The sequence below is a fragment of the Diabrotica undecimpunctata genome, chromosome 1, assembly GCF_040954645.1.
Source record: "Diabrotica undecimpunctata isolate CICGRU chromosome 1, icDiaUnde3, whole genome shotgun sequence".
NCBI lineage: Eukaryota > Metazoa > Arthropoda > Insecta > Coleoptera > Chrysomelidae > Diabrotica > Diabrotica undecimpunctata.
This window is the reverse complement of record NC_092803.1, coordinates 199,899,984-200,044,162: the sequence shown is the minus strand read 5'-3', so window position 1 is coordinate 200,044,162 and position 144,179 is coordinate 199,899,984. Positions and strand designations below refer to the sequence as shown.

Genomic DNA, 144,179 nt, shown 5'->3' with positions numbered 1-144,179 from the left:
AAGATCATGGGGTTTAATGAGTCCCCTTCTCTTATTCCGCTGCCTATTTCTATAGGTTCTGTAAGTTGTCCATCTATTCTGACTTCCATTTTGTTGTTTTGGTAGATGTTTTCGATAGTTTTTATAATATTTAGGAGAACTATTATACGGAAGATCTCTATTATATATCTTTGAGTCTTACTCTGTCAAACGCTTTCTTTAGGTCAATCAGACACAGAAATGCTGGTCTATTATACTCAGTGATTTCTCAGTAATTGGCTTTATAACGAATATTGCATCTGTACACGATCTTCCACTACGAAAACCCTGTTGTTTATCTGCTAAACTTGTCCTCTGATTTATTAGCACTTTTATTTTAGAGTTGTAAGTTTTAGGGTAGTATATAACAAAATTATACCTCTATAGTTTTCTGGCTGGACTGTTTTTTATCTGCTTTTTTGAATAGTAGAATTAGTTCGCTCGTTCTCCATGCTTCCGGTATTTTATTGTGTTTTATAATTTTATTAATTAATGTTGTTAATTGTTCTGTCATTATTGCTCCACAATATTTCAGTAATTCGTTTGCTATCCCGTCTTTACCTGCTGCTTTTTTGTTCTTCAGCTTTTCAAGTATTTTACGAACTTTCTGTATAGCTTTTTTAGGTAGTCAATCCTCGTATCCTTTTCTATGGGTTTTGGTTTTATTAGTTCCTTTACCTCCGTTCTTTGATTTCTTATGAAGCGCCATATTTCCTTTTGCACACCGTAAAAATCATGTTCCATTTCTTTCGAAAAGCGTTCCTAGTGATCATTTTTTATTTTTCTTACAAGTGCATGTGTTTCGTTTCTAATTGTCTAATTGTCACTTGTCACTCTATATATTTATATATTGTATGACTTGATTGTATATTATAACGTGATTATTGTTACATAAGAATAATCTAGAAAAATGGCACATACATTCATCCTTTTTTGTGTCTTTTTTCACGCAAGAGTGAACATTTCAAGTCATGTAGGAAGTTTTGGATAAACTGAGCAGCAAAATTAATTTTTATTAAAGAAAATATTTACTAAACATGGTTCTAGCTAATTACGTTCTTAACTAAACAACAAAAAAAGTGATGGTTAAGAGACAATTTCCTGTGTGAGAAAAAAAACGGCGAATAAGAGTTCGCCTTGGGCGAGCTTTTATTTTACAAAACAAATTAGTGGTATAACAGGCTAAGGCCATAAAGTTAAATTATTACATCGGCCATACATCACTTGTGACTGTTAAAACGATTCGACTTCCACAAAAACCTTATTGCAATTTCATTCTTTGGGACCGTTCGATGACTTAAACTGCAATAAACGCTGTTCACTGCTCTTACGCAGACTAATCGTAAAGTTTTTGTTAAGACAGTGGCACGCCAACAAAGGTTTAATGATTTTTAAGTTCATTAAAGGCAAAGATATTTTAAGATATACTAACGGAATAATATACCGCAGAAATGTTCACGTTTAAAATGTAATGGAAAACTGAAGAAATATCTCTAAAAAGCAAAGGAAACGTAGATGACGACAGATTAAAAAAGGAAGTATTAAAGGAAATTAAATGAGGTTTACAAGAATGTAATTACAATTAATGTAAAACATTTTAGAAGAAACAAAAATATGAAAGCGCATTGGTAAAAGTGGAGGGGTGATAAAGAGGAACTTTTTTTATTATATTTCGATGGTGTTATGCAAAAAACATTCAACCCACAAGTCCGATTTTGAGATCAATAGCTTAAATGCATGACCATGACTAAATCTGCACATGCAAATATCCAATTGACTATTGAAGATACTGCAATTGAGAGTGTTAATAACTATAAATACTTAAGAACATGGATAACATCAGATGTAGACCAAACCAAAGTTTCTTTGTTGTCGGGATATAAGGTTAGAACTACGTCTGAGAATGCTTCGATGTTACGTGTTCTCTACTCTTCTTTATGGCTTGGAAGCGTGGAGACTAAAACAAGTCCATCTGAATAAGTTGGCCGCCTTTGAATTTTGATGCTACAGAGGAATCCTAAGAATAGCATGGATTTAAAGAATGTCAAACGTGGAAGTAACTTGAAGGATAGGAAATGAGGCGGAAATAATATTAACTATCAAAAGACGAAAACTTGAGTAGTTAGTACATGTGGTGAGAGGACAAAAATAAGAATATCCTGGCTTAAGAACTTAAGGGAATGGTTTGAATTGAGCGGCAGTGAACAGAGTCCGTATAGCCATGATGATTTCCAATCTTCGATAGAAGATGAAACTTAAACAAGAAGAAGCTACAAAGTCTATAATCTGTTGCAAATCATATGTTTTATTATAGTATACCTATGATATATCATTATATCAGTAAAATTTGGAATTATTTTTGAAGTTATACTTCTATACGCACGGTCGGCGTTGGAAATGTGCACGGGAGTGAATCTGTGAAACCATGAAATGAGTAAGAGAGATATATTTTCTCTCTCTTCCTCTCTCGAGAATAAAAATGTTCCTTTTGTATATATATTTAATATTATAAATATATTATATTATATATAATATTATATATATAATATATATTAATAATATTATTTATGTGATATGTTTTGTATTATTTATTAAATGTTCATAATTACTTTAGGCTTTTGTATTTCAAAATAATCACTGTATGACAGACAACTGTCAATTTTGAAATCCGTTAGTATCATGTCTAATTGGCAAATCTTTTACGTGTTTGCTTCATACGCTGGTGTACGTGAGTTCGAATCCCAATATGAATTTCCTTTTTTATTTTTGAAATATTTAAAAACCTCACGTTAATGTTATTAAATATATGTAATATAAGCAAAAATGCTAAATTTTAAAATAAAATGAAAATTTACAACATAATCCGAGTTGTTGGTTTTTTATTTGAATCTTCGTAAAGTAAGTTTTGTATATTGGCAGTTTTAAATACTTATGAATATTGCATTTTAATTTGTATTGTATTATTATATTGAATTATGTTGCAGTGTATTGTATTGTAATTTTTATATTAATAACAAAATAAACAATGAATTTTACTGCAGAGTATGTGTAAAAAAAATTTTTTCATTCAACTCCTTTTATACATATATGAAAATAAAAATTATATTTTCATTAAAATATTGATACAATCCTTCATTTACTATACTCCTATTACAAGTCAAATGTTTATATACAGCAAACGATGCACCATATACCTATATACCTAATTCCTTTTCTCTTTCTGCTCTCTCTTACCTATACCATTAAATATGTAATGATTGTGCAGATTGACTCCCATATAAATTTGTAACGGCAAACGCGTGTATAGAAGTATAACTTCTACCGACAGTCCCACCCGTTTTTTTTTTCAACGCAGTTAAAAAAAATACCAATTATTTCTCTGTAAAAAAATGTTGGATAAATCCTTTTTGTTTTTAAGTTATACAAGAAAGTAAGTTTTTTTAAAACTATAATTAAACCCACATGCTAATTGTAAAACATATTTTATTAATACAAAGTGTAGGACAAAATATTTGATTGTAGGTAATTAAATATTTTAATATTATTTAGAAGTGTTTCAAATAATTTTAATTCTCTTCTTTACTATTAAAGTTCATATTTTGTACTCCAAAATCGCCAGCGTCATCGAAAAACCTCATTCTGGTCAGCTGTTCTTAAAAAATTATAAAATGGTTTTAGATCTTGTGGACATAGCTTTAATATCTCTTTGAGATCTTTAATTTTTTCTTTGAATCGTGGTGTATTTACCATAACTGCTGATTCAACTCCATGTCTTCAAACGATTTCTGCAGTCGACCTTCAGTTAACTCTCTTTTTCTTTCTTTGAGTCACCTTTGCTGTTTGTGATACATGCCAATAGTTGTTCAACTGGAACCATTCTCATTTGTCAATTCTCGTCCTCTTTTTCTCCTATATTCTTTCATAACATTAATGTAGTCTACATCCGTGAATAAGCACTGTTAAATCTTTAACAGCTTAATATTCCCCTATTCAGAATCATTAAGGAGAAAGGTATGTCTTTCTTCCTTTAAGCAGAACCAAGTTTTTAATAGGTGAATCAACATGATGTTTTATGTACTTCCTTAAGCAGGATCCCACTTCTTGGGTTCCTCTCCCAGCTTCATGTTTAAGCCTTGAACATGAAAGAAACATTAAAAACCCCTTTCCAATGTTACCAACATGAATGACAAGTTTGTACAAATTCAACTGTTTCTTCGTCTTCCTCTTTATAAGCAATTCTGCTTGTTCATTGGTGGATTAATACCCATATGGAAGGTTGTCACCTTATCTTTTGCGCGGTCGTCCGATACTTCTTTTGCTGATTGGTGACTTATCTCTTACTATTTTGGCGACACAGACCTCCTCCGTTCTGCTTATGTGGTTATTCCATTCTTTTTTTCTATTTTATATCCATTCATTTATACACTGTACGTTACAGTTTCTTTACTGCTCTCTCAGCGTATTTCCTATAATTCTTCTCAGTACTCTAACCTCTGCCGTTTCCAGTAATCTTTGCGTTGTGGCTGTGTCAGGCTTGTTTCTGAGGCATATGTCATTATTGGTGTTACACTTGCTTTATACATTCTTGACTTCATCTCAGTGTTAACTCCGCGTGCAGATTTGTTGGGTGGATCGAGTAGCTCGTCAGAACTGTTGCAAGTCCCGAGCCCGGATAAAGGAACAGGGGGTCTACAGATAGGTTAGCACCCTACTGATAGACTTTAAAACCATACAGCTCATAGAAACAATAAGAAGTCTCTGATGAGTATTTTGAAATTTAAGCTGTTGGTCACTAAACGGGGGATTGCTTATACCGGCAATCTCTCTGTGGAATTTTCGCCATATCTGGCTACCCTCACTTAGTTTAGCCTGCAGTTGCCCGGAGTGTGGCACGTGGAGCCATAAGTGAGAGATAGTTGTCTTATGAGGACCAGTTATCAAGAACCATCTCCCGTCTATGACGCTCGATGTGGTCGTTGCGATAAAAGGTGCTACCTCTATAACACAACTCTACACCCCAACGAACGTTTTAATCTGCGACAAAACCATTTAGAGTTTGTTAGTGAATTTTCTGATTTTAGCCACTTACCCTCTTTTCGCCCAACCCAATAACCTTTATACAATTATTTTGGATAAATTGTAATTGTGATAATATTATGGTTGACAAAAAAATCATTTTCACGAACCACAAAAATCTTTTAAAAAGTTTATCAGCGAGTTTTTCTTGTTTTTACCCACCGATTTTCAACTTTTACCAACAGAGTGGAGAGATGATAAAGGAAAAATCCACTACATGATGATTTTGGATAAGGTTATGATTAACATAATCATTTTCACCACCCACGAAAATTGTCTACAGTTTGTCAACAAATTTTTGGTTTTTTAAGTACTTATCTCTTATTTCATACCCGAATGTAGAGTTTGATGGCATCCTAACAAATATAGTAAATTTACTATATCTCTATCTGATTATTCAGGGAGAAATATGTGAAAAAAAGGGGCCCCAGTCGAAGAAGAACATCATGGCGTCGTAACCTACGTTTATTAGTCTTCTTCGTTCCTCTTCAAAGCTGCAGGAAATAAAATTAGAATTAAATATGATTACCATCGTTCATTAATGGAGATGGTACAAAGAGAAGAACACGAAGTTTAACCAGATTTATATAAAATGCTAACACGTGTTCGTCAATTGATTAAAAAAAGGGGCGATCATACAAACTGTTAATACAAATTTGTATTTTTGGAAGAATTTGTGGAGTTTAAGGATAAATTTCAAAATAATCAAATTTTAACTGAAGTTCTGGTTAATTTACGTGTATTGTTGTAAATAAAATATAAATTATAAATGTGTGTCAAATATTTTAATTTTATATTTATCTATTTTACTCCAATATTCGAATTCTAAGCTTAATAAAAATATTTTTAATAAAAATGGAAATATTTCTCTTAACAAGTATATGAAAACAGTTTGTCAGCCACGTGCAAGAAGCTTGAATGACTGCTTAAAATAAACACAAATCAGATTAAAGTCATAACACACGTCTAATTGCCCCTACATCAATAAGTTCGTATCTAAATAGATCAACTTATGCGGTAATATGTCGTCTGCTGACGATGCTGCACAAAACAGACACATTTAATGGCAGTATATAGTACTATAGCATTTTAACTATTTTTTTAAGAAAAAATAAAAAAATAAAATATGTTACAACTCACACTTTTATCTTAATTTCCACTTGGATCAAAATGTCTTTGTGAGCATATACTTGTCTTTTTAAAAAAAGTTTTTAGTGTGGCAAAAGTATTCAGAAATCTCTTTTTGCATTTTAAAGGCTACAGACACTGCTTAAGTTGATCTTACAAGTTACAAAAGAAGATCAAAATTTTATTTTACAATTTGCCGTCTAATCTCTTCTGGAATTAATCCAAAATCCTAGAAAGCTACAAATAATCAAAAAGAAATGGTAAACCACAATCTTTGGGTATTGGGACTCTCAGAAACTCACTGGGAGGTAGAGGTCATCAAACTTCGTCTACTTCTCGGGTCTAGATAATACAAGTACAAAAGTAGTCGCAATGATTATACCCTCTACACTGAACGACTGCATAATTGGATATAATACAGAATAATATCCATTAAAATACGAATGTTCATCAATACTCTACACCTTATATGCACTTACAACAGCTCCACAAGATAAAGACATTGACAGGTTCTATGGTCGTTTAGCGCTATTCCCAATTGTGAAGTCAAAATCTTAGTAGATTTTAACGCCAAAGTAGGGTCATCTAACTAAAATGTTGAAAGAATATTGAGCGGCAATGAAATAGACAGAGAAAAAAGTCTTGTGGAGTCCTGTGTAGAGCATCATCTTGCAATTACAAACACGTTTTATCAGTAGATGGGCCAACAAGAAAATAAATAGATTGCATGCTAATAAGATCAAGATGAAAATCATCGGTCATCATCTGCAAAACATATTTGGTAGTAGATTATGGAAGTGGCCATCAACTCCTAGTATTAAACATATGACTTCTTTTTAAAATCCCTAAAAGGAGACCAGTAAGTAAAATTATATGATTGAACCCCTTAAAAATGTCAACAAGACTTAGAAGAAAACCTATATTTAGATCAAGTAGATTATGATCATAAAAACAGTTTGATCTATCTCAAAGACTATACCACACAAAGCGCAAACCATAAGCCAAGGATAACTGATGACAACTGTAATGTAATTCAACGCAAAAAAATATAGAAGTAGATTTGGAACAAACGGTAAATACAGACAGTTATCAAAAGAAATAGGAAGGTAATACCGCAAAGACTAAGCAGATTACATTTTCCAAATATGCAGAGAAATAGAAGAACATGGTTGTCGGAATAAACCGAGAGAAAAATATGTACCTGAGCTACATGCTACAGAGCAGAGAGAGGGGTTAGACAAGAATGCGTTTTGGCACCTGACTTATTCAATATTCTTGGTACAAATATCATGAGGATGGCTTAGACGGATGGGTCGATAAAGTAACATGACTGGTGGAAAAATCTCCGATTTATAGGTTAGCAGATTACACTACAATTATAGCAACAAATGAATAAGAACTGCTAGATATCTTGCGAAGATTTGAGTAAAAGCATTAAATTTGGTCTTAAAATTAAGAAAGATAAGACAAAAATAATAATGGTAGACAGATTCAAATACTATTCAGCTGAGTAAGGAGTTGCAGGAATACCAGATAGTAAACAGCTTCAACTATCTGAGATCTAGTATAACTAACGATGGCAACTGCGAAGCAGAAGTTGGCATAAAATGCGATGATTAGCCTAACTAAAGTTTGAAAACACAGATCTATATCTCAAAAAATCAAAATCGAAATGACCACTTAGACGGTCACCAACCACATGTTCCGATCCAATTCAGAATTCAGTGGGTCATTCAATCCTTCAACGCCTTAGAGCAGCTGAACATAGAGAAAAATAGAGCAAATGTGTTATAAGTATTAGAGGAAATCATGGTAATGAGAAACGACAAGAGATATAGGTCAAATTTCTACAAGATAAAATTAAAATGCCTCAAAAAAATACTTTCAGTAACATAAAGCTTAAAAAATAATGGGGATTTTATAATGTCATTATTACTTGGCTTTATCTGATGCAGCGACTAGACACTCTTGATGATTAGACTCTTCTTGTACTTTTTTGTGTTTTTATTAATTGTATTTTTTGTAGTAGATACCGTTTATAAGTTATTCATAATTTTTTTAACGAAGGTCAACGTGGTGGAGGTACTATCATTCTATGGTGATTTAGAAAGAAGCTATCAAGCTGCTTATAAAATAGTTGCTGTTTAGATCTTATCTTCTGTGCTTCCATCGATGGTAAACATCATTTCCTACTAGCTCTTACAGATTCTGGTTTGGGTGGTTTTCTAACTCAGTGAATTTTACATATGGTTTCTATTCCATGGTATTTACTACCTTGATTTGCTGCGTGTCTCTGAACAGGAAACGTCCAGTTACGTCATCATCATTGTTCTGCGCCTCTGCTATCCAGTTGGTTATATCTTTGCTTCCCCAGCTTTGCTTGTCTGCCCGTGGTCTTTCACTTAAGCAATTGTTTGTCCACCTGTCATCGTTCATTTTTGATGTTAGAAAAGAAGCATATTAACTTGGGAAAGGATCCCTACAGGAGCAATGCAACCAATTTGTTTTCTATATAATATATATATATATATATATATATATATATATATATATATATAAGTTTATATCTATATATATATAAAGTTTACACTTCAGCAAAAGCTTTGCTATCCCTATTATGAATTGAAAGGGATTTCAGTTCATCATAGCGATGAATGTACCACTCGTCGGAGGTACGCTATTTCGTTATACTGCTCCTCTCTTAGATTTGAACGTCCCGATCAGCAACTTTACATGAAGGCCCATGATGGTGGAATCTACAAGATTCTCCAGCTCTACAGAAACCTCTCAGGAATAAATAACAGTCTACTATCTTTGAACTTTGGGTTAATGCAACCCACAGTAATTATGGTTTTTCGGAAAATCACTTCAAGTATGATTTCAATTCATCATAGCGAAGAATGTAACACTCGTCGGAGTTAGGCTATTTGGTTACAATGCTCCCTTCTTAGATTTGAACGTCCCAATCAGCAACTTTAGATGAAAGCCCAGGATGGCGAAATCTACAAGATTCTCCAGCTATACATAAACCTCTCAGGAATAAATAACAGTCTACTATCTTTGATCTTTGGGTTAATGCAACCCACAGTACTTGTGGTTTTTTGGAAGATCACTTTAAGTATGATTCTGACAATCATCCAATCCAGATGTTTTAGTGCATGGCCTATCTTTGGTAAGGCCAATTTCATGATGTCATAATTACACATAATTTTCTTCAAATTAGTTAGAGCACCCCATATCTCCTCGTAGCTTGCTCTGTCTTTATAAGACTTCCTTATCGCAGTACTGTTCTATCTTAAGGCTGCTGATTTTTCAACTATACGGACGAGGTTCCTTTAGTCATCTCGAGGTCTTGGACAACGTAGTGTGCTAGAGAGATGTTTTCCGGAACACTAAAAAGATCCTGTTAAACTTCTATTGCCACGCCGAATCTAGTACTCTTTCTTTCTTCGTAATTTGACATAAATTTCTTAAAGCTTGGTCGCCGGTCATCTTTGATCTCATGTCGAAGGGCTCGTGATTATCCTGTTTCATTTGAGCCAGCATAAGGTGCAAGACATTACACTGTTTCATGGGTGCACTTTTCCGGCACCATCTTCTTACATCATCTTTACAGTTCACCTAATAGAACAACTCTCGAACCTTTTGAAGAGTCTTCGTAATACCAAAGTGTCTACCTGATGCACCGTCATGCAACTGATCCCACACCTGACACCACTGTAACGTGTGAAAATAAATAAAATGAGTGGTACTTATTTATGTATAACTATTTATTTTTAGCTTACATTACGATATTATCTTTATTAACTAACCTACTCCTAAGAGCGCTGCATTTATATAACGAATAGCTACATTATTATAGAATTGTTTGGAGCAGTATATCTATATTCGTCGTGTCAGACGACGCTTCTCGAAGGCAGACAAGTAGACAGTCAGTGACAGGTACCACGCGTCGGAGGTACGCCATTTCGTTCTAATATTTACACTTTCAGTTCTTTTGGGAATAGAGTAGGTACGCCCTTTCTAACTTAATGTTTTGTTCAACAGAATTCCTAAGTACTCATGACAACTTTGTCTTGGAATTTTGATTCATAGAGATTTAAAAAATTGTCAAATTGTGTTGTGTTTTTTAGAACGTTACCACTTTGATTTCTTTTCTGAGACTTTCTCATTGGTCCATTTTTCAACCTGACTCAGCAAGGTATTTTCATTTTGATTATTAGTTTGTTTTTCTAAGGTATTAGTATAAATAATACACAGTAAAGGACTAGAGTACTCTCCCCTGAGGATACCCCAGAGAAGCCTCTCATGAGGTCCTATGAGTTCATTGTTCATTTCAAAAAAAAAATTTGATTATAGGAGTTGATTTAAATAAGAATGAGAATATCCAGAATGTTAAATTAGTTGCGAAGCCAGTTCAAAAGAAAACGAGTTATTTATTAACTAATATCTCGAATAAAAATAAATTAAACATTGATAAAAAAGCGAGAATTATTTAAAAATCGATGTGTGTATTTAAGGTCGCCTTTTACTTAACTCAAAAGCATGTTGTTATCTTATACATTTTCTTTGATCTTACACGTGGAGCAGTTGGTGTAGTAAAATATCTTTTATTATTTTCTGTAGAAAAGATGTTGGTTTAAATTTTATTTATAACGTATGAAAGTATTTAGAATTTTAAGCAACTTGAGAATTCAGATAGAGATAAATCTGTTTCTGTGTTTGCCACGTATTTTTCAATAATTACAGTTTGCAAGATGTGAAGTTCATAAAGAATCAGTGCTGGACATTATTAATATAATAATCTAATTAAGGATAATGTGATACTTAAATTTATAGATGTTGAATCGCAAACAGTCTATAAACTTGTTGAAGATATGGGGATATATATATATATATATATATATATATATATATATATATATATATATATACTGGGTGGTCAAATTATTATTAGAGAGTTTACAGAAATTTCTGTATTTTCTAATTGAACTGATTTTTTTTTTTTTGGCAAATACTTGATTCTGGATAATTTATTAATTTTTTATTTCATTGGGCACATTACTGGAATTACAAAAACAAGTCTTGCAGATATTCGGAGGTATTTATTTGGTCTATAAAAAAATAATAAAAAAAATTATTTTAATATTAAATAATTCCACCAATTGCGGCAGTTACAGTTTTTACACATATCGAGGCATTCTATCTATACAATATTTTGTATTATTTTTTAGTTTATATTATATGTTTCTCTATTAAGATCTTCAATCAACTGACGATTGGTACTAATCACTACTGTAGCGATAGTTCTTGTGGATAACTCCGATAAACTCTTAGGCGATTTACCCAACCAGTACACACACCCAGACTTTATTGATACGCTGGCCCAAATAAATTTCTTTTATATCATTAGACACTAGTTATATCAATTCTATGATTCAGCTGTAAAGATGCAAATCCAAAATTTGTCCAAATTGAAAGTAAGTGCTTAAGAATATGTGTTGGATTCTTTTAAAGTACTCGTATAAATGTCCTCAGGCGTGAACATAAACGATGGAGTGTGAACGTGACTCACGATAATTCGCGATTGGATGCTACTGCGCCTATTACATCAGTGGCGATAGTTTACGTTACGGGACGATTCTTCGTAACCTTACTAATCAATCGCGGTCGCAGTATTACGTATATTTGAAGTTTGAACCTTTGACAGATTGCATGAAGTGTTTTATTGTCGCATTATTAAATTAACATCAAAAAAAAATTGGGAAAAATCTTTCTAAACGATATAAATTTCTTTTATCGTCTAAAAAATTAGAACAGTAGTGTATGGGTTTGTGTTGAATTATTAAAGTTTGAATGTTAAATTTTTCAAGATTTTGTAAGGTGTATGGACGATATATTTTCAAAAGCAGGGCAGTAAGATCTCTTAGGACTCTCTTTAATGTCTTCCCGGTAAAGATAGACTAGACAGTCAACCTTCCTTGGAAAAATTTGCAATTAAACCGCTGCTAGCTGCTAGAAATTCAATGATTATTTAACAATTGTAGCAAGAAGAATATATATGGACGCGCCTTTAAATTAACAAGTGACCGTTCGGCGGCTTTTTTAACCTAAAATAAATAGAAACAATATGTCATAGAAACAATGTGGTCATACCAAAGACTTATATTTGTTTACCACTTGTTCGGCTGTTATTACAACATCACCAGATCTCCCCAAAATATATTTAAATTGAAGTAGACTGTTTCTTAATTTATTTTCCATCAATATTACACAGGTAGTCCAACGTCGGATCTTCTCAACACAAGAATCAGTCATTTGTGCAAAAAAGAACACTCAAACTTTGTGAGACTATTGTTTTGTGAATGCACTTACACCGATCAGATTCAAGAGTGTGTATACTCTTTGCAATTGAATATCCTTTAAACAGAATGGGGCTGCTGTTCCATGTGCTCTTGTAATGATGACTAATAAGCAAATACAAAATTGCATTACTAGTATGACACACGTTGTTGGATCAAAGTCCAACTAAACGTAAAATCGGTTCAAATTGTTTTTCCAGATTTTCTGACAATAACAATAAAGATGTCAAAGCATTTATAAGTGCTATAACGATTTTTAAAGACTGTGTTAACATTTCAGATGAAAATGCAATAAAAAGTTTGTCGATATTATCAGCTCATAATCGCAACTTAGTGGCAAGGTATTCGATCCACAATCCTTAGTTGGGATGATATTTTAAAGGATTTAAGACACTCTTATGGTTAAAACATACCACCATATAAAATTTTTAAACAACTGATTTCCCGTGAGCAAGGTGAGAGAGAACCAATAGATATTTTTGTTAATTCTTGTCGTGTTCTTATTGCTAGATTGCCAAAACCACCTGAGCTACATATCACTAACCAAATTAATATGGTATATGCTTTACTCCATCGTGGAATTAGAAATAGATATCAGAGAGATCAAATTCAATCTTTTGATTAAAGACCAAAATGTCAGTTTTGTAATAATTTTGGGCATGTTCAAGATAACTACTGTAAATTTGCCGCAACTCAACAAAGAAGTAAATCTAGCTCTTCTTAAATTTCAAAGGGATCTAGAGTAACATGCTGTGGATGCGGAGCACCTGGTTATATAACGTTTGGTTCGAGCAATGAGCTCACTACTCCAAATTTAACTACTACGACTCTTACTTCAAGTCTAGATATTTGTGCAGTATCTGTCAACTTTTGACCTTTGATCGAAGTTGGTGTAGTTGGAAGGCATGGGTTAGTATATATCGATTCTGGTGCTAGAAATACAATTGCAGGTATTATTTTATTCGAACAGCAATTAATTCTTCAATGAAAAGTAGAAGGAAAACGAGAACCAGGAGGACAAAGAATTTTCTGGCTGAAAAATCTACGTACTTGGTTCAACACAACAACCACAAATCTTTTCAGAGCCGCAGTTTGCAAAATACAGATTGCCATAGTCGCTAACATCCAAAGCGGATAGGCACTACAAGAAGAAGAAATAGTGTTAAATATACTTAAATGGTAGTAGTTCTTATAGTCCTTCGCCACTGCCTGATGGTCATGGTTTTAAGATTCTAAGTCTCTCTAAGTCTTCTATCCATCTTTTACGGGGCCTTCCTCTTGTTCTGTTTCCTTGGGGCTTCCATCTCTGGACTACTTTTACAGCTCGATTATCTGGCATTCTTTCTAGGTGACCAAGCCAGTTTAGTCTTTTTGACTTTACAAATCTAACAATATTTTACGGATCTTCTTCTTCTTCATGTGCCATCTCCTCTAAGAAGGTTGGCAACCATCATGGCAATTCGCACTTTCGATACCCCTGCTCTAAAGAGGTCAGCAGAAGTGCAGTAAAGCCAAACTCTCAAATTGTTTAACCAGGAGATGCGTCTTCTTCCGCGACTCCTTCTACCCTGTATTCTTTCTTGCATTATTAAATGCAACAAGTAATAACGCTCGCCCCTCATGACATGACCCAGATATTGCAGTTTTCTGACTTTAATTGTATTTAAAACCTCTTTATCTTTTCGCATTTTTCTCAACACCTCGACATTCGTGACTCTATCCACCCAACTTATTCTTAATATTCTTCTGGAGACCCATAACTCGAAGGCTTCTTATCTATCCGAAACATCTTTCTTTAATGCCCAAGCCTCCAACCCATAAAATAATACGGAGAACACGTAGCATCTGAGAAGTCTTATCTTTAAAGAAATTGAAATGTCCCTGCTGCAGAGTACTTTTTTCAGTTTGTTGAAAGAATTTCTTGCCTGTCCTATTCTTGCCTTAATCTCTTAATCTCTGTGTACTCATTATTTTCGTTAATTATTGTACCCAGATATTTATATATTTTAACTTTTTTAATTTGTTCTCCATGTATTGTTATGTTCTCTTGGCGCTGTTGGGCTTGTGTAATTACCATAAATTGTGTCTTTTTTGTGTTTAGGGACAGTTCGTTTTCTTCACTGACTTCTACCACTCTGTCAACCATTTGTTGAAAATCCTCAAGACATTCCGCTAATAAAATAGTGTCGTCTGCAAACCGTATAGTATTGATTGGTCGGCCATTTACTTTTATTCCCATAGTTAGTTCTTCTAGTGCTTCCTGTATTATTTCCTCTGAATACAAATTGAACAAAGTAGGAGACAGGATAGAGCCCTGCCTGACGCCCCTCTCAATCTGTATTTCATTTGAAAAGACGTTGTTCTCTTCTACCACAGCGATCTGATTATAACCAGTTTACGGATACTGATTGTAAAAATTTAAATCCCAATGAAAGACTTCAATTGGAGTAGTTAATTCAAACAAATTCTACAGTTTTCGAAAAGAGTAAAGAACAAACCGCATATGCTGAACTTGGTATCCAGTTAACAAATGATATTCCAATGTTTCAACCTCCTTATCGTTTTGCACCTGCTCAGAAGGAAATACTGCGTTTTTACTAGATGAACTTCTAGAAGATGGAATCTTTGCAGAATGTAAGTCCTCTTGTATATTTCCAGTGATGTTAGTTTGAAAATATGGTGGAAATATGAGACTTTGGGAAAATTTTAGGCGTTTGAACACTCGATTTCCAATCCAAAAATCATTTTTAAAAAAATCTGACATAAATTTCTAATTATATAATTATTTTAATATGTATTATTTTTATCTTCATATAAGGATCCAAAAATATTTGAAACGGTTTATTAATTTAGTAAATTCAATATAATCAAAATATTTAAGAACCCCTTAACCTTGCCGATTTATTAGTAGTCCAGTTACTGTGGCATTTTCCCTTTAAATTTTTTATAACTGCACCGATTTTTCTGAAATTTTTACAGTAGGTAGTAAATTACTGAAAAAACATAAGTTATATGGTGTCGATGTGTGCTTCTACCCCTAGGGTGGTTGGCACCCCATCTAGGAGGTTGAACTTTTTATACTCAAAATAACCCCGGGAATTAATATAGAATCAAATTTTAAACAAAAAATCTCATATAATTTTTTTTCGCTAAATTAATACTTTTTGAGTTATACGCACTTGAAAAAGTAAACTTTTCGCAAAAAAGAACATGGTTTCCAATGATTTTGTACGAATAACTCAAAAACAAAGCGTTTTATTAAAAAATCTGTAATGAGCAAAAAAAAGCTTATAAAAAAACAAAGACAACGTTTTTTTATTAAGTTTTATAAGTGCAATATTAAGCGATTTATAATTGTTTGAAGATGACTTTTTGTTTTTGGAATACTATACTCGATGCATTTAACATCAAATATCGGAAAATTGACATCTTTTTTGATAAAAACTCATATAACACTTTTTAAAGAGCTAGAAAAAACCTTTAAAATGAGCTATGTTAAAAGCCATTTCGATTAAAACAAAGCGAAATAGGAAGGAAAGAATTTGAATTACTCTAGTGTTTTTAAAAAAAACGAGCAGTATAAGTAACACTATTTCGATCAGAATTGAAATTAAACGTATATCTTCTACAATTAATTTTATTTGAGTGTTATTTATAAGTTTTAAAAGTTAAGCCTGTTTAAAATGCGTATTTTTTAAAACAATCATGTTTAAATTAAAAAAAAAAATTTCTAATTGTCTAAAAATTTACATTTTTTCAAAATAAATCTAAAACTATAAGAGAAACGTGAAAAATGTTCCTATACCAAAATGTAGTTTTTTTCTTAACAAAAATTTTAATTTTTTTATTTTTGTTGTAGCTCAAAAAACAATAGAGATATAGCCAATTGAAGTTTGAGATACAGCGGCTGACACACCTCTAATCAGCACTTTGGCTCTTTACCTTTTAAAAAGAAAGAATTTTAACATATTTTAATCTACTTAGTCTTGTAGCTTTTGAAATTACCTTTGAAATATTTTTTTATTGGACACTGTAGCTTAAAAATTAACGGAGTTATTCTAAAAAAATTTTGGAGCATGTTATTTATATTTTGGAGCATGTTATTTATATTTTGGAGCATCAACTTATTTTCTGTATATATAAATGCTTTATTCAAGTATATTCAAAAAACTTGTAACAGACACACTAACACTCACACGAATATGTATATAATACATACATACATACATATATATGTTATGTATATAATATAGGCACCTATAAACTGAACATTTGCTTCAGAGAACTAACGAACACAGAGAACCGACACTCCTTTGAAGTTGCGTGGGCAAGCCGCCAATGAGTGCCAATGACAGGAGTACCTACTTCAGATCTCCAAGACATTTTAGAAGCTGGGAGATACTGTACAATTTTGCTGTATGGCCTTGCCAAAGACATCCACATGAACAAAATGAATAAGGTCGAAGATTATTCATCATTACTTGAACAAATGCGATACGAATCGTTTATTAAAGCCACAACTAAAAATAGTGCAGTTAAATTATCATTTCTTGTACCAACTGTAAGTGCCCTGAATGAGCATATCAAAAGAGTTTATTTACAAACTCAGATATGGCTTGGAAACAAAGAGATTGATATAACGGATTGGGGATGGTTCACGAGTGATGATATTTTACAACCAATAAAAATGACAAGTTCACCTGCACCAGAAGAACTATTGAAACTGATTTTTTGCAATTGCAAAAAGGGTTGTGGCTCAGCGTGTGGCTGTCGTAAACTAGGTCTATTTTGCAATGCTACGTGTGGAACATGCTCTGGCGACAATTGTCAAAACTGTCCTGCAATAGACGAAGAGGTGGAGTTAGAACACGACGAGAATGACGCTTCAGACAATAAATAATTTGATATATTGTAAATAATTTTTATTTTTGTAAATATATTTTGTATACTTTCTAATGTAAAGTATTTTCATGCATAATTTTTTACAATAAAAACAGCATGAGTATACTTAATTTTTTTATTTAGACATTTACCAAAGGGGAATTTGTTTCGTGAGCATAGAGGTGGTTTTTAAGGGTTGAAAATAAGCAACCAATCAAAAAATATTTTATTGATAAGAAAGGAATTTTTGAATATAAATGTACATTAAAAACTTTTGAAGTTGTTTAAAAAGATTTTTTTATATATTTTGACATAGGGGGTAGTTTTTAAGGGTTGAAGTGATGCAATCAACCAAAATTATTTTATATAGGCAGAGAATTACATTGTAGATGATATAAATGCACTACAAAAGCGTTTGAACCTGTCAAACGATTTTTTACAATTATTTTTATTAAAAGGGGTGGTTTTTAAGATTATTTAAGGGTTAAGAATGTACACAATATCCATTAATATAATTGACAATATTTCAATTACCTAATTTAACACGATTTAAATCCATAAAATGCTTTAATATAAATTTTTTTCATTATCTTCAATAAGGGGTGATTTCACCACTTAAAAATAAAAAGCTCACCTATCGCATATATAACTTTTGAAGAGGGAGGTAAGATAAGCCTAATTTCAAATTATTAGCAAAATCGATTCAGTTATAAAAAATTTAGAGGTATTGACCTCTTTTCCTCCACAGTGACTGGAGTATAGTAGACAACATAATACACAACGTTTAAAATCAAGCATTAATTTGTCGATTTACAATATAGTAAATATTCAACTTCACTCTATATAAAATATTAGATTTATTTCTGTTTACAAAAATAACGAAAATATATTTAAAATACTTGATAAAACGTTTCGACTATATCGTGCCCTTCGACCACTACGCGACGGTAAATTGGTCATTTGTCTCTTTCCAGATAAGTGTTATTTATCTTCATTCTATCCATTATTTCCGTTGTTCATGCTTTAAACCATTTAAAACACGGAAATTCCGAGGCATCAAAATAAAACCGATTTAGAGGGTAACATACCAAATTGGATTGTTTACTTTCTCTTTTAGCGTCATTAGAATCCACATAATGCATATTGTGCTTTTAATTTGGAATTTTTCCTGCAAGTTCGTTTAGCTGTTTCAATTTATGGTGTTATTGGTATTGAGCATTGCCTAATCTCCTAAATAGTAGAAGGCTCTGGTGCACTTTTAAAATGGTGCATGTATCTGGAGTGGTAAACGAATAAAAAGGAAAATTGTTTTTCGATTTTCTGTCACAATATTTTTAACACGTAGGTATATAACAAAGTATGCCTGGTTTATTTAAGAAACGTCGTCTTCTTATAGATGCCATGATCTTAATTATTTTGTTCCCAAACACTGTCGGACACAAACTGATACCGCAAATTTAGCCTTTACCACAGACCCAAAACATTATTCAGGAAAAGGACTTCCCACCCCACATAGATATTGTAGTGGACCGAGTGGACAAACTTCAAAAGACTTGTGAGCACTGGAATAAATATAGTCCCAGTGATAGATAACCCACAAGACATAGAGGATAGAATCCTAGGAAGAGGAAGTAGAGATGCACACGGGAAGATTCAAAGACATACCACAAGAAATAAAGGATTTGATAGGTGAAAAGAATAGAGCAAAGCAGGCAGCGAGAAAGACAAGGAACCAGGTGGGCAAAAATAAAGCAAACAGACTAAACACAAAGGTCAAAACAGCACTACAACAACACTGTAGTCAAAGCTGGAAAAACCACATTCGAGACATGGAAGAACAAGGCCCAAATATGCAAAATATTTGTAAGCTTCAAAGAATACTCAGAAAAAAATAGAAAACCTATCCCTCCAATACACGGAGAAAATGAAATAGTATAGACTACTGTCCACATGAGAAATACTGTCCAAATGGAATAGTATGTCCACAGACGAGGACATTGACTTCATAGAAGAAATCGAAGAACAAAGAGAAAGACCCAAGGGTCCTAACGATGACATCCCTCCTACATTACCGGAGGAGTTAAACGAGCTAATTAAAAACAGCTCGCCGAAAAAAACAGCTGGACCAGATGAAATACTGATCAGGGCTCTCAAACCCTTACCGGCAAGAGCCATAGTATATCTAACAAAGCTAATAAATTCGATGCTAAGATTCAAGAAATTCCCAAACCGATGGAAAGAAGCCCATGTCATTATGATACTAAAATCAGAAAAAGATAGCACATTCCCGCAAAATTACAGGCCAATCAGCTTACTACCTGCAATCAGTAAGATTGTAGAGAAAGTCATACTCAGCCAAAACTCCAAGCCGAAACAGCCAGACTAGACATAATACCAAAAGCTCAATTCGGCGATACACAATATACAGGAGCTATTTTCCAAGACGTAGGCAAAGCTTTCGACAGAGTTTGGCCTAAAGGACTAATTTATAAAATGAGAAGATACGGTTATAGAGGGGCAATGACGATACTAATCTCTTCGTATTTGAGCAACCGTAGTTTCAGAGTTCGTATCCGACAAATCCTGTTTGAACTCGGGAACCCGGAGGCTGAAGTACCACAGGGAGCGGTCCTGTCACCTCTGTTATACACAATATACACAGCCGATGTACCTAGAACTGTACCAGGAAACTGTATTAGTCTATATATCGATGACACAGCGATAGCGGCCAAACACAGAAATATACTGTTTGATCTTGTTTTACTCGAGTTATACACCTTGCTCCAATGAATTGTTACACCCGAAAGCAATTCTAAGGGGCGAACTTGTCTCACAGCAAGAACTCACAGCAGAACTAAGCATACAGCAAGTAGTGAAATTCGATCATGATCGGTTGGTATCGGAGATTTGGGTTTTATTTAAAATCCAAAAAAAAAGGTAAACTCGATTTTAATTGTCTTTATTTTTTAATATTGTTCTATTGTTTATTTTAATTCAATTTACTAATGTTTGTATTTTGAGAACGATTTCCGAAGTGGAAATTGAAACGTCAATAAACGTACTTTAACCTTTAATTGTGGCTTATTCCCATTTAAATAGTAATTACTTTATTTTTTAGTATACGCAATACTATTAGCATTTTTAACTATCTCCAATTACTAACTACTTTATTTTTCATCTTTTCTGTGCACATTTCTTATATTTTTTAATTTTTTTTTGAGAATTTATATGAAATAAAGCATTTTTCCCATTTTAAATTGCAAATCTCTTGACGAAATATGTCACAAAAATGTTTACTTAAAAATCCTTATAAGTGGTATAAATCCACCAAAAACTCACCCAAGTTGTCGTCTGATTTAGGTACTAAGTTGCGCAACTTTTTCTTGATTTGTACTTGAGACTGAAGTCCTTTTCTTTTTGTAGTCTTTTGTAAACAACTTTAAGAGCTTCCCCTATTCCTTCCCGCAAAACATTATCCCCTACTAACTTATCAATATCAATAAGACACAAAAACAAGAATCTATAAAGCAGCAATAAGACCTATATTAACATACACAGCGGAGACAAGACTCGACACATCTAAAACGAGACGACTGCTAGAAACAACAGAGATGAAAACACTCCAATGAACATCAGGGAAAAGCCTGTTGGATAGGGAGAGAAGCGAAAACATAAGAAGAGCATGCAATATACAAGAGATAAATGGATGGGTGACAAAAGGGAAACAGGAGTGGAACGAACACATTAGTAGAATGGCAGAAGATAGGATAGTACGAATAGCACGAGTTAAGTCACCAAATGGACGAAGAAGTATTGGCAGACCAAGAAAAAGATGGTGCGACAATTTAAACAATTTAGGAGGCTAATATTAAAGAAGAATCAGGCTTTAAAGCCTACATACAAGCAGAAAGAAGAAGAAGAACTTATCAATAATATCCTTTGCAGTCGAATCACTTTTAACAAAGCCTTTGTACCTATCGTCAATGCTAGCAGGTTTCTCTTGAGAAATAACATCAAGAACATCATGTCGTTCCAATGTTGTTTCCAATCGAAATTTCCACGAATCAAAACCGGCTCCATTAAATGATTTTACATTAGCCATAAAATTTTATTGCTAGATGAAGCAATAACTAAATGACACGTGCAAAAATTGTGAACACAATTTTTCCTGCAAACTACACTTTTAGCAGAACAAATTTTACTTTATTTAAAACACAAACTCAAAAACACTTTATCAAATTTCTGCAGTTCGGCACATAACCTGTTTACGCAGACAAGTGTAAGGTGTACAGAGAGCGGTGACAAGTGACAAAGAAAGTCACCAGACATCAATAAAAATAAAACGTATTGTCAACTTATAGTCCATCTAATTTACAAACCGTTGCACGTCATTATCTACGTCAGAGATCGAAGTTTACATAGTTGCCAAAGTATAAAAAAATCCTGAATCCATTTTAAATCAAATAGGTCACATAATTATTATTATACTCTTTACAACGACTATTTAAATTCTTACGTAACATTTTTGAAATAAAACACACTAATTTTGTTCTAAAAAGAACAGATTTTATTAAATAGGTAAAAATATAAAACAAGAGGTATTCACTTTAAAATTTAAAATAATAAAGAACAAAAAGTGTCAACACCGCAACTGTCAAATAAGTGTTACCAATTTATGCCAAAATTTCACCTTCGTTCGATTACAGTTACAGTGTGTTACAACCGAACAAATATTCTTCATAAAAACGCTTTATAATGCATTTATACAAATTAAATGAAACATATTGTTGTCTATTTCTTTAAGTTAACATTAATAGAAATCTTTAAATATTAGTTTTACGCGTATATAATAAAATATGTCTAGTGGCTGTAATGCCAGTGTACTCGGCAAAGTGATTCTAAAAAAGAACACACCTACCGCCTAAATATTTCGTGTTGGTATCATGTGGCGTCACGGGCTATGACGCCGATGACGTGCAACGGTTTGTAAATTAGATGGACTGTACATAAAATAATTATAGTACTGAATTGTACATAACCAAACAATGAATGAAATCAACGTAATTCGAATATTTATTTAAATACAAACGTGCTAATGTCTCTTCTGCTTTAATTACTTAGTTTATTATAATCGTCGACCGTTAAGTTTTTACATTATTTATAGCAACGAAAAATATCCAGAATGAGATGTTATTAATAAAATAACTTAAATCTTCATTCCAACTAATTTTTGTTATTTTATAATATAGATATCATTAATTTTGCACTTCCAAAATTGTTTTAATAATTTTGCACTTCCAAAATTGTTTTAACGTCATCGCTCTTTTTAAAAATGCGACGACATCTCCTTCCTAAGAACGCCTGAATTATGCGGATGAAACAACTGGTAATGAACGAAGGATATTTAAGAGGTATCTTCCAGGAATTGCATTGAGTAATAATGCCCATAGAAACCAATAACTTTTTAATTTTATTATTTCTGTCTGAAGCGTTTATGACGGAAAATAAATTTATATAAATAACATCGCAGCTCAGAAGCTTATCGAATTGTCTTTAGTTCGAAAAAAGAATAGTACTCGTATTGTCAGTGTAAAAATGATCAATTCTTAGTGATGAGATATATGCTCCATGGAAATCTACTGTGCTGTTGATACACCATTGGCGTTACTATTTTATTTGCAATATCATTAAACTTGCAATTTTGCAAAATTGAAGCGTTTATTTGAAAAACAACACTTGTCCAAAAAATAAAATTTTGGCAAATCAAGAAAAACTGCCCAGCTTCAATTTATTTTAAATCTTACTTTTACTAAGATATTCATTGGAAGGAATGTGGATGTGGATATCAAAATAATTATTGTACAAGTTGATTTCATATTTTTATTAATATTTTAAACAAAAATCGGTAGAAACTTATTGGTAGAAAGCAAAATATATTAGAAAATGAACATATATAATATCTTTCTTCTCATGGCCCCGTCTCCTTTCGAAGGTTAGTGATCCAAATGGCAATTGTAGTTTTGGAAACTGCTACGCGAAAGATTTCTGCGGATGAGCGGTCGAACCATCTTCTCAGGCCTTTCAGCCACGAGTTTTGGCGTCTTCCTACTAATCTTTTGCCCTGTACTTTTCCTTCCAGTATAACTTGAAGTAATTCGTATCTTTCGCCTCCCAACACATGACCCAAGTATTGCATTTTCCTCTCTTTGAATATTCTTAGTAATTCTTTTTGTTTACACGTGCGACGAAGTACCTCAACATTAGTAACTCTTTGTACCCTTGGAATTCTCAACATTCGTCTGTATATACAGTGTGTCCATAAAGTATGGAATAAATTCGATATTTCCTAAATGAAAAGCCTTTTTCGATTTTTAAATTTAATGTTTTACATTAACTACGTTTTACAATAAAATTTCATTTTACAAGGTGATACACATTACAGTGATGACGTCATCGGCTTTTTTTAAATGTAACACCCTGTATTTTAGGACATTTTTAGATCGATAAAAATGAGCTGATTTCAAAAAAGTATAATACTCGGGTGTAATGGATATAATTTGAGAGATATGCGCTTAGAAAATAAATTATTTATTATCAATTGCAAAAAAGTAGCCTACTTCTAGTTTTTGGTAAACTGAAATTATTTTTAGTAACGTTCAATAACAATTAAGTAGTACAATAATTGTATTAATTCGTGAATGTTCTGTATTATTGCTTAGAATTAATTTTAAGTAGAACTGAATTTGAGTGTAAAGCAAAGAATTGAAATACGCATGATGATTGGGTATGGGGACAAATCGCGAACTCAGATGGAAGTGTGTAATTTATTTAATGATAAATATCCAGAAATACCCATCACGCAGTCAACAGTAAGTAAGATTGAAAAGAAATTTCGAGAAACTGGTACGGTTGAAAATGCACGCAAATCAGGTCGTCCCTCTCTAAATTATGTTACAACATTAGATGTTCTACTTGCTTTTGAAGAAGATGCGCACACTTCTGTTCGTAAGGTTAGTAGTGATCTCGACGTTTACAAAACAACGGTACACAAAGTACCTGGTTAATTGGTGTTTCATTGACCTTTTTTTCCTGCTGTTTCTCCCTCAAGAGCTCTTTTCATAATTTCTTTAGAGTATGCATTAAATAGTAGTGGTGACAATACACACCCCTGTCGCACTACTCTTTTAATTTCGAACTCTTCTGATATATGTTCATTAATGCGTAGCCACTAATATGTGCCTGCTGTTTATAATATAGATTTATTATAATTCGAAGGTCATTGCATTGTAATTGTTTTGCTTTGAGGACGTCCATTAGCTCTTTGTGGCAGACTTTATCGAAAGCCTTGTTGTAATCTATAAAACAGACGTACATATCTTGGTTCACATCCAAGTATCTCTGTATTAGTATTTTGAATGCAAAGGGAGCTTCACCTACACCTACACCTCTACAGAATGCAAATTGGATTTCTTCAATATCCATATCAAGTATTTGGTAAATGCGTTTATGGATGATCTTTAAAAACATTTGAAATGTGTGAGACATCAGGCTTATGGTGCCGTGGTCGGTGTATTCTCTAGCATTTTTCTTTTTTGGAATACAAATAAATGTTGAGGTCAACTATTCATTGGGTATGTCCCCGACTGGTACCCGACTGATAAATTTCATTAAAGAGCTTTAAAAGGACATCCATGTACTCATTTTCTATTATTTTAAGGATATCAACAGGCAGTTGATCAGGCCCCGGGCTTTTTCCGTTTCTGATGTTCTTTAGTGCATATAATATTTCTTCCTTTGTAATTTCTATACTTGTTTCTCTGTCGTCGAAAGATATGTCTTGCAGGTTTCCTCTTTCGTCGTCGAAGAGCTCTTTCATATATTCTTTTCATCGTTTTAGCTTTTCGTCAGTTGTTATCATAGTATTTCCATTTTTATCTAAAATATTTGTGTTGTGGTTTCTTTTTTGCAGCCCTCCCATTTCTTTAACCTTTTTATGTAGATTGAATAGGTCGTATTTGTTCTAAAGATCTTCTACCTCTTTACATTTTTTCTCATCGTAAGTTTGTTTTGCCTCTCTTATCATTTTTCTGATTTCATTATTAATGATTTTGTAAGTGTGACTGTATTTGTTTTTGGCGTGTCTTCTTTGGTCCATCCTGCCGAGTATTTCATAAGTCATCCAGTTGTCTCTCTTTCTTATCATTTCTTTTAATATCCCTTTGCATGGAACGAGAAGGCAGTTTTTTAATGTTTCTCATTGTTGGTTTACCTCGTAGGTGTTAGTATCTAATTTATCAAAGTTTTGGTATATTTTCTGTTGGAGTTTGTTTTTTATATCAGCTTCTTTCAGTTTTCTAACATCTAATTTTGGAGTTCTTTGGGGGTTTCTAATACGTTTAAGCTTAAGCGTGGCATTAGTGATTAGTGGGTTATGGTCTGATGTGACACCTGCTCTTGGATATATTTTAACTGATTTAATGGTGTTACGATATCTCTCTTTAATCATTATATAATCGATTTGGTTTCTTACCACACTTTCCAGTTTATCTGCTGGTGAGCGCCATGTATATAACCGTCTCATAGGTAATTTAATGAACGTTTTTGTGATTATTAGACTTTCTTCTTGTCAGAATTGTATTGGACAATCACCTCTATCGTTACGTTCCCCTAGTCCTTGATCTCCAATTATTGTTCCAGCTCTACCCTTGCCGACTTTTGCATTGAAATCGCCCATAACTACATATGAGAGATATACATATGGACATTGTATTGCAGACACATTATTACTATGCTGACATTTATGTTTAATTTTTCGTTTTATATCATAAAATGCCTTTGTTTTAGCGTAATGAAGGTTTCTCACTTGAAGCAGTTGGGGTATCTCACTTGAAGTGTCACATCTGGGATGAAAAAAAAGATATGTTAAATCGAGTTTAAAATATGTTATAATAAACAAAGTAAGAAACCTTGGACTGTGGGTGAAGTTCTTTAAAGGCTCTATACATATTTTTTACATTTAACTCTGATGGTAGATAAATGGTTTTCTTTTTGTCCAGTCTCCGTGTTTAATGATTTTGGCGGCCTTTGAATGAAAAAATGTGAGCTATTATGTTTTCTATATTAGCAGGGTGTATCTTCTTAAGCCTATCCTAAGGTTCCATTTGGTCGTGTTCACCTTATAAAATTAGCATCCACGATAGCTCCCATAAGGTATCACAACTCTCGGAAATTTTCCGCTAATTTTATCCAAAACTTTATTACTTTGTTGTATAATTATTAAAATAGCTTGAGAACAATATTAATTATTAAAATTTTAAGACTGAGGAAATTAATAAGTAGCAATATTTGAAAATAATAGTCACGCTGTTTAATGTGAAATTTATATTGCCATAAATAAAAAAGTAATTTTTTAATTATTTTTATCAATAAAAAATTAATAAAACATAAGTGCTTATTGATAAGATTTATATTTTTTTGACAAATAGTGTGAAAAAAATAATAAAGACAATATAAGTTGACCCTCAAGCTACACATACGAGAGCAAAGCTAGTGATAATAATAATTTTGATAGTTCTTGTCTTATATGGTCAATATCTCCTTAATGATCAAAGATATTCGCTTAGTTTCTTTATATATTTTTTTCTACAGAACCTACTGCATGGATGTTGAGTCTCTTCAATTCCTCAATCAAAGGTACAATATTTTAAAAATTTTCAAATTAAAGAATATGACGCTTATCCCGATTATAAGCTGCCAAGTTTGTGGTTTCGCAACTTCATGTAAATAATAATTAAATCTTAAATAGAAATTATTTCTTCTTGGTATCGACAACCCCATCTAACTGCGGATAGTACGAATAAATTAGCAGAGCTCACCACTAACAAGTATTTATCAACATCAGCGTTAACCTCAGTTCTCTCACCTATATTTCTGGCGCTGATGATCACCTCTACCTGGATTTCCGGTCTGCAGTCATCCCAAGATGCATTTTAGATGCAGTTTAGTTCCTGATCTGCTGCTATACAGTCATGTCTTACCTGCTAGGTGGCACTTTGCTACCGCCCTCTTCATTACACGTGATAAAGTACAACCTATATACGCCATACATTGTTGCTGTTGTCGAGATTTTATTTGTAGAATATTGTTACCTATATACATTATTACGAATTTACTTTTGTGCTGAACTATTTCATATTGTGTGTCGTTTTAAATTTTTGAACTGAACTTTTAACTGTCGAAAAGATTTTACTTCCATTTTGGAATTATTAACTTTGCTTATAGTGTATTTGTGTCTTTATTAATTTTTGTATTATTTATTTTATCAACGAAATAAAGTCCCAAAGGTGGAGTAAAGCTTAGCCTAGTGGTTTATCACCAGGATATAGAAGAAGAATCCAGTTGCAAAGAGATCCTTGGTTAAGACTAGAGCGAGATGAAGAGATAGGGTCTTAAAATATTTAAATATTATGGAAATATAATATTAGACAGCAGATATAGAAGACGAACCGAAGTAAATGAAGAGAAATAGTACAATAGACTTATAAAAACTTAGAAGGAAAAAGAGATAAATAATTTTTTTGCCTGTTGTGTTGAGTCTCTCTTTTGTTACTGCGTCTTTGACATCTTTTATAATTCAACTTTATTTTTGACAGGACATTCCTTGTTAATGTTTACTTTTACAACCTTTGTTATTATAATTGATTTCTCCTTTTTAATATTTATTTCCATAAACACGTTGTTTCTTGACGTTTTATGTTTTACTTGACTTATTTAAATTTATTCGTTCTAGTTAATAGAGCTGGTAATTACAAAATAAGAGAATGAATAATTAAAGTATTTTTAAACTCAACTTAAGAAATTTTAAGGCGTAATTTAAAAAAAAAACATACTATCGTTGACTACTCATATTAAACAACAATTTATTCGGTTTTTGATATAGGAAATTAGTTCCAATAGTGCTAGTCAATCTCGTACTACCCATGTCGTAAATAACATAAAACGTCATCGTAAATGTCTGACATTTTTACACATGTAGGTTGTTGTTTTAATCTGCTTCTGGCAAATAAGTATAAAATTGACAATAGTTTAATATTACGATAAATTCAATAACATTAAAAAAAAGTAAATTAAAAGTAAGTTACATATATTAAAAATCGTAAGCTTGTCAAAGAAAAAGCGAAAATAGATGTACAAAAAGCTAAAACAGAAGCGTATACGAATCTATACGATCAACTTGATATCAAGGAAAAAGAAAAAAGATATATAATAATATAAAACAACCGACAATAATAAAATAAGCAACGAGAAATTGGCTCAAGCACTTAAGAAAATAAATACTGATAAAGGTATTGAATCAAATGGTATCAAAAGTGAATTGACAGGAACTAGCTGGATACACAATTTGTGTTGTAGAATTATATTTGCCAAATATAACATATTAAGAAACTCTGAGATATATCATCTTTAATCATACACAATACATATGCAACACACAACACACATACACGAATACTCTCACCCATGGTACAATGAATACACAAGGTATGATATTGCGCATGACATTTGACAGCTGGCCCAGGAGTGTGAGGTAGTTAAGATCGCCTGAACCACCTCGAACCCATTATTACAGCTTAACGTACACATTAATTTTGAAATTATGGTTAAAAAGTGATCTAATTTTTTTTTAAATGTTTTGTTTTGGTTATAATTGAATAAAAAATATATTTTCAGTAGCGTAAAACCTTTACTTCTCCTAGAGATTCAGGCGAAATATTAATTTTTGTTTTCATACATATACTAATAATATAAGTACTCTTTTTGTATGCAAATCCCTTGAAATTTAAAAATTTTCTGCAGAGGAAATACTGTGAATAGGTAAATAGTAGTAGATTTGCTTATTCTCATTTACTGTCACTCACTTCCAAGCAGTTTTACTGAAATAAAAACAAAATAGAGTACAATAGAGAAAAATCTGTTTTACAATTCAATATGGTATTTTAGATGAGTCATAATGAAATTTAGTAAAATAAAAAATATACACATTACTATAACCTACCGATTTATTATATGCAAAATTTACTTATCAAACAATATAATAATATGAAAATAAGACACAAATTAGTTCAAACGCAAAACACAATAAATATCGACTTCAGACGACTTTACACCGACAAGACAGAAAGCTTGTATAAAAACAAAAGTTCAACAATAATATCGGTTATCAATGGTGACTATTGCAAATTGCAAGTTATGAGATAATAAATATATTTTAAAGTAACTCAATATTGACTGAGTCATCTATTTTATAATAGAAAAATAATTTAGATATATGCTTACATATGTGTCTTTATACAAATGGTGTTTCTTCTTCTCATTGCGCCGTCTCCTTTTGAAGGTTGGCGATCCAAATGGCAATTGTAGTTTTGGAAACTGCTGCGCGAAAGATCTCTGCGGATGAGCGGTCGAACCATCTCCTCAGGTCTTTCAGCCACGAGTTCTGGCGTCTTCCTACTGATCTTTTGCCCTGTACTTTTCCTTCCAGTATAACTTGAAGTAATTCATATCTTTCGCCTCTCAACACATGACCCAAGTATTGCATTTTCCTCTCTTTGATTATTCTTAGTAATTCTTTTTGTTTACACATGCGACGAAGTACCTCAACATTAGTAACTCTTTGTACCCATGGAATCCTCAACATTCGTCTCTATATATACATCTCAAAGGCATCTAATGGTGTTTAGTTACTATTTATTTATACTGTATAGTATTTTTTTGTAAAACCGAAAGTTTTTATTTACCATTGTATATCTGGTTTTGTACCTTTTTCAAAGTATGCTGTGCAATTGCTTGTTGCAATAGTGACAATGAAGATCAAATCTTTAGGTTTCATACATTTCCTAAAGATAGTGTGACCAGAAAACTATGGATTATATCTTGTTGTAGATAGGATAATTTTAATTGTAATACTGCAAGAATTTGTTCTACACATTTTAAAACGGAAGATTACCAGGAACTTTTAAATTACGTTCCTAAAAAGGGTCTAAAACTGAAAACTGAGGCAGTACCTAGTCTTTATGTGCCTAAATCAACATCGGCTACCCTTTTAACCAACCAAAAGAAACGCGTACAAGGAGGCGAACACAGAGAGACAAAAAGTATGTTGAGCAGCTGCTTACTACTTCTAGGTGAACGACGTAAGTCTAAATCTTTATTTTTATTAATTATTAGTCATTGAACCTAAATGGTTTTTTCATATCAATTTGTTAAGTAAGAAACTAGCCTCAGCCTGCTATGCAATTTGCAATAAGAACTGTTTCGGAGGAAATCAATTTAGCATCTTCCAATATAACATATTTTTCTTTGTTAAATCATGTTATCATTAATAAAATATACAATGTTATCATTATTATAAACAATACCAAGATAATTTTATGTGTGAATACTACAAAAGATGTCATTTTAAATGTTGTGCAATATTGTGTGCCCTCACTACACTAATATTCGATGGCCAGCTAGTTCATTCGATATAAATAAAGTTGACTTTGTCATTATTTATTTTGATTTTGTGTTTAGTTCAGTAGGTATATATACATACAAATTTTGTGTACCTCCATTACCACTTTTCTGTATCTTTTTAAACATCTGAAATATCGAACTGTGGAGTATAAGTTAACCTGTACCTACGTGTAATAAAAGATAATTAAAACTTGTCTTATAAAGGATATCTATGTTTTATAAAGGATAAATATTATAATAACATAATTTTATCATCTCTTTATAATTACTATAATTAAATTAGCCAAATTATATAAAAAACGTAAAATTAAAAGTCTTTCCTATACAACTACATTCAAATATTGCGGGAATAAGCGTTCTTGACTACGTCATGCGCGAAAGAGAACCGATTTTGGAACATTATATATCATACTTTGTGTACTCATTGTACCATGACTCTCACCTACACAAACACACAATAATAAAGCACTTACTTAGACTGCTTAGACTAACCAGAATTTGAAGTTTCATGGGGCTAATCTCATATCTTATTAGCGAAAGCATGGCTGTTGCTTATAACACCGCGGCCAAGTGGGTTAATTTTCAATTTTGTGAAATGACATAACCTCGACAACAACTTTAGCGGTTATACACACTTTTTAACAAATTTCTTAAATCATCTTTTGTGAGAACGATTTCCTGAGTGAAAATCTTTTTTTTTTCGTTAAAAATGTAATAATTATTATAATCAATTTTGGCTAAATCACATATACATAAACACAATATTTAACTGAACCAATTTCTTACGACCAGATAGAGTTTTTAGAAACATCGAAAAAGAAATCAGGAAAGAGAAGAAAAAAGTCATGAAGTTATTATCAGTAAAACGCTGAGGAGAAGATGTTATCAATATAAACTAGCAGGAGGCAGCAGACCAAAACATTAAAAACCTTTTTGAAAGAAATAAAATTTTTGCATTCAATCGTGTAAAAGAATGTTCTTAACCTTAACATTAAGAGTGAAACATTATATAGTCAAAGGTGTTGCAGAAAGTTATGCAAGGTGTATTGCTAAGCGAATAAAAGGCTCTAGAGTAGAGAGCTCTAAAGGATAAGAAGTAATTCCTAAAGCCAAAAAACACTAAAGAAAAAGCTGAAAACATAACGCTGAACTAAATTTTTTTTATGTACCATGAGTATGTTTTGAAGGCATCACAAGTTGAAATACGAGAAGAGGACGAGAAAGAATGCCATGCTCCGGAAGAAAGCCTCCGCTTTTAAAATGTCTACTTGTATTTAGAAACTTCATTACTAGACATTAGAGTGGAACGAAAAATTCGAAGTCATTATTTTTATGGGACTAGAGCGAAAAAGTTGCGTTTTGATGTATAATAAAACTGTAAGAAATCTTTTTTGTATTATACCTTATCTTCAGTTTCCATATTAAATTAAAATTTTTGGGAATAACAAAAAAAAAATAAAGTTTTAAAAAATTATTTTTTTATCAGTTCCTTGAATCTAAATAATTGTTTTATGATACAATATACATTTTATGATTGGAAGTCTGATTTTGTGTTAAAAAACGGCATAATATTTCTAGACTGCAATCTTGAACGAATAAAGCCATCCCTTGATTCTGGTCCACAAACAGCAGCTGATGCTTCAGTTACTAACTTAACAGTTCTTTTCACGGATTGGGTATGACAGGAGCAGTTTAAGACCTCTATGGTGTTGTGATTCCCAGAATCAATCATATTCCTTATATCTTCATTGGAAATATGTTTTAGCAAAGGAGGAGCCGTAACACTGCATTGAGAAATATAAATTCAATATAATCTGCAGCACTAAAATTTAATGTTAGTATTTTTAATCTCCATATCTTTTTTTCTTTCTGACTTTGTCTAGCTTTCAGCACTCTGCGTAGTCCTAGCTCCCGTATATGTTTTCGTTCATCTTTCATCATATCGAATAATAAATTTTCGGGATGGGCAAAATAAGCATTTCTTTGGATAACGGCATCGACAATTTTACTTTGGTCAACTGGCAGAAATCGTCAATAATGGATCATTCGCCATAAATATTTTGAACCATCAGAACAGCTAGGATACAGTTTTATATAAAACCAAACTGGAGCATACACTTTTTGGATGAAACTTACCAACATAATTAATTGAGGGCTGGGACATTCAGTTATGACGTACAATCGAAGCAACCGATTAGCAACTGTCGGCTACCTTGCGTGTGATATTTTCTTAAGTTTTTTAAGGCTCAAATCATTAGGACATTTTCCCTCAGCAACTGCTTGACTGATTTGGTACAAGTACTTCTGATCGGTACTAAGGTCTGTTGTTTCTAATAATATTGGTAGGTTGTTTTCTATTGCGACGAAATCGATGACAGCCTTTTCTTTACAGCGTTCCAGAAGTTTCCCTATTGGCCCTGAAAAACCAATTGGTTCACTGGTGCGTCCATCTAACTGTTGGATTAATGATGTAGAGGTAGTTCATTGCAATCAAATAAGCATACTAGCAATTGAAGTGAGGTGTCGCAGTATTCTTCCAGTTTTCTTATAACGCCTACTTGAGGGCTGGTGTTTACTACCGTACTATCGCATCCAACTGCGCCTAACTTCGATATATAATATTATTTTACAGGATAAATGTCTGTATGCTATTCTCGATGTTTGCAGCCGATCCTGATAAAAGAGACACGTGCCCTACATATCGAGACCCTGGTTCTTCAATAATTGTTACATGTTCTTCTGTAACTACTCTTCGATAGAACTTCTTGCCTTCTTTTTGTTGCAAGACAGTCTTGACTTTAAGTCCATCAAAAAGTATACTTCTGATTGACAGTACTTCCTTCTGCTTCTGGAGATAAAATTTATGAGATGCTTGCTGTCGCCTTATTTTCATCCTATCAATTACTTTCGATGTATCAGTCACAGTTATAACTCCCATATCTTTTAAGACCGCTGATGCTATAATGGTAGCAGAACGATCAGAGACTTCGGTCCAACCATCTATGTCACAAATCCGCATTTGTGACATAGATGGTTGGACTGTAACTGTTAACAAAGGAGCAATGAATTCTTCTTCATGATCATCTGCATCAGAAGAATTTGAGTCAGACAAACTGCTACTTATGGAACGATTAGAGGAATCAACGGTACATGCTTTAAGAATAATTTCGTCAGTATTATATTTTTGAGAACTTGCACCATTTCACCATTTCAACATTTCACCTTCATGGTTTTTTCCATTTTCTTCCTTATTGTAGCAGATGCTGCAATATCCACTGGTCCAATTGCCATTTTTCTACAGGATCGTTGATCTTGAAGAAAAATTCGCTCATTTTGTGGTACTTTCAAGATTTTATCATAAGTACACACACAGTTCCAGTCATGTTGCACTTAAAAGCCGCGATATCACATAACTTTTCACACTCCTTTCGAAAATGGCAAATCTTTTCTTTGTATGAATCAGATGCTTGCTAAGTTTTTGTGTATCGATTAAGATTTTGATACTCTGTATAAATATTTTTAATCATATCTTGAATGCGCTTTTGCGATAATGCAGGAATAGAAGCTTTTATCCATATTTGTTCTAATTTTGTTGCAACTGCATTCAAGTCAACTTGTCAACTTAAGTTCATTACGATTTACTTCACTTTAGAATGTCACACTTAGTTGGTAAAACACGATCATTGAAAACACTAATAATTGTACCTTGTATTTCACAGTTCAAACTAGTAGAGAATATGTTTAGATATGACGACAAGTCTAGGCGAGATAAGAAGCTCAACAGTACTGTTATCTGTTGTGTCACTATGCCTGCGTGAATTGTTGCAAGATTGATGTAACATCTGCATTTCTTCCTCCTCTAACTGCTTTATCTAAAAATAGCTGTACACTTGACGTTGACCTTTGAATAATTTGATATACTAGCGTCGTTTGGAAGAGGTACTTCATGCCATAGCAAGCTTTAATGGTATTATGGAACCTCCAAACATCGTTTAATTTCAAAATAATTTTGCATAAGATGCTTTTCAATCCTAAAGACGACTTTTGATCACAGATATATCGATTTTTTCGACAAAAATAATTTTTTTGTTTTTTCATTTGTCAAATCCAATATGGAACCTCAAGATTTCTTTTTATTTCAAAATTCTCTCACACCGATTGTTTTCATCACCAGACATAACTTTTAAACGACAGCCACAAGAATTTTTATTTTCTTTAATTTTTTTTGGCCTCTTTCGTTCCACCCTACTGGACATCTTGATTTTGACTTTTGAATAAAAGTACTGAATAAGTAGTTTATTTATTTGTCGTTTATTGTTTCTTTTCATTTATTTACTACAACTAAATGGGAAGAAATGGGACAGCAACAGGATCTGGAGGAGTACCTATAGAACCGATAAAATATGATTCAACTCAGCTAATCGAAAAATTGCAGATATTTTTAACAAATGTCTTATGAATGAAGAGAGCATCCCAACATACTGGCAGATATTCATCAGCTCAATGGATGAGATATATAAGAAATTGTGTAAAAAACTTGCAACAATTATAGAGATATTAGCCTAATCAGTTTTAGAGAAATTGTGTAAAAAACTTGCAGCAATTATAGAGATATTAGCCTAATCAGTTTTAGAGAAATTAGAGTATTAATTTTGGGTTGCTCAGCTGGTCATCAACAAAAAGTGTTAAATTGTATTGTTGGTATTCTGCTATATCGTCAAGATTTTTGGTAAATTGTTTATTCTTATTTTAATATATACAATATTCTGCATAATTAAAACAAATTTAAATACGTACTTATTTCTTATTTAATAGTATTGGGACGAGCTCTACTGTCGACTCTACAATTTCACAATATTCCTTTTCTACTCTTTATTTGAAATGAACCAAAGCCATATTATTATACCTGAATACTTGATAAGTAAAGTACAGTGCACTTTTTATTAAAAACTTGCAAAAATACAAAGTGTTATTACACAAATGTATCATTAGAGAGGGATATTAAACAGCGTGCTCTATTGAAATATTACCAAAGAAAAATTATAGTTGTGTATTTGTTAGTCTTTAGAAAGAAATGTCTAATGATAAGTTACATATAAAAGAGATATAATGGAGAAAATTAATTATTAATTTATTATTTCCTCGACTTTGAATTGAAAAGCAGGGTAGAACTCAATACACAGTAAAACCTCCCTTAACCGAAACCTTTTTAAACAAAACATCGTTTAACCGAAACGGTTGACAGTTTCAATAATTTCTTTAATAAAAAGTAAATTTTTATCGCAAAACGGAAACAACTCCATTAATTTCACTCACCGATTGATGCCTATGTGTGTTGGGAAATCAAAAAAAACCAAAAGCTCTAAAAGATATTTCCGAAAAAGCTCATGGATGTCGACCACTTTATTTTCATAATTATTCGAGTGTAAAATCCTTTTTAAAATAAAAAACCTTCCCATCAAAGTATTGTTGCTTGTTGACAATGCTCCAACTCACCCTCAGAATCTACAAAATAGTGACAATTGTTAGATTTTTGCCACCAAATGACATTCAAGAGACATTATAGAGGAGCAATCTTAAGACATCTGTTATTACAGGAAACGAATGAGTCCAAAAGTGTTCCTGAAATTCTCAAATTGTTAACAATGAAAAATGTTGTTTATTGGTGTGCTAAGTCGTGGACCAAGATCAAATCTTCAACTTTGGAAAATTGCTGGAACAAACCTTTTAATGGGATTTTGATTGACGATCCTAAAGAAGAAAATGGTAAACGTAAAGAAACGAAAGAAAAAATTAAACCTTTAATAAAAAATTTGCAGGGATGTGACGAAATTAACCAAGAAGAGATACGTGAGTGGTTAGCAGCCGATGACTCAAAAAGTAAATTCATCGATCAGGACATCATTGATATGGTTCTTCATCCAGACAACCTGAGCGTATCAGACGACGAAGATGACGACCCAACAGACAACAGGCAGCACGAGACCGCCGACGAGATTTTCAATGCCTTAGAGGTAAGAATTTTATACAGTAGGCCTAATTAGTTAGGGACATGACTAGGTTCTTAATTTTTGTTGTCATTGCATAAAGTTTTGTCCTTTTCAGATTGCTTTACGTTTCGTCGAACAAACGGCAAACTTATGACGTTCTGCAAATGAACGATGGAGAGATATAGCTGCAAAACATCGTTGTCAAACGAAAGCGCAAAAGAAAATAGAAGATTTCTTTAAAAAAGCACGTTAAACTTGTTCGTTTTCCTTAATTTTATTACTTTATTCTGTATTTACTTATTAGAAAACATCTCATAGTATTTATATATATTATACGAAATCACCTCATAGTATTTTTTAATATCAATACTTTGAATAAGAATACTATAAAAAACAATGTTCTTTTTAACCGAAATTCTTGTTATCTGAAACGCCTTTTAAAATCCCTAGTTTTATGGCGGTGATGAGTTTGTACTATATACGAGGGTATTTATGCTAATTGGTGATAAGTTTACGTGTACCCATAACTTCAACTTCTTTAATAGCGATGCTAGAAAGTCGAGACTTGCGTATTAGATAGACAAAATTTCTGGACCAATCCAATGTGAAGAAAATACGACAAAATAAAATATTTTAAAGGCCTTCTGGACGTTCTATTATTAAAATTTCGCTCGAGTTAAAGACGCTACAATTAATCGTTACGATTTAACTGTACCGTTCAAATTACACCAATAATCGCACGTGTATGGGGTAAAACTGCACAGTTTTCTACGATTTTTAAAAACGGTACCCTGGAAAGAAACAGTTCAAAAAATTCAATAGATTTATTGAAATCGCAGGAACTGCGCAGTTGTATCGATAAGTGTATTATAGCATTTCCCATAACAGTATCTTTCTTTTCGATAATTGGCACTACCATAGACAGCAGATGTAAGTAAGTATCATTATCCATTCTTAAAAATTATGCCAATCTTTTGGAAACATTTTTAATTCCTTCAACAAATTCACATGATGAATACACTTCTCCCTTCATCAGCCAGTCTTTACACCAGATGCTACGATTTTTCCGCTGTTTTATCTTTAAGGCAATCCCAAGACCGCTAGCATGTCGTCGTCAGTTGAAGCTGTCGCAAACAATGAAAATTAAATGAAAATTAGACATGAAAATTGTTGATTATTGATAAGAAGAGAATTGTACAGTTTTAACGGTACCGTTAAATCGCTATCGATTTATCGTAGCGTGTGTGGCAACCTTAACTGGCATTCAAAATCGCTGGTCGCTTCAAGTGATGTGTCAAAAAGTGTTCAAAAACATTTTTGTTCAAAATTTTATCACGTACATTTTTCTTGTTTGAAACTTTTTTCCAAGTCATGTAGATTCTTGGTTAATCGATTTTTTCGTTTTTCCACATATACTAGGTGAAGTTTTAGAAAGAACTCGAAGAGTAGGAGTTTCAAACTGTTTTGCATCCATTTTCAGATCCCAAAGTTCACATACTCAGCAAAATTGAGCTCGTTCATATGATTTTTAGAGGGTCAGTAGAATTTTCGTCTTTGACGACTGGACTATTTACTGAGAACCATTTTCTCATTTTCGTCTGTCATTTAAATTTTTTGAAAAAGTATATTACAGTAAAAGTTTCGTTACTTTTCTGTGCCGGAAGAAAACAAGAAGAATTTTTTTCTCTGAGAATGTGTGGTATTACCTCCAAATTAAAAAGTTTATCGGGCTGTTATCGTTTAATTTAAACGTTTAATTTAATAATTCAGCTTGTTTAACAACCTTAACAACGACCGTTTAATTTTACCCAGATAAGATGTACCCCGTATACCCTCAATAAAGGTAACCGTTAGCATATTTGCTTTCATAAACATTATGGCATACATCTTAATTATTGTATTTATTATTGTTAAAAGATATAGTACGCTGTAGACAAAAGCAAACAGAATCAGTAATAATATTAATACGTTTAATGATACAGTTTGGTAACTATACGCTTTACTGTTCAATTTTTAAAATATCTATCAAGTATAGGCATTAATTTCTCATGCTTTATATTAACATCTGCAGCTTCTTTAACGTTTAGTGTAATTCCTTATAATTGTTGATTTTATCCTTAAAAGAACTGTAAAAATGTAAATAAGATAGTATCGACAGTAAAGCTGTAGTTATGTTAATATGACCTCTTTTTGCATATCAAAAAAGTAAATTGAATGGTTTAGTGCAACTGTTCTCAAAGTTTTGGGTGGCGGAAAAAACTAAATTTTTAACGGTACCCTAAACCCTAAAGCCCTAAGCTAAAAGCAAAACCTGTTATATGTGATGATTATTAATATAATCATACAAAAAAAGGCAGATACAGTAAAACTTACTGAGTAAGTACGAAGTTGAGAAGCAAATGATAAAACTAAGTTCATGTAATGAGAAGCATGAAATGATTTTTATTCCTCATTAATTGGTTAATATCAAGATTGATGGAGGAAAGTTGAATTCTCAAGTCTGGTTCGGTGTCCAGTCTATTGCGGTATTTTGTTTTTGAAACGGTATATGCTACTGCTAAAAATTCCGTTTCACACAAGTACGTTATTGGTAAAGACAGAAGAACATTCATATCCACAAGGGTCGGTATTGAGTTCTATACTCTTTATTCTTGTTTTAAACGATATATGTAATAAAATTGAGCTTCCGGTCAAGTTTGCACTCTACGCAGATGATTTAATAATTTTCTGCCGAGACAAAGACACTGTTGCCACTTGCAAACTACTTCAGAATGCTACTGACCAATTGCTTGAATGGACTTCAGTAAGTGGATTTAACTTTTCTGTTGAAAAGACAAAAATCATTAAGTTTTCTCGCAGGACAGCCAGTTCTATAAATCCTAAAATTACCATAAATGGTACTTGTCTACCTGCATTAAAGAGTATACGGATTTTAGGACTCACATTCGACAGTAAACTTACTTGGAAATGCCATTTAAAAGATCTCAAAACTAAGTGCATGACAAATCTTAACTTATTATAAAAAACTCTGTCTAATCATTATTGGGATGTAGACGAAGACTCCTTGATTCAGATTTATAGATGTCTTATTCATTCTAAAATAGACTACTGCAGTTTCATTTATATGTCAGTTAGCCCATCAGATTTAAAACTTATTAATTCTGTACACAACACTGCACTCTGAATATGCCTTGGAGCATTCAGGTCGAGCCCCGCAGAGAGTTTATATAGAGAAGCTAATGAACATCCCTTCTGGCTACGTCGTCGGCAACTCCTTTTAAAATATTCGTCTCGAATATCAGCTAATACCGAAAACCCAGCTTATAAACTATTAAGCAATGAACTATTTAACTCTCCTTCTCCTATTAAACTTCAATCTATGCCACAGTATCTCTCACCACATCTGAATAATATCGATCTTTCAGCCACAACTCCAATAATAATATCACCTAAACCTCCCTGGAATAAATTGATAGCAGATTTTAGTCTCTCGTTAACTAATTATGATTAGCATCAGAGAAATCCACAATTTCTAAGGCAAACTTTTAAAGAATTAATTGCTAGCAATAGATTTGACCAAATTTTATACATAGATGTTTCTAAGAGTCCTATAGCTGTTGGATGTGCTGTAACTTCAAACACAGATTTAATCATATCTTGTAATCTCCTGTTCTTTTGCTGCATACATACTGCTGAATTATTCTCTATTCTCCAAGCTACAAACTTACTATCTCCAGAATATAAAAAAGTAGCAATATGTACAGACTCTTTGGCGTCTATCTATTCTCTCAATGGTATGTACACATACATAATAAAGTTTGACGCTCATATTGCATCGCAGTTTTTTATTATTTTTAATCATATTGGTTACATTTTTTTGTAGTTTGGAGAATTGTTGTTTCCAAGGAAACCGCCTTAGATTTCTACAAAAGAACTCCATACTTCAGATTCATCTTGGGTCATTGTATTCTGGAATAATATGTCTGATTCCTGTCCGCTTCTAAGCTTCAAATTTGAGGACCTACAAAAATTCCTTCTTTAAGTTTATTCTTCGTTCACAAATTGTTGAGAGCACGAAATATGCCTCAAACTCATAAAACGGTCGTAAATCATAGGCGTTCCTAAGGTGTTTATTCATTAGATAATAATATAATGTTTTAATACTGTTATATATAATATTGATAATATTGTAATACTAATTAGCAAAAAAACAATTAAAACTTTCACGACTAATGTTGGTTATTATATTATATTAATAAAAATAAGAATTTAACCATTAACAATTTTGTAAATAAGAATACCTTATCTCTTTGGATATTTCAATACTAATCTTCGCGTTTAATCACTTTACTAGAAAACCTGGAATTCATATCCGAAGGTACTATTCGTTGCAAGATAATTAAGATGGAATTCCCCAGATTTTTAATAATATAATTATATTCGAAACTTAACTTGAAAGGGTGATGTTATTACGAACAAAAACAATTGTTTTGTTTAGTACGTTTTTGATCGCATGTAATTTACAGCTCGTCGGTGTTTCCGCGTCTACGGCAGTAATTAGCGTCTCGAATATTTCTTTTGCGAATTACATATATGCAATACGTGAGTGATTTTTTATTCCATATACCTACGAACATATACGTACCTTTCGCTCGTGTTCGTTTTGTTGGATTGTTTGTGATGGCTTCATCATCAAGTTTTACACCGGTACTGTTGCGTACAGTCAGTAAGTCTGTCTATTCACCAAGAGAGGAGACTATTGTCCTGAATGTTCACGATGCTCTGGTTTCTCAGAATCCCACAAACACTGTTCGCAACATAGTCGAAAGTTGTGCCAACATGACTGGCGTAGGAGAGTCAACTTTATATAGGTTCCTATCAGAAAGAAAAAAACACGGTATAGCTAACCTAAACACAAACGAACACTTAAAGAGAGGGAAAAAGCCTATTGAAATTGATGAATTTGCCAAAAATGGTATTCGAATTAAAATTCATGGATTTTTTTTTCAAAAAAGAAATACCAAACCTAAACAAAATTTTACACGAAGTTAGAGACGACCCGGATTTGCCTCATATCGGACGAACTAAATTGTGGCAAGTTTTAAAAGAATTAAATTACCGGTGGGAGAAATCAGACCGAAAATCACTTTTGATTGACCGGGAGGAGAAGATGATGTTGAAGAAGAAATTATCTAAGATTCATACGAAAATTCCGGGCTGAAGAAAGGCTCATCTTCTACCAGGATGAAACGTGGGTAAACTCAGGTCATACTCTAAAAAAAATTTGGTCAGATAAAAATATATTAAGCTCCAGGCAGGCCTTTATGGAAGGTTGGTCTACTGGTATCTCCCCACCTTCTGGTAAAGGCAGTAGATTAATAATTTCTCACATTGGCAGTGAAAAAGGATTTGTTAAGCATGGTTTGTTGGAATTTCATTCCAAAAGCACAAAAGACTATCACGAGGAGATGACAGCTGATGTTTTCGAAGAGTATTTTGAGCAAATGATTGAACACATACCACCAAATTCAATTATAGTATTAGATAATGCACCTTATCATTCACGACTAGTAGAAAGACTTCTAACGAATGCGTGGAAGAAACAGGATATTCTTGACTGGCTGTGGAATAAGTATCTGCCTTACGAAGATGGAATGGTAAAAGCAGAACTTTTAAAAATTGCCGGGCAACACAAATCTAAGTTCAAGAAATACGTAGTTGACAAAATGGCGGAAAGGCGAAACATCACAGTCTTTAGACTTCCACTCTACCACTGCGAAATAAATCCAATTGAACTCATTTGAGCACAAATGAAAAGTTATGTGGCTAGAAAAAATACATCATATAAAATACAAGTTGTACGTGAATTGTTATACGAGTCTTTATAACATATTACAAAACAAAACTGAAAAGATGCACAAAGACATGTAATAGAAGAAGAAAAACAAATGTGGGATCTTGATAACATAATTGATGCGACCGTAGAGATTATTAACCTAATTATTAACGCTCAAGATGACTCGGATTCCGAAGTTGATCCTATTTATTTTGAATTTGAATAGTTTTCTAATCGTAATTATATAAGGTAAGTAATAGTAGTTGTAATCGTAAGGTATTAAAGGGGAAAGGCGCAAAATGTCGCCTGTCAAAATGTTCAATGTGTTTTAAATGTATCCATTTTTTTTTTCAAATCCTGAGAAAACTAAAAAGCATTTTTGAAAAATTTAAAAGCAGAATGAAATATTTTTTAGAATAAATAAAAAGTTTCTTTTGCATGCAATATTTTCAATTAAAAATTATACTATATTTTTTGCTTTTATTTTCACCCTTGTTACATAATATATTAAAATAAACACTGTAGAAGTTTTCAGGGACTTTCTGCCCTGAGTAATAATGTAATCTTTCATTCTGCGTTTAAATTTTTCAAAAATATTTATTAGTTTTCTCCGGATTCGAAAATAATGGATACATTTAAAACACATTGGAAATTTTGCCAGGCGACATTTCGCGCCTTTTTCCTTAATTAAATAAATGTATCTTTTACAAATGGCAAGAAACTTTTTATTTTTGAATAAAATAAATAAGTTTTATTAAAAAATACAATTTCAAAACAAACCGTCAGTTTTAGGTTGGTTTTTACTATTATATCGTATTACTTATCCTCTCTGTATTTCAGTTTTCTAATTAGGGTTAAACTTGTAGTGAGCTATCAACAAATTGTGAACCGGGTATAGCTTGAGATAGCGCAAGCAATTTGTCGCACATGTATATAAAACAGCCACCTTGTTTATTTAAAGCTTTGACTAACTGCTTCATCAATCCTCACTTTATGTGAAGTAAAGGAAAAGAACAAATTTTGGGTCAACAAATACGTCACGCTGCACATTTTTTTTTGTCCCGGTACAATTTTTTTCCTTTAGTAGCAATTCTTGGTGATAAGATTTCTTGATAAATTCTGTTATGTTTCGTTGATGCCTTGCTATCATTAAATCACCACACACATATCAAAATATATCGGGACTGTTTTTCCACTTTCTTGGTAACATCGTGAAGCACTAAACACTCAGAAAACAAAACACAATTCGATGCTATAACTAAACTAACTATATATAGCTATTCCGTTACCTATAAAAACCCATATTAGCTTAGAACATTTATCAAATTCAAAACACCAAAAATCATGTTGGCCTATGTAGTTAGTATTAAAATATTAATAATTTTATACCAATCCAAAAATATAATTTTCTTAAAAAGTCAGACAAAGGAACATAAAAAACCGATATCGGTATAACGTTATAGGTCTATAAAATTAAATTAGTATTTTCAGTTATTCCTTTTGAAATGATAACTATATAAAAGTATCATTACGGTTCTTCCGCGACATCAACCTATAGAAACCCGTATTAGCTAAGAACATTTATCAAATTCAAAATACCAAAAATCATGTTGGCCTATGTAGTTAGTATTAAAATATTAATAATTTTATACCAATCCAAAAATATAATTTTCTTAAAAAGTCAGACAAAGGAACATAAAAAACCGATATCGGTATAACGTTATAGGTCTATAAAATTAAATTAGTATTTTCAGTTATTCCTTTTGAAATGATAACTATATAAAAGTATCATTTCGGTTCTTCCGCGACATCAACCTATAGAAACCCGTATTAGCTAAGAACATTTATCAAATTCAAAATACCAAAAATCATGTTGGCCTATGTAGTTAGTATTAAAATATTAATAATTTTATACCAATCCAAAAATATAATTTTCTTAAAAAGTCAGACAAAGGAACATAAAAAACCGATATCGGTATAACGTTATAGGTCTATAAAATTAAATTAGTATTTTCAGTTATTCCTTTTGAAATGATAACTATATAAAAGTATCATTACTGTTCTTCCGCGACATCAACCTAAAATTAAACGAGAATGCCACAAAAATGCTGTTCAATAATCATTCACGTTCTTTCTGCTACTTTGACCCTTTCCCAATACGGTAATATACTTTTTAATTTCGTTGTAAACCTCATTTTACTCTAACTTGGCGGCATTTCCACCACAAAGTTAATCGTCTTGGTGATATTAGTAGGCTAGGATGAGAGGCTGTAAGACAAGTGAAGGTGCGAGCGGCGCCATGGATAATTACAGGGCACAGCCACCTTCGATATGATGAATTAGTTGGTGTTACTGCCTCTTTTCTCTGCTACGCGAAACGTTCCTCTGGCGTACGTGAGGTATGGGATGGACTGTCAATATACCCATTTCGTTTTAATATTCTTTGTAATTCGTTTGGGACTGTGTAGGTATGTATTTTCAAATTAGTCAATTATCTATCACATATTCTTAAATTTTGCAGCTATTTCTACATAATATTTTGATTTTAATATTTTTTTTCTTGCTCAACAGTAAATATTTTATTAAAACTTAACTTGTTTAAATTTTTCTACATTTTTACCATCCAATTAAGCGGAATATTTAAATTTAAAATAAAATATACGTAAAACAATTTAAAAAAGAGTATCTGCCTAAAAAGACGGTAAAAGATACATAGAAATTTAAAAATAATCAGTAAACAGCTAAAAACTGATGCATGCAGCAGAATTAGGGTGGGATGCATAAAGTAGAAGTTTATGAGTGGTGTGTTGTGCAGAAAAATTTCAATGAAACTGAAGGAATAATTCTATAAAACAGCCATAAGAGGTCATTGTTGGGTAGCCGATCACCTTACTTTCTTTTTCGTATCTGGATCCGACTACAGTTTTTCTGCCCAATATCGGGCTACGTCTACACCCTTTGTATTTGCGAGCCATAAATCATCGAAGGTGCACTGTGATGGGCAAAGTCTGCATACTCTCAGGTGCTCCACGTTCTGTATATCCCCACATTCACAAAGTGCGTCGCTGTCTGTCTTGATGCCCCATGTAATGAGGTTCTGTTTTACAGGGGCAACAACTGTGCGTATGCGATTCAGTGTCCGCCAGGTTCTCCAGTCCAGGTTCATTCCATTAGGTCGTTCTGGATGTAGGGGGAACAGTTCGGGTGATTCGACGCTGACATTTCTCATAAACCTTTTCCTTGATTTAAGTCGGCTGATTCCTGGTGGTTCGTCAAACCCGTATAATTGGTGCCTTCCATCGAAAGTTTGCCTGAACTTCTCCACATATTGTGAGGCGCATCTACGGTCATCTGGTGATGAGAATCCAGCTACCCGGTACAGAAGGGTAGGGGGGTAGGCTTCATACAACCGGTAATTATTCTGCATGTTTCATTTAACGCCGTGGTGACTTGTTGGGCATGTCTAGATCTACCCCAGACGGGATAAGCATATTCCCCTGTTGAGAAACATAAGGCCTCAGCTGTTGTCTTCAAGACCTGGGGGTTTGCACCCCACTTGCTCCCTACAAGTTTCCGGAGAAGGTTGTTTCTCGTAGAAACCTTTTGTCTTGTGTTCTGACAGTGGAATTTATACGTTAGTGACCGGTCTAGTACTACTCCAAGATATTTGGGTATATCAGTATGTTTCAAGCGTTGTCCCTCCCAAGAAACATTCAGCTTTACATGCGCCAGTTGGTTGTTGAGATGGAATGCACATACTTGGGTTTTAGTAGGGTTTGGCTTTAATGAGTTTTGTTTGTAGTAAGTTGACATCATGTTTAAAGCCTCTTCCATTGTCGGCTCTACTTGTGTGAGTGTTTTCCCCTTTACGGCTATACCAAGGTCATCAGCGTAGGCAAAACTCTCAGTCTGAGGGTGCATTGGTTGGTCGTTGGTGTAGATGTTAAATAAGGACGGCGCCAGAACGCTTCCTTGAGGTAGGCCATTTTTTGGGTTCTCCATCTGCTCTTCTTTCCATTTAGCAAAACGTAGAAACGTCTATTACACAACAGTGATCTAATGATATTTACCAGGTCGTAGTCAAGCACAGTGTTATAGATCTTAGTTAGCAGGGTTCTGTGGTTTATCGTATCATAGGCCGCTGTGAGGTCTATCAAGGCTACTCCCACTATGTCTTTCTGCTCAAATCCCTCCTCTATGTTTTCTGTTAGGTTCAGCACTTGGCCTGTGCATGATTTACCTGGTCTGAAGCCTGCTTGTTGTGGGATTAATTTTGCATCTAATTTTTCCTGCATGCGGTTTAAAATGAGACGTTCATACAATTTATACAAATGGCATAGCAGGGATATCGGACGGTAGCTACTCGGTAGTTCAGGGTCTTTCCCAGGTTTCAGAAGGGCTACTACTTTTGATTTACGCCACAGTTTTGGAATCTGGTAGGTAGAGCGACAGATGTTAAATAGATCGAGCACCCATTGTCTCGCTTTTTGCCCGAGGTGTTTTATCTGCTCTGTTAGGATTTCGTCCACTCCAGGTGATTTTCCATTTTTCATACAGTCAATACCATTTTTGAGCTCTTCGATGGTAAATGGGTTTCGCAAGAGAGTTGTTTCCTGGTCTTGAGTTCTTATAATCTTTGGCGTTTTGCAACGATTGTTTGTTTTGCCATTTAGAAGCAGTTGGTGGGCTATCTGATTTGGTGTTATTGTACATAGCTCTTTCATCTCTGTGGGATCACCATTAAGTTTTTTGATCATATTCCAAGCCTGCTTACTACTGTGCGTCATATCCATTTTACTTAAAGTCTCGCTCCAGCGTTGTTGTCTGGAGGCACTTAGTGTTTGCTGCAGTCGATCACCAAATCCTTTAATGTGAGTTATAACACTGGAGAACAAAAAAACCGTTTTGTCCCGAAAACTTTATTCTTATAGTATTTTTTACACCGAATCCAAAAATGATAACAGTTTTATCTCTATCACATTTGTTGCCTATTTGTAGGTATACCAATATGGGTCTACTATATTAAAGGATGGTTTTGAGCGATTTTCTTAAGTATTTTGCTTCTGGCTTATTATTTTTAAGTAGTAGTCAGTCACCATTCTCGAACACCATTTTTTTTTAATATCGTTTTTGCATACTTAAAATATCTTGATGGAAACGTTCTCCATTTTCCTAACTTCTCCAGGATTTTGTGGGAAAAAGTTCAAGTGGCAATCAAGGAAATGAATTTTAAAAGTGTTGCAGTTCAAAGGCTAATAGCAGTAGTAGCAAAAGCTATTAGAACGTTTGCAAGAAGTCGGTTTAAATGGAAAAGACATCAAATTCTTAAAAAACTTGTACTGGAACCAAAACGCCAAAGTTAGGATCGAAGGTTCCATATCCGCAGAGGTAGAAATTAGGAAGGGAGTTAGACAGGGATGTGTTCTGTCGCCTCTGTTGTTTAATCTTTACTCCGAGTTTCTATTTAAAGAAGCATTGGAGGATTCCAAGGATGGAGTCAAGGTGAATGGCGTAAATATCAACAGTATCAGATACGCCGATGATACAGTGTTAATTGCGGATTCCGACGTAGGTCTACAACGATTCATCGACAAGACCAACTCGACCTGTGAGCAATTTGGTATGAAAATAAACATTAAAAAAACCAAAGTGATGTCAATCCGAAACAACCAAAACGTACCTCAACCTTGCACAATAAATGGGCACATTTTAGAACAGGTCAATAGATTTAAGTACCTGGGATGTTGGATCGATAGCAGCCTAAATCCTGATCTAGAAATAAGATCGAGAATAGAACAGGCCAGAAAATCTTTAGAAAAAATAAAAAAACTCCTTTGTGATTCTCGAATAAAACTCGAAATTCGACTACGTTTATCAAAATGCTTCGTTTGGTCGACTCTTCTATATGCAGTTGAAACGTGGACCCTAAAAATATCAACCGTAAATAAATTGGAGGCCTTTGAAATGTGGATCTACCGGAGAATGCTCAAAATTTCATGGACATCGCATACCTCAAACGAAGAAGTGCTGCATAGAATAGGCAAGGAAAGAGAACTTTTTAACACAGTAAAAGTTAGAAAAACATCATACCTAGGCCACATACTGAGAAATAATAAGTACCAATATGCCCAACTTATAGTGAAAGGAAAAATCGAGGGAAAGAGAGGCCTAGGAAGGAAAAGACTATCGTGGCTCAGAAACATCCGACAATGGACAGGGCTAAATTTTGAACAGCTAATAAGAACAGCTGAAGATAGAGAAGAGTTTAAAATTGTAGTAGCCAACCTCCATTGAGGAGAGGGCACTTTAAGAAGAGAAGAAGTTCAAAGGACTGTAGGCTTTCAGTAAATTGTTGACATATTCCTTGTAGCTGCTGTCTTCATAGTTTCCCAAGAAGTTTTTAACTACATTTTGAAACAAATCCATGCTCTTTATCTAAGTCAATATCTATGCTTTCGAAATGGTTATCTTTTAACAAATTTCGTATTTGTAGACCCATAAAAACGCCATTTTTGATTGATCGTATCAATTAGTCTACGAAACTATTCTTTTAAGTACAAAAAACATTACCAATTCTTTTCTATAGCTTTGACAAAGTTTTTCATAAATCCTAACTTGAAAGGCAGTGGTGGCAGGTATACTTTTTTACGATTAATAAAAGGCGTGTTTTCAATAATTTTCTTTCCACGTTTAAGGGATTTCCGCTTAGGCCATGATTATTTTTTGTAATGGCTTTTGCGATCTCTGCTGTCCCATTTATAACAGAAGCAGTAAAACTTTGTATACCCAGCCTGCACCAAGTATCATAGCATTTACTTAAAGATCCATCTCCTTCATGTTTGCAGAAATGGGCAAAAGGACCAAAGTGAGTTGCCTATCGTTATACAATAGAATAGCCTTAGGGCTAACTTTGCATGAGTATAAATAAACGCCACTCTTCTAAGTAGTAGTAAAGTAGTAGTAGTAGTCTAAAGTACAGTAATGAACAACTTAGACGACATAGTATCTCCCTGTCGAATACGTATCTCTCCTGATATGTATCTTATTGGTAGGACCGTGCAGATTTATAGTTGTTGTAGCATCTCTGTATATATTTTCTATAATATTGGTGTACCTATGATCAATTCGACACTCTTCCAATGCTTTTAGAAGTGCGGGTAGTTCGATAGTATCAAACGCTTTATGGAAGTCTATAAATATTAGACCTAGAGGTCTATTGTATTCAATTGATTTTTTAATCAAGACTTTTATGCACTGTAGGTGGTCATTTGTACCGTAGTTGGGGCGAAAACCAGCCTGTTCTCTTGGCTGATATAGCTCAAATTTTGCTTCCAATCGATTGGTTATTATTCTGGTGTACAGTTTGTATAAATGGTTGAGTAGAAAAATTGGCCTGTAATTCTCTAGGTTCATGTTGTCACCCTTTTTATGCAGAAGAATTGTAATGGAGTTTTACCAAGCTACAGGAATTTTTTGACTATGCAAGCAAAGATTAAAGAGGTCTCGTATTTTTTTCAGAAGAGAAATTCCGCCAAGTTTTATAGCTTCTGTAACTATTCCATCATCTCCTGGCGCCTTGTTGTTTTTCATTTTTTTGAGTGCATATTGTATCTCATCTTGAGTAATTTCTGGAATGTCCTCAGATCCCTGGTTTTGAACCTTTTATCTACCGTCTTCATTTACGTTATTGTTAATTTGGTTTGTGTATAATATGGTGTAGAATTCTGCGACTATTTCAAGTATTTTCTGTCTGTCTCTTGTTACTTCACCCTCTTTATTTCTAAGCTGGAAAATTTCTTTTCTACTTGTCGCCATTTTTTGTCTCATTACCTTCATGTTCCTGTTTTGCTTTATAGTCTGTACGATTTTTATATTTAAATTTCCTAATATCTCTTCTCACAGCTTTCGATATGTCTTTATTGAGTGTCCGAATTGTTGGTGGGTCAATGTCCCTTTCACTTTCTAACTGTCTTCTTTCTGTTATTTTGAGTTATATATTTATATTTTAAGTAATATAAAATATTAATTACTGCGAAATAATTTCTCCCGAATATAATAAAATATAAAACTGTTTATGCAAATCGCATTAAACAAATGTTAAATTACAATGTGCAGAGATTCACATTCAACTGACTACTGAAATGCTGCACATTTTAATAACGCCAGGTACCAATGTCCTTCTAATAGATCAGTAAATTAAAACTTATAATGACGATTTAACAATTGATATTTTCGATATTATAATAAACATTATTAATCAAGAATATTCTAGTAATCAGTAAACGATAAAAAAGGGCTGATATGAAACTTTTATTATTAAATGTTGAAATCTAAACGAAGACAACAAATGTGTGCAATGTTTATAATTTGTTTATTTAAAGGAAAATAGAAAATTAATACAACAAAAATTATAATTTAGTTTACTACGGCCTAAAATATATAAATAAATATAAATAGAACGATCTATACAGAGAATGGTGGCATATATTGGGTTAAAACCTAATAGTACAAGATCCCAGAGCGATCAGACATAACTTATTTTCACACAGATGAAACCTTAGAGTCTAAGTAGCGTCTCGTGTGCTTTGAATACCTGCGTATTTATGAAACTTGCTGAGTGACACCTGGGCAGGTACCAGGTGAGAAAGGTAACTAAAAATAAGAGCTATTTAACTTAAATTTACATAACTGATTTTTATACATATTTTGTAGAATATTATTTTGAAAATACTGTAATAAGTGTCAGACACTTGTCATGGACCAGAACTTTTGTCAGACGCTTTAAAGCTCCACTAAAATTAAATGAACTTTACTTACTTTTACATGTCTGATTTTTAAATATGTTATTAATGGAACGATAATAAAGTTATATTTAATCAGTCAGACAAATTAAAATGACCAACATCCCTTAAACACAAAAATTAGTTAACCAGAAGTATGAGCGCGAGAGTGCTGTGCACATGAGCCTCAGAGTAAAAAATTCAAATACATTAAGAATACTTACTGTTTTCGATCCGATTAAATATTTTTGCATCTCTATTTAAAAATCAGACATGTAAAAGTAAGTAAAGTTCATTTAATTTTAGTGGAGCTTTAAAGCGTCTGACAAAAGTTCTGGTCCATGACAAGTGTCTGACACTTATTACAGTATTTTCAAAATAGTATTCTACAAAATATGTATAAAAATCAGTTATGTAAATTTAAGTTAAATAGCTCTTATTTTTAGTTACCTTTCTCACCTGGTACCTGCCCAGGTGTCACTCAGCAAGGTTCATAAATACGCAGGTATTCAAAGCACACGAGACGCTACTCAGACTCTAAGGTTTCATCTGTGTGAAAATAAGTTATGTCTGATCGCTCTGGGATCTTACTCTATAATTATACATAATATCAATATGCTATTTTTTTTTTGGTTACGTAAACCAATATAATAAGAATTTCACTGGATTTAACAAAGTTACTTTTTAGTATAAACCAACTACGTCCCTGGAAACAATTTCATATTATTTTCAGTCGCTAATGTTCAGATTCTTAAAACTTGCTAATGTAGAACATTTAATTCTGAAAGGCTTAAGGAAAATAATGGGGTGCACTCAAATATTTTTAAAATTGAAGCGTTTCAGACCTTTTGTTTTGATGTTAGCTTCAACACCTTTAGTCTTATAATAGCCTCCACCTGTAGTCTCGAGATTTCTTAAAAACGTTGATAACCTTAATAGGTATTGTCAGTATAAATGTTCGTTAACACCATCAAAAACAATTATGTGTAAATGAGAACAACTTTAGGACTGGCCCAGTGAGATAAATATAGACTGGCAATTAAAAACGCATATACTTACATAAGTTCTTTTGCAGTTTTGGAAAAACCAGCAATTTTAAATCCGAATTAAATCCAAATGAAAATAAATTTACCGATTTGGTTATTCTCAAAATTAAAAGTTAAAACTCCAAATTCATTAATGAGTAATATAATTTATAGAATAAATTGCAGTCAATGTCAAAGTTGTTACATTGGTCAAAGTCAACAGTGGCTTAAACAACGTGTCACTCAACACAAAAGTGACTGTAACATACGAAAAAACTCTTGTGCCTTAGTGGACCACCACTTGAAGACAGGATATAACTTTGACTTGAATCTATCAATTATAATACAGACACCAATCATTTAAGTAATATCTACTGCAACATACTAAACAATATATAATATGATAGATCTTAACATTTAAACACAAACTTAATAATTCTCTAGTAACTGTACCTATAATTTTATTACATTCCTAAATATCAGTATTGCAATAACTGACTACATACCATCAGTTACATTTTATAGATCAATTTATCGGGTTCCTGATTCTTTCTCAATTCTGTACTATTCCATCTTTCCACTTTATAATATGGATAATACTGTCATAGTAATTGTTTATTTTAACCTAGTCACTAAAAATTGTACAATGGGAATTCACTCTATAAAATATTGCGGTTACCATAACTCCTAAATAAAATCAAACAAATACTTATGTCATTTATTTAGATATGCTAAAAAAATTTAAATTTTTTTCAGTTGGCCAATTCGTCAAACAGCTCGACCACAGGCGAAAAGAGAGGAAGCGGAAACAATTGTTCAGGAAATGAAGAAAGACGGGGTGATAGAACCTTATACGAGCCCATGGGTCTCTCCGGTGGTCCTGGTTAAGAAGAAAGACGGAACGACGAGGTTCTGTGTGGATTACCGTTTGCTGAACAACGTTATCAAGAAAGATAGTTATCCTCTGCCTCGGATCGATGACACATTGCACACATTGGCTGGAAATAAATTGTTTTCTACTTTGGATTTGAAGTCTGGATACTGGCAGGTAGAAATGGAGCCACTAGATAAAGAAAAGACAGCCTTCACCACAGGATCTGGATTGTGTCAATTCAACGTTATGCCATTTGGACTCTGTAATGCTCCTGCGACATTTGAGATGCTTATGGAAAATGTGTTGAGAGGGTTATCTTGGAAAACATGCCTGGTTTATTTAGATGACATAATCGTCTTGGGGGAGACATTCGAAGAACATTTGAAGAATCTATAAAACGTTTTTAATCGACTTAAAGCTGCCCAATGGATGTTAAACCCCAAGAAGTGCCAGCTATTTCAAGGTAAAGTCAATTATCTGGGTCATATAGTCAGTAAAGAAGGAGTGGCCGTGGATAAGGGAAAAATTGATTCCATTAAGGAATGGTCAAAACCAACTGACAAACATCAAGTGAGAAGTTTTCTTGGACTATGTACTTATTACCGAAGGTTTATTAAGAAGTTTGCAGATATCGCTAAGCCATTAACGCGACTTACGGAGGAAGCAAGAGATTACCGCTGGGATACAGACTGCCAAAATGCCTTTGAGACCTTGAAAAAGCATTTAATAACAGCACCAATTTTAGGGTATCCACTGCCAGAAGGAGAGTTCATCTTAGATACATGTAAGTATTGTTCATATATATAGTAAGTAAGTTCATCTTATTGCTTATAGCAAGTAATGTGGGAATTGGAGGAGTGCTGTCTCAGATCTTTATTTACATCTAATAATTAATTATTCTAATAAATTTACAGTTTTCTCCTAAAGAAGTCACAAAATCGTGACGAAATATTGAGACTGCACGAATAGAGTTTTATTTCCTGACAGATTGCTGATACTATAAATCAATATATATATATATATATATATATATATATATATATATATATATATATATATATATATATATATATATATAACGAATAAATATTTTTATATGTATTTGGATATTATCTGCAGCAGCTTAAACCTATTAGTTCGTAGGGTTTTGTTATGCAATTTACGATTTATTTAAATTTTGCAATGGATTGTATATCTTTTATTTTGTGATATTAACAATTTATGTAATTTTAGTAAATTTTGATTGTGATTTTTTTGATTTTTTGTAAGCTTTGTCCATAAAATTGTACAATTTTCAGTGACAATAGAGCATATTTCTATTCTATTCTTTTCTATTTTTTATTACATATTTCTGTAATATAATGTCATCTTGCCATGCTCAAACTACCCCAATAATTCGTTTACTTTATCATTTTTTATACTCCTATTAGTGTTTACTTGTTTTTAATGGATTTTTTATATAAATTGCTTTATCTACCCTTGATGTTAAAATTATCTACCCTCGAGAGTAAACGGTTGCTCAAGCAACGTGTTTTCAGATAAACAAAAGTGCAGTTCGGCATCTGTTTTTTAATAAAAGAACCATCCAACTTTTTACATTTTAATTAAGAGACAAATATTAAATCATTAGATAGATAGATAGATATATTTATTGACAATTTTTACATAGTAAAAACTACGTGTCATATCACATTAGAAATGAAATAGTCATTTTTAGATGCACACAAAAGTAGTTGAGAATACAAAAATTCATAATACGAATTTATATAAACAACAATAAAAATAAGGCAATACAAATTTAATAATAAGGTATAAGAAATAATACTTTTGATTTAAACGGACACACTAGGCATTCAAACATAACAAATACGGACGTGTACGAACTCATCACTTAACCCCCCATAAAATTATTAGAACCTCTGAGATATAGTAAACTCAACTGATCACCGGCATCCTTCGGAGATAGGTAAACTCATCACCGCAGATAGGTAAATTCATAGAAATAGTAGAAATCGTTTTCTTACAATCTTAAGACGTTTGCATTTTTCGCCAACACTACAAATAGGCCAGTCAGGTTATAACGATCGCCTCAATAAGATTAGGTGGCTACAGAATTTTTTTAACGAACGAATTGACCAAATTTATCATCCAAATAAACAGCTTTCCTTAGACGAGTCAATGGTTCTATGGCGAGGACGCTTAGCATTTAGACAATACTACAATTTAAAGTGAAAATTGTTTTATTAATTAATGTATGTGGTGAGAAAATTATGTGGGTATTGTTTGGCAACCAACTATACATACGTCTAAAAGTGGTGTAAATTAGGGATTCTAATATAAGGCCCCTTATGTTTGTTCAACATTTGGTAACTGGAAAATGGAAACTAGACATATGTGGGAAGTTGGATTCTTGAAAATTTATTGTTGATGGGTGAAATAGGAATTAATATATTTTATATTTGAAGGTGGTGTTGAGTGCATAAAATAAAAGCTTTTGTAATATAATGTTCATGTAATATTTAATTTATAACTTAAGCATAGAAGGCCCTGTATGTTCAAAAACAACATTACAGCAACAAAGTAAATTAAGGATGTGGGTTATGAGAATAGTTGGCGACGGAGAGGAAGGAAGTCTGGATTGAATGAGACATGACAATTAACACAATTTGGACTTTTTTGTTTTTCTTTAAAAATCTCAAGGTCTTCGTATAAGTCTAGTTTGAGGAAGTTTTTTTGGGAGATATTGTGAATAAGTGAAACTTCGTCTGGAATATTGAGGGTGTGGTTGTGTTCTTTGAGATGTTGAGAGAAAGTGGAAGTGTTTTCTATTTTTGTGTGCTCTGGAGAGCGTGAAGACAGTTCAGCTGAATATTACTTTTTTAAATTAACCAAATTCACCTCAATATCAAGTTTACCATGGAACTAGAATCATCCATGTCAATGAATTTTCTTGATCTCACCATTACCAGATTAAATGACCACTTCGACTTCAGTATCTGTAGGAAACCCACACAGACTGACCACGTAATACCATTCTCATCTAACTACCCCATGTTACACAAATACGCAGCTTTTCATAGTTACATCCATCGCCTAGAAACCATTCCACTTTTAGATTTAAACTACAAAAAAGAACTTAACATACTCAGACAAATAGCAGTAAACAATGAATATGATCACAACATCATCAAGAAATTCATCCACAAAAGACGCCTTAAGACCCTGCAGGAGACTGCGTTCCACAGAGACCTTACAACCAAACCCAATTACGTTTCACTCCCATACCATCACGAAAGTCTTTCTGGAGATATTCAAAATCTTATCCAACGTTCGGTTGCAAATATCCATGTTTCCTTGAAAATACCCAATAATATGGGTCAGCACATATATAATTCCAAAGATTCTATCAATTATATGAACCGTAGTGGTGTTTACAGACTAAAATGTTTAGATTGTGATGCCAACTACATAGGTAGAACATGTAGATCACTGTGTTCACACTCTCTAGAGCACACAAAAAGAGAAAACACTTACATTTTCTCTCAACATCTCAAAGAACACAACCACACTTTCAATATCCCAGAAGACGTTTCACTTATTCACAATATCCTCCAAAAAAACCTCAAACTAGACTTATACAAAGACCTTGAAATTCTTAAAGAAAAACAAAAAAGTCCGAATTGTGTTAATCGTCATGTCTCATTCAATCGAGACTTTCTCTCTCTCCATCGCCAACTATTCTCATAACATACATCCTTAATTTACTCCTACAACAAAATCTATATTTATCTTTATTCGTTCGTCAACTATTCATCTTCCTTGGTTCACTCCAAAACCTCTCTTTCAATACACCATACTCTCTATCTTTCCCCATTTCTTTCTATCCAACCTAAACTTCAAGTCTGACTCCTATACCTAATGTTTTTCATACTTCTTTTCAACACCTCTAAATTCAGAGTTGATTATTCGTCATCCCCCACCTAAACTATTGAGTTCTCATTTTACTTATCCACACAACTCCCTCAGAGTTTGGTTTCGGATCTCTGGAGACCTCAGCCTTCTGTAGTCTTTCCTCTTCTCACAATTTTAAAAACATCACAATTTTCCCTTTTTTACTTAAATTTAACAGAGCCACCCATAACCATTTCATTTTTACAGTTCTTGTCAAGATATACCAACAGTCTATTAAGCTCATGAACTTATAACTTATCCTTTTATATTTCTCATGTACCTAGTGCTGCTTTATAACAGATAGGGCCTTTTCTTCTTAAGTTATAAGTTGAGTAGTGTATGATCCTCATATTACAAAACCACGTCCCAACCATCAATTTTTGTTCATCTTATATATTTGTCAACACACACAAAACAACTAACCAACTTCTACCGTTAAAACCTAATTAGTTATTTATGTTCATGAACTTATAACTTAAAAGTTTTACATTTACCAGGTACTAAATGTTGTTTTTAACATACAGGGCCTTCTATGCTTAAGTTATAAGTTAAATATTATATGAACATTATATTACAAAAGCTTTTATTTTATTCACTCAACACCACCTTCAAATATAAAATATATTAATTCCTATTTTACCCATCAACAATAAATTTTCAAGAATCCAACTTCCCACATATGTCTAGTTTCTATTTTCCAGGTACCAAATATTGAAAAAACATAAGGGGCCTTATATTAGAATCTCGAATTCACACCACTTTAAGACGTATGTGTATAGTTGGTTGCCAAACAATACCCATATAATTTTCTCACCACATACAATAATTAATAAAACAATTTTCACCATGTACTTAAAAATAAATTCAGGACAAATTAACAATTTAAAACAACAACATTGATGGTTGCTACTGTTATATTATTTTAATTTTAACTTTTTCAATTTTTAAATAGCGTTGGCTTCTGTCTTAATTAGACTAACACATAAAGTTACACTGACTGCTTTGTTCGGACTTTCGTCCTAACTTGTTAAGATTGTCATTTCAATTTCAATTAGTTGCTTTCATCTTTACAGTCCTGAGACACATCGTCTCAGGACCAGCAACTTCACGTGGAGTCATATGTCGCCATGTTACCAAATCCACTGGTTACTTTAATACCATATAATGCACACTAAATTTAAACCAACAATTTTTAACGGGTTTTACCCACATATTTAGTGGCTCAATACATGTATACCTAGTAAATATTAACCACATTTTGTATTAACCTTGGTCAAAATTTAAATTTCACGTTCTTTTTAATTAAGTGGTTATATACTTTTTAGGTGCACTGATGATGGAACATGGAATCCGAAAACGTTTTGTGATATAGCCCGATTGGGTTTTTAAATTATATACCTTTTATAAAGGATTTTTAATAAAATTTTTTGTGATATATGGTATACAGCCAACTACAGGAACTTAGATTCATTGTGGAAAGTGTATTTCTTACAATATGGTGGTCTACCGCTATCCAAATTATATGAAAATTTTTAAACCACAGTGTAAACATACCAAACGTATGATTTTTTAAAAAAAATTACCATATGTAACAAAATATATGATTAATATTAGTCTTATAACTTTGAAAATGCTCTCCTGAAAAATTAAACAAAAGTGACATTCCTTCTTTTTCCCCTGTACCCTTCAAATATGAGGAAACGAAGCTGAAGAAGATGAGGAACAAAATTACATAATTAAAGCTAGCAGAACGTATTAGATAAGGAAAACATTAAAACTGAAAAGACCTTGGTAAGGCATATATCCAGAAATTAGTATTGAAGATGTTCGACAATGATGATGACGAGTATAATAATGATAATAATGATTAAGTACATATCAAGCAACAACGAGACTGAGAATCTTTTGAAATATGAACAACATTGCCTAAAGTATTTCATTCTAAGCCAAAAATATAAATTTATGTTATTAAATTTCATTTCCTAATAAAGCAACTAGAACAGATAGCTCAATAATTAATCTAAATAACGGAACTACCAGAATTTCCTAATAAAATGCAAAGTGTATACTACTGCCCTCTATTAAGTTCAATCAAAAATTAACGTTACAAAAATACATTAACATCTCATTTTAAAACGTAGCATGGTAGGTAAACAGAAATATCGACTTATAAACTGTATTATTGAATGTGAGTCACAGATGTCACTATAATATGTGAAAAATAGTCTGAAAATTCTCATTAACGTTATGAAATAAGTTTTATACATTGTAACCTCGTTTTCAAGAAATGTTTATATCTTTTCTTTACGAAAAAATTAATACTGGATAAATTTACGTATTCGAAATGTAAAGAAAAATGTAATATTTCACTACTAGCGTCACCTTTTAGAAAACTCTGAAACTTCTTTCGCAAAACACTATGTAGTTTAGCCAATTAAATTAAATCAATAAATAAAATAAATTAATTCAATCAACTTACTATTTATTTACTATAATTAAGGCTCTAGAGTTAGTTTAAATATTATTTAAATTAAAAAATGAGTAGTTTAAAATCATTCCATCTCCTGCCCTCTGGTGGGCAAATTCCTAATGAATACACGATGTAGTCAATGACGGGCAACTGAGATTTCTTCACTCACAATTGAATTTTTAGATATGTTTTTATATAATTATTTGTAGGTACCTATTTTGAAAATATACATTTTATGACAAATAACGTAAGTCGAGCGAAAGTGAAAAAGTAAAAAAGAATATTTTTTTCAGTTAATGTCTACACTGCGTACCTATACTAAAAAATTACAGTCTTTAATCTTTGAATTCCTTAATAAAAATGTAATCAGTTATTAATCACACAACGAGTTGATGTTTAATTTTTGTTGATCCAAAAAACTTTACTGAAAAACAAAATCGGGTTCCATGTTAATACTTTCTCCTCTACTAATTATAGTAGTAGATTGAACGCAATGATAGCAAGGGAAGAAATAAACAAAAGCGCAAATGAAAAGAAAAGTCCGAAAAATACGATATTTACTATATGAAAAATATAGAGACATTAGGTAGAATTAGGAAATAGAAAAAACTTAAATAGATGACCATTTGAAAGTAAGGATAGGTGAGCATGGCTTAGGCGAGCGAAATGAACGAGGTGAACGTCTCCTTCAATTTGCCATAGATATGGATCTTAGTATAGTAAACACAATGTTTAAACATCATCCGCGGGGGTTATCAATATTGTCTTCGCCTGAATAGATTCTTTTCTTGTCACTAAACGATCGAGGAGCTCAATAATCAACATGAAGACAGAACCAGCTACAGACTATGGTTTCCACCACAAAATTTTAGAACGAGAATTTCGCATTAGTTGCACAGTAAAAGTTGCACAGTAAAACAATCGTAAACACAAGACAAAAATTGATTTCAAAACATCCGGAAAAGTTTAGAGAAGCATTAGCAGAAGCTGACCTAGCAGTGACTACCGGAGACCCTGACAAAACGTGGGAATACACAAAGAAATGGATCACTAAAACCATTAACAATACTCCCAAAGACAAAAGCTAGAAAAAAACATTGGATGGCTGTAGAAGAAAGACGAAAACTTAGAAACAGCACATCAAATTCAAAACAAAAAGAAATAGGGACATGCATCATAAATACGACTATAAAACACTTGTGCAGAAGGGACAAAAATAATTATACATAATTTTATTATATATAAAAATAAGTGTCATAGAAATCCGAACACCCAGTTTAAATGATTTTATTTCAATAAAATTTGGTGTACTTTATTTATCTTACTGAAAAAAACAAGTGATAAAGTTTTAGCCTTATCAGTTGGAGATTCCGGTTTTTATACTTTTTGTTTTTAAATTTACTAACAATCTGAAAATGAATATTTCAGCAGCCGTAAAGATCCAAATTTGGCCGATTGTGGTTCTTGACATTCTTTACGATTGGTTACGATGCCTAGAGTACGGAGACCTGTACGATTTCGTCAACTTAGTGAGTTTGATAGGGGCCGTATAATGGGACTTCGGGAAGCTGGACTTTCTTTTCGGGAAGTTGCAGTTAGAGTGCAAAGAAGTGTAGACACCGTGGTTAGGTGATGTAAGGCATGGCTTCAAGAAGGCCGTACGCAAAGAGCAAGGGGCACTGGACGCCGCCGTAGAACAACAGACCGTGAAGATCGCCGCCTAAGATTATTCGCCTTAAGAAACCGTTTCTCCACTACCAGCTCCATTGCAAATGAATGGTTTGCAGAACACGGAAGACCTATTGGCATGCGAAGTGTTTACCGACGAATGAGAAGTTTTGGCCTGTTTTCATACCGACCACACTGGGTCCTCCCTTTAACTCCAGAACACCGCTGTAATCGAATTTAGTGGTGCAGAGAACGGTCACTCTGGAATCAGGAATGGAACAGTATTGTCTTTAGTGACGGGTCTCGATTTTGTTTAGGCATGCACGATGGTCGAGCGAGTGTTAGAAGACGACGTGTTGAAAGGAGGAATCCACAGTTTTTTGTTGAAAGACATGTTCATCACACTGTTTGAGTTATGGTTTGGGGTGCTATAGCTTATGGTTCCAAGTCACCTTTAATCTTCATTAGAGGTAACATGAACGCGCAGCGTTATATCCAAGAAGTTCTAGAACCCCACCTTTTATCCTATCTTGACACCCTGGCAAATCCAACTTTCCAACAAGATAATGCCCGACCACATATTGCAAGAGTCACAATAGACTTCTTTCAACATAATGATGTCACATTGTTAGCATGGCCACCAAGATCTCCCGAGTTATCCCCAATTGAGCACGTGTGGGATATGATGGGCAGGAGATTGCTCAATTTGCAACGTCCTCCTCAGACTCTACAAGCACTTCGAGATGAGTTGGTGGTTGCCTGGAATGAGATACCACAAGAGGACATTGACCACCTAATCAGAAGCATGCCTAGGCGCGTTGGAGAATGCGTAACACATCGGTGTGCATCCACACATTATTAAAGGTAAAAGGGCTTTAAAGCAATGCAATCATTTTGAAGTTTTAATCATTTACTTATAATGCTTCATTAAGTACTTATACAAAATTTTATTAAAATAAAATCATTTAAACTGGGTGTTAGGATTTCTATGTCACTTAGTATATATTAAAAATATATGTGTGTCTATCATCTAAGAATCTAGAGAACTTTTCTCAAAAATCAAGTAGGATTCTAGCGAGAGAATTCAAACCGCGGACACAGATCATCAAAGATAATAGTGAAAATATCACAACAAACTCAGACGGTACAGCAGGAGTGTGAAAACAATATTGCGAAATACTATTCTCTAAAAACCACTCAGACAATAATAAAGAGAAAATAAATTCGGAGAAAGAAAAATCAAAAATCTGTTATGCTGATGACTCTGTTATATTGGTGTCATCACCAGAAGAACTAGAACAAATTATAAATACCACGGTGAGTAGGAAATATGGTTTGAAAATAAATATTCAGAAAACCAAATTAATGATCGTCCATAAAATCAGAAATAACCAAGCAGAAAATAACCAAAGAAACATGGCAGGTTATGAAGTAGTCAAATAATTTAATTACTTAGGCTCCGTTATTACTAAAAGTGGAGGATGCGAAGACGAGATCCGTCGATGCATCACCATGGCCAGATCGGCAACAGCCAAATTCTCAAAAATTTGCAAGAACACTAAAATCACAAAAAACACAAAATTACGCCTTGTTCGAGCATTGATATGTCCTATCGCCACCTATGCTATAGAAACTTGGACAATAAAAAAAGCCGATTTAAAGCGTATAATGGCATTTTGAAATGTGGGTCTACCGTAGAATGTTGCGCATACCATGGACCACCCATCGCACAAATAACTCAATTCTAGCAGAACTTAACTGTTTGGGAAAGTATGTACTATTTCTTTCATATTTTTACATTTAATATTTTTCTGTTACGGTACTGTAATGTTATCTAATTTAATACTGTATTCTAACGACTTTGGTAAAAAATATTGCTTCCTGTTATTTCGTAAAATTGCTAAACTGGCAATCTCATTTATTATGTTTTAAGTACGGAGAATTTGACTTCCTTTGTAATTTTTTGTGTCGCCAATACACACAAGTGTACGGTCACAATTAACTTAAATTATCGCATTCAAAATCACAATACAATAGGTTCTTTTCTGACCTGCAATCTCAAGACTTCATCCCAAGACAGCGAACTAAACACACCAAGTTTTTTGGCTCTATTAGCCTCGGCCGGCGTCCCGAGCGTCGTGAAAGTCGTAATTCACCGCTACCCAATCTTCAGCCTGTTGCAAATACATCAATATTTCAAAGGGTAAGTCTATATTCTTTGTACAAACATCAATAATGAGTAAGACCAGTTAATTTCTTAATTTATTTACAGTTGTGTTTGCTATTTTTCGCTAATTTATTTACAAACAAAATACTGCATTTTTACTTTATAATTATTTATCTAATATCATTTAACCAGCGACCTCTTAAGTTTTATACAAAACATTAACATAAAAACTAGACTCATCACAACTATCAACCGAAATATACTGAGATATTTTGGAGATATAACTAGAAGAAGAGAAGGCATGGAGCGAATGATAGTTGAAGGTTACGAAGCGGGTAAAAGATCCAGAGGAAGATCTCCAGTACGATGGTCGGACCAAATAAAGGAGATGACTGGTTACTCGTTCTCCGAAGCAAAACAACACGCACAGGAGAAAGATAATTAGACAGAAATAGTCAAACAAATTACATGACGACACTACATCCTTACGAAGGAGAAAAGATAAAGGAGGAGGAGGTAGAATTATTAAAGAAAAAAACAAAAACTTCTGATTGATAAATTTATTAGTTTTTTTCTTCTTTGGGTATTAACAATTGGTTTAATCATCTCACTTTTAGTATTTAGCCGGTTTCGATAGCAGATTGAAGTTGGTATGTATTTGTTTCTTAAGTGAAAAATATGAATTTCAAATGCTATGTGAACCGTTGGAGTTTAAAATATCTAAGCCTGTCTAAAACCTTCAGTTATATTAAGATAGGCAAGATTGTTTTTCAGTCATATCGATAAATAATGCAACACTGTTAAAAATCAAGGCTCGTTATCCATTGACTGACGATTTATATACATATAAACAAATTAAACACTTAAATATTATTATCTAAAGTATTGTCGTCTTTTTTTGGTTCGACCATTATCGAAAGGAAACCGTCCACATCGTCCATCTGTTTACAAACAAATTTGGCACCTATGGTATGCCTTCCTATTCGAGGGGGAGTGAATTTAAACTCTCCTTTAGCACGACCTCCTGGTGGTACGCTTTCTTTGGCATATACTTTAAGCTTTCCTTCTATACCAGGTCCTTCTATGGTAAAGACACCCTTCTTTAAGGCCATTGGTAACGGATTTTCTACGGAAATCTCGGCGTATGTTTCAGTTTCTTCTATGGGAGTTGTTTTTAGCTTGATTTTAATATCGGGTTTCCTTATTCTAAAATCGTCTTGCGCAATATACTCAAAATTGGTATCTTCTATGTTCGCTAAGCATACTACATTAAATGCGCACTGATCTATCACTCTTCTTCCATAATCATCGTAAGTAACATATAACTTCAATTCTTGACTTTCTTTTGGCTTGACAACAACGTTATACTTCTTCTGTTTAACGTTATCTCCTATTTTACCTGTATAGGTTACTACTTCGACGCTGATATTAGCAGACACCTTATACTCCTTTGTCGTACTTCTGTTTTTCATGTCGAGTATAACATTAAACGGCTGCCCGATCTTAATATCGTCGATGAGCTTGAAGTCAAAGTGTACATCATTGAATTCCTCGTTAAGGTAATACCTAGAAAATAAATTTTCTGATTGGCGCAAAGCTTTTAACATTGTAGATCTTTCTTCGTCGCTACTTTCCTCGTATTTATACGAATAGGTTATATTTTCTCTATCGAAGACGCCTGGAGCTTTCGTGCAGATTAATTTTCCTATGCCATAGGTGTCTTTGTCCAGTAGTTTTAATGGTTGCGTTGGTCCAGAATATTTCCAAAAGATCTGTAAAAAAGGATAGATCTAATTAATTAATATTTATGTAATTAATAAATAATTAATATAGTAATAAATAATTAACCTTTTTAATTGGTGACAGCTAATGTTAATTGTGTTAATTTTCAATGAATGCAACAAAGAATAATAGTTGTAATTGGATGACAGGGTTGTAATACTATGACTGGAATACTATTACTCTTCATAGTAATAAACGCGTCAACCAATGAACAATTTTTCTCATGTCAGGAGATGTTTCCCGTGCGCTGATTGGTGCGTTAATGAACGAGTACAAACTCAAGACCGTCAATGAAACTGTTTATTACATCTATGTAAATGTAAATGTACAAAAATAAAGAAACTTAATTGTTTGTAATAATGAAATAAAAATAAATGTTACAAATATATTATTAATAGGTACATATTGCTAATTTGATGCCTTGAAGTTTGAAGCTTGAATCAGAATTTGTTTTCCGACTGGAGACTTGATTTCAGCCAGATGCCTTACTAATATGCCGTAAGGGGACTTCTTATCTTCTGTCGCAGGGGTGCCAAAGACGACAGGGGCGTCGTCAGGTCATTTAGGTTTTAACAGTGAGAACAAAACACCAGAATACAACACGAAGGTAAAAGTCAAAAGCTTACAGGATGACTCCACAAGATACCTATTCCAAAAAAGAATAACCAAAAAAACAGAAACACATGTATCACAAAAAGTGATGGAGTCGAAGAAAGCTGGGCAAACATTCAGTCTAATATCTTAGCCTCGGCCAAGGAAGTTCTTGGTGAAAGAAATATAAATAAAAATAAATCGTTCCCAAGGCGAAGAATTCCATAGTTTTGTACAGAAGTGAAGGAAAAATGTAAAGAAAAGAAAAAAGCTTACCTGAAATACATGTCAACCAAAACACAAGAGGCATACCATAGTTACAAGACAATTAGAAACGAAACACATCCACTTGTAAGAAAAATAAAAAATTATCACTAGGAACGCTTTTCGAAAGAAATGGAACATGATTGTTACGATCTGCAAAAGGAAATATGGCGCTTTATAAGAGGTCAAAGAACGGAGGTAAAGGAACTAATATAACCAAAACAAGTAGAAAAGGATACGTGGATTGACCAGGTACCTAAAAAAGCTCTAAGCAGAGGAAGAACAAACGACGCTATAACCGAGACGGGATACCAAACGAATTACTGAAATATTGACAATGCCAGAACAATTACAAAACAATTAACAACATTAATTAATAAATTTCTTTTTCTTCTTCTTCCTCCTTATAAGCAATTCTGCTTGTTGTTCCATAACCTCTATGGAAAGTTGTCACTCCATCTTTTGCGCGGTCTTCCGATACTTCTTCTGCCGATTGGTGACTTATCTCTTGCTATTTTGACGACACAGGTCTCCTCCATTCTGATTATGTAGTTATTCCATTCATTTATATATTCATTTTCTTTTAATGTCTTCACTTCTCTTTCGATCTCGCAACGTATTTCCTTTAATTCTTCTAAGGACTTCTCTGCCGTTTCCAATAGCCTTTGCGTTTTGGATGTGTCGGGTCTTGTTTTTGAGGCATATGTCATTATTGGTAGTACACTGGCTTTATAAATTCTTGACTTTATCTCAGTGTTAATGTGTCTGTTTAGAAATATGTGTAGAATTAATAAAATTATAAAACACAATAAAATACCGGAAGAATGGGGAACGAGCTAACTAATTCTACTATTAAAACAAAAAAGAGATAAAAACAGCCAGGAAACTACAGAGGTATAAACTTATTTTATACTCCCCTAAAACTTAGGGCTAAGCTTAAAGATATAGAACAATATTTTCTCTTGTTAATGATTTAAGTTCAAGTGTAAAAGAAGTTTGTTACGCCGCTATTAAGGCTGTTTTAGCAGTCCAAGCATACTGCGATTTAAAATGGGCGTATCACTTACTTTTCTACACTGCTTACGCGAGACCATCTTTACTCAGTGCCGCCGGCCGACGGGTAGTTTAATGAAAACAAATACATTATTCTCCATTCAAATTAGTTTTAACACGAACTAACTGACCGTACGTTCATGAGATTTGACGTCACGAAGGCGATAACGATGAAACTAAGCGCCAATGATGAGTAACACGTTTCACTATTAGATTTCAGTATTTTTTAGCAATTTTCTTTAAAGTTGGAACACGCTTTTCTCGATTATTACTGGACACAGAAAGGTGAAACAAAAATCAACGATTACAGAAAAAAAAACTCTTTCGAGTGATGGGCGTAAAAAGTTTGGTTATAATAGAACGTTAAACAGTATATTCCAATTTTTCAACAGAAGTTTCAAAAAAATAAAAAAAGTAAAACCATCAGTTTAAAGGCAACATAATTTCAAATAACGTGTCCAAATTTCGAGACATTTTGTCGGTAAATAACAGAGAAAACACTGTCCCTAGGTTTTGGTGCACTGATAAAACAGCCTTAAGAGCATAAATTTATGAGAATTTACTTTATATTTGAATATGCATATTTGCATAAGTCTACTGGTGATGATCTGATAAGACAGAAAACGTTCGGAAGAAATTGTAGTAATCCATTTGGAAAAAATCATTCTTAATATATTTTAAACTTGTACCATTTCACTCTAAGTTTAAAAAGAAAGAATATTTTTATCGATGAACTTAACACCTCAATCATTAATAACAAATGTTAATGTATTAGTATATAATAAAATAGATATTCCCAATTACCTTATCAGCGTTTACTTCAGAAAATAAAAATGTGCTGTCGTACGGTCTGAGTACCTCCCCTTGCTTAACAGCTATCACAGATGCAGGTCCACATCTATACTGGTCATCACTTAATTCCTGCGGCGTGGCATCGATGGCTTGCCATCCACCATAATGGCTACCCAGATCAGGTCTATCCATCCAGACTTCGTTCCAAACATGAAAGTTCCAGACTGAATCCGACGCCATTTCTTCCATTAAAGACCCATTTTCATCAACGAAATAGTCCACCGTTAAAGAGTTTTGAGTATCGTGAGCTGAAGAGTAATTCGTCACAGTTCTAGCAGGTATGCCAAGAGCTCGACAAGCTATAATAATACAAAGCATCAACAAAAAACTTACTGCATAAAATAAAAAAAAAATAACAAAATAATAAATATTGTTGTTTCTCCTGCAGTAAACGCAAACGCAAGGTTGACAAAGAAGAAGAAGAGAAACGCAAAGTGAAATTCCAACCTGCTAATACATTTGAGATAATAGAAACTTCTATCTTACCGGTTGATAGGACACCTGCAAATACCCAACACTGACCATATTTAACAGGTTTTTTCTTCTTGTAATACTGCTGTAAGATCTCTTTGCTGCCTATCCATTTTGTCGGAGGTGTTCCTCCACTGTGGTCTGTGGACCAATTTCCCATTATTGCTCCGTTATCATCTGGCGAGTTAACTGCTGCAGCTAAAGCTCTAAAATATTTAGAAATATAAAAATACAACATTCAGTTTGTCTCTGTGCATCAGTTTTAGTCCTTGGGCTAGACTAGATATAGATACTTTTAAATAGTACGAAATTTTGTATAAAAATAATGTCTAAACGAAACGAAACTGATGACGTGGTTGAAGGGTAGCGGACTTTACCAACATTTGAGTTTTTTAAGTCATAATTTGTTTGTTAGGAAATATTTTTTTTTTTATTTATGAAGAAAATGGGTTCGGAATTTTTGACCCCTGACGGTTCTTGCACAGAAAGGTGAGTCACTTAAGTATGGTAGGGATATTCGATAGTTGATGTATTAGAATGTTGTGAAGGTCGTATCATTTGTAGTTTACTTTACGCAGAATAGGTACTCCTTTCCAACTTAACTTAGTATGGTGGGATAGACACCTAAATATTAAGACAAAAACACAGATTTATAAAACATTAGTGCGAAGTATTATGACATATGGGGCTGAAAATTGGATCATAAACAAGAAAAACAGCAGTAAGATAGTAGCAACAAAGATGGAATGCCTGCGAAGATGCTGCAGAGTAACAAGAATGGATAGGAGAAGTAATGACGAAATAAAGCAAAGAACATCAATAGAAACAGACATAATAACATATATAGAACAAAAAAGACTAAACTGGTATGGACATGTAAGAAGAACTAGCGACAGCAGATGGATAAAGAGAATAACCGAATGGAGCCCCATAGGAAGGAGGAAAAGAGGACGACCCCGAAAATCCTGGAGGAACGAAGTAGACGACGCCATGAGTAAGAGAGGCCTAAACGATGGAGAATGGAACAACAGAGAGAAATGGAAACGGTTGAGCGAGGGAAGGCAGTGAATACTGTAGAATCCCTGAATATATATATATATATATATATATATATATATATATATATATATATATATATATATATACTCCTTTCCAACGATAGCAGCTGTTGTGACAGATTGAGCAAGGCGTAGATATTGTCCTCGTACTCAATTAGGAGCCATATATATGTTTTGAATGTGTGAATAAGGGTTTTCGCATCTTGGGCCGCATTAGGACTCGTCCATCCTAATTTTTGCACATAGAGCATTAAGTAGACAGATTCGTTTCCTGAGCCTGTTACCAGTAGTTATCAGATCTTGTCTCCAGTTTAGTGTTTTTGTAAACACCACCCCTAAGTACTCGATCTGCTCCCTGAATTGCAGTCGGTTCCCCTATAGCCTTAAGACAATTTTTATTGAATAAAATTGTGCAATAGCGCTATTGTTGTGATGTCTGAAAAATATGAGTTAAAAATTTTTAGGATAAGACTCTACATCTTCTGCAATACCGATCTACATGATTTAAGTGATTTTTGACGTGCCTTTCGCAGGCATCTGCGTCTTGTGCTGTTGTTACAAGAGCAGTGTCGTCTGTGTAAAGTAGTGTGAGTGTGTTTCTGTTTCTGGTGTTAGGAAATTAGCTGTTGTAAATTGAGTATAGTATGGACACCAAGGCAGAACCTTGTGGTACCTTTTCTGTAGAAGTCTACGTTCTTTTTTATTTCTCTCTCAGCAATTATACCAAACCCAATCCTAGTATTACTTTTCTCTACATACTACATTTGTTTTTTATCTAGTTCTTTCGTTCTTATCATTTCCAAAGCATAGAAACTGTGGGAATGAAATCAAAAATTTACATAAAGAAATAAAAAATAAAAAAGTTTAAATCAATAAGTTACAAACACTTGTGGAAGGAATATTTTATTGATAAAAAATCTTAGTATGAGTAAAAGAAATGTTCTAAAACTATAAAAATAAGCCATTTAAAATGTTAGGATGTTTCTAGCCTTCAATAATCTTTTTATTCTGTTAGATAATTGCCCAGTTTTTGCGTAAAAAATTTAGTTTTTTTGTAAAAAGAGGACAGTATAATTTTAACTGCAATGGCAACACATACGCCTCAACAACTTAAGGTTGAAACTATCATTAGGTTGTTGAGAAACTTAAACATGAGAGAAGGACTGTATATAAGCGCACGATTTTTCTTCTTCTTCTTAACATGCCATACACCAAAGTGCGTAGGCGACTATCTCATTACTAGAATTCTGTTCTTGGCGGCGTGACACAGCTCGCCTGTATTGTGTATTCCTGTCCATTCTTTAATATTTCTTAACCAGGATAATTGTTTGCGGCCGGCTCCTCTCCTACCTTCGATCTTCCCTTGTAGGATTAACTGAGGTATTTCATATTTTGCTCCTCTCAATATGTGCCCAAGGTAACCAATCTTGCGTTTTTTAATTAATTTAAAGAGTTCTCTTTCCACGCCGGCTCTCTTAAGGACGTCATCGTTTCGAACTCTATCCACCCAAGGTATGCGCATCATTCTTCTTAATGACCACATTTCAAATGCTTCAAGTTTGTTGATAGATGTTTTTTTCAAAGTCCACGTTTCCATGCCATAAAGCAAGATGAACCATATGTAGCACTTGACCATTCTGTAGCGTATTTCGAAATGTAGGTTTTGATTACATAGAAGCGGTCTGAATTTCACAAAAGCTTGTCTTGCCATTTGTATTCGGGTTTTTATCTCTTGTTGTGGATCCGATTGGTCATTGATTGTGGTGCCAAGGTATTTAAAAGTTTTCACGCGTTTTATGCGATCGTCACCTATGCATATTATCGGGTTTTCTGGAGGGTTTCTGCTAATGACCATATATTTCGTTTTCAAAATGTTGATTTTGAGGCCATATTTTTTACCTATGCTATTCACCCTATCAAGTAATAACTGCCGATCTTCCAATTTATCAGTTATAATCACTGTGTCGTCTGCATAGCGTAGGTTGCTAATTGGTATGCCGTTCACCTTAATGCCTAATTCCGTGTCTTCTAATGCTTCCGCAAATATATTTTCAACATATAAATTAAAAAGCATCGGAGAGAGTATGCAGCCTTGGCGGACACCTTTCCGGATTTCAAATTCATCAGTATATTGGTCTTGATCAATCCTCACCTTTGCCATTTGGTTCCAGTATAGATTCTGAATAATTCTGATCTCCTTCTGGTCAATGTTGGCCCTATGTAGTAGTTCCATCATGATATCATGTTTAACATTGTCAAATGCCTTCTCGTAGTCGATGAAGGTGAGGTAGACATCTTTTCGTTGATCTAAACAGTTTTGTATTAAAGTGTTCAAACATAAAATTGCCTCTCTTGTTCCTAGTCCTCCCTTAAAACCGAATTGTGTTGACCCGCTAAGTTCTTCTAGTATCTTATACATTCTTGAGTGTAATATCCTAAGGAAGAGTTTCAGCAAGTGACTCATTAAACTGATTAAGCGGTGTTCATTGCATTTTGTAGCATTAGCTGTTTTTGGGATCATCACAAAGGATGACTGCAGCCATTCTCGCGGAATGTAACCAGTATCATAAATTCTATTGAACAGCTTTACCAAGATTTCGATATTCTCCTCGTCTAGTAGTTTTATTGCTTCTATATTAATTTCATCTGGACCTGTTGCTTTATGCATCTTTGTGGTTCTAACTGCATATTCTATTTCACTTCGCATTATTGATGGCCCTGATAAGTTTTCGGAAGGAAGTTTGCGCGTTGGTTGTGTTGGTCTTTCGTCATTAAAAAGTCTTTCTGCGTATTCTTTCCACGCCATTGCTATCTCCTCTTCTGACTCTATGTATTCGTTTCTGTCGTTCCGTATTCTTGTTCTGTGGTGGCTTTTGTGTATATTCGATATTTCTTTGATCTTCTTATGTAGTCCAAAACTATCTCCTTTTTCCTGCAATTGTTCTATTTCGTTGCACCTTTCCACCATCCAACGTTCTTTTGCTTTCTTAATTTTCTGGCGAATTTCTTTGTGTATCTGTTTGTATTTGTCTTGATTACGTTGTTGTTTATGTTGCCTTCGCTTTTCCATTAGATCCATAATTTCGTCCGTCATCCATTCGTTATGCTTTCTCTTCCTGATCTGTGTTTTAACTTCCCTGTTTACTGCCAGAATCGTTCCTTTAATATCATTGACTATCTCTTCGATCATCATTTTGTTCTATTATTCGCATTCTTTCATTAATTTGATTTGCATAACTCTTCTTCAGATTTTCGTCTCTCATCAGTTCTCTTGTATTTATAGGCGTACTGGTGTTTGTATTTGTTCTCTTAATTTTTGCTAGTTTTAACCTCACATCTGCTATTAGCGGATTATGATCGGATGCAATATCAGCACCTGGATATGCTGCGATTCTTTTGATAGCGTTACGAAATCTTCTGTTTATTAAAACGTAGTCAATTTGGTTTCTAATTATTCGATTTGGACGGTCTGCTGGTGATTTCCAAGTATATAACTTACGAGGTGGGAGCTGAAACCATGTGTTCATGACGACAAAACCGTTCTCCTGGCAGAATTCACACAGCAGGTCGCCTCTTTCATTTCTAACTCCAAGGCCGTACTCTCCAATTATGTCTTCATATCTTCCTTTACCCACCTTGGCGTTAAAGTCGCCCATTATTATGTTTATGTCCTCTTTCTTTGTTAGTCTTATTGCTTTTTCCAGATCTTTATAGAACTTAGTTATTTCTTCTTCTGACTTATCTGCTGTTGGTGCATATGCTTGTGTCACATTTATGTTTACTGGTTTGCCTGTCATTTTGATCAACATGACTCGTTCGGAAATTGGAACAAAATCTGTCACCGATTTACTGGTCTTCCTATCAAGAGCAATAGCCACTCCATGTCGGTGATGTCTATCTGTTGGGTCACTACACGAGTAATACATAGTAATTTTATCTTTCGTAAACTGTCCAGATCCAGTCCATCGGACTTCACTGACTCCCATTATATTTATTTTCAGTCGATTCATTTCCTTTATAAGGTTGTGTAGTTTTCCTGGTTCGTAAAGACTATTAACATTCCATGTTGAAATTCGTTGGATATCATCTATTTGGCACCGGGAGATTCTTCGCACCCTCTGACCATCTAAGGCCTGCCCGGGACTGAGGGCCATTGTTTTGTTTTGTTCTGCCATAATGAGATGAGTTATCCTGGGGAAAAGATAGTGTTGTGGTATCCCGTTACTTTCAACACCGCAGTACCACAGCCATTCAAACTGTCCTAGTCATGCCTGTGGAATTCCAATAACAAGCCGGTCCAAGATAATTTCTTTTGCGCCTTGTGTTGGTACTGGTGATCGCTGCTGCCCTTCACCAGGGTTGAGGACTAGGAGGGATACATATGAAGGGTGTAGGATAAAGGTTATGGGACATGAGATTCCACGGTGTGGGATGGTGGAATATCATGAGCTAGCGTGGGCAGGGTCGCTAATCCCTGAAGTAGGTCTGTTTCCACCAAGATCGTGAAAAGTACCCACCCGCTACGATTTTTACAGTAGCCATACACTCTGCACACTATTAGCTCGGGGAAATAAGATTTCTGCCGGGACTGTGATAAATCCAGGTATCTGAACATTTTTATAGTTATTATAGGCCTATATAAAGAAAACCTATTTCTTTTTTTTTGTAGAGACTTTGGCGTTTTTTAATTATTAACAATTTAGTGTAAAAAATGCCATTTTTCGATATTTTGCTTAGGGGAGACTGGTGCACAATGACACATTTTTTAGGAAATGTACTCTATACTCTAACATCGGAATGCAATCTTCGAAAAAGTCTCCATTTAGAGTTCTGTTATCTGTGTACATTTGTTTATAAAATTTGATAATTATTATAGCACCGGTGGTACAGTTTGAATCATAAGGTAGTACACAATGAAACGTGTTAAAAATATTGATTCTTCTTCTTAGCCTGTCTATGCCTGTCCGTTCCAAACGTTGGCGATCATTCTGGCTATGATTACTTTGTTGTTAAATATTGAATAAACAATGATCAAATACAAGAAATATTTATTATTTCTTTTTTAAGTTACCAAACAATTAAATTGTTAAGCTAAAAACCAAATCTATAATAGCAAGATAGTCGTTTGTTTTCTCTTGTGAATCTCATAAACTCCTTCTTTACCTTCGGAGTAGCAAACAAATAATATCATCTTTTGACAAGCTTTCAAGGATATTGTGAATACATCCCACTATGATAAGGTGCTTTATACCGATGCATTCCGAAACGCAGATGGAGTTGGCTGTTTTCCAGGAGAACTCTTCAGTATTTCAAAAGCTCTCGAGTTTCCTTTTGACAATCATAAAAGTGTAGCTCTGTGCTTTGATTCCTTATCCGCAATTCATTCGTTAGAAAATATTTTTAATCAACATCACTTAGTGCAAAAAATACTAGAATCGGTCCATGTCCACACTTTCCGAGAGAATAATATGAGTGCCTTCTCATATCGGCATCCAAGGAAATGAGATGGCTGACAGCGCTGCAAAAGAAGCATTTACATCCAATTTACCCATCTACAACATACAGCTCCAAGAAGATATGAAATCAAAATTTAAAAGGAATATCCAAGGCAAGTGGCAGGAACTTTGAATCACCAAAGATACAAAGCTCAGAGAAATACAATATAACGTTAACAGCTATTTATCCCTAGCATCCCTGAACAGAAAAGAGAAGATAGCAATACGAAGATTGAGGATAGGATACGCACGTTTGACACACGGTCATCTTATGTCCTCCTACAGACCAACAGTTATGCTCCTACTGTAACGATATTCCTATTACCGTCAAGCACATCCTTACAGAATGTTAACACTACCAGGCCACTTGTACACTCTGTATCATAACTCTGTAGGTTCTATTATACACCTTTGCTGTCGTGTCAATGATCAAATATGTCGAGACAAGTTAATTCGAAATAAAAAAATATAGAACGAATATATACTAATCAATTCATTACCTAGTGGTCATTACAGGATCAGATCGTTGTCTAACTTTAGTCTTTCCTACTATGTTTACTAAGTATAAGGAACATTCTAATATATCTTTGTCAAACTGGTCGTATTTCCAAATAACTGGACGTAACCTGTTGTAGGTTCCTCTCCATATTAATCCCGTATCGTTAAGAACAGCTTCTTCTCTCCACTCGCTTGATTTTAAATATACCTGGTCCTGAACACACCAAGGGTTAAATAAAATGTAGATTCCTAAAAAATTATATAGGTGCATATAAGAATGTTATTAAAAAAACATTTTTATAATATGTAACAATAATTCTTAATATAAAGTTGTTTAAGACCGCGTTACGGCTCGCAAGAAAACTTGTTGCAATTTCTTGTATGACTAACTTTCATGCAAGTCTATTTATGTGCGATTTTACTGCATTGCATTTCCGCTTGCAATGCAATTAATGTTGACATTTTTACCCTTTGCCTAACTTTTAAACTTTTTTTTTGTTAATTAGTTATTGCTGTTTATTTAACACTATTTAGTAAATTTAGTAAATTTTAGTAAAAGATACCAGGCAGGGAAGACTGGAATGAAGGTGTATCCATACAAGCTGCTTTTACCTGGTACACGGATTTCTCAAAAACATCGGAGGATGTGGGAGCCGGCATAGTAGGGACAAATTAAGGGATACATTTCCCGGTAAGTCTATCTAAGGATGTGACAGTTTTCCAAGCGGAACTAACGGCAATCCATCACTGCGTGGAAGAAATAGAAAGGCAGGAAAGAACGTTCTGTTCAGTTGCCATCTTCACAGATAGTCAGGCAGCGCTTAAGGCACTCAATTCTGTAGAGGTCAATTCTAAGCTAGTATGGGATTGTGTGTGTGCCCTAAATAAACTAGGAGACCGTAGCAAGATTACGGTAACCAGGGTATCGTGGCACGAGGGTCATAAGCGCAATGAAAAAGCAGATGAAATAGCCAAACAAGGCTCATCAATGCCATTCATTGGACCGGAACCCTTCTGCGACGTTGCAAAGACAGTAACAAAAATGGCTGCAAGGAAGTGGGTAGCTCACAAATCTCTGGAATGGTGGAGGAATTTACCAGGACAAGGACAGGCGAAACAGTTCATTACAGAACATTCGCCAAAATTTACAGCAGACCTAATAAGCAAAGACAGGAAAATAGTTAAAGCCATAGTAGGTCTTCTAACAGGGCACTGTAAGCTGAATAGGCACTTGAAGCTGATGGAATTATCAGATGATGACCTGTGCAGATTCTATCACCTCGAAGAAGAAACAACAGAGCACATTATATGTCAGTGTGACAGTCAAATGTGCGGTTCTTTGCATTAGGAGAAGAAAATCCACCGGAAAATAGCTACATGGAAGGTACAGTCTCGAAGCTATAAGACTTTTTAAAAAGGGTCAGGCTAGAGAATGTTATCTAGGACCAGAGGACCACAATAGATCTGAAAAGGTCGCAGTGGAATAGGCCAAAAGGCCACCTCTCTAAATATATCTATCTAGTAAATTTTAAAATGCCAAGGCTATTAAAAATAGCCAAATATAAACCGTTAGTATTATTGTTATTGCTGCAGCCAGTCTTTTAGTTACTAATTTAGAACGCCGAGAACGAAGATGGTGTATCCAATGGAAGACCATTGGCATTGTGGACAAATCAACCTTCCTACAAATTATCTTAGAGTTGCATGAAAACTTGCAGAAAAAATGGCACCAAACCGATTATCGCGTAATTGCAAGAAGTTGCAGGAAATAATCAGCTGACGACATACTGCGCATGCCTTTAAACAACTTTCTTGCGTCTTGGTATAATTGCAAGCTGTAAAACAGACTTTAGAAATAAGCAAATTTACAATACATAATTCAAGTCAATAATGACTGAAACGATTAAGACAAGACAACTCCAACAGCTGGAATAAAGATTCTTCTTCTTTTTCTTGTACCGACTTTAGTAATGCAGGTTGGCTACAACCACTGCAAATTCGTCTCTATCTTCTGTGTTTTTAAGCATCTGTTTGTTTATCCTGGTGTAGTCGCGAATGTTTTTGAGCCAGGATATTTGTTGTCTACGATAACCCCTTTTTCTTTCGATTTTACTCTTTCTAATCAGCTGCAAAACTCGTACTAATCATTTCTAGATATATGCCCCAAATATGCTGTCTTTTCCATTTTAACGGTGGTTAAAAGTTCTTTGTCTCTTCCTATTCTATGCAACACTATTCCGTTCGTTATATGGTCCGTTCATGATATTTTCAAAATTCTCCTAAAAAGCCACATCTCACAAGCTCTTCTTACATCTTTTATCACAAGATTCGGCACCATAAAGTGAATAGAGTGGGTATAAAATTTTACCATTCGATTTCAGATTTGCTGATTGAGTTTTTGGTTACCCAGAAATTTCCTCATCTTCAAAAAGGCTGCTCTTGATTGCTCCATTGTTGATCAAATTCCTCATTGCGGATTTAGATCTTTAGTAGAGTAAATGCTAGTTTACGATTTAAATTTAGTAATATGCTAGACAAGGAAAATAACTTTAGAGAATGAGAATGAGATGGAGAGTATCCGGCCGGTAGATTATGAAGAACGCTTAATTACAAAGATAAGGCGTCAGATCCGTACCTAGTTTTATTTTTTTGTCGCAAAAATAAAGTTATTTAGCAAAATTCAACAAGTAAATTGCATTTAAAGAATTTATGATGCAATAATGAAACAACGTAAATACTCAATTGATATACTGATGAGGCACTGCCTCACCTGCCTTATGGGACCAGCCCCCACTGTACCAGATAATTCTCAACTTTTTTATCTAAATTATATAATAATCGTGTTTTTTCTGCAATACCTACATTTCTCAATTTCAATACATGTTTTGATCATCCACTTTTCCTTAGCATCTTTTCTTTTCCTAATTTTGCTTATCCTCCATCTCTAATATTGTTGCTTACCCCATCCTTAAAATTGCTGCATTGTGATGTAATGCCCGCTGATTTTTCTATATCGTTTCATTCTATTCACTAAAATCCTTTTCAGCGACACCTCGCAACTATCCTCTATACAACATGAATTGTTTTGAGTTTTTGAGTACACTAGGTATATTACAAGAAGTGTTAGACGGAAAGATGATGCGTCATAGTGTCTTTTTGTCGAAAGTATAGTCGAAAAGAAGACGTGATATCTACCAGACGAGAAGACGAATTGACAGTTGACAGACGAGAAAGAAATAAAAGTTGACATTACAGTTAAAAGCCGCCATCTTGTGACGTCACTGGTTCGTTCCTATTGAAGGGGCATCCTCTTTTTCCCACGGTCCGAAAAATTTTTCCACGCCCAAGTATCCCAACCTCTACTGTTCCTTATTAATTCATGTTTTTCGCTGTATTTATCTAGGTTTTTGTTTCTATATTTTCTTCTTTGTTCTATGATTTCCAGTATTTCTTAAGTTATCCAAGATTATCGGCTTTCTTGTTTCTTTTTCAGTTTCGTTCTGTGTCTTATATAACAGAATCTTTGATTTTGCTCCACATAGTGAATAAAAATTAGTTATTAGTTACAAATAGCATTAAGAATGCTGAAGTAAAAAAGAAAAAATATAGACAGGTAATAGAGATAAAATACAGAAAAATATTACATAGCTATAGATTTGAATGGCATAACGAGTCTAATGAGCCAACCATTTAAAAACCAATAGAAAACTATATTTATATAATAAAAAAGCTTTATTTAATACACTTACGTGTTTCCCAGCTGTAGCTATATGATCCATTATCCATTAGCTTTGTATCCACTTCTAAGTTCCATTTTCCAACAATGGTATCAGGTGGTGTAGTAATTTGTATCGTTATTATACAACCTTCACTTTTCTCTAGTAGAACATTCCAAGAAAGGTTTTTATTTGGTTTCTTTAACAAAGGTACTCCTACTAACGAACCATTTCCGTGGGAAAGTCTTTCCTCTCCTTTAAAATGTTAAATCGCTCTATTTATGTATAATATAAATGAGTATGTGTGACATAATACAAAAAAGGTAAAATTAAAAACTAAAAAAATTAAAAAGTTTTCGAAAAAATCTTATTTAAAGGATGTGTGTAACAAGAATATGAATTTTTCACCACAATGTTCACCAAGTGTCATAAAAAAATTGTTTTAATGATTTTTTCTTTCTGACATCAAACACTATTTCGTTATAATTGCGATCCCAGTCAGGAATTATTTAAAGCGATATGACAACGGTCGAAATATTTTTCTGGGGCTGTTGGTCGTCTACTGAGCATATTGGTTTGTATGTCTGGGCATTGTTCATTTCAGAAAAATTGAAGAAAAAACTATTTAAACTAAATCGTTTTTAAATTTAATCAATTTTGACTCTGTTTAGTCTGCTCAGGGTCAGAATTTCTTATGTTTTCTTTTTAGTTGTGGTGTTTGTGATGACGGCGTTGACCGAAGAGGTGATGTTCTGGTCATAGTTTGCCATGAATGGCGATTTTCTGGTATAATACTGCTTTAAAATTCTATTAGATGTTTGAAGAAAAGTGGCTAAGACCTAAGGTAAGATATCGGTAAGATATCCTTGCTTTAGTCTCCTTTCTACTTGAAAAGTCCGTAATCTTAATCTAGTCAACATAACTTCATTTTTGGTTCTTCTTAAGTTAGTTGTGTTAGTATTAACAACTTACTTGTCTGCTTGTCATAACAGTTTTTTTGAGTTTCAATGTGAAAAATTTGGTCCATTGTAGTTCTGCTAATCTTGAAGCCAGCTTGATATTCTCCTAACAAAGTTTCGGCGACCTCATTCTGCTAAATACTTTATAGTGTCAAGCAGAGCGATGCGTCTATAGTTCTTAAAAAGTATTGTATATCCTTTTTTATGAATTGGGAAAATACTTCCATCAGACCATTCTACTGGCATATTTTCCCAAGCACACCCAATTAATTTTTGCTTGTTACTCTTCTAATAGCTCTCCACTTCCACTCAACATTGCTGAATTTACCTTATATGAAGAATAAAGAAATATAATAACAAATGAAAATAAATCTTGATAGTGCTAATAAATTTCGATTCTAAACCAACACGTTTTAAAAGTTATAAATTTTAGTATATTTAATAATCATTGTATACTAACCATCTAGAAATATTATGAACGAAACTCCATCTCTCTTTTCATCATATGGTCGATTAAGAGTGATATCTAATTGAAAACTCTGTCCTCTTCGGACAACCAGTTGGGGATAATACTCCCGTTCCATAACTTCATATCGAGAAGTATGATGGAATGCGCCATTAGCTTTTATACATGGATCGATATTCCTTATAATTAAGATATCTGGTTCATCTGATAGAACATTGTTGTATGATTCACCTAAAATCATTTATATAATTAATAGTGCTACTAGCGGACCAACTCGACATCGAGTTTTTTAAATGAAATTTTTATTTTGCGAGAAAAATTAAGAGATCAATACAAACAATATAAGCAAGAATATACATAACATTCATCAATAATAATGCAAGTAAAAAGTGTATTAAATATCACGAAATATTACGTCGAAAACAATGTTTTTTGTTACAATGTTATCATTTAGCAGTTAATTTTGCATGCTGATCACGAATCCGGTGTCAGATTTGCTCTATCTTGACATTTTATGCGCGTTTCGGGTCACTTCCGGTGTCGGATCGCAACCGGAAGTACATATTTAGATTCGTCTCGACGAGACCTTTCGATCCATATATACATTGTGGGGTCTAAAACTTAAAGTAAATTTTAACTTCTGGTCATCTCAAAACCGGAAGTGAATTTTAGTACCAAAAGTATATCTTGACAATCTCATACGTAATACTAATAATATTCCGAAAAAATATTTTAATTATCTAATATGGTTTTTGAGTAAAGTGGTGGACAAGAAAAGGGCTTAGCGTTTTAGTATATAAGATTACTAAAATTGTATCAAAACTTTTATTGTCTTTTAAATAATATTTATTATTAATAAAAGAGAACATAAAGATTTCTACACTGAGAAACAAGCAAGATTTAGGGCAGACAGATCAACTGTTGACCATTTGTTTTGTATTACACAGATTATTGAAAAGAAAATAACTGTTTAGTTTATAAGCTAATAAAGAACTACATTCTGTCTCTAGACTAGGGAGAGCGAGTTAATTCACACAGCGCTTAGGCCACAATTGACCTATTGTAAATCCTCCCTGGAACTGTAATTTCTACAATGATAAAAATTTCAACACAACTTCGATAGACTACTCCATAGTAAAATTACCACGACGCTGACTGTACCTGTCCCTAGTCGCGTCGGAACGATAGTAGAGGTAAGTACGTTCTATACATCAGCTTCTAACTTTCTTTGAACCGTGTAATTTACCAACAAACGACGGGACAGTACTCGTTCACCATAAATGGACAGTTTTGTTATATCTTAGGGATCGTATACCACAAATGTTGAGTATACTACTACTTTACTTTAGTATACTACCACGTATACTAAAAATGGTTTCCGTTGCGATGGTTTCCGTCTTTAGATTTTGTTTTTTTTTATTATGTATTTTATATTTTTCTTCGCTGATGAAGAACGTTTCTCCACATTCTGTTAGATCTTTGCTTGAACCGTTCTTTGGCGTTCTTGCCTTGTAACAAATAGTCTCCACAGAGAGTATCGACTTCCCAAATGTAAAACTCAGTCAATAAAAAATCAATGTAAAATCAATGTAAAAATCAGTCAATATCAAATATTAAGAAGCACGTTTTACATAATTCTGTATATTTTGTTTTTTGCTGTTTATTGTTTACTTATAATTAAACAAATTACTTATTTTCTTATTGTTATTACTAAAAAGCACACACATTTTTTCGGAGTCTTATCAGCAATAGTAGAATAATGAGGTGTGTCTGTCCAAAACTACAATCTTACCAGTTAAAACTTCTGTTAAAATAATTAAATTTTCTTGATCAAACTAAAAGATACATGAAACAGTCTTCTACTTTTATGTGTTTATACTCCATTATTTTATCCTTTAAATCTTCAGCATTATTATAAATTTTTTATCTTTCTTCATTTCGTCGTATTTCGTTGTCTGACAAAAATTTTAACGCACGGCGTTAACATTTTTAGTGACTAATTATTCTTTTCGCTCAAGGTTAGGATTTAATTATATTTCCTGTCGCTTTGTTTTCTTTTCTATTTATGTCTATTTGATTAGTTTAAATTAATTTGTTGTTAAAAATTTCACATTAAATACGCCACTTATAGAAAACTTATCGTGGGTCGCTAAGTGTCGACGCATATGAATTTTATATAATTAATGCAATTCTTGGAGGAATTAATATTTGTAAATGGTATATGTACATATTTGATAGCTCAAGGCTATTACGGTATATTTTATTGTCATCCAACTTTACTACAAGTTTGTGTTTCGTAATAACACCCATTGGGCCAAAAATATGGACACGATTAGTCAAAAAAATTTCTAAAAATCACAATATTCCACGTGTCGGAAATTCGGATATAAATGAACATGGCGGATTAACAGGTCAAATTACTATTTCCACAAACTGTACCTATCTTTGAAGTAGATATTTGTATTTCTTTTCAATTCCAGTTTCACCACGAATACACTGAAGACAACTTGAGTCGTTAACAGATTGAAATTGAAAAAAACCCTTAAGCAACTGACGGAGCACAACAGAGTATCTTTGCTGTGGATTCCAATGGGTAAATGAATGGTTGTAATTAAATTGCTGATAATTCTGATAAAAAAGGAGCTTATACTACTTTTTTCATGAAATGGTGAGCAATGGTCATCTTACAACCAATAAAATAGTTGAAGGATCAGAGCTACTATCGGAAATCACAATAGACGAAATAAAACTAGCCCTAAGAAAAGCTAAGAATAACAAATCTCCAGGCGAAGATTGTATAGTTACTGATGCAATCAAAATAGAAGGCACTTGCCTAGTTAATAAAATAAAAAACCTCTTTAACATGTGCCTTTTGGATAGTAATATACCCGACAAATGGCACAACGCTGACGTCATTTTATTGTACAAAAAAGAAGATCCCCATGACTACAGACCTATAAGTCTTCTTAGTTACCTATACAAACTCTTTATAAGAATATTACCGAATCGTCTTGAGAAAAAACTTGATTTCACTGATTTGGATAAAAAAAAAACATATGGAAAGAGTATATTAAGAAACTGTTTAGTGATGAAAGGCTCAATCTTGAAATTAAAGAGGTAGTGACAGGACTTCATATAACTAGGGACGAAATATAAAGGGTAATAAAATTAACTCATTCATCTTCTTAACAACATTTATGAAACGGACTTATGTGACCAAATAATAAATACCCAAAAAAGCAAATGCGAACAGTTGTGGTGACTACCAAACCATCAGGTTGATGAGCCATTGACTTTGAGAAGGTCTTCGAGTAAAACATATCGAAATGAGAACCATTCTTCAGCAGGTAGGTATTGATGATAAGAACCCACGTATCATTAAAAATTTTACTGGAATCAACGTGCAAACATCAGGATTGGGTGAGATAATTCTGAAGAGCTTCAAATACAGATAGGAATAAGACAATACATTTTGTTTCCACTAATATTTAACGTTGTTCTTAGAATGATATTTGGACTTCAAAGAGATGAATTGGCAGGAGAGTGAAGAACGCGCCGCAATGCTGAATTGGTGACTCTGTATGGTATTGAAAACATCGTCAGACATATAAAAGCTAACCGAATAAGATGGGCACGTCATGTGGTAAAATCAGAGGAAGACAGAGTGCTAAAGACAGTCTTTTGTGTCATGAACAATTGGAAATGGAAGCGCAAGATTGTCGAAGATGAAGGGCTATAGTGGATGCAGCGAAGACTTACCCCGAGTTGTAAAGTCAGTTAAGAAGAAGATTATTTAACGTTTATTCGGAGTTCCAAAAACACTTTACACAGAGACGTGCTACATGATAATTGGACAAGCTAGAGCAATTTTCAATAAAATGAAAAAAGCGCTATGCAGAAGTGACCGTGATTTACAACTCAAAACAAGGACGTTATGCTTATATGTCTTTTCTGGGCTATTATGTAGTTGACTGAACTGTAAAGAAAGAAATAAGTTACCGACTTACAACTAGCTGAGGTGTGGACCTACAAATATAACAAAATAAATTGGGTAGACAAAATAATAATTATTCTTGAAGTCATTAGAAGAACGAAAACGGAAAAGAAACTGATACATACGATTAAGATCAAAAAGTTGCAGTACCTGTGTTACGTAATAAAAGGATATAAGTACTAGAATCTATAATACATGATGAATTATAGGAAAAGTGTAGTATTGAAAGAAGGCGAATTTCCTGAATAATCTAAGAAACTGCGAAAATGGAAAAAAAATTTGAACATACTTCTTTATGGATAATATACGGTTCTACTGCTTGACCGTTTTTTCTACCTATTAGAATTATATATTAGCTATTCGCAAATACCCAATATACCTCTTATTTGGCCTTGTTATACTTAAGACTTTTATGTCAAGATGATATCGAATCAGTTGCAATAGTGTAACCGTTTCAAAAGATAAAAGAAAATCATTATAAATTTCAATAATTTTTTTTTAAATAAAACTAATAGCCCCATCTATCTGTCAAGTACCTACCTGTAGCCGACTCAAGGATTCTTCTGTAATTCCCAAATATATCCGGTAGATGAGCATATTTTTCAACTTGTCACTCACGCCCAATTTCCAGATTCAGGCGCCATGACAGCGCTTCGCTCTTTTCTGTTAAGACCGTCCAACCGTTAAGACGTGTTTTATAAAGTGGGTCTCAATTCAGAGGTGAGCAAATAAATCCTTTTCTTGTCCATATTTCAGATAGATATTTATTTTTTTAGACCCTTATTGGAGAGGCTATAATGCTGCTATTATATTTCTAATACTCGTCGCAAGATAGTATTGCTATGGAGTTATTCCAGATCATGGCCCGGTAGCAGTATCTTTTTTTGGAATCCCTAACCCCTCTTATCTAGGATGGTGGTGATTTGATATAGTACGTAGCTGAATCAATGGTTTATTTGGTGACATTAAATAAGAAGAGAAACAGAGCAGATTAAGGTTGTACCAATTTTTATTATACCTACTTTCAAGACAACAGAAATGATTATGAACTCAAAAAAAATGAAAATATAGTGAAGTGTTCTAATTTAATTTAAAGGTTTATTTTCTTCATTGTTCCTAGTTGATAAATAACTATATTATTTTCAATGTAAACAAATTTCGAAATTTGGGGTTAATATATATATACATTCATTTTCTTTATAACCAATTCTTAATTTAATACGATACAAAGATTTTTTGTTTATGATAATGTTAACATAAAATAATATTTTGGAATCCCTTTGGGATGACGTAACTTTTAATGTTTTCTTTTTGTTCATTGCTAAGAAATAATAAAGAATAGTTTTCTTGTACACTTTCAATAAATCTTAATTTTTTTTTGCTCTTCCCCTTTGAGGATAAACCAGGGGTGGCGTCCAATAATAAATTATAATTTCATATTATCTAATTGTGCTTGAATTTAAAATACGATATAGTTTCTATAACCCCGCCCTAATTCTCTTCGACAACGAGCGATTCTGGCCTTGTAATATTATTGTAGCACGGCAAGCGTTACATAAATGGCGCGCCAATCGTGGAGCGTGTATCTTCATTATAAAAACAACGTAATATGTTTATGATTTCTGTTTATATTTCGTATTTTAGACTCAAGTTGTTTGTGTATTTGCTTTTACCCAATTTTTGTTTAATCAGTTTAGAATTTTTTCTGTAAAGTATTTATATGTATTCGTTTTTAATCTTCGTAAAATTACGTAGAAATATTTCCGTCTATTTTCTTAGATCAAAATAAAACGTATTTGGAATGATGTGATGTAAACATTCACTACTTACTGCGATTTTCTTTTTGTCGGTATTCTTAATGTGAACGATATTAGTTGTTTATTTTCAGACTCGTCTATTTAAAGTAAACATTCCATAAGTGAAAAATGAATTTTGTTTATGTCCCTAAATTAATTCGTATCTAAACGATGGCTTTCTTTGCAGTTCAGTCTTATTTGTTGATAGAACCATAATAATTATATTCCTCAATGTGTTTATTTTAAATAAACGAAATGGCTTTTAGCGTTTGTTATTTGAAAAATCAATTAAGTGAATTTTATTTCTTGACCTTGATTCATGGTTTCTATTTACGGCAATCAGTTGGGAATTATACCTATATACAGGCTGTCCCGACCTACGTAATTTTAAAATGTGTTATCTGGATTTTTGCAGAATACTTTTTTGGGTGTTTTTGATATAATATCTGTTATCTGTTAAATTTTCTTTTTAATTTGTTTTCTTTTTAATTTGTTTTCGTTTATTTTAAAAATTTATTTTTTCATAGTTTAACTTTTTTGTACTTTGAAAAGAAAATTTTATTTCCTGAAAAGGAAAATGCTTTCTATATTTTACAGTCCATGGTTCTTTTGTTTTGCATGTATAAGGAAGTAATGATATGACTTCGTTTCTCTCTGCCTAAGGCGTCTTTGTTGAGAATATAGAGCGGAAATATTGTTATTCTCCTTCTGTTATGTTAATTTTATGTCTTTGTGTGGTCAGATGTAGTAGAAGTATGTTTTTGGTACTGGAATTTATTGTTATTTGTGGTTTTACCTTTTTTTTTCTCGAGATGTCCTGTAGGACGTACAGGCACGTGACCTGTATTATTGTATCTTGAGTTATTTGTGTGATGTCAGACTACTGGTATACCCAGCAGCTTTCTTTTTTTGTCGTTGACATTTTTGCGGTCTTCTAATAGTTTATTAGACCACATATATCTTTTGCTTTGAGACTTTTGGCTAAGGCTCAAAAGCTATCATTTATTATCTTGTGTTCATGATATGGTACAAGTGAGGTTGAAGTAGTTTGCTGTTGTCTATTGTGACTCTTTGTATATACAGAGGTGAAACAACCCGCTGCCGCCTATTGTGAATTTATCTTTTATCTTTATGTCGACGTTAAGACCACGTTTGTTTAACAATTGAAATAGTTCTGGTACTACCGTTAAATGACCCACTGAGAATGAAAAGTTTATATTATTTTGACTCTGTTAGAGTTCTGCTAAAGAATGGTAAACATTTCTTTGTGATTTGTATGACGACCATATTGGATTCAATTAGGTGTCAAAAATGTTTTACTGTTCAACTTTTTATTGTTGTGGTGTGTTACATCCAACATCATGATTTTTTATTATTAACGATGGACTGTAATATTTTTCTATTTCTTTGAAGATTGTAATGAATCTTCCGTTCCTTTTAAGTCTTATCGTAAGTTTTTGCTTCGTGGAAGACTCCTACGATTTTTTTTTGTTTCTTTTGGAAACAACAGTTTGAAACTGAACTTTTTGTGTAGCGATTGTGTCTTGTATGCCATATACCCCTTTTCTTTCTGCTTCTCCAAGATGTGTATTAACGGTTTGGATTTATTTTCTTCTTTTTTCCTTTTGGGAGTCTTCTTGCTTGGAAATTTTTCGCTGTGATCAATCACAGAGGATATTCTTATGGAACTATTGGCCATCCTGTCTTTCTTCTTTTGCGTTAGTTCAATTTTCAACCAGTGGTTGGAAATTCATTCATTGCTTGACTGTCATAGTCAACTTTATTATTGTTTGATGCTATTTAGGTTGTCTACCTAGTGGATAACCATAGCGAAGCTTGCTAAGACTACTTAGTTGGCCACCCGCCTTTGTTGAGCTGGAAGCATCCTTCTTTTCGCTCCCAGAAACTTTAACACTGGTCTGTTCCACACTTTTGGTTAGGTTAGAGCCATATTTATAGAAATCTGCCATTGGTCGTTGTGCCTAATAGCCAACGAACTGTACCTGATGTCGATTCATCAAATCGAGCATCCAGTTTAATTTAGCATGTAAATATGTCGTGATTTTTGTTTATATTTTTTTGTTTTATTAAGACCTAAAAGCTTATCAACCTGTCAGTGTTTCGTCGGAAAATTCAGATTTGTCTGAAACCGAATAAATCAGTTTTCTTAAATTTTTAATACCTTTCTTCTAAAATGTTCAGTCCATTCTTAATTTTTAATTTTTTTAGTTGATTCCCTTTACGCCTTTGCGTACTTAATCTTTGCTACCTTCTCCAGCGACTATTCAACCCCTCCGTGGCCCGTGTACAGGAAGAGTTGCGCTAACGCAAACTTTATCCTGGAGAGGATTCGTTTCCTTTCCAAATTTTTTTGGCGTGGGGTCAGTACAGCACTGATACCCTAGTACTTAGTACATTGAATACCACTTTGCTTCGGCAAATCTGTCCCTTAGTGCTTCTTTCCCTTCAGGAAGTTGACACGTTTCAATTTTTTTTTTGAGCTGTCTCGACAACCCTTGTTTTATGTCGGTGGTGTTGACTATTAGTCAGGGAGCATCCTGCTATAGTCAAGTGGATTAGTGGACCTATCCCTATTCCAATTAATAATTTTGTGTATCTCAGATGTTGTCGCAAAGAGACGAGCCTCTGGAAGTAGTGTAGGAGACTCCGCACGTCGATCTCCAGAGCAACTCAGTTTGGCTCGCACCCCAGTTCGTTGAACTGTTTTACTTTTTATTATTATAATATTGATCATTTATTGTGTTCAATATGTCTATATATATATATATATGTATATATGTCGTATTTCTTTTCGACATAAATTTTATTTTTATCTTATCTTATTCTACTTCGGTATTATTCTCTCTCTAGTTTGTATTGATCGAGATCTTGAGTTTGTGCTACCCCGACCAAGAACCTATATTGATTTTAAGGGTGTTTGCAAAATTTAATCTCATTTTATTTTTAGAATGCCTTGGTAGAATGTGATATTTTTATGCTTATGTTAGTTTATATTACAATAAATTGTACATACCTTTAGTTGTCTTCAAGTGGATACAAAATTCAATTTATCTTATTTTACGGATTTATAAATCCAAGTAATTTTTTTGGTATCTATACCAAAGATATCAAGATTCCTCTGTCTAGTTACCAATGATAGTTCATTATAGTATCTGTTCATTTTGCCTAAGTTTTACTCTTAGTGTAAAGACCTTCGAATTTCGACTCTCTATTCGAAACCCCCCAAAATAATGTTTGAAAAGATTATTGCTGTCTAACATCCTATATTCTGAATGGCCAGACACTGAGGAAGGCTAGGGATGAAGTAAGCGGATTCCCGCTAGTTGACTCGTCGGAATGATAAGCCATTCATAATTGTATTTCAGTAATAAATCTAGAATAACAGCCTCCCGCGTCAGGAAACTTTTTTTAGTTCTCCAATACCTGTTTAGTTATGTAATCTAGAATTATTTAGACCCCACCCGAAGTTGACCCTACCCGAAGTTGACCTACCGATGTTGTCCCTATTATAGGCGGATGATACACGTTAGTTATCACAAATTCTAGTTGTCATACTAATAACTAAACATCAGCTTTTTTTGTTTCTAAATATAGATGTGTCTTACAGAAATTCTGATGTCTACCTTTCCCAGTAAACTTATTAAGGCTTGTCTTTGTAGAACTTTAATGTACCCAATTTTGAACTATTAGTAACTCTTTCCTTTTATTTGTGTATTTCTAAATGTGTCTATAATGACGCGCTGCGTTATTACCTTATGTTATTCGTGGATTAAGTCATAGATGAAAGACTCTATGCTTCCGAACAAACGATGACACATTTGTATTTTGTATTTTATGGCGTTAATGATACGATTGTATTATTATTCTTATGTTATTCGTGGATTAAGTCATAGATGAAAGACTCTACGCTTCCGAACAAACGATAACATTATTTTTTTTTGTGTTTTATTGTGTTAGGTCTCATAACGACTACGCAGTAAATTATCTGTTTTGTATCTTGGTGACAACACTAGTATGTTTTGCTTTATATTACTTATGAAATTTCAAATAATAATATCTTAATTATATTGTTTCGATTGAATGCGAGCATTTGGTCTCAAATAATGATTTGTAGATATGTTTTGTTTTATTCCGCTTTGTTCATGATATTGGTTATAGGTGAAATACCCTATGCATTTTGAGAGTGAGCATGCAATTTTTTTTTGTTTACATTTTTATAGTTGAGTCATTTCTATGCGTTCTGTTTCGCTTTGTTCTGAAATCTTTGAGTTGTTACCACGTGAGTTGTGAAAGAAGGATTCTGTGAGTCCAGATTGTAGCTACATTTGTCCATTCTGTTTGTCTTACCTCTCCGTATATCTATTTCCACTTTTGAAAAGGTTAGTATGGTGTGCCACCATGCCTAGTCCGATTCCACGCTGGTACCCAGTTGAAATCGTGGGGAGGGCTGTGTAACCGTTTCAAAAGATAAAAGAAAATCATTATAAATTTCAATAATTTTTTTTTAAATAAAACTAATAGCCCCATCTATCTGTCAAGTACCTACCTGTAGCCGACTCAAGGATTCTTCTGTAATTCCCAAATATATCCGGTAGATGAGCATATTTTTCAACTTGTCACTCACGCCCAATTTCCAGATTCAGGCGCCATGACAGCGCTTCGCTCTTTTCTGTTAAGACCGTCCAACCGTTAAGACGTGTTTTATAAAGTGGGTCTCAATTCAGAGGTGAGCAAATAAATCCTTTTCTTGTCCATATTTCAGATAGATATTTATTTTTTTAGACCCTTATTGGAGAGGCTATAATGCTGCTATTATATTTCTAATACTCGTCGCAAGATAGTATTGCTATGGAGTTATTCCAGATCATGGCCCGGTAGCAGTATCTTTTTTTGGAATCCCTAACCCCTCTTATCTAGGATGGTGGTGATTTGATATAGTACGTAGCTGAATCAATGGTTTATTTGGTGACATTAAATAAGAAGAGAAACAGAGCAGATTAAGGTTGTACCAATTTTTATTATACCTACTTTCAAGACAACAGAAATGATTATGAACTCAAAAAAAATGAAAATATAGTGAAGTGTTCTAATTTAATTTAAAGGTTTATTTTCTTCATTGTTCCTAGTTGATAAATAACTATATTATTTTCAATGTAAACAAATTTCGAAATTTGGGGTTAATATATATATACATTCATTTTCTTTATAACCAATTCTTAATTTAATACGATACAAAGATTTTTTGTTTATGATAATGTTAACATAAAATAATATTTTGGAATCCCTTTGGGATGACGTAACTTTTAATGTTTTCTTTTTGTTCATTGCTAAGAAATAATAAAGAATAGTTTTCTTGTACACTTTCAATAAATCTTAATTTTTTTTTGCTCTTCCCCTTTGAGGATAAACCAGGGGTGGCGTCCAATAATAAATTATAATTTCATATTATCTAATTGTGCTTGAATTTAAAATACGATATAGTTTCTATAACCCCGCCCTAATTCTCTTCGACAACGAGCGATTCTGGCCTTGTAATATTATTGTAGCACGGCAAGCGTTACAATAGTAGGATCTGCCGAAGGTTCGCCTGTAAGATCCTGTTGAGCTTATTGAGAGCTATCTGCAAATAAGGGGGCCCTCCGCTAGTTGCTTTCATGTTTTTAATTATAAAGTCAATACAGTCACTAACTTCTGAGTGTTCTTCTATGCCATATTTTTTAATCTACGTCTTCATTTTATTCTCACGAATTGCCAGCTCTTTAGAGCATCGTTTCTTTTTGTTCTTCTTCTTCTTAGCCTTTATTTGTCCATTTTTGGACATAGGCGTCTCCCAACTCCTTCCATCCTGAGCAACACACTTTCAATTTGATCCGGCTATTTTTTTAATGTCATCTATACATCTCATTTAGTCTTTTTTGTCTAGCAGTGTTGACCACGAAGCTCCATTTGTATTTTGGCAATTTTTATTATGATATGCTTGGCTTTTGTGGGTGATGTTGTGATTTTAAAGGGTGCACTGATTGAACACTCTGCTCCCCAGGTGTTTGGGGTCCTTAAGTATTCAACTAAGTTTTCCTAATTCTGCCCGTGCCAGTATTGCTCTCCTAGTGATTTCCGGACTTTGGTTCTCTTTGTCAAGTTTCAGAATTTTTCCTGGATACATAAATATTCTTGGACTTGTTCTATCTGACTGCCATTTACGGTAATACGTTTGGAGTCGTCTGTGTTTGTCATTGTCTTTGTTTCTATCATATTCATTTTTAGGCCGACGTATTGGGAGCTATCTGCTAGTTCCTTCATCATAATTTGTAATTCCTCGAATGTGCTATAATCACAATGTCATTAGTGAATCTGGGGTTGTTTAAATTGTTGCAATTGTCGTTGATGACATAAATGTTGGCCAATTTGTAGTTTTAAAGACGTCTTCTGAGGCTACAATAAACAACTTTGGCGATATTTCGTCGTCTTGTCGAGCTTCTCTGTTCATGGGGATGGGATTTGTATTTTCATCTAGTTGTACTATCATTTTCATCTATTTGCCTATATATATCTCGAGTCTATTCTACAGTTAATAATAGCTTGCTATTTGATCCACGTCTCGATACTATTAAATGCCTTTTCATAGTCTACAAATGCAAGAAAGAGCATCATTCCCGCCCAGCCTGTCCTGCGTAGAGTGTCACAGAGCCTTCTTTACTTTTATGTTTTGTACTGCTGGTTTTTTGCATGGTTTTCTTGCACTAATATTTATTATTCTCGCAATTATTAAACATGCTATTCTTTATGAAATATTCACAAAGCCCGTGAACTATTCTCCAACGAAAATAACTACTAGATGAGAGAAAAACAAATTGCCCGACCATTTTTCGGAAAAATATCATTTTGGTACAGATTAATAAAATTATTTGCCAACTTCAACAATTTGTCACCTTTGACAGCAAGGTCGTTCTGAAAACAAGTTAATATTGTACACCATCAATAAAACCAATAAAATTCAATATTTCAGTATCCACAAATACTGGTTTATAAATAGAAGTGTCTTATTTTAACATGCAAAATTTAGATATTACAAATCGGTGATAACCTTTCTAAATATTAATTTTCACCCAACATCAATTAAGATTAATATGAACTTTGAATTTTGATATAATAGGTGTCTTAGTCACCATTGATAAGAAAATATTGTAACCGTCACGGAACGCCTAGTAGATGGAGGTCATGGTAATGTTATTTTGAAAACAATAATAATCTGAGAAAATTAATCAGTCTACAGAGGACCAATTTATTTATCAATAAAAGTGTGGATATATTTCTCACATACTAATGAGCAAAGTTGGCTCAAACTAAAATAGATACTACTTTTTCAAAGCGTCTGACTCTACAGCTTTATTTATTTATTTATTTTATCACATAAATACTCTATGTGGTGGATTATACTTTTTCATAGTGATCATGCAAACATTTGTCATAGATAAATATTTAAATTAATTAGAGGCTAACAAATAGATATATGTTACGAGTTATGCCCGAAATTGTACAATCCTAGCATTGTACGGAAAATCTTATCCACTTGTAGCATTGTCCTTTACTGTACAATCTCCGAAATAGACATAATCGTCGGAATTTGTATAAAAAAATTGCTGTACAATGTTTGGGAAAATATGACAGATATCGATTCATATCGATTTTTATGATTGTTCTTTATTTGTTTTTAAAGGCAAACAAAAATCAATGACTCAATGAGCTTTCAATATTATAATAAATAATCAGGGTTTCTGACTTCTGGATTGTAGCATTAAATTATTCTTGAAATAATCTACCAATCTGTTTAAAATGACAGGAAGAGATTTTTAATTTACATACAGTTGCACACAGCACTATATCACATTTTCGATTCGAAAAAGAACAAATCTATATTATATAAATAGAAAATATAAACATACATTTACCATAAAAGTTTGATTTTTAATTTGATGTGTCTCTTATCAATAATAATCGATGAGCGTTTCGATAATAATTTTTAATTTTGATCATTTCGGACATTGTACAGTTTGGAAGTATAATGCTAGAAGTGAACAATCTTTTCCTTACAAACCTTACTAGTATTGTCCAATTTCGGGCACTGCTCGTAACATATATACAGATATTTTCTAATAAACTAATGTTTTACTGTGCAAACATGTAAAGCAGTACGCCTTAGGAGCAAAAACCGTCGAATTCACGCCTCAGTTCAGCCAAAATATTTATTGCCCCAGATATTCTGCTAAATGGACTGCTTTGAATCAATTTTCTCTGTTGCGCCGGGGGAACAGGGCTGTATTGCAACAGTTAGTCTATTTGTATTATGTTTATGGGCGCTACTGCAAAGTGTATGGGCATATTGCACCTGAACTGTGACGAAAACAGAGGAGCGTCATCAAATTTACGAGTGTCCACCTTTCTAGGGTTAAGAAAATATTTCTATATCCAAGTACTAATATTACATTTTCTCGTAAAGGACAGAGGATAAAGATATAAGAATATAAGAAAAATAATAATGCTAAAAATTCAAGCACGAAACTGTAATATTAATATGATCCAAGTCTATGCCCTCACAGCTGATAAGACCGAAGATGAGATCGAAAAGTTTTATTTTTAATTGCACAATACAATCAAGTTAACAAAATCTAGAGATATTTCTTACAATATTTTAGGAGACTTTAATGCAAAAATTGGAGTAGATACACAATACAAAGCACTGCTGAAAGTAATACATAAGAGAATATACGAAAGGCTAGAAGAGGATATTAGCGAGACGCTGTTCGTGTTCCGAAATGGAATGGGTACTCGAAAAGGACTATTTGCCATCAACAAATTGATTCAGCGATGTCGGAATATAAACGTTGATCTACACTTGTGCTTTGTTGACTACGAAAAAGCTTTCGATAAAGTAAGACATGAAAAACTGATATCAATACTTATGAACAAGCGCATTGACAGTAAAATCATAAATATAGTGCAAATATTATATTGGAACCAAAGTGCCATAGTTCAAATTGATGGGTAACACTCAGAAGAAATGAATATCTGTAGAGGAGTTAGACAGGGATGTGTTTTATCGCCACTTTTGTTTAACTTATATTCTGAAGAAATTTTCCAAAACACGATCAATAATATCAAAGCGGGAGTTACCGTTAACGGAACATTAATTAACAACTTACGATATGTAGACGACACTGTGATCATAGGAACTAGTATAGAAGATCTTACAACATCGAAAGCTTAAGTATGAATAGTGCTGAGACGGGAATTGCTATAAACGCTAAAAAAACGAAGTACATGCTAATTACAAAAAAAAAACAAAATATACATCACCTATTGACAACCAATGGTAACGTGATAGAACAAGTAGAAAAATATCAGTACTTGGGAACTTTGATCAATGAATCCAATGATCATACTGCAGAAATAAACAGGCGAATAGATATTGCCGGCTCAGCATTTATACGAATAAAACCACTCCTAACGTGCAAAAATATAATTTTGGAGATCAGACTGCGTACCATTCGCTGTTATATATTTTTAATATTTTAATATGGAGCTGGACATTAAAAAAATACAATTTAAAAAGAATCGAGGCTTTCGAACTCTGGTTATACCGCAGAGTATTAAAAATATCATGGACTGATAGAATTACAAATAAAGAAGTACTGGAGAGGGTTGGTAAAGAAACAAAACTAATCACCACTATACAAACCATAAAATTGGAATACCTAGGCCACGTGATGAGAGGAACAAAATATGAAATTTTGAGACTCATAATACAGGGAAAGATTCAAGGAAGAAGATCTGTTGGCCGAAGGCAGAATTCATGGTTGAGGAATCTACGTGATTGATATCAATGCAGATCGATTGATTTGTTTAGAGCAATAAGTTTAAAAATAAAAATGGCCATTATGACTGCCAACCTCCGTAGGGAGACGGCACTCTAAGAAGAAGAAAGATATAAGTATCGTAAAGGAGATTTATCCGGAAAAATTTGGGTGATTTCAGTAAAAAACAGGGAGGATGATTAATTAATTTTACAGGAAGATGGGATTTCTATATGATAGAGAATTATTGTTGGAACCTTAAGCGAGATTGTTCTGGGCAGTCACCTGCTAAAAAGTCGTATAAAGTAAATTCTCTGGAATTTTGAAGTTTGTGCGAAAATAAGAAATTTTTAAAATCTGCATCAAAATATTTAAATTAAGTTCTTGCTTTTCCGCAACCAAAATGACTGTTTGGCTGTGATTGGTCCACCTTTCTCATTAGCATCACACTTAGTTTGATTAAAATAGAGATGATTAACTATTCTTATTTCTTTGTTGTCTATATGTTTGTCCCAAGTCTAATGATTTTGTCGATCAAAAAAATCGATCAACTTTGATATTTATTATTTGCCTACGTCTGTAGAAAAAATATTTTATGGAATTGCCATCCAATTTGTTGGCGTTGCCAACTTTTCTATTTTATATTGCTTTGTGCAGTCGTACATAAATTACTATCAGTATCAACAGCTACGAGTATCTACATTTTATAGACAATAAAGCTAATATTTTTAATATTTTTAGAGACATTTGTATAATGCATATAGTCTTGAATTTCTGTATATCGGTTACTAATAGTTTTATTTTTAGATAGTATATCAAGAAATATTAATAATTCAAGGCAATATCGATGCATATAGCATATGGTTGCTATACCAATCAATTATTTTTAGTTTAAAGTGGTTTATTTGAAAAATTTTAAAATAGAATAGAATATTGCGAGAAATAATAAGTAGCAGGTATTCTTAAATTTTACGAGCAATTGAAATAAAACTAATAATTCACAAGCAATGTATGCAACATCACGTAAAATTTTCGAGACAAACTGGAAAAACCTACGGACTTTACAAAGATTCTTATACATAAGGACAATATCCCAAACGTTTCGGAAAATATCTTATCAGTTCAATTTATTTTATCATTTCAAGACTAGATGTAAAAAAAATCAGCAATTGTAGTGGCAATTAGTGTGACTAATTCTAAAAGAAGGGGGAGGGGGGTGTAAAGATAGTTCGCGCCAGTAGTATAATACTACACATGCACTCTGAGTAATGCTAAATGAACTAGCATAATAGGCAGCCAGACAATCTAGAATCTCTAGATATCCTGGCAAGAATACATCACGAATATAAGATATGCATGCCTCCAACCAACAATTTAAATGGAGCTTCTCAGGGCCAACCAACAAAAGATTTAGGACCAAGCTTCCGAATCTGCAATTTAAATATACAATATAGAATATAGAAGAAAATCTGAGTATTTTCAAAAGATACTCATTGAAAATAATATCGACGTGGTCGCAATTCAGGAAACCCATGTAGAAAACGAAGAACAAATTCTCGCTAGAGGAAGAATTCATGGTCATGATTTATGGGGTGTAACTTACCATCCAGCTTATGGAGTGGCAACCTATGTTCGAAACAAAATAGAAAATGCACACATACTTTCTACATGAGACATAAAAAACATTCATACGGTTAGGTTAGGTTAGGTTAGGGCGAAATTGGCGAAACTACTATCAGCAATATTTATAAACCCTCAGCAGTCCTGTGGACTCTGCATGTTATTCACGCCCACCCACACACCTCAATTTATGTTGAAGACTTCAACAGTCATCATGCACTCTGGAAGTATAGACACAGAGATCAAAACGGCGAGGCTCTACTTTACTGGAGCGAAGAAGCTGACATTTTGTCAGGTCTTTGACGGGGAACTTTTCTTCGATCTGCAGCCTGGAGGCGAGAATACACCCCAGACCTATGTTTTGTTTCCATAAATGAAAACAATCAACCACCGGCAGCTTCACATACAGTACTCCTAGATTTTCCACATAGCCAACATAGACCAGTTGTAATGGAACTTGGCATCAAAATACCAATAATATCATCTTTTCCTCGACCTAGGTGGAACTTTCAAAAAAAGCAGACTGGGCGACTTTTAATGAGAGATTGGACAAATGTCTGGGATGGATAACCCCAACACGTGCAAACTACATGAGATTTGTCGGCACGGAAGAAACCTATACCCAGAGAATATCGTAAAGAGTTTGTCCCAGGACGGAATAAAATGTGAGAAATTGTATTTAGAATACGGCAAAAACTAAGTCCGAGAAATTGCGGACGAACTACTACACAGTTTGGATGCAGACAGACGACAAAAATGAATGGACACTATGAAAAAATTAGACTTTAGTAAATCAAGTAGAAAAGCATGATCTTTGCATAGAAAACTTGGTAGTAGCAGACTCCCAACTAGAGACAAAGTACCAATAGCTCCCAACCGAGTGGCTTCCGACATTGTAGTAAAGTCAAAAGTACCTAGAGATCGTGACCACACCACCAAATTAAAACAAGAACTAAAAATACTAAAGTCTGCATGCCGGCCTACATCTGAATACTCTGACGATTTTATTTCAGAAGAAATTATTTCAGCAATATCAGAAATTAAGTTTGGAAAGGCACCCGGCTCCGATAAGATCCATCCAGAATTTTTACTCCACTGTGGCAAATATGCTAGGAAATGACTGGCTGATTTCTATATAGATATGTTAAAATTAGGCGAAATCCTAATTTAATTTTTGAAAATGTATTAAGTTTTTGAAATGTAAGGCGACTATTAATTCCTACATTACGATTTTAATTATTAAGAGGAGTATAGGTTTAAGATTATGAGTGTGAAGTGTCCGTGCGAGGGCTTTTGTCCTTAGAGAGGCCTTCGTAAAAATACGCTAGAGCGTTTGCAATATCTTCACCTGTGGATATTATTTATTTTATTTTGTACCTTTAAGTATTTGCTAGGACCAATAACGACGTACGCATCAGACAAGCACATGTAAAATTTCATAAGAGAGTAGCTTCAAAACCATTTTCAAAACTATAAACCAACCATTTAAATGAAGAAAATTATATTAAATTAAATCAAATATAAAAAAATTAATTAACTAGAAAAATTATATATACTGGATGAAACCAGTGTTCAAGTTTAATAAACCAAATCCATTTATGGATTAAAAAAGATGGTATTATATTTAAGATATACCGAAACGTGAGTTTAATTAGACAAAAATACTTTTTCAATATAAAGGAGGTCACATTCCTAGCACTTAACTAACCTTCATTCTGTGTAATGATCTGTTCATTCATCTCATACTCATACTAACCAAACGAATCACGTAAATAATACCTATAGAAGTTACACAATCAGTTACATTAACTTGCGTCTAGTCTGCTAACAAGTCAAGGTTTTTCTTTTAGATATTTTTTGTAATGACGAGATTGTTATTTCAGACTGTTTCAAACTGTTTAAAAAAATATAAATAAATAATTTGCGGTCTGGGGACCGAACTTTCATAATAAAGTATTCATAATTTTTAATGTGATTAATTTCCACTAAAAAATTATTATTGTAAGACCATAATATCACACCAAAGCAAAATTTATGTAGCTAAAATTAGAAAATCAATGTTTAGTAATAATAAAAATAATTGAACGCCTACACTAGCGTTTCCAAATTTTTTTGTCCCATAGACATTTTTTTTATATTTTTGGGTTTCTGTTTATATATACTTTAATTTATTGTAATTAATTAAGTGTCATATTAATTTTCAGCTTACCAAGACGGTCTTTGAAAATCTGAAGCGAATTTTAATGACTAGACATGCAAAAAATGACAACTCATCCGATAATGCATGAAACTTTAAGTTATTCCTCTGTAATTTGTTGATTTTAGCACGATTTGTGGAAGTTGTAGCATAAACACAGAAAACTAGACAAGGTGGCAAAAGAAAAACAAGTCCACATCAGCTTAGAGAAGAGTTGCTATCTAAGGTCCATATAGAAACTACGGCTCAGGGCCAGCAACCCAAATGGGAGTCTTATGTTGCCTTGAAGTAAATCTGTTTAAAACTTTAATATCGTATAAATTTATCAGCAACGATATAATACATAATAAATTTAATTTAAAGAGTTTAAAAGGGTTTTTACCCACATATTTAGTGGCTTCGCTTATGTATATCTGTTAACAGCACTGATGATGGACCTGTCAATCCGAAAAGGTTCTGTGATCCGGTGTAGTCTGAAAGGGTTCTTTTTTAATAAATATACCTTTTTATAAATGATTTTTTAAGTTTTTTTTAATCTTAGATAAGTGCTATCAATTTAATGTTGGAATTCATCAACTCTTTGTAGATTCCCACACTGCATCCAACAGTATAATAATTGACATGCTATTAGGCTTTGAACACATAATAGAGGATAAAAGTCCAAGGGCAATTAACTAGAGACTTGGTCTCGCAAGCACCGATCTTGGACAAGGATACCCATTAACTTGCGTTCTATTTAATCTAGCCCTAGAATACGTTGTAGGAGATTCCAACATAAGTTTAAGAGGTCAACACGAAATACAAATCGTGGAATATGCAGATGACGTAAATATCATAGGTCTTATGCAAAGACACATACTGAACTTATTCTTTTTTATAGAAAGATCCAAATCCAACCAAATATACACCAACATAGTCGGTGAGAAGTCACCCAAATTATCCTAATAGGCCAATATAATCATATGATATTGTTGCTAGCTTGAAGTTTTAGTCTTGGTATGCAATAAAAATAATTTCAAAATTGATATAATGCTTATTTCGGAACCACACTTTGAAAAATGCCAAACTATAAATTGTATACCACAAATTATCCTGATGACACTGTACATGGAGATTCTGCTATAATTATCAAAAGCATTAAAAAATATTACGAACTACCGCACCTGCAGGCTACAAACATAGTAATTGATGACTGGAGTGGTTTAATTACTATATCATCATTATACTGCTCAAGCACAAAATAAAAACAAATCAGTTTTCTGAATTTTCTAAATCACAATCACTTGGATCAAGGTTCTTAGTCAGTGGTGATTACAATGTGAAACATCTTTTTTGGGCTCTAGATGGATGAACCCACATGACAATGGCAATTAATATTAATAACCTTAAAAGTTACTCTACAGGTGAAGCTATATATTGGCCAACACACGGAAGAAAACTTCCAGATCTCCTTGATTTCTGTATAACCAAAGGTATAGTAGATTATCATCTATCAATGAAACACTAAATCATGCTTCGATTTAACATCCTCGCCAGTATTTCTCTTTCCATCTTCTGAAATAATGTATTTGCGTAGACCTCCTACGCTTAACTCATCAAAACCCATTTGGAATTAATAAGAAAACTATTACTAATCACTTATATCATAAAGTTATGTCTAAAGATGTGATGTGTATACTATTGGGGATCATCTCACTAAATGTATACAAAAAGTGTGCTGGGAATCCGCTCCACCACCAAAGAATAAACCTTACAGGATGTTCTATCCTGAGATCTTCACACAAAAAATTATAGAAAAGAAGAAACTTAGAAAGACAAGACAAAACAATCGAACAGCTATCAATAAAGCACAATAAAAGACCTTAAAAAATGCTTAGTGGCCTAAAAAATACATAAACTGCAAATTGCCTGAGAGACCATTAGAAATAAATGATTACGCTCTTTGCAAGGCCACCAGAAGATTATTACGACCACAAAAACATAGATTTACTTTTACAAGGATCTGGTAGCTACCGCATTATTTATGAACGAACATTTTAACGAATATCAAAAAGACTTTCCAGACAAATTGCTTTCTGATACTGTTGATATCCATTTCTACATTTAAAAACAGAACTGCAAGTAATATGTGAAAGAAAAGAACTGCTAACCATTTCTAAAGCCGTTTCTCTTTTATTATTACTTTCAAAGGAAGAAATGATTACTTTTAAGAAACTGTTAAGCTGCTGGAAGTTTTAGGGGTAGTCAGCAACTCAATGAAAGAAGAAAGACTAAGTGCATTGGGAATGTTATCAGCTGAAAAAGTGTTTCTCAACAACATTGAAGACTTTAATAAACGAGTTTGACCGTTTTGCTAGTAAAACAGAATGAAGACTAGATTTCAAATATGTTTCAAGTCACCAAAATTCTAGTGCTGTAAATCTACTGGACAACAGCGGGGAAGTGACGAAGTGAGAAGGCTTAAGAGCCACAAACCCCTGAACTGAGCAGATAGATTTAATAAGTAAATTGCTTCGAATATAAGAAAATTAGGGAGGTGCCAGAAGTAGCAGATACTCTTCGCTAATGTTAATTTCTCTTTGATTAAATTATGAAACTGTGATTATTGTCCACAGGACAGATTGCAAAACTTTACTTGGAAAATAAAATAAAAAAAAGATAGGCAAACAAACCAAAATTAGTATACAGTTTTTTATTGATTTTTTATTTGCTTTTTAATTAATATTTAAATAATAATATATATTATTAAACAGTAAAAAGTACTTACTAGCCTCTTTGGGTTTTGGTAGGGGTTGCAGCTGCAACTCAGCATTTGGCTTCCAATTGGCTCTCCAAAAAGAAAAACCACCTGGACAACATCTTGCACCAAAATTTACCCTTCCCATGGTATTTTCAGGAAGTAACACAAAAATATAATGAAAAGATTATTATCCTACTATATAAGATATAGTAGAAAATTATTCCCAACTATTCATTATTGGATACAGAATAAAAAAACTTTCCAAATATTCGACATTTAATTAATATTATTTAATAAAATAGTTTATCAATATTATGTTTAATATTTTTACTCGCCTCGCGCGAAAAATGCGAATAACAAAAACCACTTGTCTGTAATCACACAACCGACTGTCTGAGCTGAGCGCATTTCATAATACCAACATTGGCATTGGTTGATTGAAATAACTCCTACGCAATTATTCATACTTTATTTGTTTTTTTCGAACACCTCCATGTGCGATTCATACCCGGAAGACTATATTATTATGCAATTACTACGAGAAAAATTAAAGTAATGGGCTAGCACACTGAAGAGAATAACAAATATCTATTAATTTAATCTCGGTAAAGTAAGATAGAATTTTAATTTATGTTAAAAAGTGAAAATTAATGTAATTACAAATAAAATGGAAACGCAGATGGTTTGCTGAAATAAACTTAATGGTAGACCTAGGGAAGCTTGACAAACTATTAACAATCTTAGCAAAAATAGAAATGAAAGAATAAAAAATTCCAAAATACTAAAAAAGTGTATTTAGACTTTTCTTTATTACAATAATCTTCTTTATCTCTTTGTTATGTGTTATTGATTCAGGTTTTAGGTTTCTCTCAATTGCCTCCTTCTTTCTCTATCCTGCGCCAATTTTATTCATACCACTGAGCCCGCCACTGCTCTTCTGTAGTCTATCTCTTTTGAGTTTTCCCTACACTCCTGGTTTCTACGTTATGTTATCTTGTTCTCCTGTTATTATAGGATCTGGCTATGTGGTCGGCCCATCGCCGTTTAATTTTAACCACCTCCTTCACGATGACTTTGACTTTCGTTTTATTTTGTTTTTATTTTTTATGTTGTTTTATACTAATTTGCAAGCGTAATAAGTTATATTGTTCTTTACTCTTTGCTCTTTGCTCTTTTCTCTTTGCTCTTTTCTCTTTTCTCTTTTCTCTTTTCTCTTTTCTCTTTTCTCTTTTCTCTTTTCTCTTTTCTCTTTTCTCTTTTCTCTTTTCTCTTTTCTCTTTTCTCTTTTCTCTTTTCTCTTTTCTCTTTTCTCTTTTCTCTTTTCTCTTTTCTCTTTTCTCTTTTCTCTTTTCTCTTTTCTCTTTTCTCTTTTCTCTTTTCTCTTTTCTCTTTTCTCTTTTCTCTTTTCTCTTTTCTCTTTTCTCTTTTCTCTTTTCTCTTTTCTCTTTTCTCTTTTCTCTTTTCTCTTTTCTCTTTTCTCTTTTCTCTTTTCTCTTTGCTCTTTGATCTTTGAATATTTTCTAGTTTGTCGCTGAAAAATTAACTTTAATAAACAAAAAATTCATAGCCGAAGGAGACTTTAACTGCAAACATCACCACTGGGGCACTAGGGTAATTACAACAAGGGGTAGACAACTTTTAAAATCAATAATGACAAACAACCCATAATGTATATATTCAGGAGAACCAACTTATTGACCTACCGATCCAAATAAAACACCAGATCTCTTAGATTTCTGTGTGATTAAAGCGCAATACGGCGCAATAACTACTGCGCAATAGAATCATGTTGGGACCTTTTGTCAGACCATTCTCCTATTCTAATTGACCTAGAGTCAATTGAGTTAGAGTCATACTCAGAAGTAAGCCTGCAGTCCTAACCAATAACCAAACAAACTGGAACACCGCATGCTTGGGCACGCTTTTAACAACTCTGATGGAATATTGTCAGGACCGGATGCTTTGTGTGCTTTCAGTTTCTCCATTGTCATTTCTATTTCTTGCGTTGTTGGTTCATTGGTGTTATTCTTAGTTTGTTGACATTGGGTTTATATTTTTTACGTCTTCTGGTAGTATTAGAACTACACTTAGAGATTTACTGAAATATTAATGCAATCTTTTGTCTTGTTTCTATGGCAATGATTATATCTTGAACTGTATTGCTTTTTAGAATTATCTTTTATCGCTTATCTTTATAGCATATCTTTTGTTGGCTAGTTGTTTAGTGATATTATATAATTGTTTCATGTTTTGATGTTCATCGCCGACCCTTGATTTTTTAGCAAGATTTATGTCCACTTTTTTTTGTAGTTCTTTGTTGGCTTCTTGGCAACTTTATTCGCTTCTCTATAACTTTCTCTAAATTGTTCCTTCTCTGCTTTTGTTCGGGAATTTAGTAGTTTTAGATTAATATGTTCGCGGTGTTCTATTTTGTTCAACGTTTCTCTTGTGATTCACTCTTTTTTTTACGTATTTCTTTACGCCCAAAGCGTTTTTTTGTTTCCAAGAGGCCATTGCTAATAGTTTCCCAATTTTTGTCCTGAATTTTATGTTTAGGATACCTATCTACAGGGTTTTACTATTTTTAATAAATGCGGACAATAGAAAATTGCTTTATTAGAAAAACTTATAAAACAAGTGTTAAGCTTACTTAATTATTATTTTACAATACTGTAAAAAATATATAAACAAGCACTACATCTAGAACGAAACATAATAAACTTAAATATCAAATATGTTTATTAACAAAGCAAGTAAAGTCCAGGTCCTGATATTTCGATAGCCTCAGTGATATAGATGGCGCTACCAGTAATTAACAAAAATATGATTTAGAAAGTGCCTGCTTTTTAACGTAACCTGTCAAAAATTTGTGCTCAATAGGAACAGTTTTTTAAAAGTACCATGGTTTAAATGACGCGAATTCTGCCATTTTCAAAACAATAAAAAAATGCTAATTTCTTGTGTCTGTATCAGATTGCTTCCTGATGGTAAAAATACTGTTCAAGCTTTATAAGTGCTATTCGGATTTTACACCCTCAAAACCAACTCTAAAGGAGTGTATATTGACTTTAAACGCAGGTTTACAGACACAAGTGATGTTATAAATAATGGTTTGGTCACCTAAATTCGCTAACCAAATATCGAAAAAGGCTATAAAATTATTTTATTATTATATTTTGAATTTGTATTAGGTAGCACAAATAGCATCGATGGATAGCACCACTCGACAATTCATATCTTCAACACTTCGCCCCGAAGTCAAAATGACAGTCATTTGAGATGAAAGCAGCAACTGGACATCATTCAAAGTGACCAAAGACGTAAAAATATAGCTAACTATGTTTTAGTTGGCATTTTTTGAGATTCGTATGGTATTTTATCATTTTTGTTTTGTTTTTTGCCTTAGGTTCAAGACCTATTTAGCCAGACGTAAAAACAATCTCCTATACCTCCTTTAATTTCATGACAATTTCCTAACCGTTCGTTCATTCACTCGATTTCCTAACCTTCCCATTGAAAACACTATTGGGAGACTATACAAAAAGGATTGAACAGAAACACACGCTTCACGCTAAGGTGCCCTTAATAGCGACTTTTTTTTAACACAAACAATACAGGAAACGGTTAAAGGTAAATGACATAAAAGGAGAGACAATAGGAAATACAAGGTATTTTATTTCTATATTAACTTTAGCAGGATTGGGTGAAGATCTATTGGGTTAATAACATCGTTGTCAAACAAAAGATATCATGGAAGATTTGGAATTAAAAGCGATTCCAGGAACACACTAACAGCAGCTCCTTTGCAAATAAATCGTTATAAGAGAAACGCTAGAATGATTATAGACTGCAAGAAAACCTGAGTTTCGTGATGGACATACAAATAACACAACATTGTATTCAAAATAATCAGTACAGCAAGTAAATAAGGTAAAGACAGCAAGACCAAATCATGTAGTAATAAAAAATTAAGATACATTTGTTTTCTATTTTCCGTCATCGAAAGTATGGTGGGTAACAGCCTTAGTTATTATAGTAACACCCAACAGTTTATCTTCGACCTACCAATATATGGACAGCTAAATGAACGAATTTCTTCCAAATCTTATATAAGGCAAACGGATAGAAATTGTAATGCTAGAACTAACGAACATTTAATGTGCGTTTAGTTCGTTTTCAACGAAAGTTTAATAAAAATATCTACAATGCAGATAATCTCCATAACGACTCTTATAAATGTACATAACAAATAAATATGAATCATTTCTTTATTAACATATATTTTTTACATAAGTATAGTCTGTGTAGACCAATTTTATTTCTAGCATTACTGACGCATTTGTTTCTACCAAAGATATTTTTTATCTTTAATTATTCTCCCAGCAGGCTTCATTTCGTAAAAAAGTGGTGCATGTTTTATATGTAGTAATAAACAAACATGTTAATATTTGAATTGTATCAAAGTCCAACTAGAAATACAATCTGATTAATATTAACGTTAATCAATACATTCTTTATTATAAACCTAACAACTAAAAATAAAACAACTAAAAATAATTAAAAGTACTTAAGAAACAGTAATATTAGTACTTCCGTGGATGTTATGTATTTCTTTAGATGTAAAATTGACAACAATCTTCTTAACGCCAGCATTCTTAGCTGTGAAGCTAGCAGACACTGTAATTGTTTCTTTTGCTTTAACATCTACGTGTTTAGTGCTTACAGCTTTGGTTACTCCTGGACCCTCCAAAACATATGAACATTGTGTCAGAGGTATCTCCAAAGGATTATGGAATCTAAAATCAAAAATTGTTATTACCTTAACTATTTTTTTAAACATAATTTAACCAATTTTAGTTTAAATTTATCAAAAATTAAACAATAATGAAATCAACGAACAAGAACGTGGTTCTCGATTTATTGAATTGATGAAGTGGCTACAAACGAAATTAGTGTTTTTTATGTTGACGACTTACCACAAAAGTATATATATTTAATGTGACACACACGATATGTGGAAACTTGTAGGAAAAATAACAAAAATTAATTTTTTCGACAAACTGAATAAAAATTCGTCTTTTATACTACGCCACTGACTCGCGCTGTAAAGCAGCAGCTACAATCTTACCCAGACACATTAATTGTCTTTTAATGCCAATTGCTACGGACTACACAAACGGGTCTAAAACAGCAGAAGGGTTGCAGAAGAACTTAAACAGATCAATATATGCACATATGTCAAGTGGCTAGTATAGAAATTCCGAGAACTAGGATGAACTGCGAAGAACACTGATATGGAAGCCAGTTTGTCTGGGAATAAACCGCAAAGAAAGAACTGATGAACTAGCCAAAAGAGGAACAGACACAAAATTCTTCTGTCCAAAGATAGCCCAATAAGTTAAAGGGTAGAATAGTACTGCAGAGGTCCAAAATTATGAACTGGTTGTTATCAATAAATTAAAGATGCACAATAAGCCAATTCTTCTTATTTCTCAGGTTTTTTCTTTTCAAGGGTGGCTGTTCCTTACTCTTCGTCGACACTCATTTCTGTTCATAGTGTCTTCTTCTAGTAAACCTTTTTTTTAAGTCCTCTACCACACAGTCCTTCTATTTTCTCCTTGGTTTTCCTCTACCTTCTAACAGCTCTAGAATTCGTCCTACATAGTTTTCATTTCTACATCTGATATAACCAAACTTTTACTTTTTCTGTCAACTTTTCTTCTCGCTTTATTTGTCTATCAACTCTCTCAATGCAAACAAGGTATCCTTTGTCCTCCTGCCTAGCATAAAGTTAAACTGTTCTCTATAGTTCTAACAGTCCTGAATGTTCCCTTTATCTTTATACAATGATACCATCACACTCTCTTTCCATGCATTGTACATCCTTTTTTCCTCATATATACTACTCATCATTTGCCACAAAATATCAACCCCCTCCTCTCCTAGAGCCGTCCAAACCTTCACAGGTATTCCATCAGGTCCTACTGCCTTACCGTTCTTTGTCATATTTAACGCCTCGACAACTTTAACTCTCGCTATCCCCGGTATTACATTCTCATTTGAGATCCCGCATCCTCTGACCCTCCTCTGGTGTTCTTCATTCAGCAACTTACTAAAGTACTCATACCATAATGACTTGATTCTTGCTTTAGCATGGCTGTATAACCTTTTCATTCCGTTAAGTGTCTCCAACTCTTCATACAGGTGTGTAGACTATCTTTCTACTACTGCTACTGCTTTCTAGCTTATATCTTCTATGTAATCTTCTGTTACACCTTATTATTCCACCACCAAGTTTCTTTGTCTCTAGAAGGCCCTTTACCAGATGTTTTTCCTACCATTTCCTCTACCACTCGCACTACTACTTTACTATTAGCTTTCCACCAGTCATTTCCCGTATCTTTTATTTATATATAATTATTTGCAGTATAATAGTTTTAAAATAGATGACTCTAGAAAAAAAGTTTAAAAACGATTCAAAAAACAAATTCGAAACGTTTAATTAACATTTTGTTCCTGATTAATAAATCATTGATTTTGATTCATCAATATACTGGACAAAGAATATCCCACTGGTAAAAATCTTAACTGTTATTTATAGAAACACCAATGTTTGTAGAATGTGGGTATGATTGTTGAAATATTTCAATTACATTTCTATTTCAATCGACAGGACGTGACTAATGGATAAAAAACCATATGCATTCAAAATTCTATTCTAAGAAAGCCATTTAACTTTAATGTGTTAAAAATAACTAAATTGCTCGTATATTGTCATTTGTCATGTTTAGATTTAAATGGAGTAAGAATCTAGCCATAAGTGAATCATTTTTAAAAATAGGGAAACTCCATTTTTAAAAGTAGCGGCACAAATCTCTGTTTTTCAAGATCATAGGATTATTCTTATAAAGCTGAGAAACACTGTTTTTCATACTTATTGTCTGTTTATTGTAGCCATTGTTTACTGCTATTCGTCGAACAAACAGACATTCAACAATATTTTAAACCAAAAATTGCATAAGAAAGCCCTGAAATTAGTATTTTCATCAACAGAGAAAAAACCCAGTACCTTCTGCTCGATTACATATTCAGGCAAGAGAAAAAGCACTTCATAGTAGTGTAAACAAACTTACATGTGGCTGCCCAAAAACTTACATCGGTCAGACGGGTAGAACCTTTAACAAACTAATAGCAGAACACAAAATGGCTTTCAATAATAGAAAAGCAGATTCTACTTACACACTTCACCTTCTAGATCATAATCATTCTTTTAATAATCAATTTCAAATTCTTCACATCCAAAATAAAGTCCTTAAGCTATCTTTATTAGAATCTATGAAAAGCAACAAAACAAAAAATACAGACATAGGTCTGAATGACCAACTTAAGACAAACAGTTCTCCCCTTCTTAACAAAAATAGCTTACTTGGGAAAGGCACTCTGCCGAAACAGTTATAGTGATAATAAATTATTATAAAACTTGTGGAAGTGTTAAAAACAAGTTTTCAGTGTTTTATTGCTTGATAAAATGAATTTCTATCAAGTAACGGTCGAATCTATCACATAAACATGTTATGTTTTTGTAAACATTTGTATTTCATGTTATTGTTATTGTAAACAGACCTTGTAGAAGATGTATTTAAAAGCGCTCTATTTCAATCGACAATTAATTCAGAACATTTTGCTGACAGTCGTTATGTGAGGCCGCAAGCCGTGACCTATCATAATTTTATACACGTTAAAATTTAATATTAAAGTGAATAGCAGTCTCTGTCTTTTTTTGAGAAAATATTGATTTAAACTCCAGTTGGGCCAGAGCGGTGGAAACCCAACGCCACACAATCATGAGGATCCACCAAGAAATTAAAACTAGGTCTTTAAGGTGGAAGAGTAGTTTATTATTCAAAAATCGGAAGATCAAACAGGATTCACAAATTGTATTGTTCTGGATCGACTTGGAAAAGTATCCTTCAAGACCGTCAGAAGGCTCGATGGGTTCAATCAGAATACTACAGGTATAATAAGGCAGCTTAGGCAAAAATTACTGTGCTATGAGAAGGTTCGATGTAGATTTGCTAAAAAAGCCCTTTGTTTACCAAGTACAAATAAGAGTTCTATCGGGCATTGGTGGAGAGTTTATATATAACCATAAGACAACTATCATTATGGGAGATGGAACAGCTACTGAGAGATTGAAGGATAAACAGATTGCATCTGACAAATGAAAGAAGTGGTTAATTATTACAGTTTATTATGGAATGTGATCTAGACCTACCAATAGCAGGATATAAACCGAGTTTCCTAACTACACAACGAAACAAGACGCCTGCATAAAATGGTGCTATTTAATGGAGACTTGACCTTAACTTTAACAAAGAACCTAGAACAGTCATTTCGTCCATGACGGCAAGATACTATTAAAATACTATTAAATACGAAATACTGCTCACTGCTAGACACATTAAATAGATAAGAAGAATAATTTGAAAAAAAAAATAATGTGAATGAAACGTTACATATTTCACAGTAAAGTCAAAGCAGCAATTAAAAGACAAACAAGCCATAATTTAGATGGTTCAAACAGCATATCCATTGAAATGATTAAAAGTGGATATGATATACCAAATCCGCCAAAGAGTATTGAAGACGCACGTGGCATTAGATTGGGAAAAGATGAATATCTAGACGAGAGATGAGTTTCTAGACAAAAAAGCAGCCATAGATATAATGTAGTAATTATCGCAGAATAGCACTAATTACACAATGCAGTAAAATACTCTTACACATAATACTAGAGAGGAGAAAACCTTCTTTATTTCCAGAAACTTCTTCTTCTTCTTCTAATGGCGCTACAACCCTTTGTGAGTCTTGGCCTGCTTAACAATGTTCTTCCATTCTGCCCTGTCGGATACTTTCCTTCGCCACTGCCTGATGTTCATGGTTTTAAGATCCCTCTCTACGTCGTCTATCCATCTTTTACGGGGCCTTCCTCTTGTTCTGTTTCCTTGGGGCTTCCATCTCTGGACTACTTTTACAGCTCGATTATCTGGCATTCTTTCTAGGTGACCAAGCCAGTTTAGTCTTTGTGACTTTACAAATCTGACAATATCTGCGCTCTGCATTAGTTCATCCAGCTCGTGGTTTATTTTAATTCTCCACGAACTATCGCTGCATTGGGTTGGTCCAAATATCTTCCTTAGTATTTTGCGCTCAAATATTCTCAGTTGAATATTTCCAGAAACTACTGCAGTAGAATAATTAAGAACAGAGTACTAGGAAACAAATATTACAAGTACGGTAGACAATTACTTAAATTTCACGTCACAATATATTTGTGCTTAATTGATTATAGTAATGTCTTGGACCTAGTGAACTGGAAAAATAAATGGCAGATTCTGTTTGAAATGGGGGTGTCGCAGCACCAACATAAAGGAGCGTATTTTGTTAATTTTAATGTAATTACATAAAAAAATATAGATTCAATATTTACTTACGTAAATTTAACCTCACAATGCTGTCCAACTTTTGCCGTATGTGGAGCATTGATTTTAATATCAGGAAGCGTCAACGTAAAATCATCTTCTTCACTCCAAACTTGTTTGGTTTCTGTAACATTTGCAACAGCATAAATCTTTACAAAAAAGTGATCTACTAACTTCTCCAAATAATCTTTGGGATAGACATCCAACCTGACGGTTTGTTTTTGATGAGGTGCCAGTTTAATCGCTCCTTTAGTTTTCTTTATGTCATTAGCTGTGGTTCCCATGTAATATACAGAAGTAGCGGTGACCATAATTTTAATTGTCCTTTCCTGTTCAGATTTATTCTCTATTCTAACTTGTGCCATAAATTTATGTCCAAATGGAACAGTATCGATGTCTACCAGTTCAAACCCGACATCTTGGTGTTCTTTATTGGGGAGTTCGTAGATATGCAGCGCCTTTGGGACTCCTCTAACTGCATTGTAGACAGATAATCTTTCGGCTTCAGTTCCTTCCTTGTTTTTGAAAAAATCTGTTATATCCCACACGTCGCTATCTCCAACGTTGTCAGTATGACCTGGTTTCTTTGTCACTATCAGCCTTCCAACACTAAAACAATTTAATTTAACATTATTTTCTTATTCTACTGCTTTACTTTTTCTAATTTTGAATATAATTAAAGCGACTATGTATGGAGAATGCAATTTTACTTCCAATTTATGGTTAAAAAACGTATAGAAACCACGTATAGAATTTATACAATAAACTTACTGGTACTGGTTGACAGATGTGGTACTGAATCCCCAATCAGATTCTTCGTCTTCTTGAAAATGAACGACATCGGCATTTACTTCAGAAAATACAAATGGTGTGTCGTACAAAAATCCAACCTCTCCTTTTCTAACCGCTTCAATCGATGCTGGTCCACAACGCATTACACTATCGCTGACTTCTTGGGGAGTAGCATCAATAACTTGCCAGCCGCCATAACCTGGTGACAAATCAGGACGTGACATCCAAACGTCATTCCAGACATGGAAGTTCCAGCAGGAATCGTTGCAAGCGCCGTCTGGTCCTGATTCGATTCGTTCTCCAGAAGCGTCAAAATATCTAAAATGATCAGATACAAACTATAAAAAGTGAAGATCTGTAAGGAATAACATAAAAAATAAATATTTTTTTTAAATTTTTTAATTTTAACTTTATTAAATATATAAAAAATATAAATGTTCATTGTTTAATGCAGATACAATCCTTTAAAATACATAAAACAATTTTCAAATATGGAAAGACTTTACAGTGACAAAATCCCTTGTTTAATAATTCAAGTAAAAGTTTTTGCCATATTAGTGCAAACAGGTTCTATAGTTACATAAAAATGTGCAAATATCGCATCGGAGACCATAGTCCTCGCATATATTTATTCTTCTTGGGAGTGGGTCATTGAAAGAAATATTAGGTAATTAAAATTATTATTTACTCACATTCCTTGTTTGTCTGAAACCACTTTTAAAAATTTAGTCGTAAAAAAATATTTAATATTTCATTTAATTTTAAAATTGGAAACTTTCCTTAAGATTTCCTCAAAAAATTGTTTATCTCTCTATGGCATCTTTTTTTTCGTTCTTATACATAAATTATAAAAGCCTTATATAAAGGTCTCAAGCAGAGATGCTCTTTGTTATTGTTACATATATAACTACAATTCGCAAATGAGCAGATTCTTTTGACTCAGGTAGAAATGATTTACAGTATATGTGACAGTATATGTGACGAGGAAGATAAAAGAGGAATACAAATAGGCAGGACTGACAATAAACTAATTCAAAATATCTGCATTAGGAAGCCAACAACAGCTCTGATATTTAGGGGATAATGGGAATAAAAAAACAAAGGGATGTCAGGACTGTAGATACCCCGGTACAAGTATTAAGTAAAGACATAATGAATAGACAGGAAATCAAGAAGAAAATATCAATACGGAGAAGACAAGTAATTAGGTCAAACAGTATTCAATTATGTTGTAGTATTGTAGCGTAGATTTTAAAAGGAGCTAGTGTCAATTGAACAATGGCGGGCATCAATCTGTCTTAGTAGCAGATATCTAGCTCTGTCTCGATAGCGGATAACTCGTCTGTCTCAATAGAGGGGTAAACTAGCTCACATCCGCATAAGAAATTAGAGCGTATTCCCTGCCTAACACTAAATAATCTGGAGCGAACAGGCAGCCAAACTATTTCGACCAAGAACCAGTCCTTTTGAGAACCAAACAACTAGAATTCCTGATACCATCATTCGGATTTGTCAGATAAACTCGAAGGCATTAACCGATCAAAAAGGAAACTTTTATTGAAAACCATAAACAATTTGAAGGCTGGGCCAGAATCCTAGGCTATTATCTTTTGGAAGTAACCTATCACCATGTGTATGTTGTCGCTACCTACTTAAAAAAACACTGTAGAAAACGCCCTCTTCATTTGCTACATTACACAACATAATATACATTTGGTCTTCACCAAAATAGGAGAAACAGAACTCACAAATATTTATAAATCGGCCAATACTACATTGTCAACCACCACCCAGATAATGTAAGGCCCCAACCAGCCATTTATCTAAGTAATCTTAACAGCCTTCACTAAGAATGGAAATACGAAACTAATGATAAAGACGGCAAGACTGCTAAATTCTGCAGAGTGTAACTATTTGCAATATATCATCGATGCCAAAGACCATGATATCTTTAAATTGTCAGCTTAGAGAAAAGAGTATAAACCAAATTTACCTTTTTGTGCTCAAAAAACAGGAAAGATGTCCCTTATCAACCAAAAGAATAATACTCCCCGACTTTCCGACTAGTCAGCATAGACCGATTATAATCGAGTTTGGTTTCCAAATCCCGCCAGGTCCACTGGGCCAAAATATCTGCCATGAATATCTTGAAACTGACGTAAACTCCACTGTGGGCGAACTTCTTCTAAGTTGGGCACATCTAGAGGAGAAAAATGAATCTCTAGGCTTTAAAATATCTAGACATGAAGTGTGATTCATTCTAAGAAAATTTGTAAGTGAAAAATCAAAGATAAGATAAATTCACGACATCAATCCTAGTAAAATCGCCCACAAGTTACCTATGTATTAGAATCGGAGTACTTCCTACCATATAACTTAAAAGAAGTCCCAAATGGTATCAAATATGTTCAAACAAATTAAAATCATAGCTATCCTTAAACCAGGAAAACCATAATCTTACTTTATTCAGTTTACAATCTTACCAGACTGATCATTAACGGAATTGGTCCAAAGCTATTTTAATAAATGCCAATTAAAAAACAGTATTCAATCCACAAAGAAGCTCCACTCTCCAAATGCTCTCTATTACTACTCACATAGAGACCTGTTTTCAAAGAAAGTTGAAGACTTTTGTGGCATTTCTTATATTATCGACTGGATATGGTACGTTCTATAAAGATGGTCTTATCAACATATCAACAATGTCCAAATGCACTCCCACTGAAGAAACATGTAAGGCGACAGGCCCAGTCCAATAATGAGAAATATATCGTCATCGGAGTAGATTGATAACTTTCTCGAAAGTCGAGGCGAAAATATGTCGTTTCGCTCTCCTCACCATAAAAGACATTTACTTCAGTCGATCATCATAACTTGTAAAACGAAATCTTGACTTGTCAGTGAAAAATATTTGTGGCCAATATCGAAGTCATTACGCTTCCAAATAAAATATACATAACATATTTTGTTATGGTGTGTCAAAATGGATTTTCACAACGGCCCAGTTGGTTTTAGTTCGCTTCTTGTAATTGTTTTAACGATTTAATTTTTTTAATAATTCGTTATATCACAATATTTTTCCTGAAATTTTTTTTAAATTGTTAACCACGTCTGTAGAATAAATGAGTCCTTGCTTATTACATATATAATCATTGACCAATAGAAAATATGTATATTTGAGAATTTGAATGCTTTATTTGTATTGTTTTTACTAAAAAAAGTTATGAAAGCATAGAGAATTGCCTTCCTGAAAATTTAAAGCAGTGTACATTTGCAAAAAATTAATTCTTACTTATCGATTGTTAAAGATGCGTTAGTATCATGCGCTGAGACATAATTCGTTGTAGATCGACATGGGATACCCAGAGCTCGACAGATAGTTACCGTGGCAGCAGAATATACCCAACATTGTCCATATTTGACTGATGTTCCATTCGACAATAAGTATTGCTCCAAAATTGCAGTTGATCCCGTCCATGCAAATGGAGAAGTACCATCTGAATAATCGCCATCCCATCTACCTTCTAAAAGGCCACCATCATCTACTGCGTTAACCTGAAAATAATAAATTATTTAATCAACTGGGTGGTTTAATAAAAGCAGAGTTTTATACATTCGTCACAAAGATATAAAGAATTGGAAGAACATAGGAACAAAACTAAGATCAGCGATATATTTAAAAATAATAATAAAGCATGCATGTCATGCCCCTTTTCGCCAAGTCACAGTACCAGCAAAGATAAGGACCGAACACTACTCATTGCTAAACATGACAATTTAGATAGATGGAAATAATACTGTGAAAAATAATGATAGAGGAAGAAATTGTCAAGAAGATAAAACTGGAGATATAACCTTGAATATAAAAGACAAAAAAGCTATAAAAACGCTGGTCAGATCATAGACCCATTAAATGATTTGGAATCTAGATCATTTTAGTAGTGAATATGATACACGAAATCTGACAAAGTGTATGAGAATAATGTATGTGGCGTGGGGACTAGACAAAGTCAGTATATATCCGTATATACAAAAAATATGTCAGGGATTCATGTAGCAATTTCGCACAGTACACACTGCAGCAAAATATTTGTAGACGTAATACTAGGTAAAATAAAATCTTTCTTTTTACCAAAAATTGCAGAAGAACCAAGAGGTTTTCTCCCTGAATGAGGCAATAGGAAACAAATATTATAAGTTCGATAGAATATAGAAAAATATAGGGAATTCAACATCAAAGCGTGAAGATACATGGACCAGATTGTCGCAACAATGAATGTTTCGCTGTCAAAATTTGCGAAGATGAGGGAAGATAGAAAGAAATGGATGAAAATTGTAAATATCAACTCAAGAAGTATATTACGATATATATATATATATATATATATATATATATATATATATATATATATATATATATATATATATATATATATATCAGAATAAAGACTAAGAAGTATATATTTATAATATAATAGTCTCCCGTTTTATACCGCTGTCGCGGCTTTGGGAGTATAGCAGGGTAGTCTGCTATATCTAGGGCCTACGGTATACAAGGAAGGTAACATGGCCAGTGCTACGCTTCAACCGTCTATTATTACCCCTGGTTTTACTCAAGGAACTCATTTTTATTCAGGCTGAGTCGACCTGGGGCCTATAGACATTTTTAAAATGTCTAGATGTTCTTGCCGGCGGTGGGATTCGAACCCCGGACCACCGGCTTGCGAGTCAAGCATCCTACCGCTTGCGCTACGCAGCCCAGTATAATTTTATCACCCTCTTAATGTTTTCATATACCACCCGCTTAAATGAGATTAAATCATTCTGATTTTTTTTCTATTCTATTTCTATTATATTTCTTACCCAGTCCTTGATGTTCTCCACCTTGCCTCTACGTCGAATAGTACTTTCAGCTCTGTGCCATAGTGTGTTACCAACAATTTTTCTAAGATTTTCTGCTGTTTCTAACATTCTTTTTGTTCTCTCTGTGTCAAATCGTGTTTGACCGTTTTGACGGTCAATCGTGATGACTGTTTTGTAAATTCTGCCTTTCGTTTCTTTCCCGATATTTCTATTTCTCCATATTGTTTCATATAGGCAGCTTGCGGCTCTGTTTGCTCTATTTACTTGATCTTCCAATTCTGTTTCGAGCTTTCTCTAGCTAGATAGTGTGATGCCTGGTTATTTGAACTCCATCACTTTTTCTATTATCTGACCTTCCAGCTCCAATTTACATCTTAGTAAGTTTGCTGTTATTATCAAGCATTTAGTCTTTTTTCTGGAAATTAACGTGTTAAATTTTCAGTATACGTTGTAAATCATCTTCTTTAGTTCTTACTTTTTTATTATTTCATCCATGATCAGGTTGAACAATAAAGGACTCAGAAATTTTAGTATGTAGTACTGTGTAATTGTTTGTATATATTAAATATTTTGTATATATTAAACTATGTCAAACGCATAGCTATAAAATTTATCAACAAAAAATACGATAACATTTTTATTATAGTCGAATTCGCGACTATGCAAATTTTTCAAAGTTACTTGTTGTGGTGCGACAGCTCTCGAAATATAAGTAGATAGTTCTTGAAGTAAACAATGTGTTCCATGTCAAATAGTTTTTCTTTTCTTTCCGATGTTGGAATATTGTTCCTCAACATCACACAGCGATCCTGGCAGTCCATGTGATAAATATCGTGGCGATCCAGCTGGCCGTAAAACAATGTGAGGCGACTACACTGCTAACATTCTTTTGTTTCGGGTTTTTTTTTGTCTCCAGATTGACTGGACTAATAACTCTGCAATTTATTTAATAAATGACGGAACATAAAGGACGTATGACGGACTGTAACACCGTTTGCCCAAAGCGTAGACGGCAGTCTCCATGAAATGACGCATAATTTCAGTCAAACAAAGTGATAACAATTCCGACTTCATTCCAAGAAAACTGGTGGAAAAGGGGACAAAAAATTCAGGATGACCTGCAACAGCGGCAGAAAACTCAAGATCAAATTACCACGAAAGATGAATGGGACCAAGTTATAAGCTCCACTCCACAAAAAAAAATGTATGCTACATGTTTTTCAAAAGAGAAGGGGATGTGACAATCGCTACCGTCCCGTCAACGGTCTATACATACGCACTTCCACCTCTGAGTTTTACTTCCATCGATGAGCGCTAGAGGAGATGAAAGGCTGACAACCGTATAAAATAAGATCCACTGCACAAGAGAATCGAGTTCTATCAGAGAGTTGATCTGGGAACAACTCCATTGTACTTAGGGTGTTGACTGAAGGCCAACCGCTTCTGCTAGAGTGTTGATCTAGTAGCAGTTCCTTACGGTTCTTAGAGTCTGAGTCTTAGTTCTTAGGGTCCTGAGACAGACCTGTCTTCCAAATTTCTCTTGTTTTTGCTATTCACAATTACTCCCAAGTATTTAAATTGTTGAACTCTTTTAAAAGTATAGTTTTCTATATTTTTCATTCGTCTTTTTATCTTCTCTTCTAAAGGAGATTAGATATTTTGTTTTTCTCTCGTCAATTTTTTTCCGTTCTTCATTTTTCAGGATTGATAAGGGCTCTTTAATTTTTTTCTTATTTCTTTACATAAGAACTATGCCATCCGCATTTGCTACTATTTGTGTTAAGGAGTGGGCTATAATTCTTTTAAATCTGCTGGCCTTAACTGATTATTCTACTGCTATGTTGAATAGTGTGGTTGAGAGGGAAATTTAAGTAACATCTTATAATTATCTTTTATCAAAAAAGGTTTATATAGTATTCTCGTTTGTTTCTTTTCTCCTCCATTTTTAATTTCTTAATAGTTTTGTTTCATATTTTCCATGTTCTATTTTCGGTCTCTTATTTTGTTGAATAAGTGCTTTTTCCTTTTCAAAGCGTGTCACATTTCTGGATTTCAGTGATGTTTGTGTTTTTAAAAACATATTTCTCAAACAATGAATCCACGTGTTTTTATCTCACATTTTATTTAAATTAGAATATGCATACAAAATATTATTTAGAATGGCAAAAGGTTAACAAAATATAAATAAAATTTCCATTCAATAATTAGCATAAATCATTTACAGCAATAAACAAATCAAAATTTTTAAACAATTTGAATATATGATGCTTGTTATGTAATAAATTTTTGATAATATGTTTTCATTTAATTATAATTTTTATGAAGTCGGTTTGTTATTTGTATATGAAAAATCGAATAAAGAAGTTAACGATGTTAACGATGATAACCTAAATGGATATTTTACAGTAAATAAAACGAATAAATTGATTTTATACTAGTGGCAGAAATAAGAGCAGCCATAATATCACTAAACGAAGGGAGAGCTCCAGGACTAGATGGAGTACAGTCTGAATTTCTTAAACTTCTTGATGATGAATCTTTAAGAATATTATGTAAAATAATAAAAACAAAATTTGTTTAATTTACTAATGTTTGTATTTTGAGAACGATTTCCGAAGTGGAAATTAAAACGCCAATAAACGTACTTTAACCTTTATTGGCTTATTCCCATTTAAATAGTAATTACTATGTAAAATCTTCAATAATATCTATGACACAGGCAATATTCCAAAAGACTGGCTAGTTTCCAATGGGCAGCGAAAAAGTGCGGTGAATATAGGCTAATAAGTCTAATGAGCCATGCACTAAAACTTTTTCTTAAAATTATACATCGCAGAATATACAAGCTATCCGAAGAGAGAATACAAGACACACTTATTTTAGGTTCATGAGAGGCGTAGGTACGAGAGAGTTTAGTTTACAAGTATTATTCTAAAGATGCAGAGATATGACTTAAAGCACTTGATACATTTCAACAACTAAAAATGATGGATGTTCTAACAAAATCCCAAATAGGTGATAAAGACCGGCGTATAATACAAAATTTGTACTGGAACCAATCGGCTCCAATAAGAACAAATATTGGAGATAAACAGACGGAAGCAATCCAGATTCTGCGAGGTGTTAGACAAAAATGTATACTTTCACCTATATTATTCAACCTATATTCAAAGGAAATATGTATTTAGTGAAGCCTTGGAAAATTCCTTTTAAATGGAGAACGCCTTAAACAACATCCGCTAGGCAGATGACATCGTTATTTTTGCAGACAGTTTAAACAGTCTACAGCAACTAATAAACAAAGTAAATGAAGTAAGTGAAAGATTTGGACTACAAGTAAACATGCAAAAACTAAATTTATGGTTATTAGCAAAAATAAAATTAGAGACGTTCATGCTTAACTGCTTATCAAGAATACACCAGTGGACCGAGTAAAACAGTTTATCTATCTTGGAACAATAGTAAACGAACAATGGGATCACTCACAAGAAGTAAAGAAGACTTCGAGATGTAGCTATACAGAAGAATCCTAAGGATATCATGGAGGGACAAGATAACCAACGAGAAAGTTAGAATATCTAGTACATTTAATGAGAAACAGCACTAAATACAGATTACTGAAAATAATCCTTCAAGGCGAAATACTCGAAATATTCGGAAAGCGAGGAATTGGGAGAAGAAGAATATCATGGTTAAAAAACCTAAGGAAATGGTTCTCCACAACAACAAGTAATATATTTAAAGCATCAGTAAATAAAATAGTTATAGCCAGAATGATCGCCAATATCCGAAAAGAATAGGCGCCAAAAGAAGAAGAAGATTTTAGAAATTATAAAAATAAAACCTAGGTAGAATATTTCATGAAACCACGTCCAAATAGGCCTTGTTGTTATTTGGAGCGTTCTAGACCAAAACTATAAGTAAACTTTAAATTAAATGTATAGATAAAAATTTTGCTATAGTTTATTTTTATGAACGAGAGAGTAATTAGAATAATTTTAACTGGTAGCTCCGACCACTCCATGGGCGTGCTCAAGATTAATTGAAAAATTACTTTGAATAATTGTAAAGAATAAATGAATTATTTCAGTGTTATAAAGTGTTATGTGTATGTAAACAAAAGTGACCTCTTTTATCACACACTATATTAGAACTGACTGGCCTACATTAAAAAGGGTTTTAAAAAATTCACATTTTTTTTAATTTTTAAAAATTACAAAAGAGAAAAAGAGTTTTTAAAACCGTCTAAGGTATGTTAAATAGAGGCATAAAAATATTAATATAAAACTTACAGCTACTTGTTACAAATCCAAATCAGATTCAGAAGATGAACTTTCAGAACCAAGATTTATAATAACTGGCTCGATCATTTTATCAGTAATATTGTCCAGCTTCCACATTTTTTCCTCTTCTTTAATAGTGTGATTTACTGCCTTTTCCCAGTTTTCAGGTTTTACATTATTTACGGCCTCCAAAAACAACTGTTTAACATCATGAATTTTAAAAGTGGTATTTTTTCTTGAAACTTCACTCTTTATCTGTGCCCATACCAGTTCAATCGGGTTTAATTCACAATGATATGGTGGGGATCTAAGTACTGTCATTCCACGATTTTTGGCAATTTCATCAATTTCGTATTTTTTTAATTTTTCTTTATGAAGGGCACACAACGAATAAAGTTCCTTTCTTATAGATCCGGGATGGTACGTAATATTTTTTGAACTCAGCCAATTCTGCAAGTCTTTTTTTAACCACTTGGTTGTGGGCAGTCCTTCTATAAGTCTGGAGTGATAACTTGCATTATCCATTACTATTACACAGTTCTTAGGAAGAAGATCTATCATTTGTTCGAACCATTCTTGAAAGACATCAGCGTTCATGTCTTCATGGTAGTCACCGATACGAGTTGATTCAAAAGTTAATAAACCACCTTCAACAAAACCGTCTGAACTGCCAATGTGTACTATTATCAGCCTGCGTCCCTTTCCTGATGGTGAGTTTAAACCAGTAGATAAGTTATTTACAAAAGCGTGCCTTTGACTTGTAACAGTTTCATCCTGCCAAAATTTATTTGGTGTATGACCCTCGTTGATCCATGTTTCATCAAGATAAAATATTTTTCTTTTTTGGTTTCTCATTTCCTTTATGGGTCTTAGAAAATGTCTTCTCCATATGACAATATCGCTTCTTTCTAATAAAATAGACTTTCTGGGATTCTTTTTCCAGCGGAAGCCTATTTCTTTTAAAAGTTTCCATAACGTACTTCGACTCATTTCTGGGTAATCCTTATCATCTCGAACTGAGACAAGAACTTTATCCAATGTTGGAAATTCTTGTCTAAAGAAGAATTCATGCACTTTCCGTCGCAGTCCTTCTTTAAAATGATATTCTATTTAAAATTTTGGTTTCCCTGGAGCATTACGTGGCATTTGAAAACTACCACATTTCTCTTCTTTAATAACTCTGTAAATCGTAGATTTCCCAACACCAAGTGTACTGCTAACTAACTCAACGGTCTCATCAACACTTTCACATAAACGTTTGTCTGTAAATGATTTAAAACAATTAAATATTAATGTTTTTTCATTAACTGTTAGAGGACCAATTTTTCGGCGTTTACACGGCACTTCCAAATTTTCCATAACACTAGTATACACAATAAACTGCACCTTGCAACTGAAGTACCTACTTTTAGTGAACTGTTAAGAATTTTGAATACGCCACTTGGACCTTCCTATATACAAAATGGAAAAACCCACTATCACATTTTCTGTGGAATAAGTTTAGAAGGTAATTATCTAGTCAATTACTGTCGTAGATTCCTGGAATTAAAGAATTAAATGTTTGATTGTTGAAACCCTTACTTCGTGGAATGCACTCATTTCAGATAAAATAAAACCTTTTATTTTATCTAAAGAATTAAACTTTATTTTACAAATAGGCAAAGAATTAAACTTTATTTTGCAAATAGATAAAATAAAACGTTTTATTTTATCTAAAGAATTTAAACTTTATTTTGCAAATAGGTAGGTACTTATTAAACTTTTATTGGTTATATATAACCAATAAAATAAACATCTTACATTTCTTGCAAATTCATTAGTACCTGTTAACCTCCATCACTCCGACACTGGCAACCTTATTTAGGGATTAGTAACCCTCACAACTATTGTATTCTATTCTGCTCCAACCTTTATACCTGGTGGTCATACTCAATTTAAAATTGTTTTCCTATATACTTCTGTAAACTTGTTGACAAATATCTGTTTTTCATTGAGTCACCCGTATCAACAGTTTAGGGATTTGCATACATAATTTATTGTTTTATTACTCTCTCATACATAAAAATACACTATAGTATTAGAGAGCCAAAAATCGTAGTTAAAACTGACCAATAAATTACATATTTAAATTGCATACCGATTTATATGAATTAACAATTATATCCACACATTTCTATTTATTTAAGTAACTTGCACTAGACTTGACCAATATATGGAAAAAATTTGATAAAAAAGACACAAAAATTATAAATTGAACACTTAACTGCATAAAGAAAAGCAGAAATATTTAGATACTGACATCATATAGTATTTCTGACACCATTATTAGGCTTTTCCTAAATTTTTTATATCAAATTTAAATTACACAGCTTCATGGTCAGTCACAATACCTATAAATACCGATAAGTATATGTCTTCTTCCTATTCACGTTTTCCCTCCAAATTCTATTGTCACTGAAAATTACACTATTAGAAAATATAATATAATTTCAACTTACTATTGCCGAAATTGCCCTAGAAACCATAATTGGATTTCCTCGTTGAGCAGTAACTAACGCTGACTTTTCCAAAAGAAATATGGCGGCGGGTAAAGAAATTTCATCGAATTGTCCAAATATCCAATGCTTTCCTGTAGGTTTTTTGAATGTACCACACCAAATTTTGCCGTTATCATTAAGCACGTACTCCTTTCTTTCCTCTTCGTTTTCCATGAATACTCCGTCTTCGGGACACCAGGGGTTAAATATGATGTAAATGTCATCTTCGAACTATAAAAAAAAAACAAGTTTGTTTAGATTTTCTATATATAACATATATATTTAATGATTAAAAAAGGTTTAATCACCTAGATTTAGATAATTTTATTAAAAACCGGTCGTATTTCGTCAATTGACCTATTGAAAATACAATATTGAATTTAATTTTCCCGCTTTTCGAAAAAAAAGAAATTTTATTCTGTACCTGTTCTAAATTGTAAAAATGTTGTAGCCTGAATTGACTCCTATATACGGTTATTAAAATAAAACATGCTGCACGTAAACTTTTACGCTTTTATACTTAAATCAGATCATATTCCTGTTATTGGTAAATTTAGGTTTAGATTTCAAAAGGTTACAAAAAAGAATAGTAACAAACAATGTGATATGAGAAGACTAAAAGATAAGGAAACAAAGGAGACAGTTGCACGGATTCTTTCAGAAAAGCTTAATAATATGGAGCAAGCATATAATCCAGAAAAATCACTCCAGAATATATGTGAAACCTTTAACAAGATCAGAGAAGAACATCTAATAGAAAATAAAGAGAAAAAAAAGTTGGATGAATGACAATATACTGCAACTCGTATAAGAAAGAAGAAAATGAAAAAATATCAACAGAATGTACAAAAATATACAGAGACAAATAAGAACTGAAATACGAAAGGCCAAAAAGAAAGTGGTTAAAAACACAGTGTGAAGAGATAGAGTTATTGGAACAAAAACACGATACATTTAATATGCATAAAAAGGTAAAACAAGTAGCTGGTGAGCTAGGAAACTGCAAGATCAACAAACAAATCCACGTTTCGCTTCCATACATGACAACGGGTCGTATGATTGTTTTATAGACATGTATCTTCGTACGTCTTGTTAGTTGTTTCGATTTTATAAGTCAGTTATTGTTGTTCCAAGATACTTGAATTCTCTAACGCGCTTAAAGTTAAAGTCATCGATGGTGATGTTCTGACCGATTTTGTCTCTGCTTTGGTTATTGCGGCTCATATACATATATTTCGTCTTGTTTTCGTTGATTTGGAGCCCCATCTTCTCTGCTTTCTTCTCGAACCTCACGAAAGTCTCCTTCATCCTTAATCGTGTGTTTCTCTCCTAATAGGCCTCTCCTAATTCTCGCCATTCATCTCTGTTGTTTGTAAGGCGTTCCCACATTGGTCCTGCAGTTCTTTTAATATCTCTCTCCAGCGCATTTGCTGTCTTCCTTGTGGTCTTTTGACTTCATATGTCCGCCAATCCCCGATTTCTTTATTCCATCGGCCATCCTTAAGACGTTTGTTATGTCTAGCCCATTTCCATTTCAGCTTAGCTGCCTGTTCGACAGCATCTTTTACTTTTATTCTATTACGAATGTCTTCATCGGTTTTATGGTATTTGTGTGAGATACCCAGCACCTGTCTTTCCGTAGCTCTCTGAGTTTTTTTGATCTGCTCATCTTGAAGTGAATCTATGTACCCAAATAGTGAGTCATTTGCACATGTCACAATGTGCAAATGTTTGTGTTACAAATGTTACAATTAAACATTACAATTAAATTCCTTCTTTATATATATATATAAATGATTTAAATTGTTGTTTAGGGGATAACTTGTCAATAGAGAGTACTTTGATCTTCAGTCAATTTTCAACAAATTATTAATTATGATGCCCTGAAAACCAAGATATATAAAAACTTAATTTTAGACAGTCTTCGACAGTCAAGCAACCATGAGTGCAACGAAATTGCATGTGATTACCTCACGTGTGTCATAGGAATGCCTAAGGATTGCTATATGATTAGGCATTTAATATGCCTAATCATATTAAATAATAAAAAAAATTTAGTTACTCTATTGTGGATTCGGCACATACCGAATTGAAGCGAAACGGCGCAGCCCTAAGCTGCTTAGGGCTGCGCCTTAAGGAACGGAGGAACACGTTATCTGGAAGCCAATAGCATATGATAAACTTCCTGGAAGAAATAGAACTACCTTATTGAGAGACAATTAAAAAAGAAAAAAAGATTGGATACAAAAGATCTCATAGATCGCAGAGTTTTACTTCTAAAAGCGTTATCTAAGTGCTAGACGCGGTAGAAAAATGAAGTAGACACAAAAATATTCCTTTATAAATCATTTTGTATCAAAAATATTGTGTTGATATGTAAACAATTTTAAATATTAAGAAAATATTTTTGTGTAGGTGAAACATTAACATAATTTACCAATTTTTAAATATATCGTATAAAATGATATTAATGAATAATACATTTTTATTAAATAAGATTTATAGCTCAATACATTTTGAAGAAAATCGTAAAGTTACCTTGTTTTCGTCAAGGTTTTTATTTAAACAATATTCCTTTATAAAAATATATATTATATATTTTCTTTGAGATATTTAATAAATCTATAGGAACTAACAAAAGGAATTTTAATTAAGAAGGTAATATAAAAATATCAATAAACTGAAGACGTCCTCTTATACATATACCTATCAGCCACGATCTAGAACGACTTCTTCCTGAAGTTTTTGCTGGAAATATAGCATATATTTTTAAAGACGATGGTGATTTGTAGGTGAAGTTGTTTCTCTGATTTAACAAATTAAGATTCCGCAATCATACTTTGGATTACGACGTCAATTTGATTTGCATACTTGTACAGGTCCCTTGTATTTAGAAAATTGTAATTCTCGTGATTAGACTTTACTTTGTGAAACTAGAAAATATTCTGGAGACACATTTCACATAGATCAAACGCACAATATAATTAAAACAAATAGTCTCGAAGTAAGATTATGCTAACTGAGAAGTCGTTATAATGTGTCATTAACTGCAGAATATAGAGGCCCAAACATAGACTCAGATCATTGCTTAGTGAAGTCAAAGTTGAGAGCTAGAATTTCAAACGTTAGCGAAGAAAATAAAATGGATAGAAAGAAATGAAATGTGCAGATGCAGAGAGATGCAACAATTGTAGAACGATACTCGGAAGACATCACCAACAGGCTAAGAAATCAAAATGTAAATGAAGAAAGTCAGAAAGATATAGATTCTTACTGGGCCAAAATAAAGGAAGATACTGAAGCAGCAGCAAAAGTTAAAACACTAATAGAAACTTTTGACCGTAAAAATCTTTGGTTTGACGATGAAAGCAAGAATTCAACAACAAAGAAAAAGGAAGAAACAGAAGAATGCTTACTCGATGAACTGGAACAACTGTGGAAAATTGCCAGACAAAGGGAAGAGAAGAAAAGAGGATATACAAAATAAACAAAAGAAACTACTTAAATATATAGAAACTTTTACAGAGAAAAAGAATTCAGAGTATTCTATAAGATAGTTAACATCAACAGAAAAGACTTCAAGGCAACTACAAATCAATGTAGAAGTCAACATGGGGACCTATTAACAATAAGGAAAGATGTATTGAATCAATGGATGGAATACTTTAAGCTATTACTCAATGTGGAGGAAGAAGAATAAAACCTGGAAGACGAAAGAGATAAGGTAAGTGGATCAGACGGAGGAAAGACCACCAACGATTCTTAAAGTTAAAGACGCAGTTAAAAAACTAGGTAGAAACAAATCACCTGGAATAGATAATCGCCAGCTGATCTATATAAAGAAGGTGACCACACTATAATAATAGCACTCTACTATAATATGCAATAATAGAATACTTTGCAATATATACAAAAAAGGATATACTTTGAATGCTATAACCCGATAACTATTTCCGATTTGGAAGTCAATACATAATATCAAAAATAAATTTTATAATACAAGAATGATTCCTAACAAGGTATTTGAAAGAAAAAGAGATACCACAACAAAATAATTTCAAAACAAATCCAATAATCCTACCTTGAAATCTTTTCGTACTCCTTTTTGTCCAACTATAGTAGTAATAACATTGCAGCTCCAAATTCCAACTTGAACTTGTGGTGGAATTCTAACATTCACAATCACAGAACTTCCTTTATTTTCTTTTAGCATGACACCCCATACATGAGGGTCCTTCGGAAAGTGGTTTAACTTCGGATTGAGTGGTCGAACTGCTCTTGTGCCCAATATTACTGTAGGTTTTTCTCCTGAAAAATGTTTACAAAATTATGATCGTTTAAGAACAAAAATAGAAATTGACGATCATCTACTAGATGAACGTAAAAAAAATTAAAATAAAAACGACTACGAAGACAGGAATTCAGGAGAGACGCCGAAATAAACAATACTATCCAAAACTAATCGGGTAAGAAAGAATAAAAAGACAAGAAGATGATAGAAAACAGTAGAAATATATAATGTCTCAAACCCAAATTAGATGGAAGAGAAATAATAAAGATCAAAGACAAAAACGACCATAAAATAACTGACAGAGAAAATATACTAGAGAGAATCTACAACTACTATTAAAAAATTTTATGAAACAATGGTACACAAATCAGACAACATAAAACGAAATATCATTAGAAATGCTAAGATTTACTACTTGGCGAAATTAAATTCAAATTTTTACCATTGCGCTTTTTACAGCTTGCAAAGCAGACAGAATGATAAATTGGTTGACAAAGAAATCTATAATTTTCATTCCACGACCTGTCGATCCACCAATGAAAAAATCCTTCGCGAATTAGTTTTTAGCGAAGAACTAAAACAGAAAGACGGTATTAGATTTAATTTCAATGCAGGGCATCTTCCATCCGTTTATACGTATTTCAACCTCATTAGGTATCATATATGACGTATCTCTAATGGTACCTAATGAGGTTGAAATACGTATAAGCGGATGGAAGATGCCCTGCATTGAAATTAAATCTAATACCGTCTTTCTGGTAAAAAGAAATCTCCAATGGAAGATAAGAAATTATATAATATAATAAAAATAGAAATAAAAAAGCTTTAAACGATATGAAAACAATAAGGCACCAGGCAAAGATGGACTTATTATAGAAATGGTAAAATGCCAAGAAAAGATCTAGGTAAAATATATTATGTATATGACTAAAACTAAATGAACTCACCAAACCCGAAACTGATTCTTATTGTATCATGCTCAGGATCGAAGGCTCTATTTAAATTTATTCCCAGTTGAAAAACTGCTCCTCTTCGTAAGACTGGCGTAGGTGCTTCAGCGTTAACCAACTCATACTCATCTGTGTGATGTTTTACAGCATTTTCCTTATGAAAAAAATCTACTCCTATTACGGTTGCTGGCTCCATTTTTCTGCAAAAATATTTCTACTTTAGTACCAGATTTAAAATTCTTAATATTATTTGATAATGTATACGAAGCTTGATATTTCATTCAGATAAGTATCTTGCATTGTGTGTAAAATTCGCAACTGAATAGCAATTTGTAAATACGTATTACATACCCATTATTTTATATAATAATAATACCTATTAAAACAATTACTAGTTTTGTTCAAGAAATTTTTAGAATTGTGCTAAAACTTTAAACGACATTTTATAAATATTTTTGTAGATTAAAAGTTACCGTTTTACATGATGAATTCTTGTAGGATGGCGTCTTACTGGATGCGGTTTTTCAGATTGGACGTTGGAAGAAATCATCCTCAGTTATTTTATATTGGAACACACCCCAAATTTGAATAAATTATTTATTTACTATATAAAATAAGTTACAACGGGTCAAGTTGAATCTGATAATTTGAAATTATCGTATTAGCATAATCAGTTGATAATATGATTGTTGTTTTTGTTAATTTATGTTTTAGGTAATATACAGAGTGTGTTGTTATTTATGGTATAGCGAGAAAATAAATAATTAAATAAGTAGAAAAATAATATTCTATTTTACAATGTAAAGTGACCAACAAGGAAACATATTTTCTTATGCGCCGCCAATAATCGAATTCAAAATTTCCGAGAATTCATGATGAGCACGTGATTTCGGCTAATATTAACCACTTATGGCGCGTGATATTGGATGACTAATGTTACTTACTATTTGCCAGACTATATAAAAGTTTAATGTTCTCTACAAGGACACCAGAGCACTTGCTGTTAATGAATCATTGCATTCATACATAGAACAGACAGAGAACGAATGGCACATTTGCTTGTTTAACAATTCGTAATAATAATAGCGTTTATTGTTCAACAGAATCCATTTATAGGACAAAATACAATACTAAAGTTAAATGAAATATTATTAATTCATAGGTACTAACTAAATAACACATTTTTCGAGTATTTTACCTTAACATAAAGAAACTACTCAATCATCTAGGTAGATCTCAGCCATCCTAGTAAGCTGCTTTAAGCTGCAGTGAAATATATCGCAGTAAGCACTTAAGGAATTATAACAGTTGCACATGAGAAATAGAGGAGAATTTAACATAAGATTAGTTCTAGCTTGTGTATTTTTGAACTTAATCGAATTTCTCACTGGATAAGATGGAACGTTAAAATTTATTTGTCGAAGAATATCAGGGCAGTCAATGAGATTGTGTAGTAGCTTGTACAGGAATATTAGGGAGGCATTAATTCGTCTAGATTCTAATGATACTACGTCCAAACCGCTACACAACTCACTATTGCTGATGCCCCTCTTGGGATATATGCCGTTAATTTTGAAAGACAAAAATTTTAAAAATTTACGCTGCACCTGCTCTATAATTTGGATATGTACATCATAAAAAGGTGACCAAATGACAGAGGCATATTCCAGTTTACAGCGTACAAAAGTGTAATAAAGTAATTTAATTGCCTTAGTATTAGTGAGATTTCGACTATTTCTAATTATGAATCCATAAGATTTAAGTGCTTCTTTAACTTTTAAATTAACATGTTCAACAAAGGTGAGTTTATAATCAACTGTAACTCCAAGGTCTTTAATTTTATTCAAACGTTCAAGTTCGTTGCCGTCGATAATTTAAGGATGGTATATATTAGACTGTTTCCTAGAATAACTAACTACTTTGCACTTATTGGCATTAAGATTCAAATGATTTGCATTACACCATTCATGTACTCGATTCAGTTCACTCTGCAGAAAATGACAATCATTAAGGTCGCTTATCAATGAATAAATCTTTAAATCATCGGCATAACATAAACATGGTGCATAAATTGATTCACACAGTCTACATCTACAAAACCCCTGAAGAAGCTAGGTACTTTTCCGATTTGTAACCATTATAAGCAACAAACTGCGTTTTATTTGATAAGTAAGACCTCATAAGAGTCACGGCATCCTCAGAAAGACCAAAGAGACACAATTTAGAAAGTAATACGCCGTGGTGAATTCTGTCGAACGCCTTCGTAAAGTCAGTGTATATCACGTCAACTCGACTTCTATTATCTAGGGCTGCTGAGATCAATTGTGTGACCATTAATAAGTTTGTCACAGTGGACCGATTGGAGACAAAACCATGTTGATATTGAGACAGCTGATTACGAGTGCGTGAGTAAATACGATTATACAAAACTATTTCAAAGACTTTCGATAGATTGCAAATAATGCAAATTGGTCTGTAGTTTTCTACCTGACCCTTTTCACCAGTTTTGAATACTGGACACACTTTTTACTCCTTCCCGAGACTCGGATATTCCTTGTTAAGAAGACATAAATTAAAAATTGTTAATAGTGGCACAGTTAAGGCACCTATACAATCCTTAACCATAAAGGATGGAATATTATCAGGTCCACACGTCATTTTGTCTTTCAATTTCTTACTAGCCAAAATTATCTCAGACTCTAAAATAGGATAAAAATTTAAGTAATGACAGAAATGGTGACCCTGAAAACCTAAGAAAATAAATAAAGAATTGGAAAGAGGTCAATTTGACTACTCAGTGTCAAACTGGATGGATTAAATTTTACGTCCAAAAAATGGTGGCATGGACTAATTTTTTGACTTTCTAGATTTACGAAGGTACTCTAAATTTCCACAATAAATACGAGATAAGTGGATGTAAATATCTTTGGTTTTTAATTATATGTTTATAAACATATGTTTATGTACAAATTTTAAATAATCTGTTTATTATTCAAAAAAATCTATGTTTGGGACATAAAGAGATCAACTATGCAAAAATCTGTTTTTTCTTGTACAAAAATTAATGTATTCATGAAGGATTATATCGAACACGGTATTATCTCTATAAGCGTATAAATATGAATATTTGGATACTTTGTATTCTTCTTTTAGAAGCCAATAAAAACTATTTATTGATATGTAAATTAAAGTATTTAAATTACAATAGGTACTACCAAATTAGGAATAACAAATATGCTTTGAAAATAATTTTAAAACCTATAAATTAAAAATTACGTGATGATCATATAATACTTGGGAAACGTGAAATGGATTTTGATATTTTCAATAAAAATTTGGGATTGTTTTGTCATCTGATTTTTTTAAATGTCTGGTCTAATAACTAATGAAAAGTTATTTCTATTGTCTTTTATACAATTTCTTCTTCTTCATCACTGGCTTTACAACTCGGGGTAAGTCTTCGCCGCATCCACTATCGCCCTCCATCCTCTACGATCTTGCGCTTCTATTTCCCATTGTTGTACCCCAATTCTGAATAAATCGGCTTCAACATCATCCTTCTATCTTTTTCTCGGTCGGCCTACTGATCTTCTACCATCTGGTCTCTCAAAAAACACTGTCTTTAACACTCTGTCATCCTCTGATCGTACCACGTGACCTGGTCTTCTCCAATCCCATGTGAATTCATCTCTTTGAGGGCCAAATATTATTCTGAGAACATTTCTTTCAAATACTAGAAGCTTATTGATTTCCAGCTGGTTGAGAGTCCATGTTTCACTGCCATATGTAATAATTGGGCGAATAATCGACTTGTACAGTGTTAATTTAGATTTTTTCTTTAGTAGCTTTGATCTTAATAATGTTGAAAGGAAGTATAATGCTCTATTTTCCACAGCTATCCTTGCTGAAACCTCTTTTTCCATGTGGTTGTCCGCTGTGATTATCGCCCCCAGGTATTTAAACTCATTTACTACTTTGAAGTTGTGATCATTAATACATAAATAATAACTCTTGGTCGTGGATTTTTGGTTACTACCATGTATTTCGTCTTTTCTTCATTTATTCGGAGACCCAGACTACCTGTTTCCTCCTCGAGCTGTAAAAACACCTCTCTCACGTCTCTTGTAGAATGCGTGACTGTATCTATATCATCAGCAAAGGCCAGCAACAGTTTTGATCCTTGATCAGCAAATCCTCTTGTCAGCTCAGACGATATTTTACTTATTGCATATTCTAAAGCAAAATTGAACAGCAACGGTGACAAGGGGTTCCCGTGCCTAAGTCCTGAATTTATACCAAATATCATCGATGTTCTGCTTCCTACATTTACTTGCGCATATTAGTCTGTCCGCAGATTTGCGTTAATTCAACTAATTTTCTTGGTATTCCCATTTCTAACATTGATATCCACAATTTGCTTCTTTTTATGGAATCATATGCTTGCTGGAAATCTATGAAAATTTGGTGCATATCGCGGTTGAATTCTCAATTCTGTACAATTTGAAAATTCTATACAATTTCTGTACAATTTTATACAATTTGGAAATCAATATAATTCTGTCGCCAGAAGTGACCAATCACAACGCAGATTGTCACTCTGGCCGGCCAATCACAAACAGTTTTATTAACTGCGTTTTCATTGGCCTTCCGGCTGAAGATCGCTGCTAAATTGCAAACACGAAGTGTATAAAATGGCAGCACATCTTCCGATTGGGATCTAGTCGTCTTACACTACTAGCCCCGCTAGACCTTGTTGGCCGAATGCCATTTGAAAATTCAAGGTTTATTATTATTACCCACGATTGAGCCTTTGTGAAGACTTCGCTTTGAAGAAGAGTCCGAACGCTTCTTACAGTGAATACGAACGAAGTCTATTGGACTACAAAGCATTCACTAGAAGGTGTAGGAATCGAAGTAGCGACTGTTGGTCATTCTTTCGTCGAGGTGAAGGAAAGTTCAATAGTAAACTTGTTACCTCACGAAAGGAATTATAGACAACATGAGCAACATGAATATTGAGACAAAACATTGCATAGCCTAGATCCTAGAGAAATCATTAATAGGAGAGGCAGCTCAATGGGCACAGAGCCAATTCACGACTGGTCTGAACTACGACACGTTCCTGAACAGGCTGATCGATCACTTCGACAACACAACGAAAAAATCGTCACTAATGTCTAAGCTGTACGGACATTATCAGAAATATCAGCCAGTAGCAGAGTTCATTTCGACAAAGATGGCTCTTTTCGACGATTGCTACCCAATATTGACGAAGAAGAAAGGTGCAGGGCCATTACCGATTTGATTTGTCCAGAAATCAGAAAACATCTTCGAAACAATATGCCGAGAACCGAATAAGACCTGAAGCGAATTTGCGAAGAATTCCAAGCTGACGAGAACATTTCACGGCGTGCAAATCGACAACCTGATCCACTAAAACCCACAAAGAATCCAAACCAGAATCAAGCCAGGGGACAATTTACACAGAGGCAACCGAGAACTTCTGAGAATATAGATGATTGGAGAAATAGAAATCCAACTCAGAAACCGACTCTGAAACCTCGTCAACAGCCTAACAACCAGAAAAACGACGAGAGGGGCACCCACTAGGCCTCTCTTCAGATGCGGTGTTCCAACTAAATCCAATGAGTGCCAAGATAGTCTCAAACAAAGTCCAGGTCCTCATCGATACCTAGTGGGAAGTAACCTATTCTTAAGTTAATTAAGTAATGCTCTGTAATATTGCTCTTACACTGTTTAGTTATTTTTTTTTGGTTTTAAAAAATAATCTAGGTCCATTTTTGGAACAGCCTTTCTAGTAGACTTTCGACTCCTCGTCTGCATATTCATTATATTTCATATATTAAGATTGACATACTTATAGATTTTCTTATTAGTACTCTAAGATTCATGTGTTTTGTTTTACCATTTGCCATTAAAATGTTTTAGAGTGATAATTGGACAACTAGAACAATATTTACGATATAAAATCAAATAGCGCCGATGTTTGTTTAGTGAAAAAATTGTTTATGTCCTGTACTGTGGAAAAACAAATTGCATTTAAAATATATCTTCCAAGAATAAAATAATCCTATTTATGTGCTTATATAATTTGTTAGATAATATTCATAAAATTTAAAAATGCGTATTTAAATTTTTATTATTCAAGAGATGTGAACATCTAATTTATAGTTTTGCTACTGTCATCAACTAACTACTGTAGAATTTTCTTAGTAACCTTGGAAATAAATATATTAGGTGCTATATCAGTAAAACCTAACAGGTTTGTTTGTTAACATATTAGCTGCTGTAATGATTTTGACTAAATCGTCGTATGCGCAGAGTTTGAAAAGGCTTAGTATCGAATCCTAAGTTATTAACAATAGATAAAAAAAAATATTACAAAAGCAAAACAGTAAAATATTAACAGTTTTAGAAAAGGTAGGTCTACCAACCTAGAGAACAATGTTTTGATACTATATTATCAAAAAACGAAGAATTTAATTTAGAAGGGGACAAAAAGAAGCCTCTGAAAACATTGGTCTAACCAAGAGTTAACTCTTTCACCATAAAAAAATTCAAAATTCAAAGCGATCAACAATGCGACCAACAATCGAACTCAAAAAGCTGTTTTCAGAGCCAACTTTAACAATATTGTTAATTCTAACTATCGAAGGAATAACGAAGAAAAAGCAGGAAATTCTTGCCGAAGTCAGCATAAACAAGAAATTAAACATTTTAAGTGTCTAAAAAACACATAGATGAAAGTGCATGCAGGCCAAAAATAGATGAAATGCATTAAATCGTACAGGCGCCACACCCAAAGCACGTAGGTGCAATTTTTGCAAGACCGAATCTTCCTGACCGATCCTATCGGCAGACGGAACTACACAAAACGTTATTGAAGTGCTAACCATCTAGACTGGCGAGATTTTAATAAAATCAGTATACAAACTACCAGGAGAAACATTTAGCTTTTCGCTGAAAGATAATTTCGAATATCAGAAAACACAGTTCATCAAGGGGAAGTTTCAAAAGCAGCTACACAGGGTAAGGCCGGTCGTCACTCGACACTGAGGAGCAGGCAGATTGAGACCTCAGTTCCGTTTACCGTATCTTGTATTTTTAAAGTACTGATACGTCACGAGTGAGGGGAGTAGGCAGATTGAGACCTCGAACTCGAACGGAACCGTATTCCTCTTGATAATGGCTCCAAAATGGGTGCCGAAACGTCGAGTTTCAAATTCTCAACGCGGTTCTTTCCGAGACTTAATAATTTTCATTTATCTGACCGCAGAAATTTATCTGAACATTTCATAGTTTAAGTCGATTTTTATATGTTTTATATTTGGGATAAATGAAGAAGCACTCAATCGAAATTAAGTATGGAACGCTGCACTAATTAAACGAAATTTGAGGATCAATAATGAGAAGACGAAAGTAATGGTATGTAGAAAAAATAGAAAACAAACGAAGATAACACTTAATGGAAATACACTTGAACAAGTTGATAATTACAAATACTTGGGAGTACAAATAGAGAACAGAGGAACTAAAGAAACTGAAATAAGTTCCAGAATAGAAAGTGCTGCTCGGATGTACCACGCAATTAAAAGTACGTTTTTGTCGAAAAAAGCAGTATCTCAAAAAGCTAAAGTGACCATACACAAGACGGTGTTATTTTAACTTTTGGTAGTGAAAGTTGGACGCTTACCGATAAATTAAAGTCTAAAATACAGAGCATAGAAATGAAGTTTCTTAGAAGAATAATGGGTATAACCAGGTTAGACAGGATAAAAAATGAGGCAGTCACATAGTTAGAATGAATCAACAAAAACCAGTTAAAAAAGTATGGGAAGCCGGAAGACAAACCAAGAGACCAAGGGGCAGGCCAATGAAGACATGGGATGGTAATGTAACCTCAATCCTAGAGACATGAGGAATCAGCAAAGAACAAGCAAGAAAACAAGCAAAGAATAAGAAGCAATGGAGAAAAATTGTACATGCAACTAACGAAAGACATCACACCCGACACCTTAGGGTAAATGGGTGTAGGATTATATATATAATGTTTTTATAAGTTCCCATATTAATTAATATGGCATTTTTATTAATATTTATTAAAAACATTACCCTTATGGTTTTTTTTATTTATTTTCAACAATAAAAAAAATTTCTCTAAACCCTGGCTATACATTTATTTATGTCAATTATATATATTATGTAATTATTTTCATAATTACGTTAAATCCGGAGGTCGCTGTAGAAAAATGACATCTAGACAATAATATTGTCGGTTAATGTTAAATGTATTTTGTAGTATTGTAAAGTTTTTTGTCGTTTGTGGATTGTAAAATGGGTCGAGGTAAAGTTATCGATGAGAAAATTTGTTCAATCAGTATTAGATTTTTTAATTCTGTAAAATCCAATTCGGAAATCGCGAATATGTTGCAACTGTCACCCTATAATGTAAGAAATATAATCAGAAAAACCAAAACTACAGGTTCGGTCATCACAAAACCTAGAAATGTACGTAAAAGTAAAATAACTGAAGCAGATGGAAGGGCATTAAGACGCATTATAGTGAAAAATCGATGAGCAAATTATATGGAGTTAAGCGTTTTATGGAGTGACGTTATTGGTAGACACGTTTCTATAACCACATGTCACCGAGGGCCCACAAACTAGGATTTGGTACTTACAAAGTAAGTTTTATCGTTGAAAAAATTAGTACGAATTGTTTTTAATAAATTTTATTTTATTTTAGGCTAAGGAAAAGCCACAAAAACAAAATAAAAATAGACTAAGATGGTAAAAAGAGCATAAAGATTGTACTTAGTAGCAATGGGATTCAATACAATGGAGTGATGAGTCCATATTTGTAATGTGTGTTGGAGACAGTAGGTGGCGCGTCATTCGCAGGAAAAATGAAGCTTTCCATCCCGACTGTCTGAAGAGAAAAGTCGAATTTTCCGCATCTCTCATGATCTGGTGCAGCATGTCGTCTAAAAGTGTGGAAAGTTACATTTTATCGATGGGATTGTAAACACGGACAAATATTTGAATATTTTAAAAGAATCTCTTTTACCGACTATGGAACATCGTTTAACATCAGCGGAAGATCTTGTCTTCCAACAGGACGGAAGTTGTCATACCTCAAAAAATAGTTTAAAATGGATTGAAGACCATGGCATACCACTTCTGAAATGGATTTCTAACAGTCCCAACCTGTCAACGATAGAGAATTTGTGGCGCGAAAGGAAAAATATTTGAGAAAACATCCTGCTAGATCCGTCAATGAATTGAAAGAAAAATTGCAAGAAATGTGGGATTCGTTTACATTAGAATTTTGTTAGAACTTGGTAAAATCTATGCTTCAAAGAATTGTGGATGTCATTAAAAATAAAGAGGATGTAACTCAGCGGTAAACTTTCACATTTTTTTTTTGTTAATATTACATATTCTATGCGTTTTTTTTTAATTTATTTATTATTATTCTGTTTAACCAATAGTTTTCATTACGTTATAAAATATTTTCAAATTCAAAAAGGAAATTCAAAAACGTTGTTATATGCATTAAAGCTTTTAAAATTAACGCTGCGCTTTTATTTTTGTTCTCTAAAATTTAATTTTCTTATGAATCTAACATTGGACCAACTGATATGCCAAGGGGCTATATATATATATATATATATATATATATATATATATATATATACTAATTATATTACTAATATTTTAAAATTAATCGATAACTTACCTGGTAATCGATAATCACAAAAGCTCAAATTCACCAAAAAACTACCGCACTATTTATTGTCCGCTTCGGAAGAAATGATATAGAAGATTTCACAATCGCGACTGGACCGCTGGCACGTTATCACAGTATTTTATATAAAACAGAATTAAATTATTAATTAATTCTTGTTAGAATATCTATGGGACAAACAGAACCGGATCTAATTAAAAACATATGCTGATTTCTTGGAAACAGCTTATAACACATTAATTTGGAGTAGGTATATTTTTAAAAGAATATCTAAACTCTCTAAGCAAGGGACAAAAATATTTTTTTGCATAGGTATTAGCCACTCAACAAGTTTCAATAATTTATGTAAAGAAAGAATCAAGAAATCATTATTGCAACAAAAATTAAAAATTAATACCCTAGCAGGTAAAATAGACACGTGATCACTTGCGCCTTATGACTTGTCTAGGTACACTCGGCACTGTCTACGAGTATAGTATCTGTCTATAATATCGTATAGAAATTGGGTTACAGCGAAGCTTGTGCGCAATGGGTTCCTCGCCTTTTGTCAGAGGACCAAAAAAGCTTGCCGATATGTTCATGCAACATCTCAAAAAATACAAGCAAAACGGTAATGACTTTCTTTCGTGAATAATTACTGGCGACAAATCTTGGTGTTTTTATTTTGAACTATCCATCATCGATGCATTTGAAACAAGCAAATTCTCCACAACCAAATAAATCTAACGTTCAATCTTCTGCGGTAAAGATCATGTTAACATTTTTGTGACCATTAAGAACCCTTGCTTATGTTAATTATTATCTAAAATCTTATAATATATAATCTTAAATATTAAATAAAACTCAGTTAAACCGAGAAAGTACTGGCATTGGCCTACACAAGTAAATAAACACACGCGTTGATCGACCCGAGATAGCATTGCGAAAGACGCCGTTATTTTGATAAATAGTTATACATATATAAATATGAAGTACGAATATGACAAGAAACAATCTTGACCTAGCATTACGTTCGTTTATTATTACATACTATAAATAAATTAATATAATGATTTGTGAAACGGTTGCATTTTAATATAAAATCAGGACCGCTAATGTGTTGTGGACCTAAGGACCACAACACATTAGCGGTGCCTATAAGAACACAAAACAATAAGAGAAAAACTTCCCGGGAGGCCCTCAAGTGGTGTCTTTCTTCTGCACGACAATGCTCGGCCTCATGTTGCTCAACTTCAAGAAAGAAAATCTACAGCGAAAGAATTGGAGGATATTAGAGCCTCCATCCCACATCCCGATTTATAGCCTTGCGATTTTTATATCTTTGGGCTACTGAAAAAGACGTTAAAAGCTAATCATTTTCAGTCGGACGAAGAAGTACAAAATGCCGTAAAAGAAATCTTCGAGCAACAGCCAGAAGAATTCTTTAAGCAGGGTATACATCGGTTAATAAAACAATGAGATACGTGCCTTAATTTTAGTGTTAATTACTTATAGATATATTTACCAATAAATTTTTTTTGCACCAAAGTTGGGATTCAATTGAGCAAGCCAAGTTAAATTTTAAATTAAAACTGTGAAGAAAAGATTTATTTATGTTATAAATACAACCCTGTAAAAAATATTTTTAACTTTTGTCTAAATATATTTTGTTAGGACAATAAATTTTCAGTAAGTTTATTGAAAATATTAACACCCACGCTAAGTAAAGTATTTTTCAGCTTTCAAGCCTATTTTTCTCGAAGTTAAACAATATTTATATCTCGTATTATAATTGTAAAAAATTTTGTTTTTATTTTTTGTAAGTTGAGTTAATTTTCATTTATCCAGATTCATAATTCCAGAATAAAAATCTAAAATATATGTACATATAAATACAAGAAATACTGGATATTATTGACTGTAGATATAAACAAACAACACAGTTTATTAGGGCTACAGTCAGAAGGTTTGGCCAGGATGTTACAGAAACACTCTTTTGACTTTTGGTCGAGCTTTCGAAATTGTTTTATTCCTTCTTCAAGACACTGTAATTAGAAGAATGTGTAAATATTTACAATATATCACAAATTGTCAGTGCAACTTACTAGTCGTTGAGATTATTTATATAAAGCTATGACACTCAACATTAATAACACACATATAAAATAAAACATATTATAAAATAATGAACAAAATATATATATATTTAGGGATTCTACAGTATTCACTGCCTTCCCTCGCTCAACCGTTTCCATCTCTCTCTGTTGTTCCATTCTCCATCGTTTAGTCCTCTCTTACTCATGGCGTCGTCTACTTCGTTCCTCCAGGATTTTCGGGGTCGTCCTCTTTTCCTCCTTCCTATGGGGCTCCATTCGGTTATTCTTTTTATCCATCTGCTGTCGCTAGCTCTTCTTACATGTCCATACCACTTTAGTCTTTTTTGTTCTATATATGTTAGTATGTCTGTTTCTATTGATGTTCTTTGCTTTATTTCGTCATTACTTCTCCTATCCATTCTTGTTACTCTGCAGCATCTTCGCAGGCATTCCATCTCTGTTGCTATTATCTTACTGCTTACTGCAGTAATGAACAAAATACATTTTAAAATTTAGTTATGATAGTAAACATTTTGTTTGTGACATCTTTTAATGGTGTGTTTTAACTGATCCATAGAGAACAGAAAGAAAAAACAAAAATAGTGTTCTTAATTAATATAACATCAAGCTCTTCTTTCTATTTTGTCAATGACCGTTTCTGTAGCATTCATGTTATTTCTTATAGATTCGTTGGTCTTCCTTTCCAGCCTTGATGTTCTAGCACTTCTCAAATAATCCATTTCAACTGCCAACAATCTTCTCTTCAGGTCTGCATTAATTGTCCATACTTCAGAGCCATAACAAAAAACTGATTCAATCATGACTTGCCCTATTCTTTTTTTGTTCCTTTTGGAAATGTTGCGAATCCACCATAAGGAGTTCAGACATCCTACAATTTCACGTCCCTGATTAATTCGGTGTTTAATTTCGGTTTCTCCCAAGCCGTTCTTATCAATGAGTGTACCTTAATATTTAAATTTTTCCACTTGTTTGATTTCCACGTCCTCGTCTATCAACACTTCAAACCTTGCATCTAAATTGATAACTAAATATTCTGTTTTCTTCATGCTGACTTGTAACCCCCATTTTATATATTCTCTGTATAGACGCTTTATCATAAATTCTCGATCATAAGAATCTTGAGCTAGGACGACTTGGTCATCCGCAAAGTTTAGTACGTCATTTTCTATGGGGATTCCCATTTCCTGGCAGTGGTTTTTCAAATTTTGGATCAATATATAAATTAAACAGTAATTGTGACATACTGCATCCTTGTCTTAGTCCTTTAGTTACTTTTATTAGTACATCTGGCTCTGATAGTCTATTTCCGATTTTTAGGTAAGTAGTGTTATTCCTGTATACTTCTGTGATTATTCCTACTAATGCCGAGTTGTTGTAAAGCTTGCCACAATTTAAGTCTTAAAACTGTATCATACGCCTTTTCTAGGTCGATGAAGGCTAGATGTACTTCGGTACCAACCGCTATTCTTTTTTCTATTAATTGTTGGAGTATAAACAAGTTATCAGTGCAAGATCTACCAGGCGTAAATCCACTTTGGTCTTTGCTAATTAGATGTCCTACATCATCTTGTATTTTTCCATTTATTATCTTTCCAAACAATCCCCGAAAATAGGTAGGATACTTAATCCTTTGTTGCAGTTAGAATCTTTTCGATTACCCTTTTTAAAGATGGACACTTGGTGAGCGGTTTTCCATTCAGATGGTACTTTAATTTGTTGGCAGCATTGATTCCTTAGAAAAGTTATTCGTTCTATTAGGAGTGGACCTTCTGCTTTAAGTAACTCTACAGCTATATTGCCAGGTCATGGAGATCGCTGTTAATAGTATTGGTAAATTAATTACATTTTGTAAATCAAAGCATATTGTAACACAACTTTTGTTACATTTAACGTTCTCGGCTGCACGTTCTGTTCTCATTATTTCTTTGTTTTCAATGTGTAACTGAAACAT

General features: G+C 33.3%; 2 protein-coding genes across 3 annotated transcripts; both read right to left on the bottom strand.

Annotated features, from left to right (window-relative positions):
• Positions 1-64,286: 64,286 nt before the first annotated feature.
• LOC140432857 (annulin-like) lies at positions 64,287-103,570 on the bottom strand. Its single transcript, XM_072520996.1, has 7 exons — positions 103,193-103,570; positions 80,941-81,177; positions 79,555-79,776; positions 75,808-76,054; positions 68,770-68,960; positions 68,236-68,582; positions 64,287-65,513 (listed from the first exon to the last, which is right to left on the bottom strand). The coding sequence occupies exons 1-7, from the start codon at positions 103,308-103,310 to the stop codon at positions 64,605-64,607; spliced, it is 2,271 nt and encodes a 756-aa protein (XP_072377097.1). The 5' UTR covers positions 103,311-103,570; the 3' UTR covers positions 64,287-64,604.
• Positions 103,571-107,604: 4,034 nt separating this feature from the next.
• Positions 107,605-140,275, bottom strand: LOC140432856 (hemocyte protein-glutamine gamma-glutamyltransferase-like). 2 transcript variants are annotated; one of them, XM_072520995.1, is made up of 8 exons: positions 140,124-140,275; positions 130,361-130,563; positions 129,204-129,430; positions 125,084-125,353; positions 116,732-116,994; positions 113,419-113,757; positions 112,660-113,256; positions 107,605-107,961 (listed from the first exon to the last, which is right to left on the bottom strand). In XM_072520995.1, the coding sequence occupies exons 2-8, from the start codon at positions 130,557-130,559 to the stop codon at positions 107,733-107,735; spliced, it is 2,124 nt and encodes a 707-aa protein (XP_072377096.1). In that variant the 5' UTR covers positions 130,560-130,563; positions 140,124-140,275; the 3' UTR covers positions 107,605-107,732. The 2 variants fall into 2 exon arrangements, with proteins under 2 accessions (XP_072377096.1, XP_072377095.1); XM_072520994.1 differs by lacking the exon at positions 140,124-140,275 and adding an exon at positions 130,837-130,942.
• Between the last annotated feature and the right edge of the window lie 3,904 nt (positions 140,276-144,179).

Excerpts from the sequence above, each read along its gene's own strand:
- LOC140432857 (XM_072520996.1), bottom strand. The coding sequence starts at position 103,310 with ATGGGAAGGGTAAATTTTGGTGCAAGATGTTGTCCAGGTGGTTTTTCT. Across the intron at positions 81,178-103,192 it reads ACCAAAACCCAAAGAGGCTA|GTGAATCATACAACAATGTT; the intron begins GTAAGTACTTTT and ends AAATGATTTTAG. Across the intron at positions 76,055-79,554 it reads TAGCTACAGCTGGGAAACAC|GAATCTACATTTTATTTAAC; the intron begins GTAAGTGTATTA and ends ATAATTTTTTAG.
- LOC140432856 (XM_072520994.1), bottom strand. The coding sequence starts at position 130,913 with ATGATTTCTTCCAACGTCCAATCTGAAAAACCGCATCCAGTAAGACGC. Across the intron at positions 113,257-113,418 it reads ACATCTGTCAACCAGTACCA|TGTTGGAAGGCTGATAGTGA; the intron begins GTAAGTTTATTG and ends AAATTGTTTTAG. Across the intron at positions 107,962-112,659 it reads CATTGTGAGGTTAAATTTAC|ATTCCATAATCCTTTGGAGA; the intron begins GTAAGTAAATAT and ends TTTTGATTTTAG.